General features: G+C 38.4%; 2 protein-coding genes and 1 long non-coding RNA gene across 6 annotated transcripts in view; 1 reads left to right on the top strand and 2 right to left on the bottom strand.

The window, feature by feature from the left end:
- The first annotated feature begins 14,022 nt into the window (after positions 1–14,022).
- Positions 14,023–22,157, top strand: LOC112824336 (uncharacterized). Of its 2 annotated transcripts, XR_003208392.2 has the most exons (5): positions 14,023–14,624; positions 14,730–14,847; positions 15,460–15,545; positions 15,926–16,118; positions 21,472–22,157. It is a non-coding gene; the product is annotated as an uncharacterized lncRNA (long non-coding RNA). The 2 variants fall into 2 exon arrangements; XR_003208393.2 differs by lacking the exons at positions 14,730–14,847; positions 15,460–15,545 and having other exon boundaries at positions 14,044–14,624; positions 21,472–21,630.
- A 19,251-nt stretch (positions 22,158–41,408) lies between these two features.
- Positions 41,409–101,713, bottom strand: ZNHIT6 (zinc finger HIT-type containing 6). 3 transcript variants are annotated; one of them, XM_073896387.1, is made up of 11 exons: positions 100,895–101,713; positions 100,001–100,018; positions 99,649–99,714; positions 99,455–99,561; positions 99,287–99,372; positions 88,355–88,458; positions 66,599–66,667; positions 65,738–65,818; positions 64,197–64,274; positions 45,383–45,507; positions 41,409–41,605 (listed from the first exon to the last, which is right to left on the bottom strand). In XM_073896387.1, the coding sequence occupies exons 1-11, from the start codon at positions 101,524–101,526 to the stop codon at positions 41,565–41,567; spliced, it is 1,407 nt and encodes a 468-aa protein (XP_073752488.1). In that variant the 5' UTR covers positions 101,527–101,713; the 3' UTR covers positions 41,409–41,564. The 3 variants fall into 3 exon arrangements, with proteins under 3 accessions (XP_073752488.1, XP_025727895.1, XP_073752489.1); XM_025872110.2 differs by lacking the exon at positions 100,001–100,018 and having other exon boundaries at positions 100,895–101,712; XM_073896388.1 differs by lacking the exons at positions 64,197–64,274; positions 65,738–65,818; positions 66,599–66,667 and having other exon boundaries at positions 100,895–101,712.
- A 16,362-nt stretch (positions 101,714–118,075) lies between these two features.
- Positions 118,076–144,179, bottom strand: part of COL24A1 (collagen type XXIV alpha 1 chain) — a 415,211-nt gene continuing 389,107 nt past the window's right edge. The window contains exons 56-62 of the mRNA XM_073896005.1: positions 144,162–144,179; positions 144,039–144,065; positions 131,670–131,735; positions 130,859–131,027; positions 125,503–125,612; positions 122,768–122,983; positions 118,076–119,700 (exon numbers count right to left, since the gene is read on the bottom strand). The exon at positions 144,162–144,179 is cut by the window's right edge and continues 18 nt beyond it. Coding sequence (XP_073752106.1) covers positions 119,554–119,700; positions 122,768–122,983; positions 125,503–125,612; positions 130,859–131,027; positions 131,670–131,735; positions 144,039–144,065; positions 144,162–144,179 — 753 coding nt within the window. The 3' untranslated portion in view covers positions 118,076–119,553. The remainder of the gene's footprint in view (positions 119,701–122,767; positions 122,984–125,502; positions 125,613–130,858; positions 131,028–131,669; positions 131,736–144,038; positions 144,066–144,161) is intronic.

Raw genomic sequence — 144,179 nt, 5'->3', positions numbered from 1 at the left:
CACGTGTGAGCGCACGCATGACGCAGGCGCGTGCCCTGCGCAGAACAGAGCACGCGTGAGCGCATGCATGACGCAGGCGCATACCCGGCACAGAACGGAGCACGCGTGGGCGCACACACGACGCAGGCACGTGCCCAGCACAGAACAGAGAGCGCATGAGCACAGGCATGACGCAGGCACATACTGGGCACAGAACAGAGCACGCGTGAACTCATGCATGACGCAGGCACGTGCCCCGCACAGAACAGAGCATGTGTGAACGGACGCATGATGCAGGCACATAGCCGGCACAGAACAGAGCATGAGTGAACGCACGCATGACCCAGGCACATAGCCGGCATAGAACAGAGCACGCGTGAGCACACACATGACGCAGGCAGGTGCCCCGCACAGAACAGAGCCCGCGTGAGCACATGCATGACGCAGGCACGTGTCCCGCAAAGAACAGAGCCCGCGTGAATGCACGTATGATGCAGGCAAATAGCCGGCACAGAACAGAGCATGTGTGAGCGCACGCATGATGCGGGCGCATGCCCCGCACAGAAGCGAGCACGTGTGAGTGCACACATGACGCAGGCTCCTGCCCCGCACAGGACAGAGCCCATGTGAGCATGCCACCCGTGTGGGGAGGGAAAGGGAGGAGCTTCATACTTTTGACCCATGTGTACTGAGCATCTGAGACATTCTAGGTTCTGTGCCCCTTGTTTGGGAGAATAAAGAGATGAACAAGACTCAGCCTCTGGCCTCATAGTCTAGTTACAGTAACCTGTGCCAAATAATACAATGCAGGTGTGAGGCTACCGCAGCCTGAGAGAGTTGGAGAAGGTTTTACATGAGGTACAATCTGGAAGTCAGGCCTTGGTAGAAAAGGGGAAGGGAGAAAGGGCAAGGCAGACAGTGACAACAGCGCATACAAAGGCACAGGTGCGCAAGAGCGTGGAGACCCTGGAAATTTTTGGTCAGAGGACACTCTGCAAATCTCTCCCTTTCTTCCCACTCAGAGTTGGTGACAGTAAGTGAAAGACATCCCTAGACTGGGCCCATCATCTCAAGCCTCTAGGGAATCCTAAACTTGACCTCCCAGATCCTGTGTTTCCCACAGACCTAGGAACCTGTAGTTCTAGTCCTGGTGCTGTTGGTGCTACAGGACCCACCAACAGGAAATGGGACCCACATATGTGAAAAGATCTCCTCCCCTATAGTTTTGCTGTCTAAAGGGTGAGAGAAGCGGGAGTGAGCCAGTGAGGTTCTTTGGTGATGGTTCTGGCACGACACTGTAATACCCGATCAGAAATGCCAGATGGCTTACTTACACTTGCTTAGTTCTCTTCCCTTCTTCATCCTAAACTGCCACATGGCTTGCAAAATCGACAGGTTCATATTTGCTTGACCTGCTCCTCTGAGTCTGCCCCCCACGGTGTGATAAATAATCCCCGGAAAACACAAGTTCTCATGATCCCTTCAAAGTGGTGAGAGACATCAGAGGCAGCCGCTACGGGTTCCTGAGGCTTTAATTCTCATGTTCCTAATCTCTGGGCTCAGTCTCCTGTCATCATTGGTGGACAGTTCTCCCACTCACTACTGGTGGGCAGGTGTCATCTGTTTTATTTCTTAATACTATTCAGTTAGAATAAAAATAATAGAACTACAGAGGTGAACTGGGGGACCCTACACTTGGGAGAGACTTAGAGGTTCCTGGCTCCACCTACCCCCCCAGAACCCTCTCCTCAGGTCCTTGGCAAGGAGTGACCTGAGCCTTTCTCACGGACAGAGATGGTATCTGCTCTGCCTCTTTCTGTAGTTCATGTTCCAGAAGTGTTAGCTGTTCTTCTGAATATTACCTTGAAATCCATATCCCTATAACTTTTAGTAACTGTTAATGGTTCTCCTCCTGGCAGTGCTCAGAATGAATTTAATCCTCTGCCACATATATTTAAGGCCTCTGAATTATATGCTTCATCCCCAGGCTGCACCCCCAGCCTTTCTTTTCTTTTTTTTGTTTTTTTTTCCCCTTAAACATTTATTGTGGGTAAAATTATTCCTCACATGGTCTAGTCTTCAGGCCTTCGTTCCCTGGTTGCTTGCTTCCAGATACATTGGGAGTTTGTCAAGGCCCCTCTAAAAACAGGATATTGGTGGATTCATTGGTGGGTTCACAGAACCCTCTAGATCTTCCCTGAGTGCCAATGCCAGGAAGCCTATCAGCTCCCTTAAGGAATCTAAGTGCACTTTTATTTACAAATCCACCTTCCCTACTAAACCATGAGCACTTACTCTCTTGTCTTCCCAGCCTCCAACACAAGTACAGACTTAAATTTCAGAATCCAAGAGACAATATGGTACAGGAGGATTGGGTCTTAACTTTCTTAGTATCCCCAGACACCAGCACGAAGCCTGGTAACCAGCACGCCCTTAATAACTATGCGGTCAATTAACCAATTCATTTGTTTAACGAAAGCACATTCAGCTTGCCTTTAATTTCTTAGCAGTATGTCAATACTTACTAATATAACAATTATTAACTGAAATCTCATGGTCTATTTCATATGACCTCTATAAGGATGAGCTGCCACTTCTACTTGTATTATTGACTTTCCTTAATGTAAATTTAGGATCTGGCATTTGTGCAACAAACCCTTCCAAAATTTGGTGGCTTAAAACAACAAGGATTTATTATTTGTCACAATTTTGTTTGTCAACTGGGTGCAGCTGGGTGGTTATTCATGCAGTGACTCACTGAGCCAGGAACTTGGGCTGGGACTGAAATGTCCAAGATGGCCTCTCATCCCCTCGGTCTCTCTTCTTGCATCATCTCATCATTCAGTAGTTTAGCCTGAGCTGCTTTATAGCCAAAATGCTGACTACTAAGAGGAGATGTTCCATGAGGACAGTCCCCGTGTGCAAGCACCTAGCACGCCCGTGAGCGCTTCACACTTACTAAGGCCTCATTGGCCAAAACAAGTCACATGGTCAAAACCGGAGTCAATGTGGGAGGGAACTGCACAAGGTCTTGGGTACCAGGATGTGTGATTCCTTGGGAGCTACTAGTCTTACAGTCTACTCTATTTATCCTTGTTAAATTTCACTGTTACACTTTTAAGAGGGAGTATTTTTTTTCTCATGACTTTACAGAATCCCAAATTTTTCTGGATATAGGCAAGCCTGATGATGATGAGGAGGAGGGTACATCATTTATTGTCTACTGTGTGCCAGGTGATTCTTTTCATATTTATGATTCATGAAAAATATCCCAAGGACAGAATTATTAGTTTCATTTTAGAGATAAGTGAGGTTCAGAGAATCTAAGTAAGTTCCTCAAGGTTTCATGTGTAGTTGAAAGTAAGATTTCAACCTAGGTTTCTCATTCCAAAGCGTGTGTTTTTTTTACCACTGTACCATGCTGTCTCTCAGAGTCTGTACTTTTGACTCAATGAAATATATAATTCCCTGCAAAAAATGTTCTTTAAATTCTAATAAAGAACCCAAGAAGTCAGAAAATGCAAAATAACTTTTCTTTCTCTAGAGTTCCTTAAATGTTTATCTTGTTTTGTCCCAGGGTATTTTGTTGGTGGTGGTGGTGTTTTTTTTTTGTTTGTTTGTTTGTTTTTTAAATATAGCTAATTCTCCTGTGAAGTGAAGGAGCCCTAAAGTGCTGCTCATCCAGCAGGGCTGGAGAGTTTAAGGATCTGAATGAGGGTTCTGATAAGACTTTACATACATAGTTATAAGGCAGGATTCCCATACAAAAAACCTGGGTTTGAACTTGAAGTCAATCTTAACCCCATCTGTACTGTCTGCATTGCCAGCCTAATTGGCCTCCAAGTAGAGAACTATGCTTTTTTCTTTATCTACTCTAGTAAATTATTAAAGGGCTCTTCTGCCCAAGGGGAGATCATTAACCACCTGGGAGGCTGCAGAAGGCATCTGGCAGGTGCAGCAAGATGAACCAGGGCAGCTCCAGTTAGGATGGCAGAACTCAGCTTCCTCAGGCAGCTTCCACTGGTCAGGCAGAATGAGGAAGAGACCACCACCGGGCAGGGGGAGATGGGGAGGGGCCAGTGGGCAAGAATGGAGGCAAGAATGGGATGGGATGGGGGCACCTGGGTGGCTCAGTCGGTTAAGCGTCCAACTCTTGATTTCAGCTCAGGTCATGGTCTCAGGGTCGTGGGATGGAGCCCTGTGTCACACTCCTCCTTCAGTGGGGAGTCTGCTTGAAATTAACCCTCCCTCTCCCTCTGACCCTCCCCACCCTGCTCTCTCTCTCAAATAAATCAATCTTAAAAAAAAAAATGGGATGGAGGAAGAGGGCCTCCCCTGTCTAGCCTGCAAATGGATTTTAAACTCATTAGGTAATAAAAATCCTATTTGCCTGATCGAATATGTGCCATATGTACCTGCATTTACCCACACTTTGTGGAATTCCGAGGTGACAGCCTTGTTCCATGTAAAAGTAGAGGTTGGGGCAAGTGCCAGATTGGTCACTGGAGGAATGTTTATGTAGGCGACATGGAAGAGCAGGAGAGTCATAGAACCTCAGCTTATTTCTTTACCAGTCCAACCTCCTCATGTCATAGTTGAGGTGACATGGAGGTTATGTGACATGGCCAAGGCCACTGACTTTGTTAATTCCAGAGATGGGACTAGAACACATATCTCCCAACTCTAGGGCAGGGCTTTCCCCTTGGCGTTGATGCTGTTGCCAATCTCCGTAGGTTTAATGAGTGTTTGGGGGTAAAAGTTGAAAGCAGTTTTCCCAAGGAGTCGGGGGACTAGAGCATCCAAATCACAGCCTTTAGGCCAATAATTCCCAGCCTGCTTAGTTTCATGCTCTCATTCCATCCTTCAATGATTGCTCCTTTTGGAATGTGGTGCAGCCATTAAGAGAATTCTCATTCCTGTGACTCTCCTCTCAGCTTTTCCATCCACGGAATGGGCCCCAAGTACAACCTTTTACTCCTTCCCTGCCCAAAGATCTTGGAAGGCTTCCTGAGGTACCACATGGTTCATCTTGAGTCATTTTCCAGGGTTCACCTGTGTGGTGTCAGAACCGATCTTCGTGCAGATTTTGGGTTGCTCTGTCCCCGAAATGTGCACACACAAAAAATCACCCATTTTTGATTTAGGGGATGATACTTCCCTTTGTGAATGGTTTGTACACCATGCCAACTAGGGGGCGAAACTTGGTAAGGAAAGGGATGGATGGAAGTATAAGCCGAAGAGAAAAGTATGTCCGTGATTACTGAAACATACTTGATAGACGTGTGCCTATTTCTCACTGAGAACAGTACCAGGGATTAAAGGTCCCTGTACTTTGGGAGGTCACTGTCTATGGGAGCGGCAGATCAAAACAAATCATTTTAATTCACGAGGAATGTGAGTGTGGGAGGTTAAATTGCATGGCCAAGGCCAGAGATGGGACTAGAACCCACATCTCCCACCTCCCAGGACAGGATTTTTTTCCCCAACCTTGGAGCTGTCACCAAGCTCAGCAGGTGTAACTATGTACAGGGCAGACATGTTGAAAGCCATTTTCTCTAGGGGCCAGGAGTTTGGGGGCTGAGAGAGGCATGCAACAAAGCCCTGCAGAGCCAGACTGCAGAGCCTCTGCTTCAGGGCAAGCTGACAAGGGCCTGGGGAAAGGCATTCCAGGCAGAGGGAACAGCCTGGGCAAAAGCAAGGACGTACTCTGGACAGTCTTGGGCTGCTGTGGCTCATGATCTTCAACCCCACACAGGAACCGGGTGCAGAGTGTCTGCCTTCACGTTCTTCCATGTGGGGGGCCTCCCAAGGATGTCCAGAGAGCTCGGCCTCAGGTTCTTATTGTCTGAGGTCACTGAGCCTCCTGAAAGTATTTCAGGAATGTGGAGGCCTGACTCACTCTCTTCCTTGAGTTCACAGTCTGAAGTTCATAAAATCGCTTTCTCCTTTAGTCATTCTTATTCAAACATCGGCCCACATGCTTCACAGATGGGGCTGGCAGGAGAAATCCGGGGACACATTTTTTGCTCGGGATGTGAAAGGAGATCAAGGGGAGATTATTCATCAGGGGCCATCCACACACACAGGGAACAGGCCAGCTGGTGCAGGGAGCAGAGAGCCCTGGCAGAAAGGAAGCTGTGCAAGCTTTTATCTCTGTGCTTTGGTCTTCTCATCTGTAAACAGGGACAGTATTCACACCTGTTTCAGGGAGTCGTGATGATGGTTAAATGAGTTAATCCACATAAAGTAATAAGCACTTGAGAAATCCTAGTTTATTATTGATATTATTGCTCATACTTGGCAAAAGAGTGCATTGTCTAAACACAACGTGATGGGGGACAGGAAGTGTTCCTGGAACAGGACTGCAGGAAGTCAACCTGGAAGGAAGACGTCCCCTGCAGCACACAGAGCTGTCTGGACGAGGATGACTTGGACCACAGCATACCCACAGTGGGAACGGCAGTGCCAAAGCTTGGATGAGAAGAAACTCAAGTGTCACATCTGGCCAGACGCCAAAGACAAAGTTTCAACTACAGTCTTCTTCCAGGATGGAAACGGGTATCAAAATGTGCAGAGAATAAACACAGGGGACAGGGAAGAGACAGTGGGAGCATGGGCTGGGCTTCCAAATAGCCCTGCGCAGAGTTCCAAATTGGTCATTCACCTTATTTTTCCTGCTGCGATGTAGGCAATGAAATTATCAGCAAGGCAGGCTAAGCACAGATCAGATGCTCTGTGTTCCTCCTTTCTGATTCCAGGTCATCTGAGAGGACTAAAAATGCCTGGAGACTTCTAGATCAAAACTGCCACCCACACTGCCCCCAAGCTGGTTTTGAGATCTCTCCCACAATACATCATTGGTTGTCTTGACTCAGAGTTGAGTCCAAGCGGTGTTTCCATTGTTGGAATTCTGTGTGGACAAGATGAACCTCTCTCTACCTTCCAGAACACTCCTCAGGGAAACTTTCACTCCTACCCAACTTAGACAAAGCACCGGGCACAGAGTGAGCCCCAGAGAAGGAAAGCACCCAGGCCCGTGGGGTCTCGGGAACGTCTGGCCAGTACAGTGCTTGATTTCTTCCTTTTACTCCGGTCCCTCAGTCCGCATTGCCTCTCCTCTTCCCCTCAGCTGGAAAGGGCAGGCACCTGCCTCCTTGTGCTTCCGTCACTGTAGTGACCACAAGGTAAGAATCCCACATGAATTTGAAAGCCTTTTTTTTTTTCTTTACAAAAAGTAAAAATACTCCCAGTGGAAGAGAGGATTCAAGGGTTTCACTGAAAGGCACTGAAAAACACTATTGCCGGCTCAAAGAGAAAGATGGCTGAATAGATATGAGAAGAAGGCTACATCAGTCCTATTTTCAGACCAATGAGCAGATATAAATTACATTACTCTCTTGTTTCATGAAAAGAGACTAGAGAGTTGAGACGAGGTGATTCTTGAAAGAAGAAAAGGTTATTAGATTCCTTACTATTAATCATTAAAATTTCTCAATTTTTTATTAACTAGCTTTTTAAAAAAATAATAAAATACGTGCTTATGGCAAATAATTCAGGATAGAAAGAAATGAGGTGAAAAGTAAAATTCCTTTCCTCCACTCCACACCCTCCTTCCCATACCTTCCTGAGTCCCACTCCCCAGGGAGAAACCACTTTTAATAGTTTCTTCCCCATTTTTCTAGAACTTTCTATGTACATTCCAATCTCCTGTGATACTACTCTCCTCCTTATTCACCCACAAGAGGCCTTCAAACTTGGGATCTCATAATATTCTAATTCCTTTGTCAGAAAAGCACTTCTAGTCTTTGCAAGGCTGGCTCCATTATTCTGCTAATATCTACTTCAGAATTGTCACCTACCGGAGAGATTTTCTGTGACCTCTCTAAATAAAAAGGAATCCTATCAACACCACCATCTCTACCCATCAGGGTATGCTCACCACTGTCTAGCTAACCCTTAACACAATGTCTAGCACACAGAAGGTATTTGATAAATATATGACGGACACACGCATGAGTACGTTAGGCGTGTGCATGCACGCACACGTACAGATGGTGTCACACAAAGAATTCTGCCCAAAATGGTAATAAAAATAATTAACATTCCTTAAGCATTTATGTTGCAAGGACTATTCTAAGCTTTTTACGTGTATTCTTCCATTTGGTCTTTACAACAACCCCATAAGATAGGTACTAATACTATCTTAAATAGGAAAGCAAGAGATGGAGCCACAGGGAGGTTAAGGAACTTCTTAAGGTCACATAGCCTGCAAATGACAGAGTCAGCACATATAAATTTACCTTCATTTAAAAATGACTATTTAGCCTTAATTAATATATTTTTAATTTTTAATATACACAACATGAGATTTACCATTTTAACCATTTTTAAGTGTAGTTTGGAGACATTTAGTAAATCCATATTCTTGTGCAATCACCACCACCATCCAACTCCAGAACTTTTCTCATCTTCCCAAACTGAAACTCTGCACCCATTAAACAAAAACTCCCCATCCCCTCCTTCCCCTAGCCTCTGGCAGCCACCATGTTATTTTCTGTCTCTATGAACTTGACTACTCTAAAGTTCCTCATATAAGTGAAATCATACAGTATTTGTCCTTCTGTGTCTTATTTCACTTAGTATAATATCTTCTTTAATTAATGTTTTAATGAATAATTTTATTAATAATTTTAATGTTCTGGGGCGCCTGGGTGCCTCAGTTGTTAAGCGTCTGCCTTTGGCTCAGGTCATGGTCCCAGGGTCCTGGGATCGAGCCCCACATCGGGCTCCCTCCTCCGCGGGAAGCGTGCTTCTCCCTCTCCCACTCCCCCTGCTTGTGTTCCCTCTCTAACTGTGTCTCTCTCTGTCAAATAAATAAATAAAATCTTTAAAAAAATTTTTTTAATGTTCTACTCATACACACGATACAAAACTCAAAAGGCACAAAAAGACAGAGTAAAAAGCAAGTTCTCCTCCTACCTCTGTCTCCAAGCACCACAGGGCAACCACTCTTCCAGTGGCCTTCCATATACAATTACATACCTACACAAATATTTTTTACACAATGAGTAGCATATTCTGCATATTGCTCTGTTATGTGCATTTCCCGCTTAACTATATACCTTAGAGATAGTTCCACATCACTGTACATAGACCTGCCTCTTAATTATTTTTATTGAAATATGATGTACATACAGAAAAGCACATATACTGTAAGTATGTTTACAGCTGGATAAATCTTCAAAAGCTGAACACACCTGTATAACCAGCACCCCCATCAAGAAACAGAACGTCACCAGTTCCCCGGGAGTCCCTTTCCAACACCGTTCCAGACATGATCCATTCCCTCACCAAGGGTAACCACTCTTCTGACTCCTGAACAGACTAGATTAGACTCGTCTGTGTATGCAGGTTTTATGGAAAGCATCCTACTGCCCATACTCTTGTGTCTGGCTCCTTTCATTCACCATTATGCTGGGGAGATGCACCCACGTCACTGAATTTTGGGGGACACGTAACGATATCCTTGGATCAATGAAAGCCCCGTCCCCGCTGGCTGGAGGTCTTGCGTGTGGTATGCACAGTCTCTCCACCTTGCCCTCGAGACCCTTGAATTCCTCTCAGTGGCTCTGTGATGCCTTAAAGAGTCCACAGCTGGCCAGAATGCACCTCCAGCTGAAGAAGTGATGAAAACCAGCAGCCGTGGGTTGAGGTCTGTGCAGAAAGTACCATGGGAGCAAGGAGAGGGGAGAAAGGCACAGCAGCCCTGCCCTCGGATCAGCACCTCTGCAGCCGCGGCTCAGGAGGACATGCTGCTTGCGGCCTCCTTCACTCCGCCAAGAACTCTAATCTTGGATTCCCTGAACATGCGGATTCATGACAAAGCACTGGTTTGCGTTCCCTTTGCAAATGTTACTTTTAAAGTGGAGTCAAAACTACTTCCAAGTGAAGAGCTAAGCAGCTTTAACTAATATCAGCAAAGGGCCTAAAAAAAGAGATGTAGTTGATGCATTCCATCTGTTTGCTCTCTTCTGCCCTAAGACTCAGGACAAAATACCTTTTTGGGAAAGGAACTGTCGCACACAGGGCAGGAACAACGTACCAACAGGCCAGAGTTGGACATGCTATCCAGCTTAGGCTGCCCACTTACGAATTCGAAATCCCTAACTGTCAAATCAGTCCCCAACCTCACCCCCGTCCATCCCTAGTCTAGCAATGACACGAGTATCTATTTCCAGATATGAGCAGTTAAGTGGCAGAACCCATCGGCACATTCGTGTGGGGCCAGTCATCACTGCCCTGAGTGGCTCAGGAGGCAACACACAGGACTGCATTCTTGTGGTTCGCCTTTCCAGAAAGGCCTTTCCAAAGCACCACATGCTGCCTGCACTGGGTCCAGCAGAAGAGGGGGAGGCAGAGGATGTGCCCTATGGCAGACTCTGCTTTACCAGAATAATACCATGCTCCTTGCTTTGGCCCATTGCATTCCTTCTCCGCACAGAGGCCTTCTCCTGGAAGGCTGCACTGCATGGGCCTCCCCAGAAAAGCTCCTCTCTATTTACGAGACAACCTGTAACAAATTAAGTATAGTGGCTCCAGGGTATCCTGATCTCATTTGGGTAATTTAGCAGCAAAAATTTGCTGAAAACTCAAGATAATCCAGAAATCATCCCCTGGCTTTCACTTAGGATGTGGAAGGAGAGAGAGAGAGAAAAAAAAAAAAAAAAAAGAATAAACACAGGAACAGAAGAATAAAGAGCTTACGGGAGAAGTTGAAAACAAACCTTATCCCAAGTCCAGACAGAATATTCCATTTAAATGCTTTATAAAGATTTTCTTTGATGAGTTACAGAGTACTGTTTAAGGCATGCTACTTTATGGTGACTTCTCAGTCTGGTAGTTATTGAAAGGTGTTATATACCCACTGCAGGCAAAGGAAAAGATACAGGGGAGGACCACATACTCCCAAGGCTAGTTAAGGACAGAGGAGGGTCTGCCAAGGCCAGAGCCAACTTTTAGTCTTTATCACCAAAGGTTGCTGTTCCTCTGACTCAGGAACCTGTGGAGGCCACTCCTGGGTAACCATCTACCACCCTGTTTGGCTGTATTCCACATTCCTTCTTGGAAACTTCTCTAAAAAAAAGAGAATGGAGATGAAAAATGCCCACAGGGAAAGTTTTCATAAGGGCCCACAAGCTCAACTGGCTGGAATCTGAAGAGGGCAAAATATGGAATGTTCACCCCGAATGACTGAATAGAAGATAAGCAAACATCAGGTGACAGAGCAAACACACAGGAAATATGATCTACCTACCCCAGGAAGGACTACAGTTCTTGAGTTCATCTTTAAATGGGAGCAGGTTCTTATTGACTCTGGGGTTTTGAATCCAAGTCTGAGCAAAAGCTGCCCTCTTGATTCTAGGAAGAACAGTAGAGGGCAAGGGCCAAGGATTTTTAGAGCTGGTATAGACTGGAACCAGTAGACTGGAACCAGCCCCGTGGGAATAGAAGTTCCAAGAGTCAACAGTAGCTGGCAGCAGAGAGCCTCTCCAGGCTGGAGGATGGCAGGATCCTTGACTGTCCATGCCAGAATGTACCTTAGAGATGGCCCAACACGGAGTCCTTTGTTTTTCAGGTGAGGAACCCCAGGACCAGAAAGGGTAAAAGGCTTGTCCAGAGGCACACAGTTGGTGTGTGACACACAGCTGGGAGCAGAGCCGGTGAGCTGACTTTCATTCCCCTGCCTCGGCCAATGTGTGACACAGGACCACAACAGTTGTGGGGCAGAAAGAAGGGGAGAAGTTATGAGCTTTGAGAGTCATTAGTAATCCTATCATTAGACACACAGTTAACATCATTAGCCAGCAAAACATGCTAATGTGTTTAATGTGAGAGGCAATACTTATTGCACTAATGAGGTGACTGGTGCCAGTGACCATTTATGGCAGACATTTTTTTTTCAAGTTTACGATTATAGCAATAATACATACATAAAAAGAGATTTACACATTTCCTGTCTAAACACACACCTTGACCATCCTATTATGTAGACTGAGTGAGTGAACATATGTCTCTTAATTTTGTCAGAAAAAAAAAAACACTTCAATTGAATTATAGACAGACTGAAGACAAAGTTATATGGCATATAGTTTAAAAACAAAATTGGTTAGGTCCCCCTCCCCTTTTCTACTATTCATTAGTTTTAGAAAAGTGACTTCAGTCCTAATGAAGGTGTTAAGAAAGCAGACGCAAAGACAAAAGTCCATTCAATCAGCACTACACACGTGCCGGGAGGGTGAGGAACAGTTTGCCCAACTGTGGAGTCCCCAGCTTGGGGCAAGGTCCCATGCCCATGAAAAGCATGCCTGTGAAAAGCATGGGTGAGTCAGTATATTTTAGATGCTTTTTTTTAAAGGCCCTTCAAGGAGCTGAGAGAAACTAGAGCACTCAGGTTGAGGGAGGATACAGACTTTTTTCTCATTGTTTCCTAATGTAGGTTAGATCATCAACAGTCTAGAATGCTGAAAGAGACCTCTTGTATTCTACTCAAGATAGATGAATGCCATACTGTCATAGCCACGTAGGTCTAGAAGGCCTTCAGAAATCACCTAATCCAGCATCTTCATTTTCCAGATCAGAAAACAGAGGCTCGGTTAGATCCAGTAACTTGATAAAGGTTAGCACAAGCTCTCTGTATACTCTGCCAACCTCCAGTGTGTATACTGGAGAAAGGGGTTGGGGGTAGGGTGGTGCAGACAACCTTTCAACAGGTCTGTGAATCTTTCAAAACGCAAGCCATACAAAAAAATGTATACAGAGTATTTTCCTGGAAGATTTCGATCTACATGAATTAAACTTGAAGATTTAAATGAAGGTTTTAAAACATTACAATTATAATTATCATCCAGCCCTCCAAAGTGTTCATTCAGAGTAGGAAGCAGGTGTGAGCACTTTGGAGATGGGCCTTCTGTTCTCTTGGAGGTGCTCAGGCCTGTGCTGACAGCTGCTGGTGACATGGAGTGGGGAGATCAGAGCCAAATGCTGAGAGGAACGCACTGGTCCAGCTGACAGTGTCACCAACTTGCTGAGACTCAGCATCCTCATTGTTTGCAGGGGGTGACCCTTGACAGCTGAAGTATACACTTTTCAGCAATTGTCCAGTCTGACGACAATTTTGTGACGACACAAAACCAAGTTTGGCCAGCACTGAACACCCCTGGCTCCTCCAAAGTGCTCCAAACCTCAAAGCCCAAAAGACAGCTTGATGAATGAGCCCACATAATGGAACGTAAATGGGATGCTGTTACCACTCCAGAATGACCACTACCGTTTAATGAGCACTTACAATGTATGGTGCTCATGACCTCTTACCTCATTTTCGCTCAACAAGAGTGATGCACGGTAAGGGTAACTGCTCTCTGTTTCAGAGATAGGAAAAAAAGACCAGCCATGGCCCAGTAACTTGGCCAGACACCTGGCCAGTTAGTGGCAGATCGGATTAAACTCCACTGTCTGACCCTAACTCCCCTGCCTCCTCGGTTAGGACCCAGGCAGGTGGAGCTGCACTCATGCACCAGTATTCCAGATTTTAAGTTATTGTCGAGAGACCCCCTTAATTCCAGTGTTTGTTCGGAAGCCTGTTCTCTGAAACTTCGCGTTTGTTTTTCATGCATGCGTCTGACTTCCTTCAATTTCTCTGCAAATTTCCACCAAATAAAACCATATGCACTTCCATAGCAACACTGCAACACAAACATGGTGTAATCTTTGTCCACTGCAGTACACAGCTTGAAAGGTTTAAAAGAAAGAAAGAAAGAAAACCCAAAAAACCAAAAAAACCCCCCAAAACAAAAACGACATCTGTATACAGTTGAACCGAATCCCATGGTAACAAATACAAACATACACTTGGTTCTTTTCTTTAAATGTTTTCTCTTTCCTTTTTAATAGTTTTAGAACAGAACCTGGGTTGCAACACTTGTGACTAAGCAGGGCCCCCATCCGGTGACCGATGAGCCATCGGGGCGGCGCGGGCCTCCTGCGGGACAACGGCTACTGCCCTCCGCGCGAGCGCCAGTCCCCGCCCAGGAGCTCCCGCCGCTGGCGCTAGAGCACGCGGGGACCCCGGGGCCGCGCGCCTGGCCTCGTGGAACCCAGAGCGGCGCTGGCCACCACGCCGGGTCGGGTTCCCGCGGGAGGCCGGGCGCGACCCACCCCGCAGGACGGCGCGTGGCTGTGGGGAAGGGGGGGTGCTGCTGGCCCCTCCCCGCCCTCCCGCTGCCGCGCGGTCAGCCCGTCCCTGCCATCCCCGCGCGCTCCCTCCGCACGCCCAGGCGCAGTGCCCGCCGCGGCCCGTTTCATCCTCCGCACCAGCCTCCCGCGGCGGGATTAGCCACATTTTGTACCAACGAAGGCCTCCACCCTCCGGGAAGACAGCCACTGGCCCAAGGTGACACGGCTGGAAAGGAAGAGTGGAGGGACTTGAATCCAGGACTTTTTTTTCCCTTTTACTCTACTTCGCGTGGCCCCTGGCGGCTAGGGTGCGGGGGAACCTATCTGTAGCCCCGTGCGACCTGTGCGGTGACTCCCCGGTTGCGCCTCCAGGGGACCGGCTGGGTTTGGAGGCATCGGCTGCCGTGATGCAGGTAAAGGCGGGTTTGTCTGTCTGCGGTCCCTGCTTTCCCCTCTGCTTCTCTCTCCTCCCCGGAGCCCAGGCTTTTTAAGCGCTTCCTCTGTCCTGACAAATGCAGATGCCTCAGAGATGAAGACATCTCAAGCAACTAGTCAGTTGGGGTTGTGCGGTGACCGGCTCCTGTTCCTATAGGAAGGTCCAGCACTCACTAGCTGAAGGGGGAAGGAGTTCACCAGGTAAATGCCATTCTCCGGGCTGCACATTCGCGAACCCGAGAAACTTCTTATGACCAGGTGCTAAAACCTGAAGAAGATGTTCCTTGGCTGCTTCCTCACTGGGCTTGTGCTGAGGTACCCGATGATCTACTGAGGTGGCAGGTAGGAGGTTGAGGGACAGCCAAGTGGTGATAACAAGAAAGCCTGCCACTTCTGGAATACTTCGGAGGTGCCAGGCGCTCTGAGAAGCTCTTCAGAAGATTTCATCCTCACAAACCCAGGAGGCAGTATGATTCTTCTGCTTTAACCCATGAGAGATCCAAAGCTTTCAGAGGTATCTGTCCTGTCCAAGATCCTGCGGTGGCAGAGCCGGGTTCTGCCCAGGGCTGCAGATTCCAGAGCCTGTGACTTCCCCATAGAAGGGGATGGGGACCGCTCATCGGAGACACACAAATAAGGGTGCACAGGGAGACCACATTATTCCTCAGACTCAGGCGAATTTGAACCAGCTTTAAGATATGGGGTGGGGGCGGGGGGACGGAGACATCCCTGCTTCTTGGCCAAATCCAAAGAGGAGATCCAGGGTTTCAGTCAGGAAGGCTCTTTTTTTAATCAATTGTTTTTTGTTTTCAGAACTAAGGTGAAAATGACCCAGTGAGGAAGGAAAATGAGCAAGGCCTGCCCTGGTCACATAATTAAAACATATATGCTGGCCAAAGGTACATCACTCCCCTACCCCTCCCTTCAGTGAGAGAAAGGCCCTTTCTGAACCGGAGGCCTATTAAAGCATTCCACTGGAGAATTCTCTGACCCTTCTGAAGGGACACTGTGAGAACCTTGTTCCTTAGAATGCAGTCACACAAAGGGTTTTGTGCAAATACCGAGCCATGATTCTATAAATGCAAAGAAGCATTAGGGATGGTATGTGAACAAAAGCTGGACAGAGGATGCACGCCCAGATGCTGAAGTTGGCCAGGTTGCAATCTGAATGATCTAATGTTTTCTGGCTCCTTCTTGCTTTGCTTTTCCAATTTGGTTTGAATATTTGCATTACTGTATTATTTTCCCTGTACAATTGCTGTTGTCTGTACACAATTAGGTCATTTTCCTAGTTGGGTGAGGAGACGCTTCAGACGTGAGATGAGCTACAGCTGGTAGCTGGTTCTCTCCTGGGATGTGCGTTTAGATCCCCATCTTGTTGATCCCAAAGACTCTACCTGCACCCAAGATCTGAAAGTTTTAATGTAGGTCATTCAACCAAGTGGAAAGAACCACAGCATCCCTTTGTAATGGTGGGTAAGCACATCTTGTTTCTATAACTTTCGGGTTGATCTGCTGATCTAATTATGCTGTTCCTTGGGCCAAACCTAACCCTGTATCGTAATGCTCCAGACAAAAGGAAGGGCTGTTTCCTGGCGGCCTGTGGCTTCTTAGGTCGGTGGAAGTCTGCTAAAGTAGACCCTGAGCAAGGGAGAAGGAAAGGGAAGTACCACGGTGAAGAGGAAGGGCAAGCTGCCCACAGACGCGAACCCAGAAATGCACGTAGATGTTCAAGCCAGTACAAGAGGTTGAACTTTGACCTAGGACTTTGAAGAGGGAGAGAAAGGGGATCCCAGAGGAATGGAGGCTTATTTCGCAGATGAAAGCTGATTTGGGCCATGTTCACAAAGTGCTCTGCAATCCCTCACCGGTGTAAAATCTCACTGATACACATGCCTCTAATCCAGCTTTCTCACCTCTCTGGAATTTGTGGCCCGTTGGGCAAAGCCAGTGCTACCTTTTATGTGTGTGCTACCTTTAAAATAAGGTGGGGCCAAACAAATGGAAAGGACAGGCTGTGATTAAAGTCACCGGGGAAGCCCCCTGACTCTTAAAAGTGCTTTGTAATCAGACATGACCACACTTAGCTCATCGAGTGCTGCATTCTGGCAGGACCGTCTTTCTGGCTCAACCTTCTCATGGTTCCTGCTTGCTTCCTCTCCCCATTCCTGAGATCTGAATCTATGACGCTGAACTTGTTTCTCCTCTCTCCTTTCCTTTTTATCCAAATAATTCATTCATCATTTGTTTACTAGATATTTGATCACCTATGTCACATCTGTTCTAGATGCTGGAGTTACAACCAGTGAATAAGGAGTCTCTGCTCTCACAGAGCTCAGTCTAAAGAGGAACACTGACCACAAAGTGTGATAGGCATCATGTGAAGGGAAGCCCACTTCAAGAATTTAGCAGTGACTGAATCAGGAGGCAGCTAAGACTCAAAGAGATGGTTCTCACAGATGGCTGATGACAAGATTGGAGCTAGAGAGACCATTCAGGAATCGAAGCCTGGCCTCCTGCCACCACTTCCTTCCTAAGGCTATCTAGAGTGCCATAGTCAGTCTTTTTTGGTCTTTTTCATCCAGTTACACAGAGTTCACACAGCCTTCTCCCAAGACTATGCTATTCCCACCTCAGTAAAACTTTCATTTGTCACTAAAGCCAAATATGTGCCCTACCTCCGAGAACTGATGTGCTGATAAACTGAGCTGATAGATGTAAAAGTGCTTTGAGAACTGCACTGCAATACAATTCTAAGTACTAAAGCTACTATCAAAGTAACATTTAGTTTCATCGACAAATCAGCCAAGGGATTAACCACTAGTCAATACCAGGCTCTGTGGGAGTGAAGCTGTCGAAGCTGTCTTCATGGATATAGTACGGCTCCATCCCTAAAGGAATTTATGACAAGTTGATGGTACAAAGGGAAAGAGAAAACAAAGTAGGCATTTATGGAGTGCTTGTCATGTTGTTTTCCTTACAGTATCTCAACTAATCCTCACAGTCGTCTAGGATATAGGCATTATTTTCTTCCAGGATGGAAGGCCCTCCCCCAATCCCTGTCTGTTCAAGCACAATACAGCATAGTAGCTAAAAGCCCTGGATCAGGACTCAAACTGCTTGAATTCATATCCAGGCACTGCCAATTGCTTTCTATATGATGGGGAACATTACTCAAATTCTCTATGCTTCAGCTGTAAAATTGAGATGCTAAGAATAGTACCTACCTTATGCTTTCTTGTAAGGATATTGTGACCATACATGTTAAGTACTTGCCACAGTGCTTGGTCCAGAGTAAGCATGAGACCAAAGGTAGGTATTATTATTATTATCCAGCTCCAACACCTTTTTATCTGCAAAACCTTCCCAGATCCCCCATTAGAATTGTTTACCCCTACATCCTAACATCACTGTGGGCATGTCTCTAAGCATATTTTTAAGTGTACCTGGTTATTAGTGTCTAATACAGAAAAACCAATAAAAATGTTGATGGTTGGATAAATGGATGTTTCTGTCTTCCAAAACTATATCACATGTTCATAGAAGGCAGAGTATTGTGTTTCTAGCTCTAAGACAGAACATCTGGATGTCCTAGATAAAATATAACAAATATACTTTTAAATGCATAGTCAAACTCTCATGCAAATTAGGGAAATCCTCATCACACACGTGTGTATGCACATGGACTGGGATTCAAAATGGTAAATTGCCACTGAGCTCTGCTGCTTTGGGAAGCCTGTCTATCCCAGTGACTTTGAGGCTTGGTTTTAGGGGCATTATGGGAGACACGAGACCAGGCTTAGTGCCCTCAAAAGATGGAGAGTTGGAACAGAGAATTCTGCATAAAAGTGAGACTCACAAAAGGATACATACTAAATGAAAGAATAGACTAGAAAAAAAGCCTACCTATCTGCAATGAAGAGAAATGAGAAACTTTGTCTGTCTTAGCCTGGACTCATAAGATGTTAAAACACAATCTTTTCCTCACACAAGTGTAGGATTTGAAATTTATACTATCTACATTGTCTGGGAAACTTCAGCTGTAAATTAGTTTAAATTGGCCCTAGGTTGGTAGCATACCAGGGCACCTGGAAGAAGCAGCTCCTTTGTGGAAGGACATTCCACAAGCTTCATAGGAGTCTAACAGATAATGTCCCAGTGAACATAAGATCACAATTAAAATGATAACCACGCTAGGAAACACACAAGCTACCCTGAGTGAAAACCAGTAGAAACCACAATGAACAGAATTAGACATTATATAACAGTTCTTGTATACCAAATATCAATTGTTTAAAATGTTTAAAGCAAAAGAAAGGGGAAACAAAAACATGAAAAAAGAATAAACAGAATCTAAAAAGACCAGGAAGAATTGAGAAAAAAGCCAAATACTACTTCTGAAAATAGTTAGGATAATTATTAAAATTAGAAACAGGAAGCAAGTACAATAGATACAGATAAAGAGAGAATTAGAGAACTGGAAGATAAATCTGAAGCCATTACTGAAGCAAAAAAGGGGAAGGCAAAGAAATGGGAAACAAGATGTTAAAGAGGTCAGGAAGAAAAAAAATAGAAACGTGAGAAAGGCAGTATTTAGAGAAAAGGGGCTAAAATATTTCCAGAATTAAGGGAAAGAAGTAGGCTTGTTTAATCTTTGAATCTATTTTTTTAGAAGATTTATTTATTTATTTGAGAGAGTGAGAATGAGAGAGAAAGAGAGAGAGCACATGAGAGTGGGGAGGGTTAGAGGGAGAAGCAGGCCCCTCGCCGAGCAGGGAGCCCAATGTGGGACTCGATCCCAGGACTCCAGGATCATGACCTGAGCTGAAGGCATCTTTGAATCTAAAGCATCTGGCAAAGTGCCTGGTACATAGTTGATGCCCAATAAATGTTTGTTAAGTTGAACTAACACATGTGCTATAGCATTTGCTTGTCCATTACTTCATACACCTATTTATTTAAAAAATTCACCAGAGATACAGTTGTGAATGAAATAGACAAAATCCTTGTCTTTATTGACCTTGTGTTCTGGATGAAGAAGGCAAATAATAAACAAGTGAACAAACTAATACTCAAGATCCTTTTTGATTATAAGAAGTGATATGAAGAAGTAAAAGGGTTATTTAGTAGATATATCTGGACGAGGATTTCATTGAAGAAGTGAGACCTCAATGATAAAAAGTCAAGTGAAAGAACACATCCTAAGCAAAGAATATAGCAAGTACAAGGGCACTGAATGAGAAATAATGTGGCATTTTCAAGGAAGAGAAAGAAGCCAGTGTGTCTGGAGTTCCATGAGTGACATGGAGAGTGATATGAGATGTGATCTGAGAGGTGGGCAGGAGAAATGGGATTTTTTTTTTTTTTTTTCCTGAGAGCAGTAGGAAGTCATTGGAAGATTTTAAGTGTAGGAAGCAGTGTGCTCTGTTACCTTGGCCACTGTGTGGTGTGGGAATGGACTGTAGTGGGAAAAGAATGGAAGCAAGGAGCCTCATTGGTGATTTCAGTTGTCCAGGCATGAGATGACAGAAACTCAGACCAGGATGATTGCTGTGCATATGGAGAAAATTGTTTGGATTTAGCTATTTTTTGATGTAAAAGGTGAAGGAAAGAAAAGGAGGAATCATGCATAATTCCTATTTTTTGATTGAGCAATTAGGTGAAGGGTAGTGCCATTTTCCAAGATGGAGAAGAGTTCTACTCTTCTCTAACACTTGGGTGGGGGTGAGGTGGGAACATGAAGCAGGAGTTCTGTTTTGGGCATGTTAAGCTTGAGAAGCTTATCAGACATCTAAGTAAACAGCTGTATATAAGAATATGGAGGAGCTCAGGAAAATGAGCCCCAAGTGAAGGAACGGTCATATATTAAGATGTAGGTTTCCTTCAAGATCTTCTTAATAGTGTAGGCTTGGACAGGGGTACACATAGGAGACTGACCACTTCCAGCTGCAGACCCTGTGGGAATAGTCAATGTAGCTCCAGAGTTCAGAAGACTCTGCCTGCTCAGTGTCCAACCCAGAGGGGAGCCTGGAGTCTTCCAGCCCCATCTAAACTCATTGCTTTTGGTAGTGGCTGTAGTTTTAAGCCAGTGTGCAGTCTGAAAGATGCCAAAAGACTGAGTACAGAAACGGTGTGGTGACAATCCTAAGCGGCTCTGGTGTGAGGAAGGGTGGAGAAATCATCAGATAATCTGGCTCCCACCCACTCCCACCCACCAGCTCAGAGCATTGTATCTAAGAGATCCAAGGGAGTAGAGTCAAGAATATGACGCATCAGGAGGTACAAAGAAAAAGGAGATCCCAGCATGAGGTAATGACTGTAAAGTGCCATAGCCCATTACACAAGCGAAAGTGAAACCTCTGAGGAACAAATAAACAAAGGGTATCATATTGATATAAAAATACAAGAAGCTCACTCTGTGGTTGCTGACACACATCACTGTGGAAACAAAACCATGTCCAAAGTGGCTATGGTTAAACTTGGAACCACATGACAGGAGGTTTAGGAAGTTCCAAAATAACCAAGAATAACTTGAACAAAGTAGCATTCTTCCCCAGGCTTATGGTTTTGAGAGAAGGGATGAGCATTCCTCTGGAGAGGAGGGGCAGAAATTCAAGGGGTCAAAGTGACTCAGGGTTCATTTGAAAGAAGGAAACTACTGCAGCCTTGGAAAAGGCCCATCAGTTGACTGACACTAGTCAGGATTCACTCTCAAGTCCATGAGACTATAGTAGAATGCTTTCCTTCTCAGCACTGCCCCCCCCCCACATATGTATATGTATATATCCATTCTTACTTAGAAATTTGTCTTTTTTTATTGCTCAGGAAAACCAAGACTATCACTTTAATTCTGTACCTGATCATGTCCACCTTTACCTCGGCCACTAGGAAACTCAGAACCAAATGAAGTACATAAAACTAGGTAAGCATGTAGCCTGTGTGGCAACTTCATTGTTGCCTTAATCTTGTTTTTATATTCTTATTTTTCTCTCATTCACCATTTTCTGATTTAAAAACAAAAACAAAAACAGCGTATTTGACCTACAATGTGTTTTGGAATAAAGTAGAATACAAATAAATAAACTTTCTGTCCAAACAAGGCAGCATGAAAAGCAGGCACCTGGTGGTAGTATGCCATCCCAGTGAGCCAAAGAGGTTCTAATTACTGTCTGTTAGACACTCACGTCAGAATCATTAAGTTCATTAGATAGACAGGAATCTTGCTTCAGCCATAAACAAGATGACAAATTAAACGTTCATGAACAAAAGAAGGAGGTATTCAAAGTAAGAAGGGCAGAGCCAATAAAAACAATCAAATGCGCAATTCTAATTCCTGTAGGGGGTGATTTCCACCCAGCCCAGGGTAAAGCTTCCAGGAGGAGCTCCTCTGGCCTGCCTGGGTGGTTCTCTTACAGAAACTTGGCTGTGTCCTCGGTATAGCTAGTCCCTCAGCTTTCAATTACTAGGATTGACCACACTTTTGTCTAGACAAGTGGGTCAAAACCTCTGGAAAGGTTACTTGGCCTGGTTTCTGATTATTTCTTTACATTTTAATAGTTTTTATTCATTTTTTGTTCTTTTTTAAATTACCAAAGTTATTCAACTTTTTTAAATTATAAGGGTAACACAAAGGTAATAAAAATTCAAGTAATATCAAAAAAGGAAAATAAAAAATCAAACTTCCCCTTCTTTACTTCCCATTCCATTGCTTCTCCCCATTCATCAAGAGTAACCAGCAATATCTGTTCAGTATGGATACTTCTGGATCTTGTCTATGCACATTCAGACATATTTACATATGTATACATATACTCATAAAGTTTATGTATAGTTTTGTGTTTTTTTAAAGAATTTTTTATTCACATTATTCTGTCATTTGTTTTTTGCACTCATTAAAATATTGTGGATTCTACTTCTATTACATACATATCAACCACATTTTTTATAATGGTTCCTGAATGAATCATGAATCAGGAAAACTATACCATACTATATTCAGTCTATTAAGGAACATTTACATTGTTTCTAATATTTTGATAGTACAAGTTAATGTCACAATGAACATTCTTATACTTGTATCTTTTTGCTGTTTTTCTTTCTAAGGAGAACTGCTGGATCAAGAGTATGCATGTGTTAAATTTTGATAGACACTGCCAAACTGCCTTCCAGGAAGATTGACCAATTTGCACTTCTACCAACTATGAAAGAGTACCCTTTGTTCACATTCTCATCAACAATGGAGAGTGCCAGTTTTTAAAATTTTGGCAGAACTGATTGACAAGAACACAGTACTTATTTTAATTTGTCTTTGGCCAGTAGTAAGGCTGATCATCATTTTTAGTCCTTTTTACTATGGCTACAATGAAAGACAAAGTTGAAGGTGTGGTTTTGGTTTCTTTTTGATACAGATGACCATCAAAACAGTGATATTTTGAGCTATTGATCCCTACGAAGATCCACATGTGAATGTTACACATTTCCATGTCAGGAAAGTCAATCATAATTGAACTCCTAAGGTCAAATTGTAACTGGTGTTTATTCTTGGATTCATTTAATGGCTTTGGTCCAAAGTATTAAAAGATGTCAGAACTGTATTCTGATAATGTTCTCTTGTACCACCATTATCACACTAACAGTTATATGTAACAGAAACAACTCTGATCAAATTATGGAAAAAGAAACATATTAGACAACTATTGGGATCCCACTATTGAGTTAATTAATGGATGACTGGGTCCCAGGAACACCACAGTGATCTCAGAGCAGGCATGGTATGGCTAGAAGGTCACCTCCAAACAGCAAATGTTTTAAGTTTCTAGATCTCTGTGCTCAAGCCTAATTCTCTTTTTTCTTTCTCCTTTCCTTTCCTTTTCTTTTTCTCTTTCTTTCTCTTTCTTTCTTTCTTTCTTTTTCTCTTTCTTTCTTTCTCTTTCTTTCTTTCTTTCTTTTTCTTTCTTTTTTTCTCTTTCTTTTTCTTTCTCTTTCTTTCTTTCTCTCTCTCTCTCTTTCTTTCTTTCATCTTTTTCTTTTCTTTTCTTTTTTTTCTTTCTTTCCCTCCCTTCCTCCCTTCCTGCCTTCCTTCCTTCCCTTTCGAGAGAGCGTGTGAGCAAGGGAAGGGGCAGAGGGAGAGAGAGAATCTCAAGCAGGGCTCTATGCTCAGCACGGAGCCTGATGTGGGGCTCGATCTTATGACCCCAAGATCATAATCTGAGCCAAAATCAAGAGTCAGATGCTTAACTGACTGAGCCACCCAGGCACCCTCCCCCAAGAGTCTAATTCTAGGAAGAAAACATTTTATTGGTTTAACTTGGGCCTCAAGGGAGGACAGACTCTTAATTACAGTCCCCATGGATGACAGACTGAATCCAACAGGAAAGAGATCCTTCTTCAAAAGGAAATGAAGTACCCTTAGGAAGTGAAATGGATGCTCCTTAGCTAAAAAACAAACAAAACTATCCCCTACACTCAACTTTATAATCGCCATTTCTTCTCTTCCCCTCATAAACCTGCCCAGTCCCCACAGTCATACAGATAATCTGACAGACAGCATGCTCCTCACATCCAAAAGGGGAGCTTATGCGGCAGAAAAATGGAGACCATCCTATTCGTTACATTTTGTGCAATGCTTGTTCAAGAACCTTCCACTTTTCCAGCCCTGGGATTAAAATATTTAAGTCTTAGAATAAGAACAATAATCCTGAGTTGTTTTTTTTTTTTAAGATTTTATTTATTTATTTGTCAGAGAAAGAGAGAAAGAGCACAAGCAGGGGTAGTGGCAGGCAGAGGAAGAAGCAGGCTCCCTGCAGGGAACTCGATGCAGGGCTGGATCCCAGGACCCTGGGATCATGACCTGAGCTGAAGGCAGATGCTTAACCAAGCCAACCAGGCCTCCCCTGAGAGGTTTTAATATTGGTCTTCACTCATTCTCCCTTCTCCTTGGTTATCCTTAAATGCACAGAAATTGTTTATTCATTTATTCATCCATGCAACCACTATTTATAGAGAGCAACCTTCTGCTAGACATTGTTGTAGGTTCTGAGGGAACAGCAATGAAATAGAAAGACATGGTCTCTGTCTTGGTAATAGATAGGCTGGAAAGAGTAAGCAAGGTTGGAATTTGGACTTTGGATTTTATCTGAAAAGCAACAGAAAGTTACTCAAAGGTTTTGGGCAGGCAAGAAACATGATCAGATTATACTTTAGATAACACCATTCTAAACGGACAGACAGACAGAGTGGACTCCAAGGGTCAAGAACAGAAGCCAAGAGACCAGACAGAGGATCAATGAGGTAGCTAGAAAAGATGGTAGCCTGGACTAGTTTGGTGGCCAAAGAATACAGAGATATGCACAGAATGAAGAGATATTTAGGAGGTAGAATGAACAGGATTAGATGATTAAAATGTTATAGGTAAGAGACAAATATAACTGGTATTTCTGGTATGAGCAACTGGATGACTGGTGATGACAATGGGTAGCCCAGGAGGAGCTGGTTAGAGGCAGGTGGAGAAAAGGATAAATTAGCTGTGGGTCACACTGAGTACATGTGATTCGCATTTCAAGTTAGGTGTCTGGTCTAAGTTCAGTAGAGATATTCAGAATATGGAGTTATCAAGGGACATGAAGCCAAGGAGTTAGAAGACTCTACCCAAGGAGAAGGTGTAAATTGAACACAGAGGGTCACCAACATTGGACTCATAGTTTAAAGAAGAAACCCTAGAGTATTCTGCCTCAAGAATTATAACTTCTGTATCCTGTGGAAGTCCACATCAAGTCTTCTCCATCGCAGTTTATTCTATAGACTGTAACAACAGCCAGCTCCTTCATCTCAGATTAATGACTTAGGCAACAGTCCTGGTGGATCCACCATTTGCTTCAGCTTGGAGAAAGATTCCCAACTAGTTCTGTTCTGTTCCATCTTGTTTGCAGAAAGAGGTGTTCCTCATCATGCCCATATTCTCACACAAATTGTCCAGGTAGGTCCCCCACCTTTGGTTCAAGCCATTGGACCCCGGGCTATACAGGCTATGGATTGGTGGTGAGGTGAGCCCAGCCCTGACTAAGGCCCTGCCTTCTACTCTGTTCTTTTGTCCTCATGGCAGATTTGAGGATGGCATTTCCTCCACACAATGTGGTCCCAGTTGCCTCTCTCCCTCACTTCAGTGCTAGGTTAGCCAGTCACTGGATATGGAAAAACTGTGCATTTGCTAGATCCTTTGGGTCTTTGTTTCTGTTTCTGTCTGAGGTACCAAAAAGAGAGATGAAGAGAAAAGAAATACACAGGAAGCACATTAGTAGGCTGAGCTAGGACTGTGCTACACTTTCAGATGACAGCTTCCCTACAAACAGATGATTCAGGGATCAAGCTGGAGTTCTTAATATTGCCAGGAGAGACCCAGAAGGCTGGGAATAGGGCGAAAGATCAGACACCTAAGTTGTTGAAAACCACACAGAGTTTTGGTAAATATATGCACAATTTAAAAAACTTTTTTGCGGGGCGCCTGGGTGGCTCAGTCGTTGGGCGTCTGCCTTCGGCTTGGGTCATGATCCCAGGGTCCTGGGATCGAGCCCTGCATCAGGCTCCCTGCTCAGCAGGAAGCCTGCTTCCTCCTCTCCCGCCCCCCCTGCTTGTGTTCCCTCTCTCACTGTGTCTCTCTCTGTCAAATAAATAAATCTTTAAAACAAATTTTTTTTTGCAAAAATATAGGTGTCTCCAGTTTAGCCCTCCCTGCTAATCCAAGGAATTGCTTGAGCCTCGTGGCCTAGTCCATAATCCTGGCTCTGACTGAGGCTGCCCATGAAGGCCTCAGTGAATTCCTCTTGGAGCCTCCAGACTTCCTTGGCTGGTAACTTGTTCCTCTTGGGACAGTTTTGCCTGAGTTGAACGGCCTGGCCCCCAGCTGTGTGCCGGCCCTCTCTCCGGTAAGAGGAAACGCTTTCAGTTTAGTCCATTAACACAAACATTCAAAAGCAAACATTCAAAAGCCACAGCTCATGTTCATATAAATAAAACAGGATTGAGGAAAGCTGCACCCCAAGAAACCAAAGGGGCATTTAAAAAACTGCCCTTGCCTTCCAAGTAGGCAAGCCGGCAGCAAAGCCACAGCGATCCCAAAGGCTTGTGTGCCTGGTAGAGCTGGGTGGTGGAGGCCACAGACCTTTGAAGAGGAAATGCCATCCCCGGGACAGGCAGGCAGCCAGCCCCTGAGTCCTCAAAGTACCAGAGAGGAGCAGAAAGCAGTGAAGGAGAAGGGGGAGAGCAGTGAGGAAGTGAACAAGGGGAGGAGGGAACAGAGCAAATAAATGGGGAGACTCTTCCCAACTAGGGTCCCCACACCCAGACCAAAGAGTCACTAGACAGAGCAATTCACTGTGCCCCTGAGACCAAGCCTGGGCATTGAGAGTCCTGGGCAGCGGGCACAGCCCAGGGTGACTAAGGCTTTGAGGAGGGGAGTGTGTCGCAGCTGAGGGGTGGAGAGGGGTGGTGGTGTCTGGGCTGAGAGATGCCTTCTCTTTGAACGCTTCAGAGGAAATTAACTTTATAAGGTGCCTCCCTGTCTCCTAGAGTTATTAAAAGAAAGGAGGGAGCAAAGAAGAAATGGAAAAACGGTAATACCTCAGGAAGGGCTATGTGATCCTAAGAGAAGGAAATGAGAGGAAGATTAAGTGACAAATGTGCAACTTACCCTCAGGGAGGAAGAACTCTGAATGTGACTTTGTGCAAATGGAAAAGAAACACAACAACCAATGTGGCAAAGGGCAAAATGTGCCCACGCGTGCCCGCGCACGCACGCGCACACACACACCTCCAGCTTTGAATATCTAGAGATAAATGACTAAATGCTGTAAGACTCCAAGAGTCTGTCAGTAATCCTGTCTCAAGAAGGCAGCACTGAATGCTAAAGGAATGGCAGCGAGTGGGGGAGTTGGTGTAAATCATGGGGTCACCAGAAGGTATAAATCTGGGAACCTTTGCAAGTCTTAACAGTGGGGCTAGTAGATGGATAGCTAGGCACTGACTGCTCTTTTGTTGAAGAAAAAAAAAAAAACCCACTACATCTAAAAACTCTTAAAAAAAACCCCAAAAAACCAAGGAAGCCAACTGAAGCCATCTATTTCACAAGGTAGGAAGCCAGGTGTTTTCCTGCGTGTTAAAAAACCAGGATTTAAATTTTTAAAACCCTCCTGCCTGACAATAATCCTCAGATCAGATGAAGCTACCCTCGCCCAACTCTGGTAAGCCCTGCCAGTGTTTGAAAGCACAATCCTTAGAAGCCTGTGCCTGCCCAGACACATGCATCCAGTAACTTCTTAGATTCAAAACTGCGTTCAGGTAGAATGGCAAATCCCAGGTTGAAAAAAAAAAAAATTGGGAGAGAAACAACCCATCTATCGCTTCTTCTCTGTCTCTGCACTCCTAAGTCCTTTAGTCCCTCAAAGTCACTTAGGATGGCAAGTCTAGAAGGACTTTGATGCCTCTAGAGGTGACACTCAGGGTGAGTGGCCTCCTCATGCAGGAGATACCCCTGGGCCTTCCAGATTGCACTGTGTTTAGCCCACTGGTGAAGGAAACAACTCTAGGTGGTTTCTGCTGGCTCCTTCATCAAAGCGGCTCCTTGAACCTCTCAAAGCTCCACTCCTTCCAACATGGAAGCCCTAAGAGGGTTAGGAATTGTCTTCACCAAATTAACAGAGTATCCTGATTGATGTACTTTAGGACAGAAACTAACCAAAGCAAAGTCTACAAGGTCATGATGGATAGCTCCATTCTTTATGGGCTAATTTTTATTTTCAATTTTTCTTATTATTTTGTGTATCAATAGATTTAGAAACAATTATAGCCAGGGTATACTGAATGTTTACCATGTGCCAGATGCTATATATATATCTTGTATAATTCTTATAAGCCTGAAATGGGTACCATATTGTTTCCTTGGTTAACTGAGGCTCAAAGAGGCTATATAGCTTGTGAGAGGTTATACAACTAGTAAATCATAGAGTCATAGTTTGAACTCAGTTCTATTTAATACCCCAACCAGTTCCTTTAATCAGTATACTAGACTGGCTCCAGGGGCAAAGATAGTTTTATTTCTGTAGCAGGGAGAAACCAGTAAGAAATTCCATGGTGAGACCTTTGACTAGTATAACTCAATGTACTGCCTCTGATATTGAACAGCAAGGACATTGGGTAGGCAAGGCTAGGATACTGTATTCAAAAAGTCGAATAATCTAAATACCTTTTTATTGCTCATTAATCTATGTTAAATCCATTAATGTTTTCAGTCTACATAAATCTCTTGGATACTAAGTTCTATAACTTTATCATTTTATTCATTCACTATATTTTTGTCTCCTGAAACTACTTTTGTTAAGTTTCAAGGGAAGCCCTCATGCTCTAGTATTCCCAGATTTATTTAAAATATTTTATTTATTTGAGAGTGAGCGAGCGAGAGAGGTAGTGAGAGTGAGAGCGCACAAGCAAGGGTGAGGGGCAGAGGGAGAGGAAGAAGCAGACTCCCCACTGAGCAGGGAGCCTAACATGGGGCTCAGTCCTAGGACCCTGGGATCATGACCTGAGCCGAAGGCAGATGCTCAATGGACTGAGCCACCCAGGCGCCCTAGTATTCCCAGATTTAATAAAATTGCTGATAGAATCAAGATAAAAAAAAAATCTCAAAAGACTGGAATGAAAAGGAGTAAGAAAAAATTATAAATCATGAACTGTGGTTCCATCAGTCAGCCTGTTGACTACGGAATGATGGTTAAAAAAGAAGATGGACACTGTCACTCAGTGGTCAGCCACAGGATGTGGTAATCTCAGGCTGCCTGAAGAGAAACATGAGGTCCAGGACAAAGGGTAGGATTACTCTGGTTTAGTCTTCACTGCATGTATAGTAAGTCATGTTCTAGACACAGGTTTAATAACAACAAAGACATTTGAGTGTTAAACAAGAATGATGAGAAAATGAGAGTGATTCAAAACCACATTCCATGAGTGTGAGTGTATGTACGTGTATGTGTCGTGTTGAGGAAGAAGTGGAGGGGGGCAGAGTAACTGACATGAACATTTGAAGGTGGGGAGTGGATTCAGAGGGAAGAACTGGAACCAAATGGAAAGAAATTGCAAAGGGCTGATTTTGGTGCAGTGTAAGGGAGAATTTTCTAACTCTCAGAACTGCTAAAATAGAATGTGCCACCTCAAATGGTGATAAGCTTCCCATCTGTGGGGGTATTCAAATTGAGGCTGAATGACCATTTGTGAGAGATGCTGTTGAGGGAATTCTGACATTGGAGGTGGGTGAGGGTGCGGAAGTGACTCCATGATCTTCAGGATCCCTCCCAGTTATCAGATGCCACACTTAGTATCTCTCACCATCTGGGCAATCCCTAAAAAAGCTATTAATCTCTCAAAGCTTCAATTTCCCCTTTAGTAAAAGCATTACACAAAACCTGTGAAATCACAAGTTTGATGTGAAAGTGCTAGTTATATTTTACTAGGATTCATCACAATAATTATATTTATGAAAATAAAAAATATTCATGAATCACCTAAAAATCACCTTGCTTACCTCCTGAGGCACCTTGGAAGGCCCTGGACTAGCTGATCTCTATGATCCTTTTGGGTGTCAGATGCCAAGATTCTATGGTTCTGCAGACTTGACGTTGGAGGTGATCAGAGAGGAGAGCTGTTTGGAAAAGATGACAAGACCACTAACAGGAGGTGCTCATTTAAACTTCCTCACATTCTCTCTATCATCACTTGGGAAACTGTTACTGCTGCAGTTGCGAATGAGAGTAAAGGACGCATGCCAGAAGGACTGCAGAATGACAGGAAAATGTTACTAGGATCACCTCTCAACTCCACTTCTAGTTTGATTCTCAGGCTCGCTTCCCCTATGTCACCATATATGGGTACGCATCCCCATGTAAGTTAGCCCAATGAGGAAGAGAGACGGAGTTCTAGCATTCTTAGTGAAAATCCAGAGGCTCACTCTGGTATGGATTGACATGCCCACTCCTGAACCAAATTACTTCGGCTGAGAGGGTGGAATGGGGAGAGGGGTATCAATCTCAGCCAAACCATACAGCTGAGAATGAGGAGAAGTAGCTCTCAAAGGAAATATGGAGTATTAGATAGGACTAAGCAATGTTGGATAGTCCAAGCTCTGGCCACCTAACATCATCCCACAGCTTCCAAACATACAGGCCACATTCCCTTCCCAAAGGGAGATAATATAAAAGCTCATCCAGTTGCTAAAGCTAGATCCAAGTCCAATATTTAAGTCAATGTGCAAATCATGTCAAGTAACTCTTCATGGTTCAGTGATCTGTGGGTAAATAGTAAGTTTAACCACACCCTATATATAATAGGAAAGAGAAAACAGAACTGCAATAAAAATTTCAAATAGCAGAGGGGAGAATGTGAAACATCCGGTGGCCATCAGTCCTCACACATATTACAATCTTTTTGGGCAGAGATGGCAAAGACTCCCTATCTTGCAGTGAAGTGAAGGTCTGGGGTTGCCTCAAGTTCACTCTCCAAGAGGATCTCCCTTGTCCAACCTCTTTAAAGGACCATACAGCTTTAGCAGCCACTGCTGGTTGGTTTAACACTAGAGTGTATGAGTGGTGGGGGATGGGGCTCTGAGGACTGATTTAGGGGTTGGGCAATCATTTTGGTCATTGGGGATTTCTCTGTGATATAAATCCCTCATGACTTTTTTTTTTTTAAGGATTTTATGTATTTGAGAGAGAGTGAGCAAGAGAGAGAGAGAGAGAGAGAAAGAGAGAACGAGTGGGGGAGGAGCAGAGGGAGCAGCCGACTCCCTGCAGAGCAGGGAGCCGGATGTGGGACTGGATCCCAGGCCCCTGGGATCATGACCCGAGCCGAAGGCAGACGCTTAACTGACTGAGCCACCCAGGCAACCCCCTCATGACTTTAGTTGGCTCCCATCTGTGTGTTTTTGGTTGTGATGTTTAACTTTATGTGTCAACTTGACTGGGCCAGGTAGTGCCCAGATATTTGGGCAAACATTATTCTAGATGTTTTTGTGATGATATTTTGGATGAGATTAACATTTAAATTAGAAGACTGAGGAAAGTAGATTGCTCTCCCAAATGTAGGTGGGTCGCAGCCAATCAAATGAAGGCCTGAAAAGAACAAAAAGGCTGACCCTTCCCAGAGTAAGAATTCCTCTTCCTGACCACCTTTGAACTAGGACATTCCTTCAGACTTGAACTGAAACATTAGCTCTCCTGGGTTCCTAGCTTGCTGTCTCACCTTGCAGATCTAGAATTGTCAGACTCTAAAATCACATGAGCCAATTCCATATAATAAATCTATTTCGAACTGGAGGGTATTATGCTGAGTGAAATAAGTCAATCAGAGAAAGACAATTATCATATGGTTTCACTCATTTGTGGAACATAAGAAACAGGGCAGAGGACTGTAGGGAAGGGAGGGAAAACAGAATGGGAAGTCATCAGAGAGGGAGAAAACCCATGAGAGACTCTTAACTATGGAAACAAACTGAGGATTGCTCGAGGGGAAGTGGATGGGATGATGGGATAATTGGATGATGGGCATGAAGGAGAGCACGTGACGTGATGACCAATGGGTGCTATATACAACTGATAAATTACTGAACACTACACCTGAAATTAATGATGTACCATAAGTTGGCTAACTGAATTTAAATAAAAATTAAAGAATTTTTAAAAAGACAAGAAAAAAATATTAAATTTCTCTTTCTGTATATAAACCCTTTTGGTTCTGTTTAGAGAACCCTGATTAATACACTGGTCAATTCCGTGGGTTAGTAATAAAAGTAGAGATCTAGTTGATTATAACAGCTTTTCATTTAGAGTACAGGTTTGGGATGGTTATAATTAAGGGCTTCTGCTTCCATATTGGCCTCCGTCTGGGGGCAATACAAAGCAATGACCTAGAGAGGGGAGGAAGAGCCCCTTTCCCAGAGGGCTGCACACCAGCTGCATCTTTTCAAAAGGCATGGATGTCCCTTTGGACAGGTTGGAAGGGTGTAACAAGAGGATTCTAGAAGAGGCTTGGGAGATCACACTTATTCCAGGTCCTAATCTTTCCCTTCTCCCTTATTTTGCTCAAACTAACAACTGTAGGAAGGAATCTGGCTTTTCCATTCAGTCGAAGATCCCAAACTACTGCCTCCACTTGGGACTACCCATCACAAGCAGAAAGCATTTCTTATAGCAAGGCTCTATTTTATGCTTTCTTGTTTTTTAGAGGCATTAGTTCCAAGGTAAATCTCTCTTATAAGATTTACAAAGGCTTCAACTTATAATCAATCCATCCTACAGCCTGAACTTTTGTCCAATCTCTTAATTTGGCACCCCAGGGAGACATATGAACTGAAGGTCCCAATATACATTAGACAATGGAAAAACCAACTATTCCAGTACCACAAAGCAAGAATTGCTAATGGTCAACTATAGTACTTGTCCTCCAACACCCATTTAATTCTCCTCCTCAGAGGAGGTCCACAACTTTTAGTCAATCACATTGCCACCCAGTGTCAAAACTTTCTTTGGTTTCCTTGTAAGCAGGTGTGGCCACAAGGCCCAAGTTCTATAAATGGGATGTCACAGAAGTGCTGTGTGCAACTGCCATAAAATGTCCTTAAAGGGAAAGTTAAGATTATTTTTCCTTTATGGACAAATGTTGTCCCTACCAACTAGACACTCTAGTCTAGGACAGAGGCTCTCCTCACGATCTTGATTCAGCCAATTCCATAATCAAGGGCCTATAACTTGCCACACTTCATTTCCTGGTTTCAAATTCTGATATAGTTGACAGAAAATCCAACCTACAAATCCTTGAATAAGGAAAAAGAAAGGAATGTATTGGCCAGTGCAACTGAACACTCCACGGGGATATATGGTTTGGCTTTAGGCTGGCTCTCCTTACAGTAGCAAAACAGGCTAACCCACTTTCAGCCTTACATTTTTACAGCAGGGGAGAGTCCATGCCCTGCCTGTTTTGTAGTTCCCTCAGAATGCACCAGCTTAGGCCACCTGCACAGTTTGAACCAAACATGTGGTCAGAGGAGTGGGATACTCTGATCTATTTAGGCTGATGAAAACCCACCCAGGAGCTAGGGTTGGGCTTAATCCCATCCAAACCAGATGGCTGAGAACAAAGAGGAGCTGGTAGTTTCCCAGAGGAACTCAAGGCATGGTTAACAGAAAGAAGGGGGATGCCTGTCAGGGAGCAAACAACAGATTTTTACTATACCTTTTAATATAATCCACACTTGTACCATCACTTGGCCTCAGCTTTCTAGATTCCTTACTACTCTTTGGAGAAGACAAAATGGGACTGTAGGAGATTTCAGATGATAATGAAGTACTTCTGGGTGGGCTACATTACAGAATTCCAAATCAAGTACTTTTTGATGTGTGATATAAACTGAGAAATAACTTGCTTATCCTCTCACTGCTAAGGGGCACCCAAGTTTGGTAGGAAAGAGAATCTGATTGCTTAGAAAGAAAACCAAGCCAAATCTCACAACTGCTCCCCTTGCCACTTAGAAAGTGAGAAAAGAACCTCTGGATCATGTTCTCCCTTTGACTGTCCACACACAGGTCAGCCACAAACAGTGGCTTCCTTCTTACAGAGTCCCATGAATTCATTCCCAGGGAGACCGGATGCCGGCTCCCACTTGGCTCTCCTCAGCACCTCCTTTTCCATTTCTAATGCTTAGAAGTTTTGTTTGTGAGGGTCCAACTGTGGCAGAAACTATTTACAGGCTTCTAAGCTGCACTAGCGGCAGAGGCCAAAGACGTTGGCCGAACAACTGACCAACCTTTCCAGGGAGAGATGTGAAGCAGAGGGTGTGAAAAAACACCTTCCAATCTGTCAGGAACATGGAAAATGCTGTCTCTTCTGTGTTGGCAGGGGCCCAAAAGCACAGCATCCCAGCACCTGGTTAACCAGCCACCGAAACTTCAAAAGAGGTTGGACCCTACTGTTTTTCTTTAGGAACACAGAGCAGCGGTCAAGAGTAGGACCACAGGGCTTCTAGTTTTCTAGGAAAACTAAGAAGTTACTGGGCATTTGGGACTGTCTTTGCACCACAGATTTATACCATATGGACTTAAACTAGAATCAACTGTTCAAGGAGCCAAAAGAAATCATGATACCAAGATGTGGTGTGTGACGGTCTCTTCTCACAGTAGAAATAACTCTGAGTGCTTAGCAGAAACCTGGGAGAAGGGAGGTCTTTCTGAAGTTAAGAGCAAAACCACCATTCGAGAGTCCCTGCATGACATACCCCAGGGAGACAGAAAATTCCCCCTTTAAAAATCAAGTGGTTTAATGTACTTCTCTCCTTGGTTATATAGTTTAAAGCATGAGAAGTGGCTTGAGTTCTATGGAATTAAGAATGAAAACTCACATTTCCCTGTTTACAAGGCCTTTCATTTGTCTGCTCTGGTCTTTTCATGGGTTTCCTCCTACCATCCCATTTCCACTTCCGAAGCCATTCCTGATTCCCAACAGGTCCTGAAATGATACTTCCTCCCATGGGTTGTCCTAACTACACCCCAGCCTGACCCCTACCCCCCAAGCCTGTCCTGTCCAGAGGCAAAGCTTAGTCGCTCTCAGCTGGAGTCCCCAGCATGCCTAGCACATGTCCCTTCTGCAACATGACAATCATTAACAGTTGTCTTTGCATCCTTATGTCCTTTCCCTGTGGGCCCTTTCCCTGTGGGCCGTATCCCAAGGAGTCCTGGAGAGCCATGTGCCCTGAGGTCTGTTGCAACTGCTTCGAGCAGTGCTCAAATTGGCAGTACACAATTCATAATGGCCAGCAAAACAGACTTGAGGCTAATACCCTGGAATCCACTGAAAGAAACTGGCATAAGCATTAACAGCTGCTTTCAAACCAACTGAAGTGACTGAAGTTTTTATGCCCAAACCAGCGAAATATGTGAGTACTATGGATGAAATGCCCAGAGAGGAACAAAACATATTAGGAGAAACTCAGCCTGCTGTCCATCATCGAAGAGAAAAAACTCCAAGCAAAGCAGTTTCACAAATTATGAAGAAACTGACCTTTTCCAAAAAACGACCAGACCAAGCTCACTCCGGAGGTTATATAGCCTAAAGGTTAACAACATGACCTCTGAAGCCCAACTGGCCTTGGTTTGAATCCAGGTTCACCTCTTTACTCTCCGTGTAACTGACCCGTGGCTCAGTTTCTCTGCCCATATCCTACAAAAGGGGGATGATGGTACTGCACTCAAGGGACTCTCGAGCCCACATTTTAACATCTCTGAAATCTTTAGTTGTGAAATAGCTTTTGGCCAGGCCACAGTCACGAGGTAGTTTTCACTGCTTGTACATACGTGGACTTGGTGGCTGTTTCTGGTGGCACGAGTGGATAACTGCAGCCTTTCAGTATTTGGGTCCACAAATCACTGTCCTGATTGCTGGGAAGCTCTCAGAATGCCTCACCCAGTAATTTCACTTAGGTTTTTCTTTTTATATGAGCACAGAGTGATACAAAAACTTGTCTCAATACCCTATTACATCAGTTCTACACTATTATTTCATATTTTACCATCTCAAGTCAGGATGTGACACAATTAAGCTGTTTTTCGTTCCTGGAGGTATACAAAATAGTGTGTCTTACAAATCGACGGAGTGTTAGATTTGTTGAAATAAAATGACTAAAAGAGCTCTCTAAGTATAAACAGTCTAAATTGAGTTTTTAAAAAGCATTGTATCATTAATGTAACTGGCAGCCATCTTTTCTTTCTTAGTGTTACATAAAATACACATCGTGTCATTAACGACATTTTAGGTTCAAAAAAACACAGCAGTACCTACCTCACAGGATTGTGAGGATTCAGTGACTGATAGTTATGTTTACAATGGTGCCTAGATCATGCTAAGTTCTAGGTTTTTAGCTATTAATATTATCCTATCAGTCAGGGATTTTGCCACAGATTGAAGGAGATCAATCTAAAAAAATTAAAACTTTTTATAAAATCTTTTGATCTAGAGAGGTTTCCTACTCCTCCCACCTCATCTCAACACCCAACCTTCACTGAGGGCTTACGTCATGCCAGTAACTGTGCTTCCGTTCTCATGCAAGTATCAACCATAGATTTGGCCCTTTAAGACGAGAAGAATTTCACCAATAATTATATAGACAGGAAGAAAGATAATGCCAGGTACAGAGAGGAATCCCAAGAGAAGGAAAATATTCAAGCTCCATTATTTACCATTTAGCAATTTGGCCTAAGAATAAGCTTTAAGCTCTATGCTTGGGTTTTTCACCTGTAAAATGGATTTAAGGTAAATCCTGTCAGTGATGCTGCCGACATGACCATTTCCATTCCCCACCTAACCCCTGTTCACAAGTGGCAAGTGGGCTCAAATTCTTAACTCTTGGTGGAGTTGAGGAATACGAGAGGGGAGGTGAAGCTGGGGAAAGAAACGGCAGGCTGTCTCAGGAAGTGGGGAAGCAGGGGGTGGGTTAATTTCAGATAAGGATGATGAAACAGGCATCACCTACCCAGGAGATTGCTGGACTCACTCTGTTATCCTAGAAGTACAAGTCAGATATAGGACTGACTCAGATTTGTCCCATCGACATTTCAGCCTGAGTGACATCTGCCACCATGTGGTGCCAAACTACAGAATGGACTTGGGACTCTACGGTTAGATGCTCGGAATTCCTGGACAGTTAGTTGCACCAACGCAGCCTGTCCTATCTTTCAGCCTGCAACAATGCAAACCCATTTCACGTTACTGCATTTTTTTGTTTTGTACCCCACTTATGCAGGGCTTTACTCTCACATCTACTTCACTAGACTGTTGTGAGAAATCTTAAATGTTGATCCAAGTACATAAAGTGCTTGGAATAATGCTTGGTATTTTGTAAGCTATTAATACATGTTAGCTATTACTCTTATTATTAGTATGATGTTAAACACATTTAATAACCAGTATGGCATTAGCATCAGACAATCAGGAGACACATCCAGGGTGAACATTAACTATTACTTCTATATGCGGGGATCACAACTATTACTGCTCAAGCCAGGTCTCAGAGAATAGGTAGAATACGTTCATGGAGAGACAATGCATCAGAAGAAAGGCACAGAAGGGCAAAAAAACCTGGAATGTCCATAAAACCTTTATGTTGTTTCGTGACTGAGGCAAGGGGTTGGAAAAAGAAAGAAAGGGGGGGAAGGGGGGGAGGGAAGAAGGGAAGGGAGAGAGACAGAGAGAGAGACACCGAGGGAGGAGGCTGTAAAACTAGGAGGTTGGGGCCAAGTCATAAAGGGTAAGGGTCTTGGTACTTTATTCAGCAAAAAAGAAAACTGGCAATAGATTTGTATAGTAGCTCATCAAAGGCTAAAGGATGCATTCAGTTATGAAGTTCAAAATGAGCGCAGTCACCACACTCCAATATGGGAAATGTTTACATTATAGGTCTTTTTAAAGAACATGCGCACACATACTTTAGATAGCTTTCACCGACCAAAGTTGAAAGAAAACACTTTGTAGTGAAGTAAGATCCCCCCAAATTTATTTAAGGGTCTAGTTTTATTTAAGTAGTGTTCAGTTTTTAAAGTATTTTCCTCCAGTACAACTCTAATTTCAATATCAAAATTTCTCAAATGTTGATGAAACTGGAAGTTTCCAAATCTGTGATGGCAACAGATTGGCGCTGTGTGCATGTGATGAAACCAAGCAACAAAATGTCAAACACAAATGGAAAGTATTTTTTTTAAAGTCTATAATGGCAACTCAAAGCAGCAATGGCATCAAGCAGGAATTAAAATCTCTAGTTAGGGCCAATGAAGGTTTACAGGTTAGTTCTGAATTTTACCCCTTACGTTATTTCCAATCGGAAGACTCTTGCTACTCAGACTCAAAGAGGGTACAGTGAACATCTGTTAGTTTTGTATTCTCAGCAGCCACCTTGCCTCTCCTGTTCCCTACCCTCTTCCTTTTTCTGATAATTCCTCCTTCCTCTGGGGTAGCTCCTCTCTGGATCAGCTCAGGGATGGAATATGATTGAATGTAGGCAAAATCAAAGTTCTTTCCCAAATTTTGTATAACGTGCTGCCATGCTTTGTTTAGGACATAAGCTGACCCCGTCAATGGCTGCCACCTACAATTCTCACCTCACTGCCTCCCTCCCCAAAGAGAAAGTTGGCCTGAAAGAGAAAAACAACCCAGGAAGGCACAAATCAGAGCTAAGTATGAGAGATGGAAAGATGCCTTCCCAGGGTGTCTGGACCAAGTCACGCCTGGGCTTCCCTGTGTATGAGCCAGTAAGTTGCCATTCATGCGTATGCTAGCCTGAGTTGAGTTTCTGTGACTTGCAACTGAAGAACAATTGGTTAACACAGTATCTACTTGAAAATAAATTTTAACACAGTAGTGTATGATTAAATAAAAGCAGACGAGGTATCTTTACTTAAAACTTAATGACTGATATGAAATCAGGTATAACACACTGTATATGTCAACCAAATTAAACCAAATGTATAAGAGAATTGTTGGCATTAGTTAGGCGTTTAACATTTCACTGTACACTGTGAAACCTGAACCACACTACTTGCTACAGGGAAACAAATTGGCTCAACCACACTTTGGAATCTTAAATATCTATTATACTAACTCTCTTTAACTCCTAGTTATAATATGAACAGGTGCAAACTTTGTTTACTGTAATTTATGGCTATCAATCCCATATATAATAATTAGCAATTATGAAAGGCCTACCTTGCCTTTGAAATCATTGTTTAAAAAATAAAGAAGGCCAGGTGAAGCTTTCCTCCTTTTAAAATGTGATTCATGAACAAAATGCAGGATGTTGAACTTAACATGGGTCAGGGAGTTTGTTTATTCATCCAAATTAATCAAGAATCCAAATGGAGAGGGTCTCAAAAAAAAAAAAAGAAAAAGAAATTAAGTCTTACTACTACGGACTTCTAGGGCTCTTGATGAATTATTCCCACTTCACCCCCTCCAAGTAGTTGTCACAGTTATTCGCTCAAACATGTTTATTGTAAATCCTGTGGGAATAAATATGTATATTAATCAAATGAGCTGATAGTTATATTTAAGGGAACTATGCTAAATTCTTTCCTAAGGAACAGTCTATAATTGAAAAATCTAATAGAATTCTAGACTATATAGGGATGGCAAAGATACATTGCATCACGCAGATGTTTTCCCCCTTTTGGGGGAAAGTATAGGGCAGGGGGGAAAGTATAGGATAAATCCTTTGGTTGTCCAGTTTTCAATTTAAATTCTAGAAGACATGGAACTCAATACTTTTCTTGGAATGAGACTGTGTCATAATAGATTTCATTATCAGGAAACTGCTCTCCATCCTGATATTCAGATCATGTGCTCCTGGTGTGTACTTTATCCCACTTTTCCCACTAACAATTCTGTGACACATTTGATTCAATTCATCCTATTTCTTGCCTGTTTCAAGAAAACAAATTTCACTTTTAGATTAAATATGAATCCTTTGAAATCCCATTTAGTTGTCTCCCCAGAAATACTGTGAAAAACCTAATTCTACACAAACCTTTCACGTATGAGGAAGATTCCTGAAGCTGCTTTAGGAAGTGTAGCTATTTCTCAAATTGCAACACCTTATTTTCTATGAATTACAGTTCCACTATTACTGATATACTAAGGGTCTTTGTGGCATTATTGTCTTTGGATTCGCTTCTCCAGTTTTGACCTCCAGGTTACACATAGTTGTGTTCTACAAGTTTCTCCTACACTCATCTTCTCATTTCTATTTTTCCCAAGCCTCTTTAATTAATGCCTCTGGCTTCTTTTTGGTCTAAAACTTATTCCAATTATAAACTAAAAATGAATTCACCAATGTCCCATTTTATCATTGTTTTCTTAACCATTAAGTACACAGATGCAACACAGATGTAATAATCTTTTACTCTTTTATAGACATATTGCAATTTCATAACTGTGTAAATTCCAATAAAACTAGGAAACTTTAATTTCAATATGTGAGATCATAATGTATACAGAGCTGCCATAAGGTATAAATTAAGCCATGTACGTACATAAATGCACATATACATTCCAGTAACACTTTGAAGAGTTCCAAGTGTTTCTTTCTTTAGTTATTGCTGGATGTTTCTGCTCATCACAACACCCCTGTATGGTAATGAGGAGCGTGGAATGGGAACGGGATGAAAGGCACAGAATTCATAATAAGACACAGCTCACTGTGCAAACAAGGAGAGCCGAATTTGTGAGCACTGATGGTTCAAACAATGAGAGGCCATTGATTTTGTGAACTGAATATAAGAAGTAATAGTTAATAGTATTTATTTATCCTTTACATGTGACACTGAGCTAGATGCTACCCAAGTAAAAAAGACCCACTCAGTCATCTCAAGAGGGTGAGTTACCAACAAACCCCAAAGACAAGAATGGGCAACGATGGGTCAGTCCTCCTGTGGCTAAATGGTGTGTCACACAGCCTTTATGTTTAGTGAGGTTCTACCAATGAAACTGCCAACTTTGTGGCTGACACAGGTGATTCTTGGGTTTGGGCTTGCATCAAACTAAACAAAAAAAGTTTTCAGCCTTGGAATTAAGCGTATTAAAACCCTGGGCCTAACTGAAATAAGCACTATGCTGGTCAGGTGCAAAAAAGGGATTATTACTAGGAATAAGGGCCTTACAAGTCAATCCAAGAGGCTAGGAAATACACCTTTTCAAAGAAACTTTTAGATTGTTTAATTACTCAGAGAAACAAAAAATTTCAACCACCCACTGACAACATCCCAGTCATCCAACAGCTAGTCAATGCATAGTCAGTCCTCTGCAACTGTCTGGGAATTTTCGCCTTCTTCCTCCAGAAGAAGTGCTCAATTTTCATTGCCAATGTTCTTGGGAGATTCACTTTTCACTGAAAAAAAAATAAGTAAACATACAGTCAAGTGTTTATACTGTTTCTGTTTAGCTTGTTCTGTTTTTCCTTCTTCTCTCCTCCCTTCTGATGCATACCAACAGCACTGCTCATGGGGACAGACAGACCATGTCATGTTCCAGGCGGCCAGGATATACAGTTCTGGCCACAATACAGAAACGATGTCTGAGAGTGGCAATTACAGTTTGTGAGGCAACATCCTTCCTGACTCTGTGGAAGACTTGGGAATGGTCACTTCACAGTGTGGTTATGATCCCATATTCGTACCACTGGAAAGATCACTATTATCACATAGGCTGGCCAAGTGTGGTTGGAATAAATTTTTCCGTAATTTTTTTTTTTTAAACTTAAAATTGAGGGTCAGTGTATGTTGAGTGAATGTGGGCTGAGAGAAGACTAGCTAATCGCCATCTCCTTCCTTTCATAGGAAAGATAACTTAGAGCAGAAATGGAGTCCCTTTAAAGGAGCTGTCCTGACTGGAGCAAGCAAGACTATGATTCACTTACTAAACTGAGAGTTCCTTAAGGAGAGAGACTAGATCTTTCCTCCTTATAGCTAACCTCCCAGTGTAACCTGTTTGCTGAATCAATATGAATGCAAGTCAACCAGAGTAACAGCTCTATTTCATTGCATAGTGAAGCTAAAAGGAAATAATATATTAAAACACTATGAAAATTAAGGTTAAAATACAGATTACTTTGCTTCAGGCTTATAGCCTTTTATTTCCATTGTGTAGATGAGGGAAATAAAGCTCAGAAGCAGAGTAAATGCTCAAGGGCCCACAGCTTAGTAAGAGCTGATGCTAGAATCATAAACCGAGATCTTGCCTCATATTCAACTGCCAAGTTCCTTGGGGTTTGTCAATGGTACCTAGATTTAAGATCGTCCCAGCAACCAAAATGTTTACTGAATCCTTTTTTATGAGTAAAGGATTGAAACAGGTTCAATCCAAGATACAGTCCTGATCCCTGCAGAATTTTATAAACTCTAGCACAGTCCTTCAAGTATTTCCATGATAATACAAGTCAGTTTTTCTCCTCTGGCTTTCTTTGCAATGTATACACATTTTATTATAGCACCTATTGTACTGTAAAGTTTACATGTGTGTTCTTGTGCCTGAGGTCCACTCCCATCTCCCCACCCCAATATGTCACACACAGTGAAAAAGAGGAAGAGAAAGGGGGGTAAGGAAGAATGAGGGGAGGAGAGAGGGAGAGAGAATGGATGAAAGGATATACTGGCCCAACATCAGACTGATGAATAAGTAGCTCCTATGTTATATATTTTCACTAATTGAAATCATCAGTTTTGGGTTGGATTCCTTTTCAAAAGGCAGAGGCATTTTCTATTGGAGTTACCTTAGAACAACAGAGAAATACATTTTGCTGATATTTTTAAATTAATGGAGCTTTGTACTACCGCAGTTTGGGGGAAACCCTTCTCTTTCTTTGCTTCCTAAACTGTCCTGTTTTCTTCTTTTATTGCACTCCATTTTTTTTTTCCTTAAGACTGAAAAGCAGCAGCTCTTATTAAATCATCTAAATCTACTAGCTACCTTTGGCAAATAGGGACCTGTGAAGCAAGTAACACCACTCTGAGCACTTCCCACTGGACTGATACAAGATGGGTGATCAGCACTTCACATTTTCAATCTAGTGGGCTACCTTAATGGCTCAATCTTTTATAGTCAACCTTCTACATTGCTTAAAAAGCAAAAAGCAAACAAACAAAACTTGCCTATTGCCCCTCAATACTGGCAGACTTTTGAGAAACTGTGGCAATCTACAACCATAGCAAACATTGTAACAATGATCAAGTGTGAAAACTACTGAATGCCAGCCCAGAAACATTATTTTTCCCAAACGAGAAGAGAGACACCTTGTGCTATGAACTCAAGATCAAAATCCAACATTTTTGCCTCCAGAGAGAGAAGGAATTTCAAGGCTTTCCAAAGAAAATGCCCTGTTCTTATATAACCCTCTTCCTGCATTAAGGGACCACCCTGCAGAATATCCAAAGCTATGAGAATATACAAAAAAACAGACACTTTGAAGTGCTCACACAAAGAAATGCACGTACAAAACACCTGGCATTATTTTTAAAGTGTATTTATGATGTGACAACACTGATATGGTCCTTAAGATCCTGTCAGACCCTCTAAGTTTTTTGCCACAGCAGCTGTAAAGGATCCTCTATCCTGAAAGCATGAGTCACTTGTCTTCCTGTAAATAAGTCAAATATCACATACCCACCAAAAAATAGCAAATTTTACTTAATCAGATTCCAAGTACACTACAAAAGTAGCCTTTTCATTTTGCTTCATTACAGGAAGCCTTCCTTCAGTGTGCATTCCTAAACAAGGTGAAAGAGGAGCTGTGTGTGCTCTGTTTATTTACACAGACATGTTTGCCCTGGCTAGTACCCCACATTACTAAACAACTTTCCCTGAAACCAACATTTAGAGAGCTATGTGAATTATAATAAGGAAAAAGTAAGGTTTTACACAGCTAAAAAAAAAAAAAAAGTGAAATTGGTCATTTATAACACACTTGTAATTTGAGAAAATCAGATATTCTCAAATTGTAAAAAATATAAAGTCAATAATTAATCTAAAGATTTAGAGGCCCATAACCAATTACTAGAAACTTCACGTTTGCTATCTAACATTCTAGATTCAAATTGTGACGCCGACAAAATTTTGGCCACTTTGAAAAAAAAATTTCTCTTTTACTAAGAAAAAAACCTATTATACACATGTAAGAGAACACCTTAAAACAAAGGTTACTGCCTATTTCAGCCTATACTGCTGGTGTAACAATAAAACCTTAACCACCTGTTTTGAGTAATTTTATTTAAAAAATAGATTTCAATCCAATCCAAGGATTCACTGGCCATCTGGAGACTGTTAAAATGAAACTTGGCCTGTAATTATTATTCTTAGCTGAAAGAGGTATCTAATGGTTTTGAGTTGAGTCACCTCTCTCCCTTTTAAAAAAAGTAATTTCTGAATTTTATTCATCCTCTAGAATTTGCATTCAGAAACACAAGAAGCTTACTCTAATCAGCAGTTGCAAATATGGATGAGTCATTTTAGATACTAAACTTTTACATATACCATTTCCAGTTTTAATACTTCCAATTCCACTACGCACCAAAGAGGGACAAGTACCTTACTTTTAAAGAATCACTAAAATGACAAGGAATATAGCCAAAGAAACAAACATCAAGGAAAATAAAACCAGCACATTTAAAAAAAGGAGATAAAGGTCAAGTCAATGTCACTAGCTTATTCTAAACACAGTCCAAATTTCAAACATGACATTCTTTTAAACATTATCCCTTTCTATAAGGTAAGATACTAAAAATGTTTTATAATCCCTCATTTTAGGAATCTCTAAAGAAAGAGTTTTAACTAGAGAGTAAATTTATCTGATACTGGACAGACTGTTACTTAAAGGCTATTAGGTTTAAAAAAGACAAAAACCTGTAGAACTCCAATAAGGCAAAGAATGTCGTTTTATAGCCGAACTTATTCATTTTGAATTGATATTATAAGCTATGTGCTCTCAAACACGACAGAATCAGCAGCTCGTTCATTTGGTTCTTTACATTAACTATAGCTAGCTATACAGCAAATTCAGTTAAGTGTGTAAATACAGTGAGAAAACAAATATGTAAAGAAATAAACCCAGTTGTGTAATTGCTCAGGCTCACTAGAGTTATTCTAAGCATTACAGGAACAAATTTATATTTACCTTGGTGAAGAACTTCCATGTCATGACTGGATTCCTTTAATACCACATGTAATGTTGGATACTCAATGATCACTTTGTTCCTCAAATTGTCACGGAGACTTTTGTAAGGATCCAGTTCATAATACCTTACAATAAAAAAAGCAAAACAAAAATTAAAAACAGCCTTAATATTCAAAGTTACTAATAAGATATATCAGAGTCCCTTACATTAAAAAATTTTTAAATGTTAATGACATTAATTCAATACTTATTTCCTTATAATATAGTAAGTTTAGTGCCTCTAAAAAAAGTTAAAAGTGCTATTATTATACAGGTTCTAAAGCTAAATAAAGAGCATATCAAATAATTTGACATTAGAAAAGATTGAGAACAAGTCATTTTCAGATCAAGGAATAAAGACTAACTTTTATACAATATCTATGGTTTGATGTGTCGTGAATTCTTCTTGGATCAGGCAATGACTAGTTCAAAATTCAAATTCCTCAAATTTATTTAGTTTGAGCCTTAAAGAAAAACAAAAAACTATCCCATGATAATTTTCAGTAATATATGGTGTTAAAATAACTGGCTACCAATACTTTCGTAAAAAGTTAATTCTAATTATAAAAATAGTTTCCAGAAATTTACATTGCCATACAATTAAATATGGCCTTCCTTTATTTTGAAATTAAAACAAAACAAAACAAAAAAAAACAGTGAGTTTCTGGATGAGCCTAAAACACAAAATTTAAGGAATATGGAGTTTATCAGTCATGCTATCAGTCATGACATAGCTGTCAAATGTGTCACAGGTAATTAGATGCTAATGTTCCTTAAGGTATGAAACTCTCAAGTCATTACTTAAAAAAAAAAAAAACAACAAAACACCACTTTTTTTTTTTTAGTTGATGAAAGATGCATTCCCCTAACATTCTCCCCCTTGCTTGCTTTCTGGAGTAGCAGAGAAAGAGGTGGAATTTCATCTAGCTCACTAGGAGTTGCATACGGGTATGTGTTGGCATGTGAATATCATGTCACATTAAAGACGAAAAAGTTGAGAACATGTCCACCAGTGTAGTCATAATTCTCCAACTTTTTTCTTCCATCTCCACCAATGACAGATGATATTCACATGCAACACACACATCCTAAGGGATACCCAGCCTGACAGCTGTAACTCCATCCTTTTCCCTCCTACTCAAGAAAGCATACTGGATCCAAGTGATCAAGAGTGAGGTTATCACTGGAATATATTTGAATCTGCTGTAATTTTGTTAAGAGTAAATCACTTACAAACTTTGGTATTTCCTAATTAGTAAGAGATTATTTGCACAGTCACTCGCAGCTGAGTGAAGCATGCAGTGCACTTCTGAAGAACTCCTGGTGTAGTGACCTCTCTGTAAGTTTGTTCCATGGAACACTTTTCAAATAAGGGGAAAAAAAAGTGCTTAACAAAATGAAAAGACAAACCTGCTGTAGAAACTGATTTCTTTTTCAGAAGTAGGTGACAAGTGAGAGAACAACTGTACTTGACATGTTTGCCTGACTACATTCCCTACCCCTGGAATTCCATTCTTCATTTTAGAGTCACAGAAAATTTTTTATGTTGAAAAAAACATGAAATGCAAAATACTCAGTTTTCCTAAACCAGCCACCCCAGTGCCCATAGGCCACGGAATGCATACATTCTTTTCCCTGTGTAATGTAACACAGATGTGCTTACAATACTTTAAAAGTGGTTCCAGCATTCAAGGATTAAATGCTTCACATCTTTTAAACATTATTTCCCTTTGAATTAAGCAGTGTCTTTTTTTTTTTAAAGTTAGCAGTAATTACACATAAGAGAAAAATGAGATTGAATTAGATATTGAAGTATAAGATTAACTTTTAAAGTAAAATATAAAATGGATATAACCAAATTTTTCTTAGGAGAAAATAAGACTTGAATTCTCAAATGGGAAATTTTCAAGTAGTATCCTACAAATGCTTGCAGTAACTTATCTTCTGTGAATTTAAATGAATCACAAGACTTCTATTAAGAAACATTTCACAAATCAGGGAATGTTTACTTATTTCAGTCTTTCGTAATTTTCAGTGTAGACTTAACATTTTAGGTAATTTGTTTCTTTTCATAATATTCAATCTTCATTAGGTTTCTCTATATTTCCAAAGCTGAATTTAAAAAAAAAAATTCTTCAAAAGCCACATGGTAACTGGAAGCCTACACTCTTGCTGATACAGTATAAAATAGGTTCCCAGCAGAGGAACATCTAGAAATACTTAAGAATTACCATATAAGTTATATATTACTTCAACCTTAAAACTACAATGATTACTTGTTCAGTTAAAAAAAATTTTTGGTCCCTGTTTTATGTGTGTAGCAGGCCCCTTTTTTCTTTCTACTTTAACAAAGCACTTAGGATGCAAAAATTTGTAAGAGCTTATAATGAATTATTTTTAAAATACTATATTCAAATACAATGAAAATCTGGTATGTTGTATGGTTTTCATTAGAACCGCTGAATTTTATTTCGTGTTTACCCTAAAATGTTGCAAACTTCTAATCACAGCAATATTGGTACTGAGTGTCAGTAAGCTTCTAGGCTCCAGCTTTCAAGTCTGTTAAAGAGGCTGGACTTCACTAGATCATCTTTTAGTTGAAATCCTGAATTTCTTTCTTTTTCTACTACTAATGGTTACTCTTAGTCTACCGTTAAAATTTGCCCGTAAATTTAAAAAGAAAATTATGTAAACTGTTTCTTTATAGAAAAGCCATCAAACACATATGGGGTAACATTTTGTGACTTGCAGTTAAATAAAGCAGCAACTTTTAGTGGCTGCTTGGGTTTGGGGCCCAACACTGTGAGTTAAAGTCTATCACTTAACTGGTCTGTGATTCTGGACAAGTTACTTTACTTCTCTGATCCCTAGTTTCCACACATGAAACTGGAGAATGACAAGTGTCACTTCAGAGAGTTATTGTGGGGTTAAATGATAGAACAGAGAAACTGCTAGCTCAGTTACTGAAGCCATGAACAAAGTTCTCCATTTGCATAATTACCTAAAATAAAACACATTCTGATAGAAACTTTAGTGCAGGACAGTCATTGGACTTCTTCAGAGTAACAAAGAATGGCACTTATTATGTTAACACGGAAACACATATTTGCCTTTTTATGCATTTTACATTTTAAATACAGAATTACAACTTTCAAACTATTATTTTAGATCACATTTCCTTCCAGGAGGCTAAAAGTACGTTGAATGTTTCTATTTCTATTATCTTTAGGCAAGTTGTAGAATCCAGTTTGGCACTGCCTAAAACATTTAGACCTTAGCTCTTTTGCAAGCCATTAAGTTACTGAATCCTAAGGGACAGCTTTATCTGTTTGAAATTTTCTCAGACTCTGGAGTTCCCATTAGTAGAATGGCTCTGCTACCCTAAGACAAACTACTTAGGTTTGGAAGAATTAAGACACCAACATTTGTCTTTTTTTTTAACCCTTAGGGACCCTCTCAGACATTTCCTCTTGTTATTTCACTTGCTCACCCTCACAGGCTTGCTAGCTGACCCTGCTCCAGGCAGCTTCACAGGGGCATTATAAGGGCAACATGGCTCAGTAGGCTAAACAGGTGTTACAGTGATTGACATTATATAAATAAAAGTTGTCTTGATGGTCAAGGGTATGTTTTTAATCTTGGCTCTGTTACTAACTTTCAAAGAAACTGCCCAAGTTCTCAACTTCTTCCTCTACTTTACTTGCAAATTAGGATTTTAAAAAAATTTCTCCTAACTCAAAAGAAGACAGACTTTTAAAAAGTCACAAACCACTTTATTTCCCATCACTGACACTCCTTAGATCATTTCCTTTCCCCTCCTAAAAAATATTGAAACTAAATATGAATATTCTCCAAATTTAATAATCTAATTGTAGTCCCTAGGCCACAGAACTTTTCCCTAAAAAATAAAGTCACTGGATGAGGTGATCACTAAGCTGACTCCAACTTTAAAATTCTACAAGTTTTGATATATATTTTAAGGATCTTATTTGACAGAGAGAGCGAGCACGCAACAAGCAGGGGGAGCGGCAGGCGAGGCAGAGGGAGAAGCAGGCTCCCCAGTATGCATGTATACTGTAAGCAAGCTCTACGCCCAGCATGGGGCTTGAACTCACGATCCAAGATGAAGAGTCGCATGCTCTACGGACTGAGCCAGCCAGGCGCCCCAAATTGACCTTAATATAAATCAGTTATCTGAGAGTTAACTGTTTTTAAGGTATGGCTCATCCTGGCATAACTGAATTATGGTTTTTGAATCAACTGCAAATTAATTGTTTTAGATTCACATTTATCAAATTCCTTGAAAATAATACAAACTTTAAAGTACTAAACTTTATGTAATAAAGTAGAAAGTGAACGGATTAGAGAAACAAACTAGTTTTCAAAATCCAAATGAAAAGGAAGAAAGAACCCAGATTGTTAAAGAAGACCCAGAGTAGGAGAAGAAAATACATAAACTGAAACATATAAAACCAAACTAAGTACAGGGGTCAGAGAGTTTGAATTCTTCTGTTTAAAAGAAAAAGGTACTATTTAAAATTTCTCCAAATAATACTCCTTTGTCACAATTTCTGCAATTCATACAGTCCAAGTCATATTAGAAACGGATCTTGCCAAAGTTGAGTATTTTTCTTACCTAATTTCTCTTAGTTTTCATATTAAAAAAAAAAAGTCAACAGTAGTTGAATTAGTAATTTGCTGCACTTTGTTTTGGGACTTTAATATATCTACGTAACTGACGACCACAAGTGCTTGATAATGGGGCACCAGTCATGAGCTGGTAGTACTGTATATACATGCATATACAGTAACTTTCTTAATAGCCAGAGATTCAACCTTGTACATTTGGAATCAGTTAGTTGCACTTTTAACTCTGAAATCTAGATTGAGAAATAAATGCTTTCCTCTTTCAAAAGGAAAGCTCAACAGTCCATAACTGCAGTGGTAAATGATTCTAGTCTATCCATGGTATGAAAGCTATGGGATGTGGTAAAACAGTGGCCAATTACATATTTTAAAACTTTAAGGAGGGGGCGCCTGGGTGGCTCAGTTGGTTAAGCGACTGCCTTCGGCTCAGGTCATGATCCTGGAGTCCCGGGATCGAGTCCCGCATCAGGCTCCCTGCTCAGCAGGGAGTCTGCTTCTCCCTCTGATCCTCCCCCCCTCTCATGTGCTCTCTCTCCCTCATTCTCTCTAAGAAATAAAATCTTAAAAAAAAAAAAAACTTTAAGGAGGGCCTTACAAGGCTCTTACTTGTTCTAGATGCGATTTGTTCAGTCTTTCCTGATCCTTACTGGAAGCTCAATTATTTTTAAATCCAGAGGCTTGGGTTCCAATCTTAAGATCATTAAGATCTGTGACTCCTCAAGGGTACTCCATTTTCTTCATCAGTATAATGATGGAAAAGTTATCTATTCAAGGGCTCGCTTGTAAAGATTAAATAAGTGAATTTAACAGACGAAAATGCTTCTAAAGTGGAACTTGTCCAACTAGTATCAGTAATAAGATTTTATACTCCAAAGATTTTTTATAATAAAGCAGCTCTAGTAGGGAAATGACATACTAGTCAGGAATTATGTTCACGATGTATGATGAGACTAGTTAGTAGAAAAAGCGTATCTTGTAGAGAGACCTAAGTCCAAATCCTGGCTTTGTAACTATAAATTGGTTTCTTTTGGGTAGGTCAATTTCTGAGCTTACTTTTCCTATCTTGTAGAGATATAGTATGTTACTTCATTACAAGTAATGCATGTAGAAATGTAAACACTTATTCATTAATTCCTCAAATATTTATTTAGTATCTACCACATACAGGTGGTCTGCTAGGTAACAGAAGTTCACAGAAATAAATCCCACAGTTTACTGAGGGTACTAGTCAAAGAAATAATTACCACATTTCATTGGGACAAGTGTTATGATAGAAATCTAAAGCTAAGCAGATACTCAAAAAAACATTCTTTCTTGTTCCTTACCCACCTGCAGATATTCTTTCAGGCTGCACAGTACACTCAATATCTAGGTACTTCACTTGCTAACCCTAGCTACCTCTCCCACTTCTTAACTGGTTCTTAAAATCCCTCCTCCTTCAAAGACTTTCTAATTAACATAGGGAATTTTAATTAGCCTTATTCTTTGTTAACAAAACATATTTCTTTTGGTACTAAATTGACTGTAAGATGTAAGAGTATGATTATAGACAATCTTCAAAAAATTTTTTTTAGGATTTACTTATTTATTTGACAGAGAGAGTGAGCACAAACAGGGGGAGTGGCAGGCAGAGGGAGAAGCAGCTCTCCTCAGAGCAGGGAGCCTGATGCAGGGCTCTATCCCAGGACCCTGTGATCGTGACCTGAGCCGACTGAGCCACCCAGGCGCCCCTTAATCTTCAATTTTTATTAGAAAGTATCATTTTGCAAAATATGATCAGTTTCCTCAGAGAAACTTTTGCTTAAACGTTAAATAGTTCATGAATTAACTACACCACAGAATTATATCACTTTAGAAATGGCAAGTATTTAGTTTTTTTTTTTTTTTGTCTTCCAGCTGAGGGCAATGGAGCCCTGAGAAATTAAGTACCTTACCCAGGGTCATTCAAGGAGATGCAGGGTTGGGGCTACTGAAAGCAGATCTTGAATTCCTTCACTCTACTGTTTGCTTGTTCACTTATTCCTCACTCAATACATATTTACTGAGGGTCTACCTTGTACCAGACACTGTTCAAGTCTCTGAGAAAATAGTGGTGAACTATTAGGTATTCAGTCAAGGATGAAGGCTTTTCAGGAAGAAAGTATATGTACAAGGTAGACAGAGTCAGGAGTAAGCTAGTGTCCACAGGACTAAATGGAAAGGAGACATGGGAATATACATAGAATTCATAGTTTGGGGGGGCGCCTGGGTGGCTCAGTTGGTTAAGCGACTGCCTTTGGCTCAGGTCATGATCCTGGAGTCCCAGGATCGAGTCCCACATCGGGCTCCCTGCTCAGCAGGGAGTCTGCTTCTCCCTCTGACCCTCTTCCCTCTTGTGCTATCTTTCTCTCTCTCAAATAAATAAATAAAATCTTAAAAAAAAAAAAGAATTCATAGTTTGGGTACTTCTAAAAAAATTAAAGAGAAAGGCCGGAGGAGGTTGAAGCTCTTTGGCTAAAATGAAATACCTGAAATCACTTAGAAATGTCAACTAATCATGTCATTATTACCACTGAAGAGTATATAAAGTTGGTTACAAATTACCGTATAACTAGAATGTATAAATTTAGTACATTAACATTGAGAATTAAAATATATTTCCCAGGACACCTGGGTGGCTCAGTTGGTTAAGTGTCTGCCTTCAGCTCAGGTCATGATCCCAGGATCCTGGGATCGAGTCCCGCATCGGGCTCCTTGCTCAGCGGGGAGCCTGCTTCTCCCTCTGCCTGACGCTCCCCCGTTCTCTCTCTCTGACAAATAAACAAATAAAATCTTTAAAAAAATAAAATCTATTTCCCAAGCTTTCAGAGAAAACTCTCACTTTATATTTCTCATAATTTCTGTAACTAGTAATGAATTTAGTATATATTTGAAATGAGAACATCAATATGGGAACTGTAGACTTACAATCTAGTAAGAATCTGACCATCATATCACTTTGGATCTTCAGTACAGCCTCTCAAATTAAAATTCTCAAGTTCACAACTACTAAAACTTTAATAGTTGTGCTTGCATCCGTCCTGTAAATACTAACCCAGCTTTGCCAACTGGCTGAGCTTCAGCTTCCCTACAGCTAAATTTACAGTTCTTATCATAAAATTGCTTTAAGCAGAATTCCCCGCATAAAACCCACTGGATATGTCTTCTCTGATAAAATATTTAGTACCTCACTCTACATATTTCCTTTATATGTATGGATGTTCTTCAGGTTGATTTTAACATTTTATAGTCTTCAAATGATCTCTTGCTTTCTTTGTTCTAAGGTCTAGATCTGAAATGTGGTCAAAGGTTAATACCATTTTGAACACATACTCATCTGATCATGGCTCTCACTCTGAAAAATAAGCAACAATCCCAAAAAGCTGTAACAAAGAACTGGGGTTGGGTTTTACATAATCTAAGAACACGCATTATGTCCATTTATGGCATGTGCTCTATTGAAGAAAACATACTAATGCATTGGGAGACAGGCAGGCCTAGGTTTGGATCTAGGTACCACCATTTGGTGGTTACGAAGCTGCAGGCTGGGCTCTCTATGCAATTATAATGTGTAAAACTTATAATGCATGTATAATGTATAATGTATAATGCATGTATAAGGCAATTATAATGTGTAAAACTTATAATGCATGTATAATGTACCATAATCATAATGTATACAAATGCTTACCAAAGCACCTATAAAACAGAAGAGGCACTCAATAAGAGGTTGTTATTAATAGTTATTATGTTTCGTAAAGATACCTATTTGCCTCTAGATTTAACCTTGTTTTAAACTCACCCTTGCAGCAAACTTTTTTGTGTTTGGGAAAACTTATTCAGGATCTTCACACTTTTTTGGTTATATATAACTTAAAATAGTTTTGGAAAACAATGATACTTTTGTGTATATATATTTTTTAAAGATTTTATTTGAGAGAGTGAGAGAAGAGAGAGTGCACACGCCAGTGAGGAGAGGAGTAGAGGAGGAGGGGGGAGGGAGGGGAAAGAATCTCAAGCAGACACCGCACTGAGCATGGAGGAGCCCAATGTGGGGCTCAGTCTCACAATCCTGAGATCACGACCTGAGCTAAAACCAAGGTTGGACGCTTAATGGACTGAGCCACCCAGGTGCCCCACTTTTGTATATTTTTAAATAGATTATCTAAACTTTCATTTAAAATCTTTACTCACAAGTTTAAATAGATGCAAAGAACATAATTTATTGTGTAGTGTAAATACTGATTGAAAATGAAAATGTTACCTTACTCTTAAGTAAATTCACTCAAATCTAAATACCACAGCAATTTGATACCGATTATCATCCATTTAAAATGCTCTTCTCTTTTTTCCTTTTATTCCAAGCTCTTCCGTAACAGTTAGAAATCTTATATGGTTTCCTCTTCCTCTTGAACTTGTATTTCCACTCCAATTCTCCGAAGAATTTTACCCTGAGTAATGCATTTATGTTTGAAAATCTTTTATTGATTACCCATTTATACTTTTCTGTAACAAAAATGTGTATGTAAGCTAAAAAAAATTAACTTTACTACCTATGACCTTAATACTTTAAATGTTAAAAATACTTTATTACTACAAAATTGATCAAAACACAAACATACTACATTTGAAGTAAAATTTTTACTGGAAATGCATCTCATGATGGGCAACCATGGGTGATGGCATCTTCTATTACAGGCAAGTTTGCTTACTATTGTAAGTACTCATTAATAGAATCAAATTCCAAAAGGAAAACAAGGAAATTTAAGTAATGCCATCTAGAGACATATTGCTGTCTTTACTAACCCTTCAGCAGTTACTTTCAAGGGATCTAATAAAAAGGCAAAAATGGAGCCTGCAATTTTCATAAGACAAGACATCTGAAAGTAATTAATGCTGTTCTTAGACATTCTGGAATTCCTTTAATGTTGTCTGATAATATATTTAATTCTGTACCAATATTCTCAAAATAATAACTTCTAACACCTTGTTTTCTAATGGCAGGACATTTTTAAAAATCCTAACTTTTAACTGCATACTATAAATTTCTTACTTAGAATATCTTCAAAGTATATTTTTTAATTATTTTCTATAAGCCTGAAATAAGATAATTTAATCTTCCAGTTCCAGTTCAATTAGGCAAAGGGTACAGACTAATATCTTTGAAGATGTAAAAATCTGATTTCAAAAAATCCATCTTAATATCAAATTATATATTTCTCTATACATCTTCAACAATTCAACTGAATAAACATCTGCCAAATACTTATTATACAGAAAATATGTCAAACACTGTATGGGAACCAAAAATGGTGAAAATGTCCTCAAGGAGTTTACCACCCTGGCCAATATTTCTCAAAGTATGATCATAGGGATAACTTAGGAAGCAGAGACTGTAAAAAATGCAGGTTTCTGGGTCCTATATGAAACTGATAAACCAGAACCCCTGAGGGTAGGCTGGAAATCTGTATTTCCAACAACTGTCCTAAATGATTATGATGGACACTGAAATATGAGAAGTACTTTGTGAGAAAAGAAGAAATACAGGTTAAATGTTCAGTTGGGGAGATGTTTAAGGTAAGGAGGAATAACTGGCCAGTAGGGATATGGGTTAGGTGAAAAGCAAGGAGGGGTGTGGCAGGGCTATGAGGAAAGGCAGGCAAGAGACCAGGCTCTTAGAATCAACTAAGGCTGAGAGGTGGTTTCTTGCAGGCAGAGCTGAGAGTCAGGGAAATCAGAATCTGAGCAAGTTACATGAACTGGAGGTCAGCTCTGCTCTAAGGTAGAAAAGGTCTTTGCTTGCGGGGCGGGGAGGGGGAGTTAAGGGGGGGAGGGATTTGTGTTAGTGAAAGCCAAAAGGAGGTCAGATGGGTCTCACTAGAGGCCTTTACATAGGCAAAATCAGTTTCTCTAAAACAACATAGGAAAAAGTACCTTACCTCTTTAATTTCACTGTAAATGATTTTTTAAATATTTCATGTTACAGATCAAAAGAAAGTAAAGTAACTTTAGTTTTTATTTAAAAAACAACCTCTCAGCATGGAAATAAAACCTAAGAGAGAGAGCTCATATTTTTGCTCATTTTTCTTTTTCAAAAAAAAAAGAAAAAGAAAAAAAAAGTGCTCCAAAAATTATTAACTACAACCAGCACAGTAGGAAACAGCCAATAAAATCTGTGCAAGTACAGTAGGGTAGTATCCCCAAGAGTAATAATCTTCTGTGATGCTCATTAAGTCAAAGCCTAAATAATACTTTAACTTGACTTGGGTTTAAAGTCTAAACTCTTAACTTTATATGCCAATCTTTGGAAGTAGAATGAAGGCAACCGGTGTGAGCTTCCATCAAAAAATGACAAGTCTCACATGTCTATGCAAAATGCTCACACCTTCCACTGGGCACTTGTTATGCCTTATATATATAAAATACATATCTATTGTAGCATTTACCCTACATCTACCTTCTCCCCTAGACTGTGAGCTCCTTGAAGGCTAGTCTTTTAGAAGCCTGTGTAAACCTAGTGCTTAACACTGAGCTGGCATAGGAAAGGGACTCCATGATACTTTAGGTCAAGTTCATTTATCAAAAAGCCTATCTTTTGAGCAGGAACTGCTTTTTCTGAAGTGACTTTTAATTATACTGGGCAGTTGTTATAATCTCTTTCTATTTTTCTCTCTCATTTTCCATATTGAGAATTGAAGCCCTCAACTGACTAAATGATATAGTGACAAATAACCAATAAAAAATGCTTTAGGGTTGCCTGAGTGGCTCAGCTGGTTAAGCGTCCACCTCTTGATCTCTGCTCAGGTCTTATCTCAGGGTTATGAGTTCAAGCCCCATGTTGGGCTCCATGCTGGGTGTAGAGCCTACTTAACAACAACAACAACAAAAAGTCCTTCAGAGCAGAGATTGGTAAAGTACGGTCAGCAGGCCAAATCCAACCCACTGTCAGTTTTGTAAATAAAGTCTTACTGGAACATAAGTCATACCCATTCATTTATGTATTATCTATAGATGCTTATGTGCTATAATAGCAGAGTTGACAATTGTGACTGCATGGCCCACCATGCCAAAAACATTTACTCTCTGGCCATTTTAGAAAAAGTTGTCCCAGTCCTGCTTTTGGGTATTAAAGTGGTATCAACACCTAGCAAATAGCAAGCATACATACATTTAAGTGAATTAGTACACTACTTACTAAAAAAATTAAAAAGTCATTGACTTAGTACTGCAGGAAATATAAAGATGAAGATGCCTAATGTAGTCACTGTTTTCAAAAGGGAGTTTATCATCGAATAGGATAAATCTTGTTGGGAGAAAAATAAGACATGATTGCAGGAAACTATGAGAAGTACAACACATTTTTTAAGGCTCAAGGGATAAGGAAATCACATCCAGTTGGTGGGAAGGGATAGGCTCCACTGCAAATACTGATAAACAACAGTCACTCAGAAAAACGGAGAGGAGAGACTCATTACGGAGGCAACCATGTAAGCCAGGGTGGTAAGGGAGAAATGAAAGATGGCTCTAAGGTCTTATGTCTCACTATAAGAATGACAGTGCCAATAACAAGGAGTAAGTATCAACATTTGCTGACTGCTTACTAGATGCCAGGAACGTAACCCATTAATCTATATTTAAAACAAAACACACACACACACACACACACACACACACAGGAAGAAACAGATGTGGTGATGCCAGGAACATAACCCATTAATCTATATTTAAAACACACACACACACACACACACACACACACACGCACACACCAGGAAGAAACAGATGTGGTGGGATGAGATCTAAATGGTTTGAGTTTAAGATTTAATGAGATGTGTTAAGATAGCTACAAACCAGGATTTGGAGTTTGGGAGAAAGGCTGAAAATATCTACATCTGGGAGTCATTGTACAGAAATAGTACTTGATAACACCTTAAGTACACAAGATCCTCAAACCTCAGATTCTCTTAATATCCAATTTATGCTAAAAGAAACAGAAACTAACATGATTGGGTATCTGCCCCCATGTGGTTAATGGTGAGCATGCTGAGAGTATAGCTAATATTGAACTTAGTTCCCACAAGCATAAGAAATACAAAATGGTTGAAACAAGTTGTTATTTAAAAAAAATGTAATGCATAATACAGTCCACTGCTGGCTACATGGAATTTTTTTGTTTTAAACAGATTTCCTCCTTTTTCTAAGGAAGTAATCTTTAGGATTAAAACAATAATAAAACCCTTATATTGAGTCAGTTCTGCAAGATGTTGACAATATCGCAACTCTCATTTTTTATAATTTTTTTAAAAAGATTTTATTTATTTGAGAAAGAGAGAGAGGGAGAGCAAGCACAAGCAGGCTCCCTGATGAGCAGAAAGCCCAGTGTTGGGCTTGATCCCAGGACCCTTAGATCATAACCTGAGTGAGCCAAAGGCAGATGCTTAACAAAATTGAGCCACCCTGGCACCCCTATGGCAACTCTTAATACATGAAGAGTATGTACTTACCAAGAGTGATTTGTATGTGCCAGGCACTGTGCTAAGCAGCTAACATCACAAAGTAATCTTCACAACAATGCACTGTTGCTTCTGTTTTGATCCCCACTTTCAGGTGGGAAAACAGGCTTAGTAACCTTCCAAGGTTTGAACCAAATTTGTAACATTATTTTGACTTCATAGAAAATCTACTTTGATGTAGGTTCTTGCATAAAAACAAAAAGGTTATTAATTGGAACATCTCATAATTTGGGTTAGGTTTGTGAAGCAGTGATCTAATATAACAAGCTTAGTATTTACAACGGTGAGACTTTTGGTCTACAAAGTCTAGTCTGGAACCTCTCAAAGTAAAATCAGGTCTAGTCCACAAATTATGTATTCTGAAAGGATAATATTACTTACTGGAATATGATATAATTTCACTCTGAAGGAATCCTAATAACAAATGAGTAGTATAAAAAGGCCATTGTTTTATTTATTTTTAAAGATTTTATTTATTTGACAGAGAGAGAGAGAGAGAGAGAGAGAGAGCACGTGCGCACAAGCAGGGGGAGTGGCAGGCAGTGGGAGAGGGATAAGCGGGCTCCCTGCTGAGCAGAGAGCCCGATGTAGGACTTGATCCCAGGACCCTGGGATCACGACCTGAGCCGAAGGCAGATGCTTAACGACTGAGCTACCCAGGCGCCCAAAAGGCCATTGTTTTTAAAAATAATGTTCCAGAAAATGATGCCACTTCTACTGAAAACTCAATGTGCCCTAAGACTCTCCAGGTCCTACCTGCATCTCTCCAAAAACAGATCCATGCCAGGAACCTTAGTCAGTCACCTTTGCTTCCTGTTCGTTTTCTCCATTCATTCTTGTATAAACCCCAGTTTTTATTTCTATCCTTCAAAGATAAAATGTGCTTAATTAATGGTTTTTGAGTAAATTTGGCAAGAATTATCCCATAATAGCTTAAACCACATCTTTATCAAAAGTAGGACCTTATAGGGGCGTGTGGGTGATGCAGTCGGTTAAGCACCTGACTCTTGGTTTGGCTCAGGTCTTGGATCTTGAGGAGCTGTGGGACTGAGCCCCACATTGGGCTCTGTGCTCAGAGTGAAGTCTGCTTGGAATTCTCTTTCCCTCTGCCCCTCCCTCCCGATGTCTCGCTCTAATAAATAAATCTTAAAAAAAGAAAAAAACCCAAAAATAAAAAGGACCTTACATAAACATCAAAGCAGCAAAGTAAACATAAAGAATGGAAAATGTATCTCAACTTCCTTATGGGAAATAAATGGTTTCATTAGTAAATACAATACAGAAAACAGATTTGGAAAATTACAATTGAATGAACAGTACCAAACTTGGGAGTATTCTAAATTCTTCATTCAGTAACAACTTAAGTGAGCAGCAACACAATGACTGCCTCTTATAGTACCTGGCATTACCGACATAGGTTTTTCTGTTTCAAAACCACTCATTTACTTTCTGAGAATAGAGAGCTGGTTAAGAAATGATGTGGCAAGAGATAAAGGGTGGCCTGCTAACACAAGCACCTTTCATGAATTCTCCTCCACTGAGAATGTAAGCTCCAAAGGGGCAGGAATGGTTCTCCTTACTGCCATCACCCTAACGTCTGGAATACCCACCTGGACCACAGTGGGTATCACTGTCTGAAAGTGAATGAATACATGAATTTACTTAAGAAGCCATATTAGCTCTTATAAGAAAACACAAATTCAAACTCTGTGTATTCTGGAAAGAAAACTCCCGAACAGATCAGCAGCAAATTCCTTAGGGTTAGACATGCATTCTATAATCAATCTAAAAATAAAAGTCATGTATGGCAAAGCTAAAAACTGGGAAACATTTAAGATTGCTCTAGCTGATCAGGTATATCACGAGACAACTATCATAAACCCTCCAAGAATGGAAAACACAACCAGTAGAAACTGGCAACATCAAGTATTTGGTAAACAGACTTTACTCTGGAGTCATCAGAATGCTGTAAATTGTAGGATACATTTAAAATCAACAGCTACAAGGAAACTACATGTTTCTGCCTTGTAAGTACTTTTAGGAAATAATAAAATCCTCCTATTTTAGCATGCTTATCTTATATTAGAAGCCTAACACTTTAAAACCTATAAAATCTTACTTAGAGTTCTCTGAATGTTTAATGATAATTAAAAGTGTAATTAAGTATACAATCAAATGTTAAGTGCTCATCTTATCCTATCTATGAATGCATTATCTGAAAAACACTGTGATATAAAAAATCAAATGAAAATCTATTTCTGAAAGTATTCTCATGTATCTAATTTCATTAGTCATGATTAGAAAATACTTGAAAACTGGGAAGTTTTATAGAAATTAGGATCACTGTATCATGAAGCTGACTTAACAATCAGAAATATCTGATGTACCTTATCCCAATTTAGAATAAAAACTCCTTCACTATAGAGTTTCCGAGGACCTAGGTTGTAACCTTCCCTTTCTTCCTAATGTTTTCATAGATCACTGAGTTCAAATAAACAACTCAAATGGGGAAATTTGGATGGCAAGTTTTTTATATAAATAAGAGAAAAGCCAAAATACTTTGGCTCAGGTTTAGTATCAAAACAGCCTATTCTAGGTATTCCTTGGACAACACTCACCTTTTACTTTATTAATCTATCATTCTTTTCCCCTTGGGGATTAAGGTTAACTCAAGACCCAACTTTGATCCTCTATCGGTTCCTAAAGAAGGTATAAAATAAGAGAAAATAAAGGACCTTAAAGGAAAATGAAACACAGAAAAACTGAGTGCCTAGAATTAGGTCATTCAGTGTACTTCTTTGACCTTATTTTAGGTTCTGGTTTACCCTCTCTGTTAAAATAAACTTTTCCAATCTGACTGGTATCTTCCTGTGCTCTGGTCTCTCTCTATTCTGATGTCTTTCTAATGCAATTGCGTGAAATGATTTTCCCAACTGCTCCCCTCTGGATCATGTCATGCTATAGGCATTTCTGCCAGCCACTCTCCTGGAAAACCCTGGTCTGCTAGGACATGCTGAGATCTCCATCTCGAAATCTCTATCCTCTTTGCTCTTCGAGCATTTATAGCACACATTTGCAAATTAAAAATGAATGCTATCTGTGCCCAAACAGCCTGTCCTGTATTATAAACTTTAAAATACTCAGTATCCACCTTTTAACATGTACAATTTGGGTTTCCTTGAATTTTAGAAGAAGAGGATACTAATGCCAAAGAGTCAAGTTTGACTGGCTCAGTGAGCTGGCACATTTCTTTACTGGCCACTCCCCAGTTTGCCTTGACTTAAAATAAAAATAGAGTAAACCTTCTCTTTCTGGTAATGGAGGAAATAAAAATGGAAACAACAAAGAAACAAAACAAAAATCATAACTAACACAAAACAAAAAAGGAAAAAGAAAACCCCAACCTTTTGTTCTTAGCAGTTGTACCAAAATTATAATGGGTTGTTTTCCTTAGCTTTGGTAAAAAAATTTCATTATTTGCCAAACAGATGAGGTAAACAGGGTGACTGTGGTCAAGATGATGGCCAATCTCACCAAAATATTTTTATCAAGTCTAGAAAAGCAATATGGTATTTCAAACACATACTTATTAAGAAAACAAATAATTGCATTCATGGCCATTAAAATAGTAGCCAATGGCTGCTATCTGTAATTATTCAAAGTCTGATAAGTACAACAAAGGAAAATGATGACGCAATCAGTTGGATGGGTAGCACTTTTACTGTCTCCCTTCCAATCCTTCTGGAGCCATTTACATGTTATCCCCACACTGGCAGTCTAGCACCAGGAGCTGGTAAATGCTCAGAGTGGTACAGAAGTGTTAGAATGTTGGACACATCAGCAGGTTGTCATGAGAAGACTTGGGAGAGTATATATTAGTTCCATGGCCTAGAGAAGATGAGATGAGACAACTATCCAGAAAGCAATTTCATTTTTCATAAAAACCCTCACAGGTGTTCTTTTAACAGGCTTATGAGACTAAAGGCACAGTATACCCATCAAGAGTGCACCACATAAATGTGAGTAACATTTACAAGAATTAACTAAATAAGATATAGTAAATGTTAAGAAAGGAACTGAATTTGAATGAGATAACAGATAATAAAAGGAGGAGAAATTATTTAATGACTGACAGGAGGTAAATTCCAAGGGAATGTTGCAAATTGTTTTGTTTAATCATGAATTGTATGAAATTTAAGATTTTGCTAGGCAAAACTGAAAGAATGCACCTTTTACATCATTATTTCTCACTAATTACATAAATGTTTGATTACCAATTTGAGAAATACTGATTTTGGTTAGCATGGATGTTACAACTGGATAAACTATCTTTGCAAAACCCACAAAACCTTCTATCCCTCTCTCATTTGAGATTCCGAATCTTTCAGGGGAAGGAGAGTTAAAGCATGAACTGCATGTAAATATACTGAATTAAGAAGTCTAGGGAAAAAACTATGTGATAGAAAACTTGAATTTTTTTTATCACTGAACCATGATCAGTGATATGAAGTTGAGCGTATTTGAGATATGTTGGTAAAAGGTGGTCAAGATTTGGTGTTTAAATCTGTTCTTAGCTACAAGTGTTACAATCTTATGTGTAGACATTTTGTAAGAATCCATTTATCTGGAGTAGTTATAAAAAAAGCATGCACTTACTGTGTGCTGAATGAACTATCTTAATCTTTCACGACAACCTTTTTTTTTTAAGATTTTATTTATTGATTTGAGAGAGAGAGAGAGAGAGAGACAGAGGGAGGGAGGGGGCGCGCACACAAGCAGGGGGAGCGGCAGAGGGAGGAGAAGCAGGCTCCCCGCTGAGCAGGGGGCTCCGACTCAGGGCTCCATCCCAGGACCCTGGGATCATGACCTGAGCCGAAGGCAGACGCTAACCAACTGAGCCACCCAGGTACGCCTGGGATTTCAACCCAGCTCTGCTGGGTTTCACAGCTTGGACTCTAAAACCTCTACGCTATGCTAACAAGTCAAATCATAGGTGAGACTGACCACATACAGTCTGAATTGATTCTAGTAGTTTTGTTAATTGAACAATGGAAGAGCATCAAAGGTCATAAAAGATCAGTGTTTTGTAATTCAGTACAACAACAACATAACTGGCACATAAGGAGACTTTGTAGAGACTCCCAGAGACTGTTTGGTGTAGTCTATTTTACCACTCCATTAATGAAGGAACAGAGCCTAGTAAAGTTAAGAACTTTCTCAAATAATATGGTTTGTTAGAACCCAGCTCTCTTTACATTTCTCTGCAGAGAAAGCAATACATGCAATCCTCAGTTATCACATGAATTTTTGCATTTCCAAAGGCAAAAACGTGAACACTCAAACTCTGTTGTAGAGAGTATTTCTTGAAGTAAGTTAAAATGGGAATGAGGAATCTTTTACTTGTACATAATGCCATTTTAAAATATCTTAACCAGAGTAATTTTTCAATTGAACTTATTCTATAAGTGTGATTATTTTAAAATTTTAATTTGAAAATCATAGTAGTATAATAATTAGCTACTTAAGCTAATCAAGCTACTTAATTATATTACAGAATTAGAAATTATATAAAGAAATGGGGAGGGAAGCAATTTTACCTTACTAAATTTTGCTGCATATATTCAACCTTCATTAAAATTTGGACCCCAGTTTGAGAGCGAATGTAGGCTTTCAACCTGAAATAAAAATGTCATATTGAAGGAAGCAAAACTGATTTTTAATATATTTCAAGATAGTATCTATGGAAGACCAAACATTTATGAGTAGCTAATAATACTTAAAATTCAACTATCCAAGCATAGAAAAGAGGTTAAAGATATTTTCTAACCAAGGATTTGAATTTTAAAAAATTACCTTTCTTCTCTGTAAAATATCTTGAATTAAAAAATATCTATTTCAGTTAAATTAAGTTAAACTTGATATTTTATTTATTTTAAATAAATGTATACAATTTAGTGACAGGTACTTTGTCTTACTGCCAAACACATGACCAATGGTAACAACTGGATTATCAGTAATAAGAAGGAATAATAAGAAGGAACCACTATACGTGTGCCAAAGACACTACTTGATATGGGGCATGGATCTGGTTCAGTCTGGGCAACCTTTTTATTAGAAGTAGAAGATGAAATTTAACTAGAATTGGATCAGACATTTTAGAATCCACCCAGTCTAAAATTTAAACACCAGGTTACTCTGGAACCAAACCAAGCATTCATATCCCAAGCAGGTACCATCTGGAGAAAACAAAGTCAAAGGGGTTCCTGCTCAGGAAAACTAATTCACACTCTAATAATAGTTTCCCTTTTTGGGGAAACTGCCTACTGTGTGCTAGGCCCTGTACTAGAAACTTTATATATGCTTTTTTTTTTTTTTTGAAGCTTCAAATAACCTTAGCTAGTGGACATTATCATTCTCATTTTACTGATGAAAAAATTAAGGTCCAGAAGTTAAGTAACTTACGCCTTGATCACACAGCTAAAAAGGGACAGAGTGAGCTATTCTAGCCCAGATATTCATAACTGAATCTTTCTACTACTCTAGGTTAACCATTTTTGTTAATGCTATATTTCTGGACAGGAGGCAGAGTGTATCTTAATTAGTTTTATGAAGACTTGGCTGAAACAGAATTCCCTGTCTTTAACAGTTACTTGGAAACTCTTAATTTTCAATGTTTTTGATTCAACTTTAAAGAAGTTTGATTTGAGAGCTAACAGTGCAGACTCGGATTCCAGACTGCCTGGGTTTAAATCCCAGCTTCCCTGCTTATTTGCTATATGAATCATTTAGCCACTTTAAGGCTTAATTTCTCCATCTGCAAAATGGGTATAATAGCAATAATCTACCTTAAAGGGTTACTGTGAAGATTAAATTAATTAACACATATTTATTATCTCCTTCAATGAGGATCTGGAAAACAGTAAATACTAAGTATTACACACTGTTTTTATCGCTATCTAAAAGCATCACCCATGACTGACAAAGCTTTGGGGAAACACCAAGGAAATGGCACAGAAAGTAAACTGCACTGACATACCACATTCTAACAAAGTCATAGCTTTACATAATAAATAAACACATAACCAGTACCTCAACATTTTTAATAATGTCAGAAAATTACAAGATTTTTGAACCATACCTTTGACGAATTACAGGATCGGACTTTTCAGGATCAATGTAAGGTCTTAGGATTTCATTAATAGTTTTATCATCTGGTACTCTTCCCAACAACAACAAAAAAAGACAAAACTTATATTATAAGTTTCTACTAATGGTGTTAACTTGAAATTACTAAATCTTGTGGCTTTTTTGTTTAAATGACTGAACACAGACCTTTTATTTTACTCTTGGCAAAATATAACATCCTTTTAAACAAAAATTACTTAGGAAAAAAGCTCAAAAAGACTTCTTGGACACACTTAAAAAGTCCTAAAAAGCAGTATTTTGAGAAGCTCCCTATAAATCAATTATAAAAATATGAAGCCTCTTTTAACACAACACCTGTGCTCACAGATGAGAAGAACTCAGAGTGAAATATATTTGAAAGTTGCAGAAATATAAAGTCTGAAAAAAGGTTGCAGATGATGCTAATTTCAGTGCATGTTCAAGTTTATTCATTCTAAATCATAAGACCAGGGTAAAAAACTGATACTACTTTCCCCGGAAATAAAGGATTTCAGGTTTTTCAACTTTCCGGTAAATACGCACATTGTTTAGAACTATAAATCTGTAAAAACAAAATTAAGACACTGCTTTGAATGAGTAACTTTCCTCAATCAATTATACATATTCATATATACTACTGTGCTATATATCCCTACCCATAAAATTTAAGTCCTTTCTGTGACTTTAGTCTGGTATACAACTTCAAAGATAACAACTTAGTTATCCATTCTACTCCTGACATACATTTAATGATATCACATTTAAGTTAACAGTTTATTGTAAATACAAAAATACAATAAGAACAAAGAAGTTCTTAATAGTGGTAATACTATACCTTTTTTCTATGTACACAGCTTGACTCTGAGGAAACTGGAGCTTCACATGCCAACAAAACTGTTGTTTTCTAAATTAGAAGATAATCTTATAAGGATTAAGGTAGACAATAAAAGTTTGAGCATAGATCAAACCTCTTGAATTTTTGTTTTCAGATACTAATTCAAAAAGTATTCCTTGAATTTAATGATTTAATGTATCTTTTCTATTTTCTCTTTTCTAAGATTTCAGAGGCTGTGTTTTTTAAACAACATACCTGTAAGGATTTTTAAGAGGAAAACAAAATTAAGTGCAGCAGTTATGAATTACAAGGACTTTACATTCCTGAATTAGAAGGCAATTTCTCACAATTCAGGGGCTTTCGAGATCAGTGTGCTACTACTTGAAGTTTACAAACAAATCTGCTCATCTCTAAAAACAATGAGCTGATGTCTTTGCCTAACTAGTCTGGAAATTAGGTGAATGAAGTGTTGTCTGGTTGCGACCAGCTGGCTGCAGACACACTTCTGAGCCATGAGTACGTGCATTCAGTAGCAAAACAGTGGACAACAAGTTGGTTGCTAAGCAGAACGCACTCTGAGCTAGAGTCCTTTTGCTTTCAGGTCTAAACTTTTTGATACAGGATCAACAGTAATAATTCACTAAATGTCTAATTTTAGCATAATGACCACATGTTCTATTTAAGATACCTAAATTTGGTGACACTATATGCCATTCTTTCTTTAAAAAAAATCTAATGCTGAATTACTGAATCCAACAGAGAAATTTAGTATTTCCAATGCAAAATACTGAATCCAACAGAGAAATTTAAATGTTTTCACTATATGATGGTTTTACATGTTTTCCTTACTTAGAAGAAATTTCTAACAACCCACTGGCAAGTTAATGGACAACAGCATGTCCAAGCAAATGACCAGCATCACTAGAAATCTATCCCTTAGCAGCATGGCTCCAAAATCTCAAATAATTTTCTTTTAATACAATCTAAGTATCTCTCACTAAACATTTATATGATTTAGTCAACTTTTTGTCAGAAGATAATAACCATAAAAGCAAGTAAAAATCCTTCTGTTATGGCAAGTCTATCACAGATCTGCTTATGGAAGTTTTCTTTAATAACAAGACAGTTTTTGGCTTTAGCTAGAAAAAAATATGCTTATTATGCTTATGTTGAAAGTGCCATTTACCATATAAGAAACAATCATGTTAAATTTAGTATTTGTTTTTTTGATAGAACAAAGGCATAAAGCACCCTTTACTAATTTAAAGACCAGATGTCTAAAATCTCAGAGGAAAAAACTCTAAAAAAAAAATCTAAATGCAAATATAACAGTTCCTGGTTTTAAATAAACAATTCTTCCAAAACAAAACACTCTGCAATGTTCGTAATCTGCCAAACAGGTATCACATCATATCACTATCAAGAGGCTCAGAGATTCCACATTTCTTTTTTTTCTAAAGATTTTATTTATTTATTTATTCATTTGAGAGAGCGAGCGAGCGAGCACGAGTGCAAGCATGGCGGGGGGGAGGGAGGGAGAAAGAATCTCAAGCAGATTCTGTGCTGACTGGAGTATGGAGCCCATACTCCAGTCAGCACATACTCCATCTCACAACCCTGAGATCATGCCCTGAGCCGAAACCAAGTCAGATACTCAACCAACTGAGCCACCTAGGCACCCAATTCCACATTTCTTAGTAAGAAATATAAACTGATTTTTTAATCTTAATGTATTATATGGTTTCTTTCTAAATATATTTGTTTTTTCCATGTTAAGTTATAGGGGAGAAAAAAGATTATGAATTCGTCCTCTTATGGAATTGTAAATCATATTCAATTACTCCAATCATTGCTTGAGTAATTTCAAGAACCATTTATCTTTCTTAACATTCAGTAGACCCTAAATACCTTCAGAAAGTACTTAGCATTCCAAAAACAAAGGAAGAAAAGCCCTTGGAAATAATTTTATTTGCTATAGTTAACTAGTTGTGATTGTAAAGAACTCATTCACTACTGTTTTATTATATATACATTGCTAAATTAGGACTATTATAAAAATCTTTCCATATTTGGTCTCAGTTCAAACATGAACAAATTTGAAAAGTACGTTTCACTTTTAAAAAATGTGACCTTGCAATTTTTCAAAAACAAAGAAAAAGAGTATAAAGAACACTCAATGTACTCATATTCAGGATTAAACCAACTTGCATATTGCCATATTTGTTTGAAATATTTTTTTCTTCTATGGAATAAAAAGTTATTTCTACTGTTCCTTGATCAAATTCCCTTCCCATCCGTCATCAGAAGTAGCTAATTTCCTGAGGCTGGGTGTGTATTCTTGCCATCCATGGTTTTTTATTTTATGTATATATACACACACACATACCTATAAACAATATAGTATTTTGTGTAATATTAACATTTACTTCAAAGTTATCATACTCTACCTAAATATCCTATGCCTTGCTTTTCATTTACATTATGCTTTAGATTTATAATACATACAGATTAGTTCATTAATTTAAACGGTCGTACAGTATTTCATTTTGTGAAAAATTCCAAAATCTATTTATCCATTCTCTACTGATTGACATTATGACCGCTTCCAATTTTCTATCATTTGTTCTTCCATATTAAATTACAGTATAGAAAAAATAAAAGACACTCCCTAGGGATGGGTCTATCATTTCCCTCTACTGGTACACAAAATTATGTTAGCTTCATTGAAAAACTGCCTGTACCTTTCAACTCTGTAGTAGTGTAAAAGCATTTGCAAACAGTAATTCAGAGCAGAGGATTGAAGTGAAAGAATGGACACAGAGAGGTTGAAGGGTACTGTATAAAGAATTCCTGAAATGGCTGAGTTAATTTATCTCTGAAGTAGTTGCCAATTATTTAGTGTTCCTGAAACTGATGTAGTCCTGCCATGGGCAATCAAATCTCTTCTAAGTCTCAAAGAATTAGGTTTTTTTATTACGTAATTTTAACTCCAGTGTAGTTAACATACAGTGTCCCATCAGTGCTCCTCACGATAGGCACTAGCATCTATTTCACACCCCCGCCCCCACCTCCCCGCTCTGGTAACCAGCAATTTGTTCTTCAAAGAATTAAGTTCGTTCCCCACTTTTCATAATTATATATAGCAATATATGCCCCAATTACAAAAATACACATACACCAAAATCCCAATAACATTATTTGTGAGGGGGATTGTGAGTAATTTTATGTTTTTTGTATTAGTGAATTTTCTAAAAGAACATTGCAAAGGGAAAAGTAACACTTTGGCGAGTATCTTTATGCACACACACGTTTTTGTATTTTAGACTGTTTCGTAAAGACAGATTCCAAGGAGTAGAATCACTGGGCTAGAACAGGGTTTCATAACCTAGGCAGTGCTGACATTTTGGACCACATACTTCTTGGTTATGGCGGCGGGGTAGGGGGGAAAGGGGTGGTGGTGGTGGGAAGACAGGGGAGACAATTTCCCCTGCAGGATGTTTAACAGCATCCCTCGAGATGCCACTAGCAACACACACTCTTCCAGCTGTGACAGCCAAAGATGCCCCCAATTACTGCAGATGTCCTCCGGGAGGTAGAATCACCACTTAATGAGAATCAACGGGATAGAGGTTAAAACATTTACTATTACTCCTACTACATTAAGACTACTATTCCCTAAATTCAACAAAATGCCTTCAACTATAGTAATGTCACTGTGTCCTTGCCATAATTACCAATGTTTTCACGAATGGAAATACTATACCCTAATATTCTAGGTAACTTAGGTACCTCAAGGCACTATGTCTAGAATTTGATAGCAGACTAGTTTAGAAAACGGTGGGAATTGTTAAACCTAATGTCCCCTTCTGGACCACCTGACAAAGTAAGAGAACGGTGACCTCTCTCTGAGTCCCATGAAACTAAAAAACTACTCATGCATAGCAAAGCTTTTTCTCCTATCCCCTCAATCATGCATTTTTTTTTTTTAAGATTTTATTTATTTATTTGAGAGAGAGAGAATGAGAGCACGAGAGGGAAGAGGGTCAGAGGGAGAAACAAGACTCCCTGCCGAGGAGGGAGCCCGATGTGGGACTCGATCCCGGGACTCCAGGATCATGACCTGAGCCGAAGGCAGTCGCTTAACCAACTGAGCCACCCAGGCGCCCAATCATGCATTTTTAATTGCGGGCAGCATCACCCCAAAGGGGGTAAAGTTTGTTCTTGAAAGGGCTAAAAAAAATCTTAAATACCATGGTGTGTGGGCTTCCAAAGGGCCACTGTATACAAACAAATAAGACAAATAAGTACACAGTGTATCTATGGTATCAAATATCATGGAGGAGCAATTAAAGGGAAAATGTCGAAAAGGGCTCCTTGGGAGGCAAAATAAATAATAATAAACAAGATTGAGAAACACTTATATGTATTAAAAGAGGAAAATAAGTATTATTTTACACTTGGTTTTAATAAGGTAATACAAGGCACTTACCTAACAGCTAATGCTTATTAGAAACTGTTAAGGGTCATTCTCTCCCACAGTTTCAAGAAAATAGTATGTGTATGATGACACAAATTTACAGGGGATGGAAGTTCTATACCCACGCCTGTAATTATTCTTCTGACTCCATGACTTAAAACTGCTAATTTTCATATCTGGAATCCTACCATAATTCCAAGGAAAAAGGGCAGAAAACAAAGGCATCAGATCCTTTTAAAGTGGCACTGATCTCTTGATACAATAATATTTTCAAGCTCATTTATAACCAAAGAAATATAAATAGAAATACTTTTACCTGTCAGATTCATAAAGATGTTGTTAAAATTAGAAATACTAGAGAAGTATGGTGAAATGGACACTTTCCATTGTTGACAGGAACATAAATTGGTATAAGCTTCTGGCAGTTCAATTTCAAAAAAGCTATAAATAAATATTCATAATGAAAAAAATACACGTATTTTTGCCTCAAGAGTTTTATTCCCAGGAATTTATTCCAAGGAAATAATTGGACAAGTAATGACATATGCTCATGTCCAGTGTCACTCTAGAAAAAAATAAAAACAACCTGATTGGATATCATCAGAGAACTGATTAATAAATTATAGCAGATCTACATAATGAATGAAAAGATGAGGCAGAACTATATGTACTGAGGTAGAAAAATGTACGTGTTGAATGAGGGCATATATGCTTAAAATATATATTCATACATGTATTTACAAGTATGAAGGACATGCCCCAAACTTTTAACTATGGTTATTTCTTGCCATTACGGAAGGACTTAATCCTACTTTATATATCTCTATCAAATCACTGACATAATGATTTGCTAATTTTTATCAGCAAAGTAAAAAATGTTTCCATTGGACAGTACAGGATGGTAGTCCTAGAAAGGACAGGACTAATTTTATTTTATTAATTTTAAATTAATAAAATTATTAATTATTAATTAATTTATTTTTACTAATTAAATTAACTTAAATTTAAAAAGAATTAATTTAATTCTTTTAAACCTAAAAATATTCCTTATTCGAAATTTCTTTTAAGAGGTCTCCTTTTTATCTCAGAAATTATTACCCAACCAGAACTAGGGTTACTTATCTAATCATTTTGACAGCTTCAAAGTTATCTTCCTCAAGAAATATGCCACAGCTAAGAGTTATATATGAAGGTTGAATTCTAAGAACTAAGATTTCTAATATAAAATTTAAATGAGCTTGAATATTTTTGTTCTTAAAAAAAAAATCACCAATTTTCATTCCACTCTCTCACTGACTAACCAATATTTATTCAAAGCCTCCAAAGCGCTCCCTAGGCATTAAGGATGCGAACAAAGGGAATGAGGCCAAGGAAAGCTTCTGCTTGGGGCCTAAGCCAACCACCAATCCTGGGCACGGTGTTTCCCTTCCATATGGCTGAGAGAGGAGGAGTACAGAGTTTCCATATGAAAGCACCTTGTTCTTCATGGATGCTGTACAGAGGAAGAACACTCTACATGCTGTATGGACCAGAAGTAGGACAGGGCGAAAGTTAAGTGGACTCTGTGCTTGCATCCTGCTCTTAACAATTTATAAAACTTGATGTATTCTTGAGCAAGAGACAAAATCTGTGACTCAGGTTTCTCACAGTAAAATGGAGATAACAGTAGTATTTATATCATAGGATCAAATGAGTAAAAATATGCTGAGAGCTCAGAACATATAAAAAATGTTAGTTACTGTTATTGCCATTGTTGTAATTCTACATTCAATTCAGTGTTCTGAATTATGAAGCTTAGAACAGAAATATTCACAGGTCCTTTAACTGAGAATATTTTGCCACAAGTTCCTAACCAAATTCCACTTACACTGAATTTAGTGTTTAGTGGCCAGAGATGAAACTGAACATCTGGATTCGTCTTAGATTATTAAAAGCCCTGAATGTTCTCCTAAACACTATGGATTTTATTCTGTGGTTAATGCACCAACAACAAAGGTTTTTAAAGAATGAAATAAAGGGCTTAGAGAGAGACTCATCATCCTACTACTTAACTCCCCTAGTAAATATTTCTATAGTATATTCTACAGTAATACTGATTCAAGACATTAACTTTTCAGCCCTTGTTTGTAATTATTAAGGGAAACTTCTCTCACTAATTTTGAGAAGCACAATGACAGATCATGTCAGTTCAAATATGTCTAAAATTTTTACTTCTATTTTTAAATACAGGTGACACCATGGGAGTAACCTAAAGCTAGAATTTCCACATGTCTAATCTTCAGAATACTATACCACTAATTAAATTAGTAAAGTCTAAAGATTATCAAACCTACCAGCAGATCCTTTTACCAGAGAGCACTAGCAAGTAGCAATAGTAATAAAAATAGTTTATTAAGTGCTTTTAATATGTCAGACATTGTTCTAAATGTTTTACATGTTAGGCGAACGTTCTAACCACTACACTACTACACTACGGAAACCCGCTACATGTTTTACATGTATTAATTCATTTAATTCTTATAACTCTGAGATGAATGCCATTATTTCATTCTACAGATGAGAACCCTAAGATAGAGAAAAGTCCCTCTTTCAAGGTCATTATTCAGCTGGAAAGTTGCAGAGGTGGGATTTGAACCCAGAGAGTACAGTAACTCCAGAGTCTATGCTCTAATCAGCTATACCATTATGAACTTACCAGAACTGCAAGTTCAATAACAAACCATGTATTTTTATGTACTGTTAATTCAAACGCAGCTCAGTTATATTTTATATATTTGCCTTCATATTTTGAAATCATTTATGAGTTATAGTTCAATTGCCTCCTTGACAATCTCTTACCACTATCCTCCTTCCTAATCCATAACCGTACTTTGATGAATGGAACCCATTCCCTACCTCTAGAGACATGCACTTAACTAGCTGGCTTAAGAAAATCACTATCCTAGATTTTCCTTGATACAATGGCTCAGGCTCAGGACTGGGCAGCTGACCTGGGTGGTCCAATCATGAATTTCAGGCTTCCTGTTCAGTAATGCTGGGAGAAAAGCACTCCTAGATGTTTACTGCAACTCAAACTGTTACCAGGGGCACCCTATGACCTTGAGGATTCAGCTGACACCACTGAAGATACAATGGAGAATCAGCAATAAACTGGGTTGATGATGTAATTGAGTCATTTTATCTATTAACTCTGAAGTCCACCCTACCTCTGGACATTCAGTTATGATGGCCAATAATGTACCTTTTATAGCTCAAACCAGTTTGAATTGGGTATTTTATTTCAAGCAACATCAAGTATCTTGATATAAGGAATTAAAGTTTCTTCTTTCTAGGTTTCATCTTTCATTTTGCAGCAGTAGAGAGGGAAGATAGACTAATCTGTAAATTGTCAACTCTTATGAAATTTGGAAGCAGCACATACTACCTGAAGGAATTTCAGGAAAATACCATTTTGTCCCACCATCAGTTATAAAACTTATTTAAATTTAAAGGGGAAAGAAAATGTACCAAATTCTGAAACCCTTCAAGGAAAAAACAAATGTGTAAAATATCTACATAATCCTTCACTCACAGGCATTTTATCTTTCAAAATACATTTCAAGAGCAAATTTTAAAGTCTCAAGAATATAACTATTCCTCATAAAAATAATCCATCTATTTTATTAGGAATGGTACCATAATAAGTGTTTTTGGAAGAGTGAATAAAAAGGATCTGTGTAGTTACTTAGCATGGATTAAAATTACTGGAATTGGGGAGAATGAAAACCATAATTTTATATGTCTCACATCATTATGAAAATACTTTGAAAAGTTCCAGTTATATATTACATTTTGCTCTTTTAAAAATTAGTTTCACCACTACACAATAATAATAGGAAACAGGTTAAGTATGTGGTACTGGCTTTAGTAGACAGTATATTAAGAAAATGGATATAGCAGGTGAAGACTGAAATGAAAAAGTACATTTTGCTTCAAATAACTGATAAATACTTGAGCACTTAATAAAGCAGTTCTCAACTGGGAGCTGTACCAACCTGGGCGGTGGGGACATTTGGAAATGGCCAGGCATTTCTGACTGTTCCAAGACTGGGAAGCACTTTAGGCATTTTAGTGGGCAGAGACAAGAAATGCTAACCTTCCTGTAATGCATGGGAAAGTCCCACACAACAAAAAACTGTCCTGTTCAAAATGCCAACAGAGCCCCTACTAAGAAACACTAGAATGCAGAAGGGAGAGCAGATATATATGCATTAGCAAAAACCGAATGCCAGCACTAAATGCAGCATGTGTTTCATATTAACTATGGAGAAAATATGCATTATAGGAACTGCAGCAAAAAGAAATAATGGAGAAGATGAGCTATCATGTGTATTTTCACAGATGGCTAGAAAATAATGGATGAGGAAAACATTCTAAGATTAAGCATGGTGACCAGCCTGGGTACACTCGGTTGAATACATTAGGAAATTAGGTGGGGACAAACTATGAAAATTCATATTTAGTTATGGGTCCCTCATACCAACAGAAACATTTTCTGCTCAAAGTATGACTGTCTAAACTCCCTGGCATGGCATATAAAGTCCTGTAAAGCCCAGCCCCAGTGGGGCTCTCTCCAACCTCATCCCCTACCACTTACAAACTCCCAACCTAGTTTCTAGACACACCAAACTACATACACTGTCTTAAATTTACTACTTTATCCTTTTGCATCTGATATCCTCACCACAAGACCATCCTTAAACCTACACTTAACTTCTTGATTTTGAACAGGTGATCATCACAATAAAAACACATTTTATAAAGATGTATCGGACAGCCGTGTATCGAGTGACTGAGGTAGGGAGGGTGCTTAGAAGTTCCTCAATAGTCCAGGGTGAGACAAGGTGGGCCTGCATGGGAGAATACAGTTGATAAATGTTACAGTGAAGTAAGTGGAAAGGGACAGATGCCCGAGGCATATCAAGAAGTAGTAGACCCGGGGACTGCAGAAGGAAGTCTCTAACTGAACCAGGATGGGGACCCCAAGATGACCAAGGGTGTTTTCCATTTCCATGAATGCTGGCTAATTGCTATTATGGAAAAGTACAACCTCTGTGATGCTCTGTCACAGAAACTTTCTCACCACTGCCTACTTGGCCCCCATAAGGAAATGCCTGTTTGGGGAACCAGTAAGTTTCTACTTTTTCACACTGTTTTTTCTAAATCCCTGTTGTTGCTCTGAAATCCTTCCACCAAACTAGATCACTGCAAAATCCACTTGTCCCCCCATGACCACAACTGTTATACCCGTCATTTCCTTTTCCTTTGCTCTTTTCTAAAGTCAGTTTGCAGTAAAGGACAAACCTATACTACTTATGGGTCATCACGTAAATAAAATACTGTGCTTTATGAAGTGTATCACCACATAACTGCTTAAAGGAAAAAAATGCTACTGACACTAATAAAGAGGTAGATGGGTATATTACTGCAATATAATTAGAATGCTGTAATTTTATCCGAAGGAAAAAAAGTAATATTGCAAAGTTGTAAAAGGTTATTTCTTTACAAGAGAGACATCTAGTGGCTAGCTTCTGAAACAGGACTGGAGCTCAATTATTAATTCACACTGTTGTTAAATAATGGGCACACTTCTACCATCTTCATACTCTAAGAGAGACTTAGGCTCTCTTAGACATTCCGTATTAGTACATTCAGACCTATTCCATTCTTTTTCCATTGTAAAAACATGCCATAATTTAAGTAATCCACTACTGGCAAATTACTTAGTCACACCACTCTTCTGCTATTACAAACAACACTGCACTCAATATCCTTGTACATATTCCATTTTCCATTTAAATGGTTGTATCTATCAAATAAATTTCTAGAAATGGAACTGCCAGGTGAACAAGTAATTATCATGTCTTCCTGATCCATCTCTTTTCCACTACTGACCTTACCTTTGTCCTGGGGCCAGTGTTTATTTTAAACAATTAGGACATTTTAGAAAAGATAATCTGAAAACCTTCTCGATAGCATACATTAAGAAATCCTGAAGAAATAAAATAAATAGATTGAGCTCATCAGCAAGTAAGAGATATCTTCCGGAACCAGAAGGAAGCAGGAACTAAAGATCCTGGAGGGAAGCTGAAGCAACACCTGCTCTGGAAACCTTTGCCAATTTTGATACCGAGAGGCTTGTTGACAACCACGGGGTGACAGGAGACAAGATCTTGGGCCCACATATGTTGGAGACCTCAAACTAGGATCACAACATAAAACTAGCGAAAGTGTAAACCAGAAATATCCTGCCCACTAGCAAAGGAAGACAACTAGGAAACGTGTGGACCTTAGCTCGGGCTCTAGGGAGAAAGGTAGAGAGGGTAGAGGGAAAGATCTCAAATGAGAATGCAAAACTGTAATTCCCTCAAATTGGTTGGGATTCCAATTATTCCTACTAATATAGTCTGAGAAACTTAAGACTGAGAAGTTAAAGAGGATCCTGAATTGGCGCCATGGAGTATCTTGGCATAAGCAAATGCATGCCACCTTCTATGTCAACTTGCGTTCACAGCTACTTTTTAGAAGAAAAAAACAAGGAAACCAGCCACCATAATCAAAAGTCAGCAGGAACAGCACACAACAGTAACAGACTTCCAAGAACGTCTAATACTGGAATTATTTACACAGATAATAAATGTTCTAAATTAAACAAAGGGGAACTTAAACATGAGAAAAGAATACAGTTTGATCTAAAAGAGCAGATAGATTTGGGAAAGACACAGAACTTCTAGAAATGAAAAACAAAACTGAAACAGAAAAACACTCAGTGCATGAGCTAAAGATTAATCAGACATAGCTGAGGAGATAGTGACTTGTATAACTGAATAAATTACCCCGAATGTAACAAAGACAAATAAGAGATTAAAATAATGCCTTAGAATTTCCAGAATTGTCATATTCAGAAAGCACAAATCCCAAGGAAGATAAATTAAAAAAAAAAATCACATGAAGACCCATATCATACTGAAACTGTAGAACTCCAAAGACAAAAGTGAAGATCTGAAAAGCAAGTCAAAGAAAAAAAAAATACTATATAAAAAAGTGTTCTCAAAAGTGGCAAAAAATGTAAGACAAGGAAATAAATAACTGAATAGAAGTATTAAAATAAAATATCAAGATATTTCATATTCAGCTAAACTATCATTCAAAAGTGAGGGTAAGCTATATGATCCCATACATGGAATTTTAAATAAGGCAAAAACTCATCACCAGGACATCACAGGATGTCCCTGGCAAGGAGAGGAGCTAATAAGGAAAGACCTTTCTGGGGTGATGGTAATATTCTATATATTCATAGGGACTGTGTTAAATAGATACAGGCATACCCTGGAGATAATCCTGGGTTTAGTTTCAGACCACTGTAATGAAAGTAAATACTGCAACAAAGTCGGTGAAATGAATTCTTTGGTTTCCCAGTGATAAAAAGTTATTTTTACACTATACTACAGTCTGTTAAGTGTGCAGTATTATGTCTAAAAAAAGTACATACCTTAATTAAAAAATACTTTATTGCTAAAAAAAAGGCTAACCATCATCTGAGATTTCTGTGAGTCATAATCTTTTTGCTGGGGGAGGGTCTTGCCTCAGTATTGATGGCTGCTGACTGATCAGGGTGGCAATTTTTTAAAAGACAACAATCAAGTTGGCTGCATCGACTGACTCTTCCTTTCACAAATGACTTCTCTGTAGCATGTGATGCCGTTTGATAGCACTTTACCCACAGAACTTCTCTCAGAACTGAGGTAACCCTCTCAAACCCTACCACTGCTTTATCAACTAAGCTTATGTAACATTCTTAATCCTTTGTTGTCAATTCAACAATCTTCAGAGCACCTACACCGGAGTAGATTCCATCTAAAGAAACCACTTTCTTCATCCGTAAGAAGCAACTCCTTATCTGTGAAAGTTGTACGGAGACAGCAGCCACTCAGTCACATTTTCCGGGTCCACTTCTAGTTCTCCTGCTATGTCTACCACATCTGTAAGTTACTGCCTCCATGAAAGTCTTAAACTCCTCAACATCCTCCATGAGGGCTGATATCACTTCTAAACACACCTGTCAATGTTGCTATTTTGATTTTTTCCCATGAATCATGGCATCTAGAATGGTGAGACCCCTTCCAGAAGGTTTTCAATGGACTCTGCCCAGGTCCATTAGAGGAACCACTATCTATGGCAGCTATAGACTTATGAAATCTTTTTTTTTAAGATTTTATTTATTTATTTGACAGAGAGAGACACAGCGAGAGAGGGAACACAAGCAGGGGAAGTGGGAGAGGGAGAAGCAGGCCTCCTGCTGAGCAGGGAGCCCGATGCGGGGCTCGATCCCAGGACCCTGAGATCATGACCTGAGCCAAAGGCAGACGCTTAACGACTGACTGAGCCACCCAGGCGCCCCTGAAATATATTTCTTAAATAGTAAGACCTGAAGGTCTAAATGACTCCCTGACCCATGGGCTGCAGAATGGACGCTGTGTTAGCAGGAATGAAAACATTCATCTTATTGTCCAGCTCCATCAGAGCTCTTGGGTGACCAGATGCATTGTCAATGAGCAATATTTTGAAAGAAATCTTTTTTGTCTGAACAGTAGTTCTCAACAGTGGGCTTAAAATATTCAGTAAACCATGTTGTAAACAGATGTGCTGTTATCCAGGTTTTGTTGTTCCATTTATAGAGCATAAGCTGAGTAGATTTAGCATGCTAGGATTTTTGGACCAGTAAAAGAGCCTTGGCTTCAGCTTAAACTCCCCAGCTGCATTAGTCCCTAATAAGATAGTCAGCCTGGCCCTGAAGCTTTGAAGCCAGGCATTGACCTCCTCCCTAGCTAGGAAAAGTCTAGGGAGCATTTTCTTCCAATATAAGGCTGTTTTGTCTGCACTGAAAATCTGTTGTTTAGTGTAATCACCTCTAATCATATTGGCTAGATCTTCTGGATAACTTGCTGCAGCTTCTACATCAGCACTTGCTACTTCACCTTGCACTTTTATGTTGCAGGGAGGGCTTCTTTCCTTAAACCTCACACACCAACCTCTGCTGGCTTCAGACTTTTCTTCTGCAGTGTCCTCACTTCTCTCAGCCTTCATAGAACTGAAAAGATTTAGAGCCTTGATCTGGATTAGGCTTTGGCTTACAGAAATGTTGTCACTGGTTTATCTTCTATCCAGACCACTTAAGCTTTCTTCATATCAGCAATAGGCTGTTCTGCTTTCTTACCATTCCTGTGTTCACTAAAGTAGCACTTCTAATTTCCTTCAAGAACTTTTCCTTTGCATTCAGAACTTGGCTAACTATTCAGCACACGAGGGCTAGCTTTAGGCCTATCTTGGCTGTGACATGCCTTCTTCATTAAGCTTAATCATTTCTAGCTTTTGCTTTAAAGTGAGAGACATGAGACTCTTTCTTACATCTGAACACTTAGGAGGTCACTATAGCATTATTAATTGGCCAATTTCAATACTGTTGTATTTCAGGGAAGGCCTGAAGAGAGGGAGAAAGATGGGTAATGGCCAGTCGGTGGAACAGTCAGAACCCACACAACATTTATCAATTAAGTTGACTGTCTCATATGAGTGCAGTTCATGGCACCCCAAAACAATTACAATAGTAACATCAGGGCGCCTGGGTGGCTCAATTGGTTAAGCGACTGCCTTCGGCTCAGGTCATGATCCTGGAGTCCTGGGATCGAGTCCCGCATCGGGCTCCCTGCTCAGCAGGGAGTTTGCTTCTCCCTCTGACCCTCTTCCCTCTCATGCTCTCTATCTCTCATTCTCTCTCTCTCAAATAAGTAAATAAAATCTTTAAAAAAAAAAATAGTAACATCAAAGATCACTGATCACTGATCACCGTGACAAATAATAACGAAAAAGTGTGAAATACTGTGACTATTACCATAATGTGACATAGAGGCACGAAACGCCCTGCTTGACGCAGGGTTGCCACAAAACTTCGACTTGTAAAAAACACAGTATCTCCAAAGCACAATAAAGTGAAGTGCAACAAAAAAAGGTATTATGCATTTGTCAAAACTCAACAAGTGTACACTTAAGATTTGTGCATTTCACTGCATGCAAATTTTATATCAATAGGAAAAGTGAGCTTCCTATCTTTCAGATAACTGTTTAAACTGTTTTCTCTTTCATTGAACATATCATAATGTCATTTCATGACAATTCTTCCACATCTAATTTGTTTTTGTTTAATGGCTACCTAGAATTCCACCTTGGGCACATACCATCAATTTACCTCAGTCCCATAGTAGTGACACTTGAGTTCTTGCTAGTTTTTACACTATTAAAATTAATGCTGGAATAGATATGTGTAATTCTGTAAACTGTACGAATACATTTGTGGGCTAAATTGAGTATGCATATGTAATATTTTGAGAAATAATACCAAATTGCATTCTAAAATGACCACTAATGTATATTCTCAGTAACAATGGAAAAGCAAATTGGTCTGGCTAACCCAGACCTTCATTAGATATTATCAATATATACTTATAGGCCATGTATTTATATGTATATATCTTTCTATGATATATATATATATATAACTTTCTATGACCATCTATTCCTATCTTTTTCCTAATTAGGTACTAGTCTTTTTTCTTATTAGCGCATAAACACTCTGTCATATATGCTAAAGATTTTTTTTGTCTAATTAGTCTTTTGAGCTTACTACAGTCTTTTTTTACCATACCATTTTTAAAAATTTTATGTTTAGTTATTTTTTTTTCCTTTATGGCTTTGGATGAGGTATTTCCTCTCTTCAAGATTATGAAAATACACCAGTATTTCTTATTTCAAGTTTAGGATTTTGATCCACCTGAAATTCTAGTCAAAATTCCAGCTTTTCCCTGATAAACAGCAAGCTGACTCAACCCCATTTATTAATTATCTGTATTAGTTTGAAGTGCTATCTTCATCATATGCTAGAGTACCAAATAGCCTTCATCTACTTTCTATAATTTAAGCTACCTGTGGATTTCTATGTCAACACCAAAAAATTTTACTAGAATTTCATAAATTTTAATGAGTCCAGCCTCGTTACTCCTCTTTTTCAGGTTTTTCCTGGTGCTTCTTCCATGTTTATTCTTCAAAATGAACTTAGGTCATTTTGTCATAAACTCTTTCCTTCTCAAAAAAGAAAAAAATTCTCAAATCAAAACCAAACAAAATTAGTATTTTGATTAGGATCACATCATTCATTTAAGAAATGTTATTTCTATAATACTGAATCTCCTAAGCACAGGTACAATTTTCCATTTGTTCTAATCTTTTAAGTTATTCAGTAGAGTTTAGGTTTTCTTTATACAGATCTTTCATATTTCCTCCATAGTTTTTGATTAGCATTGGGTGAAAGTGAACATAAGTTATACATCTCACAAAGAGATGAGGTAAAGGAGTTACCTCTGAAAGCATCACTATTTTAAGGAATAGTCTGGGATCTGCTCCAAAGTAAGTAGGGAAGCCTTCTACTGGACACATTTCCTTATCAGGGTCCTCTATTTTTTGAAAGAGAAGGTCAATATTGTTTTGGCTCAATTTATTCTTAATATAAGCATTCCTTAACTTTTCTTTGTTCATTAAAGTTACCCATTAGGACATTCCTACAAATTCACTAGTCCTCTAAAATTCATCACTATTAAATACATTTAAAAAATTTATTTTATTTTATTTTTATATATAGAGAAAGTGAGTGGGGGAGGGCGGGAGGGGAGTGAGAAAGAGAGAATCTTAAGCAGGCTCCAGCCCAGCATGGAGCCTGACTCCACGTGGAGCTCGATCTCATGACCTCGAGATTGTGACCTGAGCCAAAATCAAGAGTCAGGCGCTTAACTGAGCAAGCCACCCAGGTGGCCCCACTATTGAATACATTTTTGATCTCACAGATTGATTAGTGTTATACCCCACTTTGACTATAAAATGAAAATTACACTTCCTATTCTTATAAAAAGTCACGCATCACACAATTTTGCATGTGAGATTTAAGAGATTTACAGTCATACTGGTCAAAAACTCCTGCCATAAGGATGCCTGGATTTACAATGAACCTTCGCTTCTAAGGTACCCACTGCGCCTGCTATATAACCTACTGATAGGTCTACAGAGAATTCAGGTACAATGGGGCAGTAGTCACACTTCACATGTATTTATGTGTGGTATCACCCACAAAGAATTCTTCACTCTGTTCAAAAATTACCATTGGAACGTTTACTTCTAAACAAGTTCAATTTGAGTTTTTGACTATATTGTAACTCAAGCTGCTTAAACAAGCAAATGAACAATTTAATATTGAGGGAGTTACAGCAATCATCTTAGTACCCAGGACGAAAATCTCATATGAACAGTTACAGTAAAATCCCCAAATATCTGAAATTAAAAGTTTTCTCAGTAACTCCTCTGCTAGCAAAACCTGCCTGAGCCAGTTCACAATCATTATTTACCCATTATAATGTAAACATTTGTAGGTTTCACTGTAGACATAGTATCCTTTGATTATGTGATGCTGCTCCAGACCTCCTAGAGGTGAATATAACATAGTAAATTTACCACATCCCCAAGGATTTCAGATAAGAGAAAGCAGACTTGAATTGTCATTGTGTATTATTTACTAAGTGCCAGGTACTACTTTAGGTATAATTTCATTTAATCCTCTCAACACAGTAAATTCAATCTTGCCGAAGATCACCTAGTGTGTACTAAATGGTAGAGGCAATATATATATATATTTTAAAGATTTTATTTATTTGACACACAAAGAGACAGTGAGAGAGGGAACACAAGCAGGGGGAGTGGGAAAGGGAGAAGCAGGCCTCCCGCCGAGCAGGGAGCCCGATGTGGAGCTCGATCCCAGGACCCTGAGATCATGACCTGAGCCGAAGGCAGTCGCCCAACCAACTGAACCAACCAGGGGCCCTGGTAGAGGCAATATTCAAATTCAGGTTTATCTGAGTCAAAGCATTAATCACTTTTGAAAGTTGAAAAAAAGTACGGAAAATGAACCTCTTAAAAATAGAATACTGGGGCATGGGAAGTGAAAATAATCCTTTGAAAAGATTTAGTATCCCCCCTTCCCTCCTTCCAGCAATCATCTTAAATAACACATCATCTAATAACACTAAATCATAAAGTAACACTAAATCATGAAGTAACACTTAAAATCATTAAAACCTAGTCATTTTCATATGAATGGCTAAGAAAACAAAGGTATCCTAAAGAAGGTACTTCTAAATTTTCTAAATTTTGTTCCATTTTTTTCTCCTACAAGTGAAGTTCAGGACTTTATATTTATCTTGCTACTTATACACCACCTTTGAGCAATAGAAATTTTTTGCAATCCTGATTCTACTATACATTAAGTTCAAGAAGTAGGTCTTCTGTATTAATCTAAATCATTGGTTCTCAAGTAGGGGTAATTTTGTCTCTCCCCTTTGCCCCAACTCCAGGAAACATCTGGTAATCTCCGGGGACATTTCCTGTTGCCACAAGAAAGGTGGGTGGGTAGAGAGGGGGTGTGTGTGTGTGTGTGTGTGTGTGTGTGTGTGTTACCAACATCTAGTGGGTAGAGGCCAGGGATGCTACTAAATATCCTAAAATGCACAAAATAGCCCCCCACAACAAAGAATTCTCCAGCTCAAAATGTCAGCAGGGCCAAGATGAGAAATCACGATCTAAATCACTGATGGAAATGCTGAAGAAGAATAAACAAAATACTGGGACACACTAAAGAGATTTCCAAGCTGATTATCAATTAACTAACTAGCAATATTCTCAATATTCAGTATGGCTTTCATCTAACTGGGAACTCATCTTAATGCTTTATTCATCTAACATCTGAATACAGACATTTTAAATTCAGTTAGTAGCAAAACCATTTTCATTTAAAAATAATAATGGGCAATTTAACAACAAAACATATGGAAAATTTAGTTACATAGATTTTGGATTATTTTTATTATTATTATTTATAATTTATTATTTTTTTTCACTGAACTGACCCCCAAAATGGTCCTATGAATGAAAGATCATCTTACCATAATGGATTGGATTAAGTCAAACTTTACACTCTGAAACATTTAAATATTCCATATCTCAGGAGAATTAAATAAAAAGCAAATTTAAAAAATGTCATTTCAACCTTTCAAATTAGCAACATTTTTTCTTTAAAGAGAAAACTCAGTGGTAGGGACGTTTAAACGGGTATTCTCATATACTACAAATGGAAATGAAAACTGGTTTAGTCCCAGTTTATTATTAAAAGTCACACTTCACAGATGAGGAAACTGAGGCAAAAAGAAGTTAGGTGGTTTAGCTTAGTATCACATAGCTAGGAGGAGGCTGGTTATAAATTTGAATATAGGCAGCCTGGCTCCAGTTTCTGTTCTTAACTACTCCATCTTACTATCTCTATGTTGTAGACACTTTTTACAACTATTTAAAATGCATCAAAAATGATTGTAAGACCAAATTAAAGGATAAACAAACTGGTGAAAATATTTTCTATGTATGGAACAGAGTAAGATGAGCTATAAACAGGCCCATCTTAAAAAAAAAAAAAATTCAAGAGCTCACCCTTTCCAATAATTAGATGTAATCTCTGTATTCTCTGATCCAGTAAGTCTACTTTCTAGGGACTGATTGTACAGAAAAAGTCATGTAAACACACAAAACAATTTCTTCAAGAATTATTATTTAATGTAATGTTTATTATGGCATTATTTCTAATAATTAGAAACTAAAATAAGCTAAATGTTCATGAATATGGGAATAATTAAATAAATTAAAATACAGCAGCCATAGCTGGAATATACTACTTAGAAATAAGGCAGATTTGCATTAACAAGAAAAGAGCTCCTAGCTGCAGAAAAAAGTATTCTTTTATTTATAAAAATTTAGTAATGTTTAACTTAAAAAGAGTCATGTAACTTTGTATACTCCTATGCATTCAATATTGTTTTATTTTATTAATGGAAAAAAGAAGAAAACATGATTGAAGGAAACATGAAGCGTTATCAGTGGTCATCTCTACATAATGGAATTATAGGTGCTATTTTTCCTTTAAACTTTTTAATGATGAGGCTATATTATTTTTTACAGTTGCTACATACACTGATTCCTTCCTACACTCCAGTTAGTGATTAGGTAAATTAATACATTAAAGGTCACAACTCAGGGAGCTTGGGTGGCTCAGTCAGTTAAGCGTTTGCCTCTGGCTCAGGTCATGATCCCCAGGTCCTGGGACTGAGCCCCGCACTGGTCACCCTGCTCAGTGGGGAGTCTTCTTCTCCCTCTCCCATTGCCCCTCCCCGCGCCTGTGTGCTTTCTCTCCCGATCTCAAATAAATAGTCTTAAAAAAAAAAAAGGTCACAACTCTACATAACTATCATCAGCTCCATTTTACAGATGTGAAAACAGCAAAGAAATTGACTGTAAAGCCTATTATGAACTATGCTGCTAATCTCCCATGTGAAAACACTAAAAAATTTTAAGAAAACCAACTCCAAATAACTATAAATTTATGAGCAAAAGGCATAATGTAAAAGGAGTCCAATTTGCTACCTCAGAGATCTGAGGTGTTCCAAAATAACCAACTATAAATTTGGGTTCTAAACCCAAGAAATATACTGAAAGTTAGGGGTGCCTGGGTGGCTCAGTCGTTAAGCATCTGCCTTCGGCTCAGGTCATGATCCCAGGGTCCTGGGATCAAGCCCCACATCGGGCTCCCTGCTCGGTGGGGAGCCTGCTTCTCCCTCTCCCACTCCCCCTGCTTGTGTTCCCACTCTCGCTGTCTCTCTGTCAAATAAATAAATAAATAAAATCTTAAAAAAAAAAAAAAGAAATATACTGAATGTTTATTTTTGGAAACAAAACAAAACAAAAACTTCCTACATACATTCATGTATCTAGAGACCCCAAAATTTTACATTTGAGGGTATATGCTTTTTAGTACTAAGAACTAAGCTCTGATGGTAATCTGAATGGTTTCCTTCATAACACAGGAATACATTTTATATTTGAGAAGACACAAACCAGTTACCTTAAATTTCAAATAAATTATGTCAATTTCTAAATAGGTCGGTTTCAAAATGCACACTGGAATCATCTCATATTTGATAAATGAAAACACTACTTTATTTCTGAAAGCTACCCAAGAAAAAGGAAAACCACTTTTACAAATACTTGTCTTGAAACATATAAAATAAATGGATAACACCATCTTCTAATATAACTTCTTTTGAAAAGGTGGAAAGTTTATTGGAATAATGATTATTCTCATGGTTTTGCCTTTTCAGTTTATGAAGCAACAGAACTGGGAGGGAACCTTAGTTTACCTACTACAACCCCCACATCATACAGATGAGACCCAGAGAAAGTAATCTGCTGAAGGCCTTGCAGTTACTACGAGGCTGAAAAAGGTAAAACTCACTCAGGATTTTTTACTCTAAATCCAGAATCTTGATGTTTGAAAAGTATTACCTAATAATTTAGTGGGCTTACAGTATTTTGGGATCCTGTTCTCCTCTGTACTAATGGGACCTTTTAGACCTAGCACTGACAGAAAGCAGCAGACTAATCTCTATTGTATTATCCGTACTCACAGATTTACTATAGAATAAATGTTTTCCAAGCCTCTCTTTTCCAACATTGGCTTTCAAGTGAATCTTATTGGAACCCCAAAGTGGAAGCGATATAAAAACCAAACTGCTCCAGTAAAAATTGTACAGGGGTCCTGCTTTGATTTACCATTTTGTCCTTGTAACCTCTGAAATACTTCCATGGTACCTTAGGTCTCAGATATACATATATACACACACATACCATAAGCCCAAATTTTTATTAGTCACATGACGTAAAATTGGTTTAAGTTTCTAAATGCTTTTCTTTTTTTTTTTTTTTAAAGATTTTATTTACTTATTTGAAAGAGAAAGAGTGAGAGAGAGTGCACGAGAGGGGGTAGAGTCAGAGGGAGAAGCAGACTCGAGCCCGATGTGGGATTCCATCCCAGGACTCCAGGATCATGACCTGAGCCGAAGGCAGTTCCTTAACCAACTGAGCCACCCAGGCGCCCATAAGTGCTTATTTTCAAATTGTGCAATTATCTTGGCATAGACCAATAACAAAAAGCTTACAGACTACACTTTGAGTAACTATGCTCTATAGCAAACCAAACCTTAAAAGATGTTCCTGATCAAATCAGAATACCCAATATACTAAGAATGCAGTTAGAAACTTACTTCTTATCAAAAAATGTTGAATTTTCTTTTCTCTTGGTGAATCCATTGGGTAGAAGCTTTAAGTTAATACCTTGTCTTCTGGCACGATTTTTCATAAAGTACATCTAATAACCAAAAATAAATAAATAGACTAATTTTAAAATGCCTTAAGTTTCAGAAGTGAAAAAACAATGTTCAAAATATAACAGTTAAGATTTATTGGGTATTTATGTTTCACAGACTGCACTAAACAGCAATATCTCATTTAATCCTCACAATACTATCAGATAGGCACTATTACTACCCCCAATCCAGGAACGAAAGTTAATGAGATGCCAACATTATATAGCTATTTCCTGAGAGAGTGAGCCTGGGTATACTCAGGTATATCTAATTCTAGAGCCTGTGTTTTTAACCGTACATTCTATAAGCCAAAAGAAGGATGTAATGGGATTTTTAAAAATATAGGTCATCTGGCAATTCACAGGGGCTACCTGTACCGTGCCTTTTCTTTTACTGAAGGGTTTATACCATACGTAGCTGTATACATGCCTGCTCTGTTTATTAGACAGGTAGTTACACTCGGGAGGGGACCATGGCATTGCCTAGTACAAGGCCCAACTTAAAGAAGTCACTGCTGTAGAATATACAAAATGGGATATGTGAATAATCTGGCTCTGAAATGTGTTACTCCACTGACCATCTGCGTTGGCTGAGCTGAACTAGTCAACTCCAGAGAGTAGTGAAGGAAGTAGTATCATCAAGACTTCTTCCTTGATCTCTCAAATGGCAAAGTATAAATGCAAGTTTTTGGTTAAGTGAATGGGAATCTAGAATTTGCAATGCAAAGAATTAGACAATTAAATCATAAGCCAAGGGAAAGGAAGAGTCAGTTATCATTTATTAAGAAGGGAAATAATTTAAGAAATTACATGCAATTTTATAACTCATGGGACTTTGGTTTCAGTAATGGCAATGATTATAAGGACCAATCCTCCCAATGAAAACATCTAAGCATTACAGATAATGGAGGAAATAAATACATGTAATAAAATATATTTAAAAATCACCTTAAAAGCTTTGAAGAGCTGAAAAAAAAAAACCAGGAAAATACAAGCCATTATTTAGTGAAAAGCAAAAGCCACTTTTGCAAATTCTGGCAAATATAGGCTTTCCCTTTCAACAGCCTTCTCAGTAAGAGGGTTAGAGTTAAGATCCTGTAATCTTCTAGGAACTCCTCCTCAAATGAACCTCAGTAACAGAATATGCCTATTAGGCAATAATAAGATAAGGATGAACCAGAAATAAACCCTGACCCCAGAGCATGCGAGGAAATTTATATTGGAATGACTGGAACAGAGGGGATAAAGGAAAAACAATTCATCAGAACCTGTGGCCATGGGCCAGCTCTTGCTAAGATTTGAAATGATTTGCCTTGCTTGTGTAGTCAAGGGAATCTTAAACTTTCAACTTGGTTTAAGATAGGTCCAGATTTGCAATATTCCCCAGTACCTGGCAGAATAAAAGAAGGTCTGTGTCCTACTCTTCAAAAAGTTCTCACAAATAATTTAAGAAAAAAAAGGAGTACTCAATAAAAAATAAAGAAGCATAAATAATGCAAGAAAACAAAGGTCAGTGGGCAAGAACCGAAAGAGAAAAAAGAGGTAGCTGAGAATTCCCCATATATTCAGACACTAAAAGGATCATACACAGACTGTAGAACAGCTCTGCAAAATTTAAAAACATAACAGCTTGAAAATACGTGCAGTGAAGAGAAACTATAAAAACTGACTCAGGAGATTTTTTCAAAGAACTAAATAAAACTAGAACACTTCCAGAATATATTACAGAGACAAAAAAGATTTAAAAAATTTGAGACGTTAAAAGGTAGGTAAGATACAGGGAGAAGACTTAACTCACTTTGAATGGTAGTTTTAGAAGAAGAGAAGGAATAAGGCAGAGGTAATCTTTTAATAGAAATGGGCTGAAAATATCCCAGAACTGATGGAAGATATGCCACAGATTCAAGAAATCTAACAATTCTCAAGTTAAGATGAAAAAAAGAAATTTGCATTTTCGTATTATAGCACAAATACAGAATACCAAAGAGAAAAAAATGCAGCCAGATTAAGAGATTTTAAAAGCAATTAAAGACCAAGTGGGACTTATTCCTGGGCTGCAAGGTTGGTTCAACATCCATAAATCAATCAATGTGATACAATACATTAATAAAAGAAAGAACAAGAACCATATGATCCTCTCAATAGATGCAGAAAAAGCATTTGACAAAGTACAGCATCCTTTCTTGATTAAAACTCTTCAGAGTGTAGGGATAGAGGGTACATACTTCAGTATCATAAAAGCCACCGATGCAAAACCCACAGCGAATATCATTCTCAATGGGGAAAAACTGAGAGCTTTCCCCCTAAGGTCAGGAACACAGCAGGGATGCCCACTATCACCACGGCTATTCAACATAGTATTAGAAGTCCTAGCCACAGCAATCAGACAACAAAAAGAAATAAAAGGCATCCAAATAGGCAAAGAAGGGGTCAAACTCTCACTCTTTGCAGATGATATGATACTTTATGTGGAAAACCCAAAAGACTCCACACCAAAACTCCTAGAACTCATACAGGAATTCAGTAAAGTGGTAGGATATAAAATCAAAGCACAGAAATCAGTGGCATTTCTATACACCAACAAGACAGAAGAAAGAGAAATTAAGGCGTCGATCCCATTTACAATTCCACCCAAAACCATAAAATACCTAGGAATAAATCTAACCAAAGAGGCAAAGAATCTGTACGCAGAAAACTACAGAATGCTCATGAAACAAATTGAGGAAGACACAAAGAAATGGAAAAACGTTCCATGCTCATGGATTGGAAGAACAAATATTGTGAAGATGTCATTGCTACCTCGAGCAATCTACACATTCAATGCAATCCCTATCAAAATACCATCAACTTTTTTCAAAGAAATGGAACAAATAATCCCAAAATTTGTATGGAACCAGAAAAGACCCCAAATAGCTAGAGGAATGTTGAAAAAGAAAAACAAAGCTGGTGGCATCACAATTCCAGACTTCAAGCTCTATTACAAAGCTGTCATCATCAAGACAGTATAGTATGGCACTGGCACAAAAACAGACACATAGATCAATGGAACAGAATAGAGAGCCCAGATATGGACCCTCAACTCTATGGTCAACTCATCTTCGACAAAGCAGGAAAGAATGTCCAATGGAAAAAAGACAGTCTCTTCAACAAATGGTGTTGGGAAAATTGGACAGCCACATGCAGAAGAATGAAACTGGACCATTTCCTTACAACACACACAAAAACAAACTCAAAATGGCTGAAAGACCTAAATGTGAGACAGGAGTCCATCAACATCCTAGAGGAGAACACAGGCAGCAACATCTTCGACCTCAGCCGCAGCAACTTCTTCCTAGAAACATCGCCAAGGCAAGGGAAGCAAGGGCAAAAATGAACTACTGGGACTTCAAGATAAAAAGCTTTTGCACAGCAAAGGAAACAGTCAACAAAACCAAAAGACAACCGACAGAATGGGAGAAGATATTTGCAAATGACATATCAGATAAAGGACAAGTATCCAAAATCTATAAAGAACTTATCAAACTCAACACCCAAAGAATAATCCAATCAAGAAATGGGTGGAAGACATGAACAGACATTTTTCCAAAGAAGACATCCAAATGGCCGACAGACACATGAAAAAGTGCTCAACATCGCTCGGCATCAGGGAAATCCAAATCAAAACCTCAATGAGATACCACCTCACACCAGTCAGAATGGCTAAAATTAACAAGTTAGGAAACAAAGATGTTGGCGGGGATGTGGAGAAAGGGGAACCCTCCTACACTGTTGGTGGGAATGCAAGCTGGTGCGGCCACTCTGGGAAAGAGTACGGAGGTTCCTCACAAAGTTGAAAATAGAGCTACCCCACAACCCAGCAATTGCATTACTGGGTATTTACCCCAAAGATACAAATGTAGTGATCCAAAGGGGTACATGCACCCCAGTGTTTATAGCAGCAGTGTCCACAACAGCCAAACTATGGAAAGAGCCAAGATGTCCATCAACAGATGAATGGATAAAGAAGGTGTGGTGTGTACACACACACACACACACACACACACACAAATGGAATACTATGCAGCCATCAAAAAACCCCCGAAATCTTGCCGTTTGCGACGACGTGGATGGAACTAGAGGGTATTACGCTAAGCGAAATAAGTCAATCAGAGAAAGACATGTATCATATGATCTCACTGATATGAGGAATTCTTAATCTCAGGAAACAAAATGAGGGTTGCTGAGTGGTGGGGGGTGGGAGGGATGGGGTGGCTGGGTGATAAACATTGGGGAGGGTATGTGCTAGGGTGAGTGCTGTGAATTGTGTAAGACTGATGAATCACTGACCTGTACCTCTGAAACAAATAATACATTGTATGTTAAAAAAAAAAAAAAGAAGACAGTAGGAAGGGAAAAATGAAAGGGGGGAAATCGGAGGGGGAGACGAACCATAAGAGACTATGGACTCTGAGAAACAAATTGAGGGTTCTAGAGGGGAGGGGGTGGGGGATGGGCTAGCGTGGTGATGGGTATTAAAGAGGGCACGTATTGAATGGAGCATTGGGTGTTATACGCAAACAATGAATCATGGAACACTGTATCAAAAACTAATGATGTAATGTATGGTGATTAACATAAAATAAAACAAAATTTAAAAAAAAACTAAATCTGAAAAAAAAATTTTGACCTAAATATATTCAAATATATACTGACTGAAAAAATATAAAAATGATCCTGATTGAATGAAAAAAAACCAACCCTTTTTATTATCAAAAAAAAGGGGGGGGCAGTTAAAATTCCAGGTGACTGCAACAATAACAATGGAAGCCGTAAGACACTGGAACACTAATTCTAAACCAGAATTCCATACAGAAAAATCATTTCAAAATGAAGAATGGCAAATAAATAGAAATTCAAAAAAACCCAACCAAACAAAAAAAACCAAAAACCCGACAGAGGAACCCAAGACATGGCAAAGAGCAAACCCTCTCTAAAGGAAATTCTGAAGGATGTACTTGAAGCAGGAAAAAAGTGATCTTTCAGATATAAGATTTAAGATGATGACAGAAGGAATAAAGAGCAAAGAAAGTGGGCTATATAAAGATAAACTCAAGGGGCGCCTGGGTGGCTCAGTGGGTTGTCTGACTTGGGCTCAGGTCATGATCCAGCCTGGTGTCCGGCTCCACACTCAGTGGGGACTCTGCTTCTCCCACTCCCTCTGTTCCTCCCCCTGGTTGTGCGCGTTCTCTCTCAAATAACGTTAAATGGAATTTAAGGTAACTGCTGGTAAACTGTTATTGCCTGCTACTTATCTTTATAAACAAATTCTGTTGGAATGCAGCCCCACCCATTCGTTTATGTTGTTTATGACCATATGGCCTGGAAAAAAAATTGACTATTTGACCCTTTACAGAAAAAGTTTGCCAACTCCTGTTCTAAGGTCTTTTGCGTTGTTTAGGCACAGGGTTCGGGTACTACTTAACTTTAGATACTGGCAAATTAAGCATGCATGTTGTAATGTCTAGCTTAACCAATGGAAGGACAGAAAAAGGGTGTATAACTTCTAAACTGATAAAGAGAAAAAAATCAAATAACTAAAAATAAAAAAGTCCAAAAGATAAGAAGAAAAAAAAAACTGGTACAAATAGCAAAAATAATGCGACACATTTAAGTCAAATATATAGGTAATTTTATTAAAATGTAAATAAACTTAATGATTTAGTTAAAAGTTACAGACTATCACATGGAAGAAATGGAAATATCAGAACATAAGGACACAGAAAGGCCTTAAGTAAGGAAAAAAGAGACCATGCAAATACCAAGCAAAGACTGATAGAAGTAATACTTTATAAGTGTTGGTCAAAGCACACAAAAAGCTAGAGACAAGGAGGGTCACCTCATAATGCCAAAGGATAAATACACCAAGAAGATGTATTTCCTGAGGCATGCATTTAATAATTTAGCCTTAAAACATATAAAGCAAAACAAACTGAACCACAAGGGGAAACAAATCAAACAGGTCTGTTTATCTACTGGGAAATGTTAACATACTTCTTTTTGAAAGTTACAGAAGAAACACATACACAAAAAAAGTCAGTAAATATATAAACAATTTGAACATAATTAATAAACCTGACCTATAACGGGTATATAAAGTACTATATTAAGCAACTGCAGAATATTCTTTTTTTCAAGCAAACAGAGAACATTACAAAATTTGACCATATACTGGGCCACAAACACAAGTAGTGATGTATTTTAAAGGAATGTTCTCTGACCGCAGTGCAATTAAGCTGAACATAAAAAAGATTAATAAAAGTTGCATTAAGAAAACAGAAAAAACACATAACAGCAACTGATCTAAGAAAAAAAGACATAAGTAACCAATATCACAAATGAAATTACTACAATTCCTATAGAGCTGTAAAGGAGAGGTTCATGAAGAACTTTATGTCAATAAACTTGAAAACTTAGGTCAAATGGACAAATTCTTAGAAAAATGTAATCTAGTAACATTAACTCAAGAAGACAGAGAAAACCTGCAGAATCCCACAAACAGTAAAGACTATACCTCAGTGACCCAAACTCTAAGCCCATACTGGTTCCTTAATAATTTTACCAAACTCCCAAGGAAGAAGTAATTCCAATATTAGTGAATGCATCCAAGAATAAAATGGGAACATTCCCAAATAATTTTATGAAACTGGAATTATTTTGATATGGAAACCTGAAAATACCAAAAAGGAAAATTAAAGGTTAATCTCACTCATGAAGAGAAATACAAAATGAGAGCATGGATAAGGTGAACACACCCATATAATTCACATGAATTCTGCAGAGTATAAAAAGCATGATATGATAGTAACACACCATGCAAATTTAGCTTAAAATAGAAAACGAATTAAAAGATTGCTCATATTAGAAAATTATAGATTAAAAGAACAAAAATGAAATAATCAAATACAGAAAAAGCACTTGATAAAATATAACCACCATTCATAATAAAATCTGATAGCAAACTAGGACTAGAACCTCTATAATCTAGACATCACATTTAATCTAGAAAAAATTTAAGAGCAAACATCATGGTGCAATCTTGGAGGTTTTCCTTCTATAATCAGGACTTATAGAACAAAAATGTACAGAAGAGTTAACATAGCAGGCCTGAGACTGTTATCTTTAGGTGGTTTTGCTTGCAAGGCTGTCCCTTGGCCGGTGCCTGGAAATTTGAATGATTGTAAATGGTTCCCTACACTGACTTTTCCTAAAACAGTAAGTGTGGTTCACTGTGCCTGAATTGTTTGTATAAACAACATGGTTTTATTTGCTTTCCTTCTGGGAGTCTGGAATTTGGCACTTGCTAGGCAGAGGGAGGGTGCCTCTGTGACCAGCTCCAATAAAAACCTTGGGTAGTGCATTTCTAATGAGCTTGCCTAGTAGACAATACTTCACAAGTGTTATCACAACTCACTGACAGGAATTAACTGCATACTGTGTGACTCCAGATGGAGAGGATTCTTGGAAGCTTGCAACTGGATTCCTTCAGATTTTGCTCCTTTTCTTTTTGCTAATTTTGCTCTATATTCGTTCACTGTAACAATTTTTAGCCTTGAGTACAACTGTATATTGAATCATGTGAATCCATCTAGCAAATCAAACCTAGGGAGGACGTGGGACTTACAACATAAATACCTACTATCGTCATTAGTACTTGACAATGAATGGGAAGTCCTAGCTATTCCAATAAGAAAAAGAGAAGAATAAGGAGAGAAAGATAAAAACAAATTGGGATGAATCGTTTATAGAGAAAATCTCAAGGAATCGATAGATAAGGCACAAGTATAGATTTTATTTCTATAAAATGCAGATTATAATGCCATAAAATAAATAACAACAAAAATTACATTCTTCAATACCAGCAAAGAGATTAAAAATAAAAAAGAAATACTATTTTAAAAAGCATGAAAAAATAAAGTGCCTAGTAATAAATCTTTTAAAAAATTTTATTTATTTATTTATTTATTTGAGAGAGACAGGGAAAGAGAGCAGGGCAGGAGCAGAGGGAGAGGGAGAAGCAGATTCCATGCTGAGCACAGAGCCTGATGTGGGGCTTGATCCCAGGACCCTGAGATCATGACCTAAGCCGAAATCAAGTCAGACACTTAAACCGACTGAGCCACCCAAGCGCCTCTAAAGTGCTCAGGAATAAATCCAACAAAAAATATATCAGATCTTTACAGAGAAAATTATAGGTATTAAAAATATTAAATAAATGCAGAGATTTAAAAGATTTAATGCTGTGAAGAAGTCCAATCACCCAAGTTACTCCATAAAACAAATGCAACCCCAGTTAAATTTCCCAGGTGGGGAAAGGGGAATGTAGAATCAGTAGGCTGATTCATCATATTTGTAGAGAATTACAAGGAGCCATACCCGTAACTAGAGGATAGCCATACTCCAGAAAATGAACAAAGTCAGTGGAATTACTCTAGGAGGTAGTGAGTTGCAGTAAAAAATTAAAATTGAGACAGTGTAGTATTGGTGTGGATAGACAAGTAGGCCAACAGAAAAGAAGAGATAGGCCAGAAACTGACCCAAGCAAACATGGATGCTTGATATATGACAAAGGCAGTCCTGCAGAGCAGTAAGGAGAGAATGAACTTTTCAATAAATGGTGCTAAGAAAGTGGGTTATCCACATGGAAAATTAAATGGGATCTCCACTTCACATGATACACAAAAATTAATCCCAGGTAGTTTACAGATATAAATGTGAGATGCAACACTATAAATAAAGCTTTTAGAAAATAACTATGGGAGAACCGCTTCATAACTTCAAAGTAAGAAAGAGTTTCTTTATAAACATATAAAACTACTAATTATAAAGGAAACATGATAAATTTGACTACATTAAGGTTAAGATCTGTTCATCAAAGATATTATAGAGAGTGAAAAACAAGCCACAGAATGGAAAAAGGTATTTATAAATAACCAACAGACATCCAAGAAATACAAGGAATTCCTACAAACCAGTAAGAAAAAGAAAGTTGACCAATAAAAAGATGAGCAAGAGACCTGACCAGGCATTATACAAAATGAAATCCAAATGGCCAATGAAATATTTGAAAGAATGCTCAATCTCGTTAGAAATAAGAGAACTACAAATTAAAAACCCCGATAAAATTACAAAGCCATCAAATCGCAAAAATTTTAAAACTCTGATCAAATCAAATATTGGAGAGGATGTGACAACAGGTACACACAACACTGGGAGTCTAAACTGGTATAACCACTTCGGAAAATGTTTTGGTTACATCTAGTAAAACTGAAGATGTGCGCACCCACAACAGAGTAATTCCATTCCCAGGTATAAACCCTAGAAAAAAACAGGTACGTACATAAACCACAATTCATAAACAAAAGTGCTCAGCAACACTGTTACGGTTTTTTTTGTTGTTGTTGTTATTACAGAAAACCTGGAGTCCATGTTATAATAGAAAACTCGGAGTCCATGAACAGAATGGATAAATAAATGATGATATGGTCCTAAACTAGAAAACTATTCAGAAGAAAGAATGGATCAGGGAATGGCACAAGGGAGTGGCAGGGAATTTTTGAGAAGTTGGTAATGTTCTAATTCTGGACCTGGGTGGTAGTTACATGGATGTTCACTTTTTAGTTATTCATTAAACAGTGTATTTGTATTTTATGTTTTTTTAATATGCATGTAATTCTTTATGATAAAAACAAAAAATTTAAAAAGTAATTTATCTTTTAAGCAGAATTTTAGAAAAACATGATGCATAATTTTTCTTTCAGAAATATGAAATGTCAAGTCTGTACCAGTAATAACAATAAGGTGTTTTAAAAGTGCTAAAATGCTGCAACTCCAAAGCCAAAATGGTCTTTGAAAAAGGAACATAATTCTATGACATGATTTAATAACACTATTAAAATTTCTAGAACAGCAGTTGCAAATATTTCAAATACATAAGCTTTAATTTGCATGCTTAGCTTAAGGAATGCAAAAGGGATGAAAAAGTATGAAAATTAGGTGTAGTAGAAGAGAAAGCCCTGTTAGTTCTTCCTTCAAAATTAGAATCTGAACACTTCCCAATAATTTAACAGCATTATCCAAGCCACCATCATCTTTCACCTCAACAGCAACAGCTTTATAACTAGACTCCCTGCTTTCAATCTTCCATTCTTGCCTACTAAAGCTCATTTTTCAGACAGCAGCAAGAGTGATCCTTCAAAAAGCAAACATGCTCAAAACCCTCCCATGGCTTCTATTTTCACTTAGAATATATTAGGAGCCCTCACCAGTTTCTCTAAACTCATGTTCAACATTCTCCTTACTCACCTATGCTTCAGTCACCCCGTCCCCATTTTAATCCTCAAATACACCAACCTCATTCCTAACTCAGTCTTACTTACGCTTTTGTCACTACCTGGAATAGTCTTCCTCCAAAGGTTCACGCGGCTGCCTCTTTCTCATCATTCAGATCACTGCTTAAATGTCATCTCTCAGAGAAGCCTCTCCTGACTACCGTATTAAAAACAGTCACGACCTCCTCCCAACAAACACCATTTTCATTTCCTTTTATCTCCTGTGCTTTACTTTCTACATGCACTTAACTCTATCTGAAATTATATTTGTTCCTCTACTCATCTCCTGTCTTTCCCCACAAAATACAAGGTCCATGAGGGGAAGAACTTTGTTTTGGTCACTGATGTATCCCTGGTAATTGGAATAGGTCTGGATCACAATAGCCACTTACTATATTTATTAGGTGAAAAAAATGAATCTAACTGATTAAAAGAATTCTAACTGGAAGAGATGAAATACTTACATGTTTATTGCTTATTGGTCTTTTTAAGAAAGCATCTCTAGAAATGTGGTCTGCCGTTCTTGCCACATCTTCCAAAAACCGATAATCTAAAAATTTCAAAATAGAAAAATAAACTGACATATGCCAATGGCCAGGAAGCATCAATCTGCTATGCATAAGATGACTTACCACTTAGGAGATTCATTTCAGTAAACTGTTGTATGGAAACATATGCAGTCTTATCCCGGACTCCATTACAGGTCAGTTCTGCTTTGTGTTTCTTTACACAGGGCAAACTGAAGAGACAAATGAGGTGGTACTTTTATACTCTGAGGTAAGAAAGGTACAGACAGAGGTGGTAAGGTAGGAAATTACATACATACCTGCAGGAATATCGCATACAACGTGGACATTTGTACTTTGCTTCTTCTGTACCACAAGTTTCACACCTACAAAAGCCCACAAGAAACTTACTAAGTTATCAAATATTAATTCTACTTACTGACTTATAAATTTTTAATGCTGAGTCAATTACTCATCACAATTTATAGACATGTAGTCAGTGAATAAAGTACACGGAAGTTACTCTGATAAAATACTTGATAGCTGTCAAACATCCTTAGAACATTCTCCTCCAGGAAACTGTCTCCGTCTCCAAATGACAACTACATTTACAACGTTGTTAGTACTACATAATCTAAGCAAACATACATTAAATTAAAAAAAAAAACTCACTTTTGACTTCTTTTTCTACTGCAATCAGAGAATGAGATTATTCATTAGTATTTTAACTTGTAATTCCTGGCAGTCTGCTAAAGATTGTGTGTGTGTGCACCTATACCCAGAAGTCCAATCCATGAGTTTACATACCTTAAAGCAAACATACCACAAAAAGAATATGAGACCAGGTCAAATTTACAGAGTATCAGCTGTATCTTTTCTCATCTCCACATCCAACTTAAAATTAGCATTAAAATAATCTTGAAATGCTATTACCCATCATCTATCTCCAATTACTCTTGTAGGATCTTGGGATACTGACAACCAAACTACAGTCATTTCTATTTGGCCCACTGTGTTCTAGACAGTAATAGTCCCAAGAATCTGATTACTCTTATATCCCACGCTGTCACATGATCATACACTATAAGGAAATTAAACATAAAGCAATAAATATGCATACTATCCATAAAGAAAGTAAACAGCTGGGTGAGTTCAAGTGCATTTTTGTCTAATTTTAACTTAATCCATGTTGTCATTGTTAGTTTTATTAGGCTTTTCCTTATGTCTATCCTCTTTTTAAAGAATACTGAGTCAAGAACATATTAGATCAAATCAGAATCTGGTCCAAGGGTTTTCTGGTCCCCAGAATTTTCACTTCCTTACTTGGCCATTGTCCACTGCCCACTAACAGTCTGACATATTTTCACTGAATTTGTTGTCCTTTGACAAAACCCTGCCTTCCCAATTACCCCCTCCCTCCACCACCAACACGCACGCTCCAGGGACCCAAGTTTGCATTTATTTTTCCACCATCATTATGCCACACCCGGCTGCTAGATTTCCTTCAATCCAGACAACAGAGGACTCCACAGCTTTATTTCCCCGATGAATTGCTCCCTGTCCTACCTTGACATGGCCAGTTTCCGTTTGAAACCCACTGGTGGATTTATCTGAGGCTCTTCTTTCACCTTTGGATCATCCATCACTTCTTCCTTTGGGAAATACTTCTCTTCTTTTACACAAACGTCATCCATCATTTCCTCCTTTTTTATGTTCTGAGCAACAAACACCTCCTCTTTTATCTCCAAGTTATCTTTCTTCTCTTCCTTCACATCTAGCCAGTCCATCACCTCTTCCTTCACCTTCACTTTCTCTTCTTTTACCACAAAACTACTATCCATCTCCTGCTTCACCTCCAAAGTGCCTGGTTTCTCCTCTTTCACCTCAGGCCCATCCTTCACCTCCTGCTTTACCCACCGGCCATCCAGCATCCCGTCTTCCATTTCCGACCAGTCCATAACTTCTTGTTTCACAACCGTTAGGTCCACTCGCATCTCCTCTGCCGTTTGTCCACTTCCTTCTCTATCCTCTGTCTTCTCCATTCCTGCCTGTCCATCCCCCGCTTCTACACTGCCAGCGTCCGTCCCTGCTGTGCCCCGGACTCTCTCCCTACCGGACTCGAGCTTTAGCCGCGCCCCCTCAGCTCCACTCTGCAAACCTCCTCCCAATGTCCCTTCATTTTCAACAGCAGTATCCATCAGCTCACGACCTCTGGCCTTCGCTGCCACTCTGTCCTTCAGTGTGGCTTGTCCACGCCAAAAGGAACGAATTCTGGGTCGGAACACCGACAGCTGCCACGTGCGGGACCGAAAGCCGCAAGTAGCAAACACCGGCCTGCAGCTTTCGTCCAAATCGTCGTAAAGCAACACTTCCGCGCCTCGCCACTTCACGACTCGTAGAGCCCTTTACGGCTCTGCGGCAAGTCCGGGCCCAGAGACACGCGAGAATCGGCGTGAGGCCACGCCCTTGTGAGCTCACTTTTGGGGCGGGGCTTCATCAAACCCTGCCCCGGGGGAGGCAGCCTCCGGCCGCTTTTCCCGCCCCCAATCCGTGCTTGGCCACACTCCTCGGTAAAGAGTGGACTTGAGGGGCGGAGCAGGGAGAGGCAAATCTCTGACCGTTTTGGAACGGTTAAGACCCACCCTGGTCTGTATTATCTTGTATGAAAATGGAAGAAACACTTGATGCCACGGCTCGGCAAGCTTCATTCTTCACCTATGCACTAGAGACGATGGTGTTGTTATTGTGAAGATTAAATGGAATCATGCATGGAAATAAGCCAGTAGTTACTGAAATAAACTCAATAGATGGTGGCTATTGTCACAGGGAATCCTGAGAGGTTTCAGATAGGAAAGAAGGAATTAATTTTTATTCTTTAAGTTCCGTCAGTAAGAGCCCACAACAGCTAGTTTCCCATTCCCAGCATCCTACAGGATTCTCTCTTTAAAACAAACCGAGCATTGCTGGAGTGGTGGGGGTGGGAGGGATGGGGTGGCTGGGTGATAGACATTGAGGAGGGTATGTGCTATGGTGAGCGCTGTGAATTGTGTAAGACTGATGAATCACAGACCTGTATCTCTGAAACAAATAATACATTATATGTTAAAAAAAAAAAAGATCATAGGAAGGAAAAAATGAAGGGGGGGGAGTTGGAGGGGGAGACGAACCATGGGAGACTATGGACTCTGAGAAACAGATGGTTCTAGAGGGGAGGGGGGTGGGGGGATGGGTTAGCCTGGTGATAGGTATTAAAGAGGGCAGGTATTGAATGGAGCACTGGGTGTTATACGTAAACAATGACTCATGGAACACAACATCAAAGAAAAATAAATAAATAGGAAAAAAAAGAATGTGTGTGTGTGTGTGTGTGTGTGTATCCCTAAAGACTGGGCCAAAATTTCAATACCCAGGAATAGAAGATCTAAAAAATAATACAAAAATGCAAAAAACAAAAACCACACTTTTATCTATCTCAATTACTTTTTTAAAAGATTTTATTTATTTATTTGACAAAGAGAGACAGCAAGAGAGGGAACACAAGCAGGGGGAGTGGGAGAGGGAGAAGCAGGCTTCCTGCCAAGCAGGAGCCCGATGCGGGGCTCAATCCCTGGACCCTGGGATCATGACGTGAGCCAAAGGCAGACGCTCAACCACTGAGCCACCCAGGCCCCCCTCTCAATTACTTTTCAAAATTATTATTATTACATATGGGGCATTAGGCACTTTCACCTAATCTTCACATCACGTCTGCGAGGTGAGGTATTTTTCTCACTGTGTAAGGAAACTTCACAGGAGATACATTTTTCTTGCTGTATAAAGGAGACTTCAAAGACTTCAAAGCAGCTGTAGGGTGCTTTGTATTATCTCCTCAATGCAGGGCATTTAACTGTTATCACTCACTTGCAAGTTGGTCAAAGAATGGGAATTTTGAATGGGTGAGCAGAGCGAGGGAGGGAGAAAATTTTGAAACCCAGTTGGGGCACGAGGGATTAAGTAGTGCTGGAAGGAGCACAGAAGTAAATTGGGAGAGTTCAGTACAATCTTCTTATGGGTTGTGAGAAAGAAGCTTCCAGAGGAACCATATGGATAGTCTCTTTTGGAGATACTTAGAGATGCTAGCTGCCGTGGAGTCAAAGAAAGCCTGATTGGATTTTCAGGCCAGATCACATATTTACACGGGGGAAAGGGGCTAAATGGTAGAAAGAATCCATGTGGTTTTTGCTAAAGACAAGATTTGTGAGATGGGAGCAACAAGAGGGAGTGTTGATCCTCAAGAGAACAAAACCATCCAGATTTCCATTTAAGAAAGGGAAAAGTTCTGGAATTACAGATCAGGCACCAGAAGCATGAAGACTCTAAGATTTTAAAACTTTTGTCATTTGTTCTTGTAACCTGTGTTTTTTTAACAGTCACTGGAGGAAAAATCGTTAAACCAGTAAGGCTCATTGATGGCATCACAGCTCATCATTTACCTAAGTTAAACATTCCACACTGTGGGATGGTAGTTTTAATGGAGATACTGGAAGTTGTGGTGATATTGTTGAATGGTAGTTTTGAAGGAAAAGGGAGGCTTGAGTAGTCCTGAAAGAGGGAACTTTGGGTTGTTGGAGTATAGAGCACAGCATTGTATGCAAGAAAGGAGATAGCACAAGGACAAAGAAAGGGAGGCAGAAGTTATGTGGAGCTGTCGCTGAATTCCTATCCAGTTCCTCAAACTCCTTTCTCCCCCTTTTCCACCTCGGTGGAGTACAGGGACAAGCCCAGCTCCTTCACAATAGGATTGTGCTTATCATTTCTGTCTCCTGCCTCTGCCCTAGGCATCACCCTGCAGCTCTCCTAACCACTTTGAGAAGTGGCCCTTTGTCAAAGTCATAGTGGAGTTCATTTTAACAGCCAGAAACTTAGGAGTGCTTTCTAGGAAAGCATCTTAGCTGTGATTGAAATGTCATGAAAAAGTGTATCTTAGGGATGGTTAAATCATTTCAGCAGCTCAGTGGGCTCTTTGTGTAGTCAACTGTCTGCTTGACTATAGAATGAAGATTATAAGGGCCTTTCCTGACCCTTCAATAGGTAAGAAAACAAAGACCCAGAGAAATAAAATGATTTGTTCAAGATTAAATGGCTATTTAGTGGCAGCACTGACACAGAAAATTAACATTCTGGTCAAAGCCCTTTGTTTGCACTTGAGCTAGCTTAAGATAAAGGCCAAGAGTTGGAATTTCAACTGTGTCCACACAAAAGCCAGGAACCAGAAAGCCTGGAAGTCTGAGTTTTATTATGTATGTGTTGTGATGTGTTGCAGGTGGGGCTATTCAGAAACAGATACTGATAGGAGTTGTTAGGGATCGATACCTGTGAAGAGAAAGGGGAGGAAGCAGGATCGGCCAGAGAAAGCATTTAAATTGTGACGCAGGTCAGACCAGCCTTGGCCAACCTGACAGGTAGCTCAGAGAAAGCATTTGTCTTTAGAGTGTCCCACTTCAGGCAGAAATGCCTCATACTTTATATCTGGCCCCACTAGGTCATCTGACACAGGCTGTCCCAGAAACGGCTTGATCTTGGGCCAGAGGCTTCTCTGCAGCTGGAGCTGACAGCTGGACTGCACTCTTTGTGGCCAGGTAGCAAGTCCTTCTTTGGAGAAGAACTGGGCGGCACATCTCTGTGGCTACCACGGTATGAATGTGTGCCTCTAGCCACATGGCTTTTTGTCAGAGTTGGCTTCATCCTACTTTCTTTGTAGGCAAGTTGTCTCTCTTCTCCATGTACCTTGTTAAAAAAATACTGCCATTCCACAACTCCAAGGTTTATATATCCTCAGTGCTTGTATAATCATGGAGACTCACTATTGTCTAATTCCAAGTGTTTGGGGAAAAGAATCTGATTGGATCAGCCAAGTAGGGGAGGTAGGGAAAAGCTCTCCTTTGCCAGTAGCTAGGTGACCACTCTGAGTCTCAGTCAATCTATCTGTAAAATGGAGATAGTTATACGTATTTCACAGATCTGTTTTGAGAATTAAATAAGACAATGTATGTGAAAGAGCTTTGTAAATAGTAAAGCATTCTACAAATATAAGTATTATTTTCCTTATCCTACCAGTAATTTTGAGAGTCCTGCTGATGATAGCTTGCTTAATTGTTTCCTCTTTCGGTTCATGGAGGACAAAGTTGAGATAATCACATTTCCTAGTTCTGGGCACATTCTTCTCATGTGCAACAACACTTTCCTTAATATTTTTGCTATTTGTACATCTCCACTATCATTACCCTCCCCTTCGCTCTTATACATTTAATATGATTCCATATATATATATATATATGTCTTTGTGAAATACGTAGAATTGTTTTATTGTGTGCATCTTTTTAATAGCTTCATTGAGCTATAATTCACATAAAATAAAATATGTCTATAATAAACATACAATTCAATAATTTAAACTTGAAATTTTATACAGTTTTGCAACCATCACCGAAATCCAGGTTTAGAACATTTCCATCTACTCCCATCCAATACCCTTGTTCCCATCTGCAGTCAATCCCTGTTCCCATCCCCAGCCCCATGCAACCATTGATCTAATTTCTATTCCTATAGATTTGCCCCTCCTGGAAATTTCATATGAAATAATATAATATGTGGTCTTTTGAGTCTGGCCTCTTTCATTAAGCTTAAAGTTTTTGAGGTTCATCCATGTTGTAGCATGTCTCAGTAGTTTATTCCTTTTTATTGCTGAATAATATTCCATTGTATGGATATATCACATTTTGCTCATTCATTAGTTGATGGGCATTTGGATTGTTTCCAGGTTTGGTGTTATGAAAAATTCTGCTTCCACATTCCCATACAAGTCTTTGTGTGTATATTCTCATTTCTCTTGAGTAGGTACCTAGGAGTGGAATTTCTAGACCATATCATAAGTTTAATTTTTAAGAAAGAGCCAAACTGTTTTCCAAAGTAGCTATACCATTTTACATTCCCACTGGCAGTGTATGAGGGTTCCAGTTTTTCTACATCCCTGCCAACAGTTGGTATTAATTGTCAGTCTTTTTGATTATGGATAGATAAGGGTATCTCACTATGAATTTAATTTGCATTTCTTTAATGATTAATAATGCTGAGCATTTTTTTCATGTGCTTACTGGCCAGTTCTCTATCTGGATTAGTGACATATTCAAATCTGCTTTTAAATTATTTGTTTTTTATTACCAAATTGTAGTAGTTCTTCACATGTTATAGATAAAAATCTTTTGTAGATAGCCATCAGGATGTTCCTTAATGATTCCCACCTCCTGCTATCCATGCCAATGTATAAAACTTTCCCAAATTATCCAGGATTGGCCTGTGTTACTGATAGCATACAGCAGAAGTATATTGTGTTGCTCCTGAGATTAGGTTTGAAAAATGGCTATGGTTTCTGTTTCAGGCAATTGCTCTCTTACTCCTCTCCCAGATCACTTACTCTGAGGGAAGCAAGCTGCCATGTTCTGAGTTGCCCTACCAGGAGGGCTCATGTAGCAGGGAGCTGAACTCTCTATTATAAGGCTGAACTGTGTCCCTCCAGAATTCATATGTTGAAATCCTAATCCCTAGGACCTCAAAATGTGGCTGTATTTGGAGATAGGGCCTTTAAAAGGTGATTAAGTTAAAATGAGGCCATTCAGGTGGACCCTAATTCAGTCTGTCTGGTGTACTTCTAGAAGGGGAAATTTGGACGCAAATAGAGATCAGGGATGTGTGCACACAGAGAAAAGACCACGTGAAGACATAGCAAGAAGGAGGTCATCTGCAAGCCAAAGAGAGAGGCCTCAGAAGAAATCAAACCTGCCAACACTTGATTTTGGAATTCTGGCCTGCAGAACTGTTAGAAAATAAGTTTCTGTTATTCAAGCCACACATTTGACCTATTTTCTTATAGCAGCCCTAGCAAACTAATACACTGGGCAACAACCAGCGAGGAGCTGAAGCCTGTCAACAGCCCTGGGAGTGAGCTTGGAAGCAGATTCTCTAGTCCTAGTCAAGTCTTGACATGGCTGCAGCTCTGGCCAACAGTTGCTCCTCATATTAAAAAATTGGGTGACATAATAAATATTTGTTGTATTAAACTGCTAAGTTTCGGGGCAGTTGCTACACAGCAATAGATAATTAATACCAAGTCCTTGTATGGTTTGCAAATATATTCTCTCACTATGTGACTTGTTTTTAATTTTCCTAATTATGTCTTTTAAAGAGCACAAGTGTGATATTTCAGTGAAGTCCAGTTTATGAGTTTTTCAAATGAATTCTGCTTTTTGTGTCACACTAAAAAGTTTTTGGCTAGCCCAATGTACCAAAGATTATCTCCTATATATTCTAGAAGTTTTATAGGTTAGCTCTTACATTTAGAGCTGTGATCCATGTTGAGTTTTTTATAGAGTAAATTAATGATTTATTTTTTGCATATGGATCTCTTCTTATCCAAGAACCATTTGTTGAAAAGATCATCCTTCCCCCTTGAATTGCCTTGATATTTTGTAAAAAAATGAAGTCATCACAAATATAAGGGTTTATTTCTGGACTTTCTGTTTCATTGATTTATATGTCTATCTTTGCACCAACATCATACTCTCTCGACGATTGTAATTTTATAGTAAGTTTTCAAACTGGGTAATTAAGTCCTCCTCTACTGGTCCTTTTTCAAAATTGTGTTGGTCATCATAGCATAACAGATAGAGGTGTTGAATCACTATGTTGTACACCGGAATCTAATGTAACATTGTGTGTCAACTGTACTAAAAAATTTTTTAGAAATTGTGTTGGCTATTCTGGGTCTTTTGCATGTCCATATAGATATTAGGATCAGTTTATCAATTTATACATAAGAGCTTGCTGGGATTTTGACAGGGATAGGGTGGAATATATAGATCACTTGAAAGGAATTAGCATCTTAACAATAGTGTGTCTTACAATCTATGAAAATGGAATGTCACTCAGTTATTTAGATTGTCTTTAATTTCACTTAACAATGCTGTGTAGTTTTCAGTGTACAAGTTTTTGCATGTCTTTTGCTTAATGTATTCCTAAGTATTTTATTCTTTTTTTTTTTTTAATTAAGTAAGCTCTACACCCAATGTTGGGTTTGAACTCATGACCCTAAGATCAAGAGTCCCATGCTCTACCGCCTGAGCTAGCCAGTATTTTATTCTTTCTGATGTGATTTTGAAAGAAATTATTTAATTTCATTTTTGGATTTTCCATCACTAGCCTATAACAATGCAATGGTTTTTTTATATTGATTTTGTATATTGCAACCTCACTATTCACTTTTTTATTATATATATTATATATAGCTGGATTCAATTAGCTAATATATTTTTTAGGAGATTTCATATATGTTTATGAAGGATGTTTGTCTACAGCTCTCTTTTCTTGTAATGTCGTCATGTTTTGTTATCAGGGTTCTGTATGCTTTTTAGGAGTGTTCCCTAACTAATTTCTACTTTGCTCATTTGTTATTTGATGGTATCCAATCTTAGCCAACACATCCACTAAGTTCATTTCAATCACTATATTTTTCATAATCAGTTTCTCCAGCTTCCTTTTGCTTCATATTACTAATATTCTCCCTTATCTCTTTGGAGATATTTCTTTTACTCATTTAACATTTCTCACTTTTTTTTAAAAGATTTTATTTATTTATTTGACAGAGAGAGAGAGACACAGCAAGAGAGGGAACACAAGCAGGGGGAGTGGGAGAGAGAGAAGCAGGCTTCCCGCTGAGCAGGGATCCCAATGTGGGACTCGATCCCAGGGCCCTGGGATCATGACCTGAGCTGAAGGCAGCCGCTTAATGACCGAGCCACCCAGGCACCCATAACGTTTCTCACTTTTTAAAAAATCTATTAATTTTGCTCCACTAGTACAAATTGTCCAGTTTTCTAAGAAAGTTCTTTTATGGAATTACACTCTTCAGATGCTGTAATATTTTCCCCTGTGATCTCATATTCACTTGGGAGTATCAGCATCTTCAGCTGTAATTCATACTTGGAAGGGAGGATCAAAAGCCTGAGACTTGGATTGTGATTCTTCTGATTTTTTTTTTCGGGGTGGCTGGTAAGAAAGAGAGTGGATGAGTCTTAGGGTAGAAAGCTCCTGATGTTATAGTCAGAGCTCCACTAGAACCACTCGGGTCTTTCATGAGGAAAACATGCCCCGTATGCCTGTATTTGCCATCCCTTTCAAGAACTACTATATTCTGTGGTTTCACCCAGGGTAGAAGGAAGAGAAAAGACTTGTTGCAAGCCAATCTGTATGTATAGTTATCAGCTTCCCTGATGTGTTGGGCTGGCCCTGCTGTTGGCCCTTGAATTGGGGTGGGCTGTGATCCACCAAGGTTAATGTGGGTAGACAAGGGCAGAACCAGAGATACCACCCCTCCATTTTACCCCTTACCTCCATCAGTGTCCATCTATGACTCTAGGCCTTCCTTTCCCACCACAATGGGCCCCAACTCCCTTTCATCTTCTACAGGCTTTTCGGTATTTCTGAGGAGGCTCCAAGATCCATTACCACCCTCTCATTTATATGACATCTTCGGGATTAGACTTGGGGACTCCAGGAAGTATTGGCTTCTTTTTATAATTGGCTATCTTTTTCCGCAACTGGATTCTCCAGATTTATTTAAAAGATAGGGATGATAGTAACTTTCTGAAATAATTTCAGAGGTGTCCTAAACATCCTTCCTACTGGGCTTCCCATGATATTGTTCAAATTTTTCCAGGATGCAAAATGTTTTATTATATCCACAAAGGTTTCATTGTATTCGCAACTTTGAGGCAATGTAGCAATTCCCGTATACTTGTCCATGGACTGTTTTATCAGCATCACCTTGTGTGTTTGATAAGATTTCTGGGTCTTTCTATAGAGGTACTTAATCAAAATAGAGCTACTGGAAAATCTTTTAACAAGCATCTCTGTGTGTACTTACGACGTATAGGCAGGTTTGCGAATCACTGGGTGAAGGCATTACAATTACACAGTCCAAGATGGTAGCCACAGTAGCTACTGCGCCCTTGGAATGTGGTTATCCAAACTGAGATGTACTGTAAATATAAAATGTACACTGACTTTCAGAGATTCAGTACATAAAAAAAGAACGTAAAATATCTCATTAATAACATTTTTATATTGATCACATGTTGAAATGAAAATATTTTAGATATATTAGGTTATGTATAATACATTATTAAAATTAATTTCACTGGTTCTGTTTTGTTTTTACTTTTTTTAATGTGGCTACTAGAAAATCTTAAATTACATATGTGGCTTATATATTTCTATTGGGCAGTGTTGCACTAGAAGAGGTTATTAGAATTCAAACTCCAGCTAGCTGAGATTTAGATAATAGAAATATTCAAGAATCGGCTAAGTGTAGTGGTTCATTTGTTAATTCAGTCAATAAATATTTGTCTCTTCATTCTTCAAATTGTAGCCTGAGCGTCTTTGCAAATCACAAGTCTGATAATGTCAGCCAACTCCTTAAAACCCTTTAAGGTCTAATTTTTGCTCTTAGGATAAAGAACCAAATCCTTATCATGGCCTTGCAAAGATCCCTCATAATCTGACCCATATCTTCTCTTCATCCTCATGTCTAATTACTCATCCTTCAGATGGAAGAAGGCCCTACTTTCCTAGGGAAGCATTCCTTAGGCACTCCTCCTCCCCTCTGCTCCAGCCTAGGTCAGAGTTCATGTATATGTGTGTGTTTCTTTCAGGGCACTGGATTCAAGTTGTAATGATATATTCATGAATACTATCATTTGCTTAACATGGTTTATCTCCTATATAGGAAGCTCATTGAACACAGGGACCTTGCTTTTTTTGCTCAATTTGAATTGCCAACTCAGAGCACAGTCTCTAGTTCACAATATGCAATAAAACATGAAGACATGGAGGACTTGAGCACCTATTTGCATCATACACTGTGCCATTCTATGTGATTATAAGCATTAAAATCTACACTTTGTCTTCAGGGAGGTCACAGTGTAGTGAAGGGAGACAGGCATGTGAAGAGCAGTAGCAACCCATTGAAGCAAGTGTAGAAGACAGAATGGGACCCAAAGAGGAAGCAGCATGCATTCCTTTGCGGGAAAAGTTAAGAAAGGTTTCCCAAGGAGCTAACTTGAAGAAAGAGTAGGAATTGGCCAGGAGAACAAGGCAGGAGAACTTTCCAGGCAAAGGAATGAAACATATAGTATGTTCAGAGAACGTGAGATAAGTTAGGCATGGTTGGAGTATACAGACTCTGATGAGAAAAAAAGGTGAGTAGATTGATAAGTAATCAGAGGCCCGGTCACCAAGGCCTTATAGGCCTTGCAGAAAAGCTTGCATTTCTTTATCCTATAGGTGATCAGGAGCCAGTTTCATTTCCTCAGCTTGGGTTCTGAGGTTGGGACACAGAGAAAAAACCACAGATTTGTTCTGGGTATGATTATTCTTTAGCAGGGGAGCATGACATACTATGATTTGGATGGGCCTATTATTACAACACAAGTAACTTGTTTCCAAAGAATTGGCCAGATCCATTACTGGCAAAAGCATTATTTGGATCAAACAAACAAATCATGATTCAGGAGGTTCAATCATAATTGATGAGCCTTTAGAAGGATCCAACAATTGGGTCATTACTATTAGAGGAATCCAGGACCTAATACAGAAGGCCTAACTATTTGCAGCAGAGGGGTACATGAAATAGATTTCTCAAAAGGTTTTAGAAAAAAATTTACTGAAAAATATCTAAAATATTTATTATCTTTTAACATCTGAACCCTGAAGTCAGCAATAATATTGGTTATAAAATCGAATAAATAAAGTCTGATTGCTTTAATTTCTCACTTCCAACTATTAAACCAAAAAATTGTTGGTATCTAGTAACTAATTTTTTTTTAAAGATTTTATTTATTTATTTGAGAGAGAATGAGAGATAGAGAGCACGAGAGGGAAGAGGGTCAGAGGGAGAAGCACACTCCCTGCCGAGCAGGGAGCCCGATGCGGGACTCGATCCCGGGACTCCAGGATCATGACCTGAGCTGAAGGCAGTCGCTGAACCAACTGAGCCACCCAGGCGTCCGAGTAACTAATTTTTGTCCAGAGTTTTTTATTTTTCATTGTAGGAAGACTTGGAAAAACGTATAGTGTTTTTCTATGGCATACTGAATTATGTAGGAAATATTTGGGAATAACTAAAAATTATTTTAACTGAATGTTTCATATATTGTCTGCACATTTGTTTTGGTAGTTAAATGGCTTAACCTCTTTTACAAATTGAAACACTCAACTGAGAAAAATTGAATGTAATATCAATAAAGTTCAATTAAAGTTTTTATATTCTAATAGTTGAGGGAGATCTTTAGCCCTTCATGAAGAATGTCTGTTTCATGAAACTGGATTTCCAGTGTCTGCTTCAAGAAATGAGAAGATTTCAGGAAGGGGGTGGGAGGATGGGTTAGCCTCGTGATGGGTATTAAAGAGGGCACGTGTTGAATGGAGCACTGGGGGTTATACGGAAACAACGAATCATGGAACACTACATCAAAAACTAATGATGTAATGTATGGTGACTAATATAATAAAATAAAATTAAAAAAAAAGAAATGAGAAGGTTTCTTGAATTTCAACTCTAAATTTGTCCTAAACTAGATACCTTGTAAAATCAAATTATTTTTAATGGATTGTTAGTGAGATTACTTTGCCCTTGTGTGCAGTCCTGAAATTCCACTGCTGGTACCACCGAGATGATGCTCGGATTCTCCACCAGTTGCTCTTCTCTACAGAGGTGCCATTTTTCTAAATTAGCTTTGAATTATACCAGGACTCTGAATCCAAAGCACACAGATTGCATAATTGTGTACCCGGGCTGAGGTGATAACGACTGAATCATACCTTCAGAGCCAATTACTATGTAGGTCATGGTAGAAAAGTTGTGCTTGAAGAGGGCAGAGCACAATACATTGAGGGCTTAGCTTACACTTATTTCTGAAACTATGAAAGCTGCTAGGCTTGTGTGGGAGGACCAAACTTAACATTTTGGTCAGAAAATGAGGTCTGTCACAGTGCCTACTGCTGAACACCATGTTTCTACTGCTCAGGTCATTTCTGTGCCACTAGCAACATTCCCTCTTTTTGTTTATTGTAGTCATCAAACAAAAACTTGTTGTTTCCTATACAGAGAACAACATTTATGTTTCATTCCAGGTAAAAAGCAGGGATAGATCTAGGTTTTGTGAAGCCCAAGGCTCATACAACTTAGGGTCCTCTTTATGGAAAATAACTAAAAATTACTGTACTTTTGCAAACTTTACAAACATAAATGCCCACATGAAGACATTTTTGAATGCTACTTCAGGGTCCTGAAGCTTAAATTTATTAGTGTCAATGGTAACTTTGCCTCTATATAAAGCATATGTCATCTTCTCTTGCTTCTTTCAAGTTCACCTAAAATATGAAGGATGGAAGGAAGGAAAGAAAAGTACAGGAAAGTATAAATAGGTGGATAAAACCAAATAAATATTGTCAGTTTAAAATATTAGAAAATAATAATATACCAAATGATTCTAAATATGTGCAGAATTAAAATACCTGACAATAACATTCCAAAATGTCAGAGAGAGATAAGTAGAGTTAAAGTTTTGTAATATCCTTGAGTTGTCTGGAAAGTAGAAAAGTACTAATTTATGTGGCCTCTACAAAGTCAAGGATACTTATTATTGTCTTTAAAGTAGCCACTAAAAGAAAATAAAAATAATGTTTAACAAGCTAAAAGAGGGAAAATGGAATAAAAAATATTTTACCAATCCAAAGGGAGAAAAAAGAAACAGAGATGTGACAAATATAAAATAATAGTAAAATATTAGGTTTAAAAGAAAATATAACAGTAATTACATTAACTAAACAGACTAAATACTCTTAAGAGTCTAAAATTGTCAAAGTAGTTTAAAAATAAATAAATCTACAAGCATATGCTGAGTACAACAAATATGCCTAAACAGAAGGATGCAGAAAAGTTAAAAATAAAAAGAGGAACAAAGATGTACCATGTTGACACTAAGTTACAACACAGAATTGGTATGGTCCAAGCATTTACACCATGAAAACTGGCTAACGCTACAAGTAGGGATTGTTTCTCTTTTCACCCTGGAGGGCTAGTTATTAAACACTTACCAGGACACCTCTGAATAAAGCTGTGGTAAATTTGAATGCAACTAATTACAAGTATAAAGCAAAAATGTGAGATGTAAAAGGAGAAACAGGAGTGTCCATAATCACAGTTGGAGATTTTTAACACACCTCTCTCATATAACTAGAAGAAGCAGACCAAAAAAAAAAAAAAAATTGCCCAGTATAGATGAAGAAACAGAGAATTAGTGATTTAACCAAGTACCCCAAACCGATGAGTGAGAGGGTTGGAACTGAATTCAAATTTTATGCATCAAAATCCAATATTCCTTCTGCTCCAGTTTTAAATCACAAAAAAGATTGGTGATATTTACTTATAACGACCACTGTAATTCCTACATTAACATACAAAAATGGGGAGAAAAGGGAGAAAAGGCACATTATATACTTATATGCTGTTATAGTTGTACCTTATTTCTAGAAAGCCTTTATATATAATCTATGTTCTAAAAATATAAAATCTATTGTTACAAAACAAATTATGGGCATGACTGTAAAACAGATGAATAATTTTATTAAGGGATTCATCACCACCTCCTTGGTGATAACCAGCATGGAGCTTATCCACTAAATCTTCAATGATGTTGTTGCTTCAACAAGAGCAGCAGCTAAGGCTTACAGAGTGATTGATGGCTTTGTGCAAGGCAGTTTTATACTTTCCCATGGTAATTTATTTAATCCATTCAATCAGAAAATGAGATAATGTGACAGTTAATTTTATGTGTTAATTTGACCAGTCATAGGTGTCCATGTTAAAAATTATTTCTGGGTTTTTCTGTGATAGCGTTTCTGGAGGAGATTAGTCTTTGAACCAGTGGACTCAGTAAAGTAAATTGTCCCTCTCCTACAATGTGCATGGGCATCATCCAATCCACTGAGGGCCTGAATCAAACAAAAGGCAGAGTAAGGAAGGATGTGCCCTTTTTGCTTTGTCCGCCTGCTTGAGGTGGGACCTGTCATCTTCACTGGCCCCCATACTGGATTTTAATCCATTGGCTACCCTGGTTCTCAGGCCTTTGGATTTAACTGAATTACATCACTGGCCTTCCTGGGTCTCTAGTTTACAGGCTGCAAATTGTGGGACTTCTCGGCTTCCATAATTGTGTAAGCCAACTCATCATGTTTCCATATAAAAACATAAAATAAAAAATATTTTTATATATCATACATATATATAACAATATTATATGCATATTATATATAAAATCTGTATTTCTACTTATATCTATCTATATCTCCCACTGGTTCTGTTTCTCTAAGAACACTAACTCATAAAGATTTTTACTTTTATTATCCTCATTTTGCAGTGAAGGAACTGAGGCAATGAAGAATAATATACCCAAAGTCACACAGCTAATCCCCAGAGTACTCTTAACCACTACACATATTATACTGCCTATGATTATGTTGATTAAAATGTGCTTTAAATTTAATATTTCAAAAACATAACAAAACATAAGGTAAGATATTTCTATTTTATATATATTTCTTAAATTATATCTAGGAAAACCACTTATGTCTCTGAAATAAATTTTTTTTGGGGGGAACAAAAGGTATGGCACATAGACAGAAACTCTACTTTCTTTCATTTAGAATCAACCTCTGCTCCTTTTAAAAAACAATTCTATGGTCCTCAAGCAGGAAATCAGACATATTTGCCATCGCTCCATTTGAAAAAATCGTGGTAAAATGTACAACACAACATTGGTCATTTAAATCATTTTAAGTGTTGATTCAGTTGCACTGAGTACATTCACATGTTGTGCAACCATTATTACCATCCATCTCCAGAACTCTGTCATCATCCCAAACAGAAACTCTGTACTCATTAAAAAATAATTCCCCATTTTCACCTCCCCCAGCCTGTGATAACCTCGGTTGTATTTCCTGTCTTTGAATTTGTCTATTCTTGATACTTCAGATAATTTGCCCTTTCTCGTCTGGCTTATTTCACATAGCATAATGCTTTCAAGGTAATCAGTGTTGTAGCATATGTCAGAATTTCATTCCTATTTAAGACTGAATAATATTCCATTGTATGTTCATACCACATTTTGTTAATCAGTTCAACCGTGGATGCACATTCGGGTTGTTTCCATCTTTTGGCTATTCTGAATAATATCTCTATGAACACTTGTGTACAAATATCTGTTTGGGCCCCTTCTTTCAATTCTTTTGGGCATATACACAACTTAGAGTTACTGGGTTATATTGTAATTCTATGTTTAACTTTTGAGAAACTGCCAAACTGTTTTCCACAATGGCTGCACCATTTTACATTCCAACCAGCAACATACAAAGGCTCCACTTTATCCACATCCTTACCAATGCTTGTTACTTCCCTTTTTTTTTTTTTTTTTGGTTTGTGCTTTTTTTTTTTTTAGATTTTATTTATTTATTTGAGAGAGAGAGACACAGTGAGAGGGGGAACACAAGCAGGGGGAGTGGGAGAGGGAGAAGCAGGCTTCCTGTGGAGCAGGGAGCCCGATGTGGGGCTTGATCCCAGGACCCTAGGATCATGACCTGAGCCCAAGGCAGACGCTCAACGACTGAGCCAACCAGGCGCCCCTGTTTCGTAGTGAGTGTCAGGTGGTATCTATCTATGGCTTTGGTTTGCATTTTCCTAATAACTAGAGATGTTGAGCATCTTTTCATTTGTTGGTCATTTAATATATCTTCTTTGGAGGAATGTCTATTAAGTCCCTTGCCCATTTTTCAATTGGATTGCTTTTTATTTTGAGTTGTAGAAGTTTAATTAAATTAATTGATTAATTAATTAAATTTTGGTGCAAAATGGTGGGCTTTTTAAAAAGATTTTATTTATTTATTTGACAGAGAGAGACACAGCGAGAGAGGGAACACAAGCAGGGGGAGTGGGAGAGGGAGAAGCAGGCTTCCCGCAGAGCGGGAGCCCAATGTGGGACTCGATCCCAGGACCCTTGGGATCATGACCTGAGCCGAAGGCAGACGCTTAACGACTGAGCCACCCAGGCGCCCCCAAAAATGGTGGTTTTATTAAAGCATGGGGACAGGATCTGTGGATAGAAAGAGCTGCTGAGCTGTAGGAGTTTTAAAAAAAAATACATTCTGGGGTATTAATTCCTTATCAGATATAAGATTTGCAAATTTTTTCTCCCATTTTGTGGGATGTCTTTGTACTCCCTTGATAGTGTCCTTTGATGTACAGAAGTTCTTAACTTTGAAGTAGTCCAATTCATCTTTTCCTTTTTTCGAACATGCTTTTGGTGTCATCTCCAAGAAATCATTGCTAAATCCAATGTCATGAAGACTTTCCCCTATGTTTTCTTCTAAGAGTTTTATAGGTTTAGCTCTTATATTTAGCACTTTGATCCATTTGAGTTGTTTTATATATGATATCCAGATAAGGGTCCAACTTCATTCTTTTGCATGTGGATATCCAGTTTTCCCAGCACCATTTGTTGAAAAAACTGTCCTTTTCCCATTGAATTAGTCTTGGCACCTTTGTTGAAAGTCAGTTGACCATAAATGAGAGAGTTTATTCTGTGCCATGACCTCATTTTGTACAAGTAGGAGATAAACCCTCTAATCCTCTTATAGGTATGTAACAGATACTTTGTAATGACGCAAATGTACAGAGTACAGAAGGACCATGCCAGAGGGCTATTATACATAATAAAAGGATATGGTAACAAAAGAAGAAAAACTAATACCACCAAAAAAAGATTTAAAGCATATTTTTATTATAGATAGGTAAGTGTGGTTTGCTGTGGCTAAAGATATGTTTATAATGGATGTACAAGCTTTTCTATATACCGAAAGGTATATTTTTCTTTTAATACTGAACTAGCGGTTCTCTGACAAGGAAAGTCTGAATGGGCTGAGCCTATTTTAAACGGCTAAAGACTTTTTTTTTTTTTCCTGAATCTTGCTTTAAAGACTGGTGAATTGAATTCTTTTAGGTCCCAACACAGTAAATTTAACAATAGTGAAATAAAATCAATGAATACTACAAAACATGTAATTCCTATGAAGCAGAAATAATGCTTTTTATAATTTAAAAGCAGCAATTTCAAAAGATTTGCTGAATTAAAACTTTACAAAATATATATATACATAGTATCATTCCAGATGATCATGGATTTTTTTAAAAATAGTATATCACAACCCCAAACTCTAACCCAAACCTACTACTGGAAGTAGCTGGCCTGTAATATTTTTTACAACAATTTAAAAAATAAAAACAAAAGAAACCTCCCAATTCTCTTGTGCATGAGCACAGGTGACAGTGTGCTGGCTTTGATTCCATATCCACGAAGAGAATTTTAAAACAGAACAATGACTTCACATAAATAATGTTTTACTTGCTATTAAGTACGTAACCAAACAAATTAAAATAAGTACTAACAACCAAAACATATCTTGATGTAACCAGTACATACACTCTTAAAGGATGACAAAGACGAAAAAAGAAATAAAATAGTCTCTGAAAGCCACAAGCACCTTGATCTAGACAGAGCACCGAGCAACACAAAAAAGCAACACGGAAGAGGTAGTGCACCACCGGCTAAGATGTATATGCCCGCTGGGGGCCTGAATACAGCTTAGTGTTTGGGAAAATAAGACATGTCAGACTGTGGCTTGTAATTTTTAGACAGAAGCATTGCACATTTGGAAGCATTAGCCAGTATTGCTCCACAGTGCTCTGCATCTCCAGCTGTCTAATGGGTACTTTGCTCTCAGTCAAAAAATAGAGGCTACCCTGAAGAATTCCATGTTTATAAATTTTCAGTTCTCGGGAATTCTCTAAGAAAGCTCAGATCAATATAATTTTTTAAAGAATTAAATACTTTATCAATTATAGTCCTTTAAAAATGCCTTTTCTCCTTCTTAGGAGGAAATCTTTTCTTCCTGAGATTCTTTAAGATTTAGCCAATGCTTTATTCCATGCCTTGCACAATGATAGTATCTTTCTGTCTGAATTTTTCCCTCTGCAGCAATTACCTGGCCAACAGCACAAATTCTGAACTAATTCAGAAACCTTAAAGAAAGCATACAGAACTGCTTTCCATATAGTACTTCTTTGGGGTTTTGAGATGAGGAAGTTTTTGTACTTCAATTACTGGAAGCTGATTAGGGTCCTGGGTGTGAAAAAGGAATTTTGCCTTATGCCACCTGCCATCTTGAATCTGTAAAACAAGAACAAAATGCTTTGGTATGTAATTGTGTCATTAGCAGTCATTCTCAGCAGACGATGCCCTTCACTGTCAGACAATGAAGATTTACTTAAGGATTAGAGATAACGAATAGAAAGTGCCCAGAACAAAGTCAGTGCTCAATGGTAACAATCACTAGGGCTAATTGAAAACATGGGTTCATTCCTTTCTCTAAGTGGCACCAAGTGTTCTGATTTTTCAGTCTCAGGGACTAAGGCTAGGCTTCTGCTTCTCTTGTCTGTGGATCATTGGACCAGATATAAATTAAAAGGCTGTACTCTTCCTAATCTGAGGAACACCCATCTGTTGTGTGTTCCTTCATCTGGGGCTGATTCTTTAGGATGGGCATTCTTGGATGAAAGGCAATGAGCTATCTCACCCTCTCTGAACTTTAGGCAGGAAATAACCGGAACTGCTTCAGTCAGAAGTAAATTACAATTATGTTGAATCACCTTTTAGGTTTCTTTTTTTCCAGTCTGTGGTTACTGTTTATATAGTTTGTTTCCTCTCTTCTTTCTAGGCCTTTCTGTTTTTCTTATTACTGTATGCTTTTTTGTTTCTGACAAATTCTACTATGGAACAAAAACATCATAAACTCTCTTATGATTAAGATTCAACAAGACAAAATAGAGAAATACAATTGACTAGTTTTGTGATGCTTTTTATTAAGTTTATTCACTTACTCGTTTACAGAATTATCATGATATAAATTTTAAAATTTGAAGGATCCTTAGCGATTATTTAAGCTACAAGTTCCATTTACTAGTCATCAGCTTGGTATGTGTGTATAAGACACCATTAGATTAACTCATTAAGTCTTTCAAGCAATATTTATTGAATACTAAGTACAATTGGCACAGTTGAGTAAGATGTAGTCCTCTATTTTCTAACAGTGTTTGGGAAATATGAAGATGAATTAATTAGTTCTGGCTTTTTTTTTAAAGATTTTATTTATTTATTTGAGAGAGAGAATGAAAGAGAGAGCGAGAGAGAGCACATGAGAGGAGGGAGGGTCAGAGGGAGAAGCAGACTCCCTACTGAGCAGGGAGCCCGATGCGGGACTCGATCCCGGGACTGCAGGATCATGACCTGAGCCGAAGGCAGTCGCTCAACCAACTGAGCCACCCAGGCGCACTAGTTCTGGCTTTTGGATACTAGCAGCTTATAAATCTAGTTGGAGAGGGGAAACACAAACACATAGACATTAACACAAGACAACACATAGTGAGCGCAGTATAAATAACGTAGACAGTGAGTGCTAAATCCCTCATTTCCAACTGAAGTACTCAGGGAAAGCTTCATGAGCTCAGAATTCAGAATTTAAAATGGGCCTTCAAGTATGCCTAGTATTTCCACTTAGTTAGAGAAGTAGAGAAGGCATTTCAGAGAAAGATAATGACATGAGTAGAAACAAACATACAAACAAAAAACTGCTGGAAAAGTAGAAGATGGTTGCAAAAATAAGCCTAGAATGGGGATGAAGTGCAGATTTTGATAGAAATCCAGGTACCACCATTCTCTTTATATATAAAATTTGAAAAATAAAAACAGTTGTGAGGATTAAATGAGATTACAGTTAAAGTACCTTGCAGTATAGTGTGTCATGGGCTTTGGAGTTATACACACCTACGGTTTATTTCTTGCTCTCCACTAATTAGCTACATGACCTTGAGCAAGTTATTTAACCTCTCTGTGCCTTCACTTTCTTACCTATAAAATGAAACTTCTTTACAAAGCTGTTATAATTAAATAAAATAATGTATGTAATACAGGGTAACTGCTATATAATAAGGCCCCAATGACTAATAGTAGGAATTATTGTTGATTTTATTATTATTATTAACAGATCAGTTTGGCCATACTTTAGGGTTAACAGCCAATGAAAGCCCAAACTAGAAAGGTAGGTGGGACCTGACTGTTTTAGGTGCTAAATAAAGAGCTGGTAAGTTTAGATTGTGTCTCAGAGATAGTAGTGAGTCACTGAAAGTTTCCAGAAAAAATGATTAAAGTTAAATGAGTTTGTTGATAATATTGATCTCTTTGCTTATAGAGAATGAACCATATATTTCTAACTGTTTGCCTCTCATTTTTCAAATACTCAAGCACTATTTGTCTGAAAATAAAATGTGAAAAAGTAGAGTCCCCTGGAAATGATAAGAGATGTTAAATCACGGGCTTCATGGTACACACGAACAGGAAACCAAACTACTTAAAGTCATTAATGATATGTATTTAAAATGGATGCTCTTTATAACAGGGTTGGGAAATTCTTCTGTAAAGGGCTAGATAGTAAATGTTTTGGATTTTGTGAGCCACAGTCCGTCACATTTATTTAACTCTGTCATCATAGTGTGACAACAGCCATAGATAATAAGTAAACGAATGAGTGTGGCTATGTTCCAATAACATTTATTTACAAAAACAAGTGGTGGGCTGGATTTGATCTGTGGTCTGTAGTTTGCCGACACCTGCTTTATACCACAGTATTTTAAAATTATAGATTTTTCATGACATTTGTTATTTAATTTTAGTAAGAAAAATGAGCTATTATTCAAATATTGATTTTTAGGGCCAGTGAATCTGCAATTCTGCCCATATTCGGTATCAAGTATAGGGACTGACAAAATGAAATACAATGGACTTGCCTCTATAACCTGTATTCCAGACATAATGAGATGTAGAATTACAGTAGTGAAAATATAAGAAATCAATCTATTTATTTATATGCTCTTTCTATCCATGCAGGGGTAATATAAATATTTCATATGAGCAATAAAAATTAAATTTATGTATTAATGTCTGTTTTGCATATAAAAATCCATGGATAACCAGTGGGTGTGACAAAAGTTGACAAGATATGATATAAGCAAATGATTGATTCTGAAAAATGTAATGTTATTACAAATCAGGCACATTAAAACTTACTACCCTTCTGGATCTTCAGTTTGCAATTAAAGTCTTATCCCCATTGTTTTGATTTTATGGCCTTATCAATTTTATGTTAGTTATACTGAACAATTCTAAAAGTGCCATCCCTTACCTTGCAGTCATCTGAAAGTACTTTAGGTTCAAGAAGAGTGTTTTCTTCAAAAATCTGGCCATTCCATCCCTTGAAGCCAATAGGCAATCCTGAGCCATTTGACTGAGCACTTGTCCACACTGGCATGTTTAGACAGTGAATGGTGATAATATGGGTGGCTTCTGAGCTCAGTAAGTGAAGGAAGTTCATCTGGACTTTTCCAACTCCAAACTCCAACTAATGTCATAGAAATAATATACAGGTTATAAGGTGGCAATTGAGAAACTTCTAATTTGGGGGAAATCTGAGGAAAGTCCTTGAAATGCAGCCTTGAGAAAGCCCCTTTCCTTGGCATTTAAGTGCCAGTCAACAGTGTGCTGATAAATGCTTAACCACTGGCTCTTGCAAGGGTGGAGTGGGGGTGGTAATCCCTGATTTATAGAATTTTCCAATTTCCGTGGTATAAACACTCCTACTCTGACTGACTTCCGGCAATCATGGTAGTATCACTGAACATGGGAGTTGGAAAGGGGTGTTAACAATAGGGTCTCCTGAGTCTGTATGAGCTGGCTTCAGCATACCTTTAGGCTACTAGACATGACAAAAAAATGTTATATAAATTATATATAATTTATATACTTTCCTTTGAAGATCTTTTTTTGAGTTTCCAAAGATAAGTTACAAGTTGCAGTAATACCTTGTTGAGTCGTTTTAACTATGAGAGCCTTTAAAGACAAGGATAGAATCTTATTCTTTGTGTTGCCAGCCCCTAATGCAGTTCCAGTCATAGAGTGGAGTCATCAATAAATGCTTATTGAAATGAATGAATGCATGAACAAGTATTAATAATAAAGTCAGCAATACAGGGCAAAATTGGAGCAAGGAGGTCTGTTGCAGGTTTCCCAGGCTTGGACAAGGAAGTAGATTTTTCTATAGCTTTTGACATTATTATTATTTTATTATTATTCAAGCAGGCATATTGTCATAACATAAGTGAACAAAAGTGGTTTCTACAAGGAATTTATATTAATTTCCAAACCTAAAATTAGAAAAATATCAGTTATGAGGTATCAGAGAAGGAAAAAAAAAAAAAAGACAACCACCAAAAAAGTTAAAGGAAAAGGAAAGAAAGGCAAAAAAAAGAAGGTCAATGAGGATGAAACCATGGAAGGATCATCATAAGGAACATTAGAGTTTAAGTAGATCAGGCTCCTTTATTTTATAGCTGAGAATCACAAACTTGTAAACTATTTAATCTTTCTGAGCCTTAGTGTCTTTGTTGGTAAAGTGGAGTATGACACTGACATGGCAGGATTGTTGTAAGGATTTAAGGTGCCAAATGTCACTTACCTAGCACAGTGCCTGGCGCAGAGTAGGCTCTTTTGTGGCTCAGAGTATCATTTGCCAGGTTAGTAGAGGGACAGAGACTAGAACTCAGGTCCCTGATCCCAAGTCTACCATTCTTCCCACTACCTGCCCAGTCTTTCTCAGGTGGAGTTTATGGATAGGAGAGACAGGAGGGTTGATTCAGCAAGGAAGGAATTAGAGTGCAGCAACTTCACTGTTCCTGTCTCCTTTGTACACACTTCCCGGTCCCCATCTGTCTTCTGTGATAAACCAAATAAAAATCCTGGGCCAAGTCCAGGGGAATGAGGATGATCATGCAGATATTCTGGAATTAGGACTATCATGCTGGTCTTCATCAGAGGAACATGGATTCCCTAGGAATGGAAGAATCTTTCCTGCCTCTGCTTTGAGGGTAATAATGGTGCATGCCTACCACGATGAACTGGTGAAACACCCTTAATGAAGAGGGATATTTTAGAAAAGGGCAGTGAAACAATAAGCAGCTACAGAGACTAACAGACTGCACATTTTAGCTGCTGCCTCTTTATGACGGACCAAACATACAAAGGGCAGGTGTATCAGTTATTTGTCAATGAGAAATAAGTCCTTGGTAATAATACCAAACTGGTTTAACCAGAAAAAGAAAGAAATGCAGTTTTGATTTCTTCAATATGTTATAGGTAGAACTAAGCTCTAGGTTTTATAAATGCTTGTTATAATCCCAGTATCATACCAAACTAACTTTCATTCATTTTATTATACTTGGAAGAAGTTTTAAAAAATATTCAATGGATGTTTAAGGGAGGTTCTTTGTGCCAAATCCTCAAAAATAGCAAGCTTTGTGGCAAAATTCCTTTTAATGATGTCATTTTCAGAAAACCTTTAGGTAACTGATTACTTACTAATTACAAACATTGCAGCTGTTCGGGGATTTTCTCATGTATGTATATGCAAAAGAACATATGTATCACATTTTTTTTTTTTTTTGAGAGAGAGAGCATGCATGGCAGGGGGAGGGGGGAAGGAGGCCAGGGAGGGGCAGAGGAAGAGGGAGAGAAAGAATCCCAAGCAGACTCCCTGCTGGGATCACGATCTGAGCCAAAACCAAGAGTCAGCCGCTCAACTGACTGAGGCACCCAGGTGTGTGCCCCCCAACATTTCTAAAAGGAAATTAAAAAGCATAATCAGTAGAATAAGCCATGACATGCCAGTCATAAAATACACAATCAAAATATCAAGATTCTACTAGAATTGTTTTTTAAAAACAAAAAATTCTTTCTTATATATGGTAGAAAATGATCTTGCTTCCATTCATAAAAATCATAATTATTTAAAGTGACAGAATTTAAAAAATCATGTTCACTGATACTGGGCAAGTACCTGCATATATTCTACAATTCAATACATACCTTTGTTACAGAAATAGGAGATACACATGTCTGACCACCAGCACTGAAATTACAGAAAACCTCAATGGCATCTGAAGGGCATCCGAGATTTGGATCAATCCAGTATTTTCCTATTAATTCATTGTAAAATGTAAAAATACTTAAACTCCATACTAAAACATATTTGAACCATCATTGCAAATTATCATACTTTAAAAATATATTTTTATAGCCTTAACTGTAAAAAAACTTAGAAGATTATGAAGATATTTACATTTAGTCAATGAATGAAAGTGGTGAGCGTTATGTAAAACTGATACCCAAAATACTGGGTTTTTCATATACCTATCAATTTAAGGGCATTTTATAATTTTGACAAAAACTGATAGAATGGCTGAATTTACTGCTTCTTTCCACAGATGAGCTCATCAGCTTAAAGGGAACTGTCTAAAATTACATAGTTAATAGAAAAGTTGCAGTTGATGTGGTGTACTTATATACATCTGTTCTGTCATTACAGAGTTTAAAAATGAATATATATATATATATAAAACAGAAACAACTTCTATCTCCCTGAGCTAAAATATTATCTTTATAATAATCAGAATAAAAATAATAAAACATCCTTTGTTTTCACAGAAAGAAAATGTACAATTAAATGATTATCATTTTTGTGCTTTATCTTCACTACTATCTCTTCTCTTCCGAGAAACAGTTTCCTTCTATTTTGTGAGCTAATAAATTCCTTATAAAAAGTTTTCCATCAAGCAAACTCTTGTTGTTATATACGGTAGAATTCTTTGAATTCAAGCATTATGTTGTATAATGGGGACCTGGTAGGGACTTCGTAATTTTTTTCCGGATATGCTGAGCTATTAACGAAGCACTATACCATAATATATCTTTTGTAGGCCTAAATGTTCTAACCCAAAACTGGCTCTCCCATGAGGACAGTGCTTCCCTTTCAGCCCTTTCAAGTTCTGCCACAGCCTCTATTAGCATTGTGCCTGGAGTAGGGAAGGTGTCTTTCTTGCTCTTCATTGCCACCTCCATTCTCCCTATTTTTTCCCTAAAACAACTCCATGGTAAAATTACTGTCATTACATTATGTCATCCATTACCCCTTCCCATTGCAGTCATCCACTTTCTTGGAAGATTTTAGCACTGGATGGCTATCACTTTCAGAAAATATATTTATGACCCAAGTCGTGATGATTTTAAATTCACATGGGTAGCACTTCCAACACCCTGGCCTCTCAGTTCCTTGAACTCTTCTGCCAGTGTTCTCTATCCTTCCACTGCTCCCCCTACTACCCCATTCACTTTAACCATTAACTTCCCAGGCCATATTCTAGCCTTTGTTATTACCTACAACTAGAATTCTGCCATAATTTCACCTCTTTTCTTTTAAGCTCATTCACTTTGGTGTCCTGATTCTAATAAATTCTTCCATTCCTTCAGGACCTAATATCCATTGATACTACCACTTTTTTCATCTCTCATCATATGTGAATCATATGTTCAATTCTCTTCCTACCCAAGTAAACCCCTAGTCCTTTACTATAATTACTTCCTTGGAGACTTCCTTAACATCCCTGCCCTGCCTCACTTCAACGTACTTGTCTTATAAAGTCCCAGTCTTATAGAAATCCAGTTTTGTGCCTAATCTGTGCTTGAACTCACGCAGCTAAATATGGCTAAAGAAAAATACAACCATGCAGGGGCACCTGGATGGCTCAGACGGTTAAGTGTCTGCCTTCGGCTCAAGTCATGATCCCAGGGTCCTGGGATTGAGCCCCACATTGGGCTCCCTGCTCCACGGGGAGTCTGCTTCTCTCTCTCCCTCTGCCTCTCCCCCTGCTCATGCTCTCTCTCTCTCTCTGTAGCTCTGTGTCTCAAATGAATAAGTAAAATCTTAAAAGAAAAGAAAAGAAAAATACAGCCATGCTGACTGGACTCACTTTAAAATTCAAATGTTTGTAAGGCTGCCAGATAACGACACTATGTTTCCCTCTGTCACTCACCTAGCCAACTAGCTGAAACCTTTTCTTCTTCCCTCAACTTTATTATACCTATTCCTTCATCCTTATTCTTGACTGATAAGCTTTCAATTTCACTAAGACAACCAAAGCAATCTGAAAGGAACTTCTATAAGCTCCCACTGCTACAACGATTTACCTATCTGTATGTGCGCACATATATTCTGTCTTCCTTGTTACTCTTGTGAATAAACTGTGTTCCCATATAAGGCTTACCTTGTCTATTATACCTTCAGTTTCAAATTCTTCCTCTCTTATTTTTCTTTTGAGTATAATTCTGTTTGCTATTTCTGCCAGTTCTCATTCGTGGTGTTTTACCAACCAGTACTCCTTATTACCACTGATTATGTGCTGGGCACTCTATTTGAGAAATGATTTGTGGAAATAATTTGAGCCCTAGGAGGATATATTTTATAGAAGACTTTAGTTTCTGTCAGAATGGGGTGGGGGGTACGAGCAATCTGGAACCATCTTAGTCCAAGTTCAAAGCCTAAGATTCTGAGCTATCTTCATGATGTGAAGCTAGGTTACAATCTGTATGAATGTCTCTTTTCTTCCAGTTTATGTCTCCTCTTAGAATGGAGCCCTTTGAAAGCCTAAATCCCCACGCTTGGTGGACCACAGATTCCAACTTTTGACTCCTAGCCCCATGAAGCCACCAAAAGCAGTACTTAGTTTGTGAACACACTCAGGACAAAAGCAGCTCTAAATGTGTTCTGTTCATCTCTCTGCAGTCTTCTTCAAAATGTTGTCTTGAAATGTTCTCACTATTTTGTTAGCTATTTGATGCTTTTAACTTAAAAAAACATTTTAAAAAATTTAGCCAGGCAATTTGAATTACCTGCTTCATTATTGGAAATGGATACTCCCTGGCTCTACAATTTTCTCTTAAAATTGGATAAAGTTTTAACCACTACCATTCCTCTAAACTGCTCCTGTGAAGGTCATCACAGAACCTCACACTGCTAAATCCGGTAGCCTCTCTCAGTCTTAACTTTACCCGACAGGGACCCAGTTGATCCCTTCCTCCTCAGGCAAACATTTTCTTCACTCCACATGCATCTAGTTTTCTTCCTATCAGGTATAGCTTCTTCTTAGTTTTCTTTGCTGGTTCCTTCTCATTTCACTGATTTCTAAACATTGAAGAGCCCTGAGGCATAGTGTTTAGACCTCTTCGCTTTTCTTTCTCCACCTACTCTTTAAGGAGTCTTAAGCAGTCATAGGGCATTGGATGCTATTTATATGCAAGTGAATTCATAATTTTTACCCCTAGCCAGGACCCCTCTTTTTAACAGCCACCTACCTCCTGGACATTCTTACTGATCCTTGACAGACATCTCAAATGAAATGTACCTAAAACTGAACTCCTGATCTTTTCTCTAAAACTTGCTTCTCCATCTCTATTACAGCAACCCCACACTTCCATCTGTTAGTCAAAAACGTTGTTAGAGTCATCCTCTATCCTTCTATTTCTTTCTTAACCCACATCCAATTATCATCAAAAACTGCTGGCTCTACTTGAAAGCATAACCAAAGACTCGATCATTTCTTATCACTTCCTCTGCTACCAACTCTAGTTCAACCCATCATCATCTCTTACCCGGATTTTTTCAATGGCCTTTTCAGTGGCTTCTTTTACACTTGTCTTCATTATATTTGCAATACATTAGCCAGGGTAATATTTTAAAAATCTAAGTCAAATCATATCATTTCTTTGCTGAAATACTTTTAATGGCTTCCCACCTTATTCAGAATAAAAGCTGGAGTCTTGAGAGTAGTCTATGAGATCCTATATAGTCTGGTTTTTTTTTTTTTATATCTTTCTGACTTCATTTTCTACTACTTTCTTCTTACGTACTCTCTTCTCGTCACACTGGCCTTCTTGCTAATCCTAGAACACACTGAGGACACTCACTGCCAGGGCCTTTGCAGGTGTTCTTTCTGCCTGGAAAGCTCTTTCCCTAGATTTCCTGTAGCTTGTACCCTTACCGCCTTCTGATATTTCCCAACTGCCATGTTCTCAGACATGCCTTATCTAACCACTATATTTAAAACTAACCCCACTCCACTTTCTATCATATCCGATCCCTTCCCCGCCGTTTTGTGTTTCCCTATAGCATTTACTGTCTCCTAGGGATGAAAATACTTTTGGGCATTAAAACCTTTCTGCTACCTTGCAATCCATACCGCTTAGCTATTTTTCCTACAAGGAAGGCAGACCTCGAATTAGATTTTAGTCATTTGTATGCCTTAAAATGTCTTTTTTTCCTTTCAATTCTATAGAATTGCAGTTTTATGCCTTCAAATATGGGAAAGAATCAAACTTAGAATTACTATAGGCCGTTGTAACTATAAATATCAGTTTAGTTTTTGTGGTAATCTAGGGCAAGAAATATCTATAGAAGTTAAGCATTTTATCAATATAAATAAAATGAATATTTTCATTGTACTTCTATTGGAAGTATGTATTTTTGGACAAAAATGGGTGTGTGTGTGTGTGTGTGTGTGTGTGTGTGTGTGTGTGTTACGTGGCATATATGTATTTAAGTTAAATAAAATATGGACTACCATTCACCCTACAGAAGGACATAACATGTTTTTTTTTTTTTTCAAATCAGCATATGTATCACTGTGTTGGAAATAGAATTTTTAGTAAAAAATGGAACTACTAATATTGATCGTACCACTGACCACAGACCCAATAGAAATTAAAGTTAAATGATGTATTGCAGCAGACAGGGTTCCCCTACTTATCATTAGATAATATAACTGTTCTACTTGCTTTAAAACTTTTCCTTGATGCTTCTACTCTAAATTCATTTTTGCACCTCTGGTTAATGGATTTGGGGTATCCCTGTAGGGACAAAAAATTCCAAGAATTAAATGATGCATTTAATTTCCATTTTGTGTAAAAACCATAATGTTAGGAGGTATGGTGGTAAGGACTCTATCATGTTTTTTCATGTTGCCACCTCTGGTGGACCTGACAGGTACTCCTGTTAACCCAAAGATCAGTCCTTTCTATTTTAATTTTTAACATGAATGTGATATGTTCCGGGCACAAAGTGTAAGCAAGTGATATAGTTCAGGTGGAATAGGAAAAACTGGGGATCAATAAGGCTTGCAGAAGACATTGTTAATGTGAACCCTCAGAAAAGGATACTCTGACTTCAGAGTTATGTCTCCCTCTAATAGTATTTGTTTTTTGAAAACACTAAAATGCCTTTTACAAGGGTTTTATCAAAATGATTACGATTTGAAATGAATACACTGTAAATCTCAAACACACTGAAATGATGAAATTGGACATCAGAGTTTGAAAAAAACCAAGAACTTACCATCTGATACTTTGTGTTCACAGTTAAGCAAATCTTTACAGATTCGTGCTGGGTTATCTCGTGTGCCAAGAGGATTCTTGATACTGTGCAGTAAATTGCTAAGGTAGTTCAGGGTTTTGAATATCTCTGCACTGTAGTCAATTAAAGTTACTTCGGTATTCTGGTAGCTCTGCCAAGTCATCATAGGGATCATATTAGCAAAAAAACATAGAGTAGCCATTACCAGTATGTAATCCTCACAATCAACAAGGACCAAGGCAGAAGAAAAATGTATTCTTGTTGTATGCAATGAGTTGGGAGTGGGGTGTAAAAAACAGTTTATATTTAAATATAGGCTTATGTGTATGTTTTATTAATCTTGATCCTAAATAAGAGATTAAATTCACTCTAAAGGCCTAGTTTTCAAGCTAACACGAAACTTAACAATTATTATGGCTACTGTAGTATAATGTTTTAAAGAAAATCATACATTGAATAGAGTTTGAATAAGAAAAATGAGTAACAATGATAGATCCCATTTTAAGAAATGGCTGGGCTTCATTTAACTATTTTCTTCTACAGTATCTAATTCCTTATTTAAAAAATTCCTTAAATATATTACATTTTTGTTTTAAATGTTTTCCTTAAAAAACATTCTATGCATATATTTGTTTATTAAAAAATGCTTACTTTGTCCTTAAAAATAGTTTCATTATGTTCAATCTGTTTTAAGTACAATCTTTGAGATAAAGCCACATTTTGGACTCTGAAAAAACTTTCTGTTTAATTTGTATACTGAGACTGCCAATGTAAATAAAGCCAGATATATTACCTCCAACTGTAGGGCAGTATGTGATTCAATCAAGGCTTGAATAGCAGCATTGATATCCATTTGTTTCTGGGTAAAACAAAACCATTTGAGATTAGCAGTAACATCAACACTGAGTACTCTAAAGTAAAGGCTGTAAATTCTGAAAGCAGTGCTATTAAAGTATACTAGACTTACTACCTGAAGGGGGTTTGTAACTCTTACGGTTAGACAGATCTTGCAAATTTTGCCTGGATATCTGAAAGGACAATATGCTGCCTTCATCCAAATCTCGAAAGTCTCCTAATTAAAACAGGACCAAAGTCTAGAGCCCTCAAATGAAAAACTATTTGTCACTGCTACATAAAAACGCATGCAAAAGTTACTCAAATGGAAGAAGAATGAAATATGACCCCCTCAGTTAATAAATTGTAAAGTGAAGAATAAATAACTGTAGTAATTTATAACAGTTACATTTTTGGAAGGAAAATATAATAAAATACTACTGTCCTGAGGTAGTCACCACATTCGTTTAATCTGATACTTTTGCGGTCTTAAAAACAATTTCTGAAGTTGGAAAATGCACCATTAGTACCAAAAGAAATAATACAGCATGAATCCAATCTCCTCCTGTATTTAATAAAAGATATTTTTAGAGAAAGGCTCAGCATAACCATTAGTAAAAGTCTTTTTGTATTTTATTTTTTAAAAAGCTTGGAAACTAAGAAGTATGAGTGGGGAGAAAGTTCTGTGAAATGGCATCTGTGTCAACAAATCAAGCAATCTAATTTCTTTCAGAATGACTGTGCTGCTAAGATATCTTTTTACTTGGAGGGCCATACAATAAAAACTGTTTTCAACAGATCTCTCATAACTCATGGCTAGTAATTTGAAAAACTATTTAAAATGATGGGACAATCAATAAAATGCACTCTTCCTTGCCTAAACATGTGGTTTTCATATTGGAAAATAATTGAATCATTCTGTATATATATATATATATATATATATATATATATATATATATATATATACTGCCAAATACTGTGATACATATTGAGGACAAAACAGTATGCTAAAAAGAAAACTTCCCTTGTGAAGCTGAAGTTTAAGGGAGAGAAAGGCACTAACCAAATCTTAAAACTACGTACTTACAAATTGTGATATGTGCTAATGAAAGAAAAAAATGTGCTTGGACCCATAAAGAGATTAGGGGGTTTCAGTGAAATCTAGAGGAGAAGAGCTTTGGAAGGAGTAGGTCAGGGAAGGTTTCTTTGAAACAATGACATTTGATTTGAGATCTGAAGACTAAATAAGAATTGGGGTGGGGGGGGGAAGCTTTCCAGACAGAGTAATAGCCTTGCACAAAAGCTATCAGATAGAGAAGAGTGGTCTATTCACAAAGCAGGAAGGGATCAGCCTTTCTGGTTCTATGAAGAATAATTCTGACCATCATTCCTGTGTGGATGAGCAGATTTTGTGCATGGGTCCCATAAAAATATTGACACTAAACATGGGCAACTGAATTAAGTACTAAATAGTAGTCAGTCACCTTTATATTTTCCAGTTGGTTTGTGAATAGAGCTTTGATCTTAGAAAACCTAGCATAAGCAGTTCCCAGACTCTTCAGTTCAAGACTTTTTGCACTTTTAGATATTATTAAGGGCCTTAAAAGAACTTTTATTCATGTGAGTTACAGCTTTTGATATTTACCACAGTGGAAATTAAAACAAATTTTAAGACTATTTGTGCTAACTGCTTTAAAATAACCCATATGTTAATACAAATATTTTAATGAAAAATAACTGTATTTTCCAAAACAGAAAAGTGTGGTAAGAATGGCAGTGTTTTACACGTTTGTACATATCTTTAATGTCTGGATTGATAGAGGATAGTTAGATTGTCATATTTATTTCAGTATTCAATCTGTTATGTTATTTTAGTTGAAATATATGAAGAAAATCTGGCCTTACAGAGATATACAGTTGGAAAAGGATTCTTTTATTTTTTGAAAAGATTTTATTTTTTTATTAGAGAGAGCATGCCCTGGCGAATAGAGGGAGGGGCAGAGGAGGAGGGAGAGGGACTAGCAGATACCACCCTGAGCATGGAGCCCAAGGTGGGCACATCCCACCACCCTGAGAGGAAATAGGATTATTTTAGTAGCCTTTTCAGATAATTGTGGATATTCTTCTTTGATACAACAGCAAAACTTGACAAATGATAGTTTAAGGGTTAGTTGAAATGTGAAATCTGAAATCAAGTCTGTGAACTTTTTATGCTTTTTGTATTAAAAACTATTGCTCTATCTTAAACTGTGAAAGACTCTTTCATGTATCCACGATTTTGTTAACATCGTGCATTGCTTATTTAGAAAATACTGATTTATGGAATTAGTCAGATCTTCCAAATACTGACACATTTCATTACTAATATCACACAATTACATTTGTTAACATCATCACCAATCTCATCAGAAAAATACAAGTACAGGGAAGCTATCAAGCACAGTGGTAAATACAAGTTTTCCCGAATTTTTATTTTTGCTTGTCATCAACTTCTGTCAGTTTTCTTGAAATGACAGGCTCACTTAAATCATGTTTAAGGAAATATCTGCCAAATACTCATGTCTGTATAACACTGTCAAGTAAATATGGTGTTCTATGAAAAGAGCAGCTAGTTCAGTTTGAGGCAAACATTATACTTCAGTATGCAGCAGAAGCGTTCTTCTATATGTTATTCTATTTCATCACACAGATTATTAAAAAGCTATATACTCAAGACTGGAGTATTTAGGAGACAGAAAAAACTGGAGTAATGACCTCCCAGAACTGTCTCTCCTATAAAAGCAATGAGAAAACTGGAAAAAATGTCAGAATGAAGGTTTTCCAGGATTATAGAAATTAACAAAATGCTTGCAGCAATGTGGGGAGCATTTACTTAAGAAAAATAATCTCGTTAAGGGCAGTGAGCTTCATGTAACTTTAATTTGCCCCATTCCCATGTCTTCCTTTCTTTCTTTTTTCCCCCCATGTCCTCCTTTTCAGTTCTGTAGTAGCTAAAAAATAACACCACATAATTACAGTAAAAACAAGAAGCCTAAAAGCCATGAGGGGGGGCGTGCAGAATGGTGTTGGAGTTGCTTCCAAGAGTCATTTCCCGTGAATTATCATTATCTGACCTGTTTGGTGGTCCCCTGGAAGACACTACTAGCAAAGCTGTCTTTATTTTACTTGACTCATAGCTCATAGCTCACCCAATGCAAAACACCTTTTCTCTGGGAGCATTTTTCAAAAACATTTACAGGGAATTGTTTAACTCTGTGTCCACAAAGACTCTGAAAAGCTTTGACATATTTCTGGAAATCTAGAAGTCCATGTGCATATGTAAGGTTGTGCACATTCTTAGAAAATATCTGAGACGACCCTAAGTTCTCTCCTCTGGCTTCCAGTCTCTGTGAAATCAGGAAGTTAAAGCTAAGGTATAGTTTTCAGTTGGCTGGCTGAGCAATGAAGGGGTGCCGCAACATACACAGAGACATTTGGTAAAAACTGGGAGATTTACTGGTTCTTCCATTTAAGGAAATCTCTTTCCAATTGTTAGCTGGCCATTAAGCTAATTGAGTAGACTATAGGGGTCACACATGTCAAAGAACACAGACTTTATAATATTCAGAAAAGTCACTAAACAAACAACAACAAATAGCAACAAAAATAAAGCCAGGGGCCAGGGGGAGCAATTTTATTTCTAGAAATGCCACATTACATTATTTACAATGCACAGTTTTCAACAAAACAACAACAAAAGACATGCAAATAAACATTAAAGTATAGCCCATAAGCAAACAAAAATGTAGTCAATCGATAGAAACTGCTCCTGAGGGAGCCCAGATGCTGTATTTTGTAGACAAAGATATTTATTAGCATTTTAGATATGTTCAGAAAACTAAAGGAAACCATGTATATAGAACTAAAGGAAAATATGAAAAAGATATAAGTAAAGAATATCAATTGCAAAAAAAAAATTATGGAAAACAACAAAAGAGAAATTCTGCAGTTGGAAGGTACAAAAAAATGAAATGAAAATTTACTAGACAGGCTCAACAGTAGATTTCAGTAACAGAAGAATCAGTGAACCTGAAGACAGGTTTATTGAGATTTTCCAGTCAGAAGAGTATACAGATAAAAGAGTGAAAAAAATGAGCAGAGGCTCTGAAACTTATGGAACACCAACAAGAATGGTAACATATGCATAATGGGAGTCTCAGAAAGGGAGAAGAGAGAAAAAGGGGCAGAAAGAATATTTCAATAATGGCTGTAAGACAGTGATGAAAGAAATTAAACAAGAAGACACAAACAAAAGGAAAGATATCCCATGCTTGGATTAAAAGAATTAATATTGTTAAAATGTCCATACTACCCAAAGCAATCTACAGAGTCATGCAATCCCTTATCAAAATTCCAATGGCACTTTTCACAGAAATAGAACAAACAATTCTAAAATTTTTATGGAATCACAAAAGACCTTGAATACCCAAAGCAATTTTGAGAAAGAAGAACAAAGCTGGAGGTAGCATGCTCTCTAATTTCAAACTAGATTAAAATCTATAGTAATCAAAACAGTATGGTATTGGCATTAAAGCTGACACCTAGACCAATGGAACAGAATAGAGAACCCAGAAATAAATCCATGCTTATGTGGCCAATTAATTTACAAGAAGGGAGCCAAAAATATACAGTGGGGAAGAGGCAGTCTCTTCAATAAATGGTATTGGGAAAACAGGACAGCCACATGCGATAGGATGAAACTGGATCACTACCTTACCCATACACAAACATTAACTCAAAATGGATAAAGACTTGAAAAAAACACAGGTGGTAAGCTCCTCGATATGAGTTTTGGTGATAATTTTTTTTTGGATTTGACAACGAATGAAGCTGGACCATTCCCTTACACCATACACCATACACAAAGATAAACTCAAAATGGATGAAAGACCTCAATGTGAGACAGGAATCCATCAAAATCCTAGAGGAGAACACCTCTTCGACAACGGCCACAGTAATTTCTTTCAAGACATGTCTCCAAAGGCAAGGGAAACAAAAGCAAAAATGAACTTTTGACTTCATCAAGATAAAAAGCTTCTGCACAGCAAAGGAAACAGTCAACAAAACTAAGAGGCAGCCCACAGAATGGGAGAAGATATTTGCAAATGACATTACCAGATAAAGGGCTGATATCCAAGATCTATGAAGAACTTCTCAAACTCAACACTCAAAAAGCTAATAAGCCAGTCAAAAAATGGACAGAAGACATGAACAGACACTTTTCAAAAGAAGACATACAAATGGCTAACAGACACATGAGAAAACGCTCAACATCTCTAGCCATCAGGGAAATACAAATCAAAACCACAATGAGATACCACCTTACACCAGTTAGAATGGTAAAAATTAACAAAACAGGAAACAACAAATGTTGGCGAGGATGTGGAGAAAGGGGAACCCTCTTATACTGTTGGTGGAATGCAAGCTGGTACAGCCACTCTGGAAAACAGTATGGAGATTCCTCAAGATGTTAAGAATAGAGCTACCCTGCAATCCAGCAATTGCACTACTGGGTATTTACCCCAAAGATACAGATGTAGTGAAAAGAAGGGGCAGGTTCACCCCAATATTCATAGCAGCAATGTCCGCAATAACCAAACTGTGGAAGGAGCCGAGATGCCCTCCAACAGATGAATGGATAAAGAAGATGTGGTACGTATACACAATGGAATATTATTCAGCCATCAGAAACGATGCATACCCACCATTTGCATCGACATGGATGGAACTGGAGGGGATTATGTTAAGTGAAGTAAGTCAAGCAGAGAAAGACAATTATCATATGGTTTCATTCATATGTGGAACATAAGCAATAACACGAGGACCATAGGGGCAAGGAGGGAAATCCAAAGGGGGGAAATCAGAGAGGGAGATGAACCATGAGAGACTATGGCCCCTGAGAAACAATCTGGGGGTTTCAGAGGGGAGGGGATTGGGGGGGGTAACAGGGTAATAGGTATTGAGGAGGGCACTTGCTGTGATGAACACTGCATGTTATACTTAACTAATGAATCACTGAACACTACATCAAAAATTATGTGCTATACAGTGGTTAACTGAATATAATAAAAAAATAAAGTACAGTTGAAGTCCAAAAAAAAAAAAAGAGTACTGCTAAACATAGCTATACAGGTAAATATAAAAGAGAATATAGATTCTAAATAGTCAAAATAATCCTGAAAAAGAATAAAAGAGTTGAAGTCCTCACACTTCAATTTCAAAAATTACTACAAAGCTACAGTAATCAAAACAGTGGTACTATCATAAAGATAGACATAGACCAATTGACTAGAATAGAATCCAGGAGTAGACCTTCACACATACAGTCAAATGATTTTTGACCAAGGTGTCAATACCCTTCAATTGGGAAAGAACAGTCTTCAACAAATAGTGCTGGAAAAATTTGATATTCACATACAAGAGAATGAAGTTAGACCCTTACCTCACATCATATATAAAAATAAACTCAAAATAAATCAAAGACTTAAATAAAGGACTAAACCTATAAACCTCTTAGAAAAAATAGGGGAAAAACTTCATTACATTGGATTTGGCAATGGTTTCTTGGATATGACAGTAAAAGCAAGGCAAGAAAATACAGACAAATTGGACTACATCAGAATTAAAAACCGCAAAGGACACTATCAACAGAGTGAAAAGGCAACCCATGGAATGGAAGGAAATATTTGTGTCATATACTGGATAAGGAATTAATATCCACAATATATAAAGAACTCCTACAACCTAACAACAACAAAGAAGCAACCCAAGTCAAAAATGGGCAAAGGACTTGAATAGACATTTTCCAAAGAATACATATAACTCAATGAGCACATGAAAAGATGTTCAACCTCACTAATCATTAGGGAAATGCAAATCAAAACCACAAGTAGATACCACTTCACACCCATTAGGATGGGTGTTATAAAAAACAAACAAACAAACAAACTAGAATATATAAAGCATTGGCAAGCATGTGGAGATATTGGAACCCTGTGCAGTGCTGGTGGGAATGTGTTAGGGTGCAGCTGCTATAAAAAAACAGTAAAGCAGTACCTCAAAAAATTAAACACAGAATTACTATACGATCCAGCAATGCCACTCCTGGGTATGTACCAAAATGAATTGAAAGGAAAGACTCAAACAAATACCTGTACACCTATGTTCATAGCAGCATTATTCACAGTAATCTTTTAAAAGATGGAAGCAACTCAAATGTCCACCTGGATAAACCAGTTGTATATATACAGACAATGGAATATTATTCAGCCTGTAAAAGGAAAGAAATTCTGACACACGCTACAATGCAGATGAATCTTGAAGATATTATGCTAAGTGAAATAAGCCAGTCATAAAAGGTAAAATACTGTATGACTGTCACTTACATGATGTTCCTAGAGTAGTCAAATTAATAGAGACAGAAAGTAGAATGGTAGTTGCCAGATGCTGAGGAAGGAGGAATGGGGGAATTATTATTTAATGGGTACAGAGCTTCAGTTTTGAAAGAGCAAAAAAGTTCTGGCGATGGATAGTGGAGATGGTTGCACAACACGTGAAGGTACTTAATGCTACTGAACGGTACACTTAAAATGGTTAAAATGATAAATTTATGTTATGTATATTTTACCAAAATTAACAACAATAATAAATAAATAAATAAATATGCTCATTATCCCTTACACTTAACCATCCCACTGCTGGGAATTAGTCCTATGGATATTCTGCAAAATGATAAGCTTAGGGGCTGGACATTTGTACCTTTTGTATTAGTAAAAGATTAGAAACAACTTAAACATCCACCAACAGAGGACTTACATCACTATTCTTAAGTAAAATGACTATTTTTTTATTTTCTGTGAATGGGGAGCAGTGAAGAACACAATGGCTTTTAGTAGATTAATAGTGTAGAGTATGTTTCTTAATGCATAGTAAGGTACCAGCAATTTTAGATGTTAACTCAATGAAAAAGGCTTTTATTCCTCCCTCCCAATAGGCATTAGAAAGAAAAGAAATGTCGTAACGCTTAGTCCCTCATAAATTTTCTTGGCAGTACACATATTTGTATAATTCCCAACGTAGTCCCAAAGCCTAGCTCATGCCTGGCACATAGTAGGCATTCAATTTGTTGAAATTATTAATGTTTTCCCAAGGATAGTCTTTAGTGAGGGCAGGCTCAGAGAGACTATTAAGAGGATTTGCTGGGGGAAGACGTTCAGTAAATCTAAGTGCCCATCTGTAAAACTCTCATTAGGTGCAGTGAAGGAATCTGAAAGCAGAAGCTCCCTCCATGTGCTCTTGTTAGAGAGAACACGTTCTCAAATGAAAATCACTTAAAGTTTATAAACATGAACATAAAATAGAATATAGGGAATAAGAAGTAATCAGATTGTTGGCACTAATGAGGGAAATTAGGATTCATTATACCTCGGGAGAATGAAATCTTCATAATTCTTCCCCAACTTATTTGTATAAAATGTAGATCTAGTCTGAGCACTCTAGTATTTTGAGGAACAGTGTTATTTTTAAGGTTTCTGAAGTCTTAAGATCACTGCATAGGGTAAACACTGATGGGATAAGAACTGATTTCAGGTCATACCCTTCTCCACAGTGGAAGTAACCGCTTGTCCTAAGGAACCAGGACTATACCAGCAGCTGCAACCTCTATATTCACCAATCCAGGTTTCACAGTTGACCCACTGATTGGAGTAAATCAGCTGAATACTCCTTATCTCATTTAATTATTTTTAATGATTACTGTTTCCACCCCCTACTCTTTAACACACATACTCATCTTGTTCTTCCCTGCTCCCCATCAATCATTTTTGGTTAACTTTGACAGCCTGTTGTAGATTTGTTAGTTTCTAAATATTTTACCACGTGCACTGAGGTCTGGCCATCACTGTGATAATATCCTCAAACCCAAAAGCACCATCAATATATATTCCTTTTCCTGAAACACTTTTTAGCTATTCTTCTTTAGGAACTTGGGCACAATACTTTACTTCCATAGGTCTTAAGAAAAGGGAGTTAAACTGGATTCAAGGTTTTCAAACTTATCTTGACCCATAGCAAGAAATATATTTTTACTTCATGATAAGGTTCACCTAAAAATACATACATTTAACTGAAAAGTTTTACAAAACCATATTTATTCTTGCTAGGGCTGATATACCGATTTTTTTTTTTTTGCTTTTTCTATTGAAATAAAACTCACATAACATAAAATCCACCATTTTAACCATTTTTTAAAGTGTACAATTCAATTGCTTTTAGTAATTCACTATGTTGTGTAGCCATTACCACTACTTAATTTTGGAATATTTCCATCACCTCTAAAAGAAACCTTGTACCCATCAAGCAGTCACTCCCTGTATTTTTTTCTCTTTCATTTAATTTCATTTTGAAAGAATTTTGAGTAAGACTCACTAAACTGTTCCAATCCATGAGCATGGAATGTTTTTCCATCTCTTTGTGTCTTCCTCAATTTCTTTCATAAGTGTTCTGTAGTTTCTAGAGCATAGATCCTTTACCTCTTTGGTTAGGTTTATTCCTATGTATCTTATGGTTTCTGGAGCTGTTGTAAATGGAATTGATACCTTAATTTCTCTTTCTTCAGTTACACTGTTAGTGTATAGAAATGCAACTGATTTCTGTCCATTGATTTTGTATCCTGCCACGTTGCTGAACTGCTGTATGAGTTCTAATAACTTGGGGGTGGAGTCTTTTGGGTTTTCCACATAAAGTATCATGTCATCTGTGAAGAGAGAGTTTGACTTCTTCTTTGCCAATGTGGACGCCTTTTATTTCTTTTTGTTGTCTAATTGCTGAGGCTAGGACTTCTAGTACTATGTTGAACAATGATGGTTAGAGTGGGCATCCTTGTCATGTTCCTGACTTTAAGAGAAAAGCTCTCAGTTCTCCCCCATTGAGAATAATATTTGTGTGGGCTTTTCATAGGTGGCTTTTATGATGTCGAGGTATGTTCCCTCTATCCCTGTACTTCGAAGAGTTTTTTTTTTTTCGAAGAGTTTTAATGAGGAAAGGATGTTGTATTATTTTGTCAAATGCTTTTTTAAGAAAAAAGAGTCACTAATGAGTCACAAGTCAGTCTCAAATAATTGCTAAATAAATTACTAAGAGAATGTCTATCTCTAATTCTATGATCCTATTCCATTCTAGACATTATTTCCCTCCAAGTGAAATATTCTATCTTGGAGGATTCCCACTGAAATTTTCCAAGAGATGCAACTTGCTTTTTGGACTCATTTATTCATTCATTCAATACTTATTAAAAGCTTGGATGGAAAAGAAATTAAAAAAATAGTTTCCACCTTTAGAGAGTTCACAATCTCATAATAGAAAGAGACTAGCATGAAAATGATTGAGTATCAATACGAAGGAGAAGTTCTACCTTGCAGTGTGATGAGAAGGAATTAGGAAGAATTTCAAAGAAGATATGATCATAAGTTGACCTTAGAAAAAATATATAGGTATTTTCTCATTGACATTTAGACTCCTTCTCAGGGTTACACTGCTGCTTTCCTACCATGGCCTGTGCAAATCCCAGAAGGATAATATAAGGAAACTAGCTTTCATACTGACCAAGAGGAAGGAAGACAAAAAGGAAAGAGAGGAAGAAAAGAAGAAAATAAAGAAACTAAAATTTATCAAGTATCTACAATGTGACAAGCACACATATTTTCTTATTTAATTCTCCTAATAATTCCTCAAAGTATATACTCTTATCCACATTTTGTTCAGAGCAAAAATCTCTCATACTACTTCATTTTGGCTGTATAGGAACACATACAAACATTTTTCAAGTGAGACAGGGCTATGGTGCTACAAAGTTTGGTATTTCAATGTGAAAACTTCCACTAAACACCTCTAATTTGCCAGTGATCTTTTAGGACTTATATCAAAGTCATTATAAAATGCGAAGAGAACTGATGAAGGTATTTGTAACCCATGCTTTGTAGAGAGCTAGGGGGGAAGAGGACCAGAAGTAGAGAATACTTTAAGATTAAAGACAGGCATTCGTACTGATGTTCATGCCAGGGAAGGTTTCAATCTCCCAGTCAGATGGCCAGAAACGGGGAGTAATTTTTTAAAAGTCATGGAGAATGAACCTCGTGTTTCCAAGGATATAATCTTCCTGTGGCATCCTGCTTCAAAGTTATTCTTTGCCCTGATGAAAAGCTGAAAGGAATGAAGCATTTCTCGCCTGCTGAGAATAGACCACAGTGATCCACCAGCTAGAACTGTCAGAGATCCAAACGATACTAGAGCAGCATGTAGAAATAAGTTAGGCCAGAAAGCATAGGACTAGGCCTTGTTTAGGATAATATAGACAATGGTGGATCTTTTTTAGGCAGGAAATCTGAACAGGGACCATTGTATTTGACCAGGCTGCTGTAAGAGTGGGTCAGGGGTGAAGGTTGAGGATGGAAGGAGACCTCTTGCAGGAAGAAGGAAGACAAATAGATTATTGAGTATGAGAGTGAATGCAAAGCATGTGGGCAACCAAACTGGGAACTTTAGAGTCCAGGAGATAACAGCTGAGAATGAGGCAACAGAAGCATTGCTTCAAAGATAAGGGTAGAAAAAAAAGAAAAAAGATAAGGGTAGAGAGCTCTGGGTTGTCATAGATAACAAGCAAATACAGAAGTTGGAGGCCTTCTACAGCCACCAGCAACTGAGAAGGATTCATGTAAAGCCTAAGAAGTGGGCTACTGTTTGGCAGAAAAAGAACATTTAAAAAAGGAGAGCCAGAACTCAGAAGTAGGGAGAAATGGAAGGAGTTAGTATTTTTTTGAGCACCTATTATGTCAGGCATTGTGCTGTGTGTTTTACTTCTTATTTAAAACTCACGGGACACCTGCATGCTTCAGTTGGCTGAGCGTCCAACTCTTGATTTTAGCTCAGATCATGATCCCAGGGTCATGGGATTGAGCCCCGGGTTGGGGTCCCCACCTCAGTGGGGAGTCTGCTTAAGATTCTCTGTCTCCTTCTGCCCCCCACCACTCTCTCTCTCTCAAATAAACAAATCTTAAAAAAGTAAAATAAAACTCAAATCCACCCAAGAAAGTAAGAGACCATTCCCATTTTATAGACAAAAAGTCTGGGGTTTAGATTTTGTTATTGTAGTTGGGAAGACACTATATCAGATTAGCAAAAAGAACAGAGGTAGGGAGAAGAAACACCTTTTAACAGGGAATTAGAAGAAGCTTTAAAAAGCTTTAATGTAATATGCTAAGATAAAGTAAACAAAACCAAGAAAACTTACCCTTGGGCCCGGTGCTCCAGGTGGACCCTATAACATAACAAATTTTAATTTTGCAGTAGAGATCTCAAACCAGGCAAGCATATAAGCATCAATGTAAATAGATATAAATGTAAATAAACTCACTGGAGGCCCTGGTTGACC

The sequence above is a fragment of the Callorhinus ursinus genome, unplaced genomic scaffold, assembly GCF_003265705.2.
Source record: "Callorhinus ursinus isolate GAN/ISIS: 27379988/994484 unplaced genomic scaffold, GSC_fseal_2.0 scaffold9, whole genome shotgun sequence".
Lineage (NCBI taxonomy): Eukaryota > Metazoa > Chordata > Mammalia > Carnivora > Otariidae > Callorhinus > Callorhinus ursinus.
This window is presented reverse-complemented; position numbering and strand designations above follow the sequence as displayed.

Excerpts from the sequence above, each read along its gene's own strand:
- ZNHIT6 (XM_073896387.1), bottom strand. The coding sequence starts at position 101,526 with ATGGATACTGCTGTTGAAAATGAAGGGACATTGGGAGGAGGTTTGCAG. Across the intron at positions 65,819-66,598 it reads GCTGTGTACATAGAAAAAAG|AGTACCAGATGATAAAACTA; the intron begins GTATAGTATTAC and ends GTTGTTGGGAAG. Across the intron at positions 64,275-65,737 it reads GATCCTGTAATTCGTCAAAG|GTTGAAAGCCTACATTCGCT; the intron begins GTATGGTTCAAA and ends TTTTTATTTCAG.